At 43.8% G+C, this 144,179-nt stretch overlaps 4 protein-coding genes across 5 annotated transcripts; 3 read left to right on the forward strand and 1 right to left on the reverse strand.

The window, feature by feature from the left end:
* Positions 1-505: 505 nt before the first annotated feature.
* LOC123491987 (homer protein homolog 3-like) lies at positions 506-50,994 on the forward strand. The gene is made up of 10 exons (XM_045223590.1): positions 506-600; positions 6,690-6,846; positions 8,318-8,449; positions 8,543-8,650; positions 15,868-15,876; positions 24,593-24,729; positions 35,980-36,136; positions 45,953-46,066; positions 49,251-49,331; positions 49,545-50,994. The coding sequence occupies exons 1-10, from the start codon at positions 506-508 to the stop codon at positions 49,728-49,730; spliced, it is 1,176 nt and encodes a 391-aa protein (XP_045079525.1). The 3' UTR covers positions 49,731-50,994.
* Positions 50,995-60,890: 9,896 nt separating this feature from the next.
* On the reverse strand, positions 60,891-62,473 carry LOC123492007 (ubiquitin-60S ribosomal protein L40). Its single transcript, XM_045223621.1, has 5 exons — positions 62,381-62,473; positions 61,804-61,915; positions 61,575-61,661; positions 61,349-61,451; positions 60,891-61,048 (listed from the first exon to the last, which is right to left on the reverse strand). The coding sequence occupies exons 2-5, from the start codon at positions 61,904-61,906 to the stop codon at positions 60,955-60,957; spliced, it is 387 nt and encodes a 128-aa protein (XP_045079556.1). The 5' UTR covers positions 61,907-61,915; positions 62,381-62,473; the 3' UTR covers positions 60,891-60,954.
* A 1,099-nt stretch (positions 62,474-63,572) lies between these two features.
* On the forward strand, positions 63,573-67,449 carry LOC123492009 (testis-expressed protein 45-like). Its single transcript, XM_045223622.1, has 8 exons — positions 63,573-64,154; positions 64,493-64,599; positions 64,894-64,988; positions 65,170-65,270; positions 65,607-65,725; positions 66,214-66,403; positions 66,508-66,596; positions 67,298-67,449. The coding sequence occupies exons 1-8, from the start codon at positions 63,629-63,631 to the stop codon at positions 67,436-67,438; spliced, it is 1,368 nt and encodes a 455-aa protein (XP_045079557.1). The 5' UTR covers positions 63,573-63,628; the 3' UTR covers positions 67,439-67,449.
* Positions 67,450-82,689: 15,240 nt separating this feature from the next.
* Positions 82,690-95,390, forward strand: LOC121533666 (arrestin domain-containing protein 2-like). 2 transcript variants are annotated; one of them, XM_045223624.1, is made up of 8 exons: positions 82,690-83,018; positions 83,207-83,467; positions 92,508-92,577; positions 92,726-92,976; positions 93,094-93,350; positions 93,528-93,690; positions 93,821-93,975; positions 94,104-95,390. In XM_045223624.1, the coding sequence occupies exons 2-8, from the start codon at positions 83,209-83,211 to the stop codon at positions 94,155-94,157; spliced, it is 1,209 nt and encodes a 402-aa protein (XP_045079559.1). In that variant the 5' UTR covers positions 82,690-83,018; positions 83,207-83,208; the 3' UTR covers positions 94,158-95,390. The 2 variants fall into 2 exon arrangements, with proteins under 2 accessions (XP_045079559.1, XP_045079558.1); XM_045223623.1 differs by lacking the exons at positions 82,690-83,018; positions 83,207-83,467 and adding an exon at positions 91,274-91,834.
* The last annotated feature ends 48,789 nt before the right edge of the window (positions 95,391-144,179 follow it).

Below are 144,179 nucleotides of genomic sequence, written 5' to 3' on the forward strand. Positions count from 1 at the left end.
CTGGTGTCTTTACACATGCTGGGGACTTGTCAGATGAAACAGGAACATTAGCTAGAGTGACCTCTTGAAGGTTAAAGCAGGGGCAGTCCAAAAAACACCTTCCTCCCTTTTACACAGACATGAAATGTCTCTGTATTTCATTTGGCCGGGTGTCAGACTGATAGCTTGGTGGATTCTCATAGTGCCTTTTATGGCAGCTATTGCAGGTACCTCAGGCTTTGATTCAATATCCCTCTCTGGGATGAAGAACAGCTCGACAGATGTGTCCAGGCTTTTCAGCTTGTTATACAAGCTCTGGGCATCAGGAATGTCTCCTCCATGGGCTACAATCCGGTCTGCTGACCTCTTGAGGGCCCCACCCACACCGTCTGGTGCCCCCTTCCCATGATTAGCCTCAAAGAAATTCCACGTTATTTCTTTGAAGCCATACTTGTAGGGTTCCGTTGAGAGGTAGAAGAAATTTCCCTTTTGTCGATACTGCGTTGCAGGCCCATCGCTGAAAAAAATGAAGTGTGCTGACTTGAGGGTGTCGTTCTCTCACTACCTTCAGAACTGGATCAAGGTGGGCCCAGATGGCCACAGGGTCGTGTCTTCTGGAGGGTGATATGGAGCAGAAGGTGTGTGGCGCTTGTTCACCAGTGGTGTAGAGCACTCCAGTGTGCAGACTGGCCTGCTTGTGTGAGCCTCCAAAATGCACAGATTGTATTTCTTCGCTGTACTTACATGAGTAATTTTCGCTAAAATCTATATGCAAGAGGGACTCATTGTGCTTCAGACTCCTCCTGAGCTCCCTGTAGGCATCAAACTGCCATTTAATGTTGAAGACATGGCTCCTAAAATGGAGAAGCCTCTCCTGGAAATCTGTGTTAGGCTCATGCTCTGTTGTTGTTGTTATCTCCCTTTTCACTGTTATTGTTGACACCTTCTCATCCTTCTTGATCTTCTCTGTCATCCACTGAGATAAACGAATGTTCTCTTCCCCAGGGGTTTTCAGCATCGGGTGACAAGTTAGGAGGCATTCACTGCACTCACCATAAGCACAGACCTTGGCTTTCGGGTCACACATGGTTGCTTCAGACATTTCCTCAATATTTCTTGAGGACAGTAACCCTTGGCTCTGCAAGGCATTGGCAATGAATTACAAGTTCTCATGTTTTTTGCAGAGACATGTGTCACGGTCAGAGGAAGAAGGGGTTACCACCCAAAAGGGTCTGAGACGGCAAAAGGAGGTGTATGACATTTGGCCAATGTGCTCAGAGAGAAACCTCCTATGCAAGTTCTTCATTGTATCAGTAAGCAACCTCTTTTGCATTTTACTCTTCAGCCGTGTGACTGTTTGTTTGCGGCCAGTTGTCATTCGACTAACATCATCTCGAAGAAAAAATGATGTAACGTTCTTCCTAATCTCATTTCGACTGAAGCACCTCCTCCCACGGTAGGTCAGATCCACAGGATACTTTGCTCTCTTCTTAGAGTAGCCAAAAGCAGTCTGGGCATGCTTTTTGGAGCTTATACTTCTTAAGAATGTTTCCACTGACCACTTTTGCTATCAGCTGCTTCTCTCGGTTTGTTTTTGCATGTTCATATTTTCTTCTAATATCTTCAATCAGGGATGTATGGAAAAGAAGAGCTCTTTTGATGGGTGAATTCACTTTTTGATGTGCCAACAAAGCATTGACTTTTGTACGTGGTGATTTGGACGCACTTTCTTTCTTGGCCCGATAGTACCTCTTCTTATATTTCTCAGTTTTACTTTTCTCTTTTGTGAGCTGTGCCTCTAATATTTCGATCTGTTTTTTCAGTTTTCTCTTCGAACTCCTTAGAATGCTTTCCCCTTGACGCCGTTGCCTGAAACACAACATATTTGTAAGGATTTTTTTTAGCAAGTTAGTTATCAATATGTCATTTTATGGGGACATAAACAGTTGATAATTGTCCTTCAAATAAACATGAGGCTCACTCGACTCTTGGGGGTCATAGGAATGAAACTGGGCTATTCCACTGTAACATAATGATGCCGAGACTCAGATTTCTCACTTTAAAATGTATGTCAAATGATTGCAAAGTAAAAATAAATAAAATAATATTTGAAGAACACTGCAAATGCAAAGTTTGGTAGCAGAATTGCAGTTCTGTTTGTGCCATCATTCTGTTACCAAACTTTGCAGCTGCACTGTTCTTCAAGTAAATGTGTTTTTATACAATTTTCAGTGGACATTTTTAAAAGTCGTCCTTGTGCATAGAGTTGTATGGTTTGTTTAACTTTGCAATTATTGTTTTTTGTTTGTCATAAAGTGAAAAATGTGAATCTCAGCATCATTCTTTTAGCGTGGAATTGCCCAACTCTTAAAGGAGAACTACTGTCAAAATTTGTTTTTCTCTCTAATATGTAGTGTTTTCCCCATCATCAGATCTTTTCAAATAATCAGAGGTAGTATATTGGGGCCATTTATATGTTTGGTATGAAGTAGGTCATTTGGATTATTATAAAACCATTGTTAAAATAGTTTACCTGTGGTATTCTGCCATCTATTTTCCCCATGGAAGATGTGTCCTTTGTAACAGTAAGTATATCTCCATACCACATGGAGTGTTGTTTGGAACATGTTGGTTTTATATTTCTGAGCTATTGTGTACAGAGAGCTTATTTTGACAGTTTGAAGCTTTCATAGACTATAGAATAACTAACTCATTGGTATTTTAGGCAGCTGGAAGGGGCAGCTGATTCACATAGGGGGCCATTTTCAGATCAGTGGCTTTGGGAGATGAATTACTGAGAGAGCTTAAGCATGAGATGAAGAGACAAGTGAGGGGGATTAGCCAGTGATGACACCCAGTGTCTCTGGGTGAACCCACACAACCAGGGGTCACTGGGAAAGTGCGTTTTAAAGCTGAACTCAGAACTTGAGTGAGAAGCTAATGTCCAATGTAAATGCAGATACTGAGTCCAGAAAGAAACAATCAATATCACTTGCCTTCACTACGAAAGGTTCGGAGTTGGACTTCTTTACACACAAGTCTTCAATATGTACCAGAGAACATGCAATTGCATTACTTATTATATTTGAAATCTACTTGGTTTGTTGTTGTACAGGCTTATTAACAAGGTGACACATTTGAAGTCTGTACATTTGAACAGTCAGTATAATAATGAGGTGTAATATTGATTGAGAGTTGGATCGTTTTACCATAATGCTCTTTGTTTCATGCACTTGTTTTTCGATGAGAGGGTGTTTGGCTATTGATATAGAATTTTACATTCTGTTGTCAAGTACTCCTGAGGTAAAACCACTAATTCAAAGCTGATAGTCTGGACCGATGCCAGCACTAACCCTCAGCTCAAGGTGGACCTTTTTCCATTTGCCCTAAATGTCACCGATTCCCACAGAAGTGATTTGACCGGATACAACACGATTAATTCATTGTTGTGAAACATTTAGATGAATTTATAGGATATAGGTGTGCGTACAGCATGGGAAAGGTGATGAAATATAGATGTCAGCCTGGGATGCAAGCCAAGAGAATAGTATTTTCCTGCAGCTCTCTCCCTCATCCAGCTGTCTGCCAGCAGCTGCTGTCCCACTCACCTTGCTAGCCATCCGCTCCTTACCGTCCCCGCTGATCATACAGCTCCAACTTGTTTGTTTCAACCATTCCCTGTATGTTTCATAGTAATAGACTACACTATGTATAGGCTAGTCAATGCCAACATGCTCCTGGAATGTGTTGCATGTACAGTGGGGAAAAAAGTATTTAGTCAGCCACCAATTGTGCAAGTTCTCCCACTTAAAAAGATGAGAGAGGCCTGTAATTTTCATCAAAGGTACACGTCAAATATGACAGACAAATAGAGCATTTTTTTTCCAGAAAATCACATTGTAGGATTTTTAATGAATTTATTTGCGAATTATGGTGGAAAATAAGTATTTGGTCACCTACAAACAAGCAAGATTTCTGGCTCTCACAGACCTGTAACTTCTTCTTTAAGAGGCTCATCTGTCCTCCACTCGTTACCTGTATTAATGGCACCTGTTTGAACTTGTTATCAGTATAAAAGACACCTGTCCACAACCTCAAACCGTCACACTCCAAACTCCACTATGGCCAAGACCAAAGAGCTGTCAAAGGACACCAGAAACAAAATTGTAGACCTGCACCAGGCTGGGAAGACTGAATCTGCAATAGGTAAGCAGCTTGGTTTGAAGAAATCAACTGTGGGAGCAATTATTAGGAAATGGAAGACATACAAGACCACTGATAATCTCCCTCGATCTGGGGCTCCACGCAAGATCTCACCCCGTGGGGTCAAAATGATCACAAGAACGGTGAGCAAAAATCCCAGAACCACACGGGGGGACCTAGTGAATGACCTGCAGAGAGCTGGGACCAAAGTAACAAAGCCTTCCATCAGTAACACACTACGCCGCCAGGGACTCAAATCCTGCAGTGCCAGACGTGTCCCCCTGCTTAAGCCAGTACATGTCCAGGCCCGTCTGAAGTTTGCTAGTGTGCATTTGAATGATCCAGAAGAGGATTGGGAGAATGTCATATGGTCAGATGAAACCAAAATATAACTTTTTGGTAAAAACTCAACTCGTCGTGTTTTGGAGGACAAAGAATGCTGAGTTGCATCCAAAGAACACCATACCTACTGTGAAGCATGGGTGTGGAAACATCATGCTTTGGGGCTGTTTTTCTGCAAAGGGACCAGGACGACTGATCCGTGTAAAGGAAAGAATGAATGGGGCCATGTATCGTGAGATTTTGAGTGAAAACCTCCTTCCATCAGCAAGGGCATTGAAGATGAAACGTGGCTGGGTCTTTCAGCATGACAATGATCCCAAACACACCGCCCGGGCAACGAAGGAGTGGCTTCGTAAGAAGCATTTCAAGGTCCTGGAGTGGCCTAGCCAGTCTCCAGATCTCAACCCCATAGAAAATCTTTGGAGGGAGTTGAAAGTCCGTGTTGCCCAGCGACAGCCCCAAAACATCACTGCTCTAGAGGAGATCTGCATGGAGGAATGGGCCAAAATACCAGCAACAGTGTGTGAAAACCTTGTGAAGACCTGTGTCATTGCCAACAAAGGGTATATAACAAAGTATTGAGAAACTTGTGTTATTGACCAAATACTTATTTTCCACCATAATTTGCAAATAAATTCATAAAAAATCCTACAATGTGATTTTCTGGATTTTTTCTTCTCATTTTGTCTGTCATAGTTGACGTGTACCTATGATGAAAATTACAGGCCTCTCTCATCTTTTTAAGTGGGAGAACTTGCACAATTGGTGGCTGACTAAATACTTTTTTTCCCCACTGTAGCTATACAGTACACACTTGTTTTTCCATTAATCAGTTTCATGTAATACTGTACACACAAATGCCATTCAGTTCATGCATGAGTGAGGGTGTGCCAATGTGTAAAGGGGGAGGGGGATGAATATGATCTGGAATAGGTTTACAATAATCTATCCGGACAACCCTGGCTTTATTAAGACCTTTGCGGAGCAGTGCCATGTTGCATTGAAAATGTAATTGCAATATTTACCTCGTCTTTAGGATACTTGTGCACAACACTGTAAGGCTGGTTCGACATGGCAGCTCAGTGGCTAGTAGAGTGTTGTACAACACTGGTGGATCGTTGTACAACGCTGGCGGAGTACTGTATTTACGCTGCAGGACAGAGCTTGAGTTGTCATTTTCTCAAACGGTGATATGATGAAAGGTGTAGTAGGAGATCAATTCCATGTTGTGATAATCATCCAAACAGTTATTCCTCCTTGTCAAAAACAAATAAGAAGTAGCCTAGTGAGAACCTTGATTGAAATCAAGATTGGTTTGTCATTAATCTTTGATTTGTTTCAATTTAAAATGTTTGGTTGTTGTCAGAACCATTCCTCAGATATTTTTATACACTAAATCTAATTAGATCTGACCCCAGTTTTACAAATGGCTCTTTTTGCTAAGCATACAGGTTGTTGTGATTGGGGTCATCGGTGAAAATACCAGCTACAGCCTGACTTCATTTACTATGCTTATATCCTGGTTTCAGTGGAATCCAAGTGAAAGGGAACAAGGCACTGAACTGTTCATTTATTCTATTTTCCCTTGTTTTCCCTTCTCCTTTAACAAAGTACAAAGATTATTTTTGGTATACATTGTGCTCATTAAAGTCAATATAGCTAGCTAATTGAACTGTGGGGAGAACAGTACATTATATATAATAGCATTGTATAAACTCTTAGTTGTGTAATGTTGCGTTCTCTTTTAATGCGTTTTAATCTACCCACAACATCTCATTGTAATATCCAAACACAATCCATTGATGGTTCGTTTAACATATGGCCTCTCTCCTAACCTAAAACCACACAATACCCAGAGGCTTGCCAAAAATAATTAAATATCATCCATTTTGGAACGTCTGAGCAAGCTTGAAATGGGCACGGTCTAATTGACTCAACAACCAAAAACACATATCTAAGTTTAGTTTTCTTAATGAGCCAGAAAATCAATAGTTATTTCTGGGTTAAAAAAAAAAGTTAGCTTACTAACTCATTGATCCTGCTTTGTAGTATACCCCTCTGGTGTATGTCCTCCATTTTACCTTCTTGTCTTGGAAGGGAATGACAGTGAGTGACAGTCTTGTGTTGCTAATGCTAAATACTGTTGTGTGTTTCTTCCCCCGAAGGGAACAACCCATCTTCAGTGCCAGAGCACACGTCTTCCAGATAGACCCGGCCACCAAGAGGAACTGGCTCCCTGCCAGCAAGCATGCAGTCACCGTCTCCTTCTTCTATGATGCCAACCGGACTGTGTATCGCATCATCAGTGTGGGGGGCACCAAGGTGAGATATAAACCCTGCTGGCTCTCTCTTAGCAACGTGTCCTCATTGCAGTATGATTGAACAGCTGAGTTGCACCAGTGCCGTGCACAGACCTTTTAAGGAGGCAGGTACAACAACAACAACAACAAAAAGGCACCCCCACCCCCTCCTAAAAAAATTTAAAAGACTTTCAGAATTCATATCTCAAAATGCTTTCCAGTTTCATTGACTCACCCAACAATGCGCAGCTCACTCGCCAGAGATGGCCGATGCGCTTGTACCAACAACCTATCTCTCTTGTTTTACTTTGTAAAGCAATGTTCGCTCAATAGGCCTATTTGGAAGTTGATAAAATATTTTGGTAGCCTACAGCAGACAAATAAGATTATTCTCTTTCCAGCAGGAGCCATTTGTTTTTTTCAACCTTCCCGCAGATTGTATTTGAAATATTGCGAAGGCCTGTTTTGTCTTCATGCTGTTCACTGACAGATTTGCTGTGCGTGCCTTGTTATTGGGCTACAAACAATCCACAGCTAGGCTATTTTTTAAAAGGAGCTATTGATCCTCTGTGGCTAAATGAAAGGCCTACTCATGGTGTAGGCTATTCTGAATTATTTAATTTCTTTCTGAACAGACGGCAGTAATTCTATAACTTTGGCAAATTTCAATTTATCAGGGGTAATGCAGCACCTCCAGCACTCTTCCCGCGGCAATGATTCTATAAGGAAATAAATGAAGTGCTGCTGCGTTTAGGCCATCAGCCAACAAGACCGAATATTGATGATGTAAATCAAGTGTTATCAAGTGTTAATCAAATGTTATGCTGCTGTGGCAGTAGTAGTACTGTTGATATTTAAACCAAGTAGCTTGCTACACACACTCGACCGGTGACCGTATCTCGCCATGCGATACAGGGCGCGTGCAATCTCCATACATGTGCTCCGTACAGGGCAGACCGACGGGATGGGGTAGGGTGGCGAACTTGGGGGCAGTGGCTGCTTCCCAACACACACACACTCTTTATATGGGAGCTAGGCTGATTTCGACTTATGAGCATGTAACATTTATAGTCCTGCCCCCCTGACAACTTGTCCTACAAAGGATGCTTCAATGGTAGTGAGCAAAACCACATGTTATTAGTCTTTTGCTAAGGTTTCTGACAGTACTGGAGCGAGTGGATGTATTCTTTCTGTCTACTTTCTTTGATTATTCACTGAGAATTCAAAACATGTCTTATGTTCTCGCTCACTGAAAGGGTTGACCTGGTTATAGAGGGAAACTGTGAACTTTTGAAACGTCTGCAATTCAGTGCATTTTGCACAATAATGCCTTTGTCTGATCTGTTGGTAATGTTTTTTGTTTATTCTCTGTGGATTCATTATCAGTAGGCCCCAGGCAAGGTGGCAGAATCATGCAGTGACGCGTGAAGTTTTGCTTTGTTGATTAGAAATAAACAGTTGATTTATGCCTCGGTCTCTGACATACATCACAGGCCATCATCAACAGCACCATCACCCCCAACATGACATTCACCAAAACATCCCAGAAGTTTGGCCAGTGGGCTGACAGCCGTGCCAACACCGTGTACGGCCTGGGTTTTGCCACCGAGCAACAGCTTCAGCAGGTTGGTCACTGCCAGTGTTTTAGACTGTTGAGCACATTTCTAATGTACTTGTTGACTAATCGTTCTGATAATTTAATTTCCTTTTCTCTGTAGTTTTCAGACCAGTTCAAGGAAGTGAAGGAGGCAGCACGTCTTGCCAGGGAGAAATCCCAGGAGAAATTTGAACTGATCAACCCTGCGCTAAATATCGCCGCCCCACAGGTGAGGTCTGGAACTGCAGCTGCTCAATTAGCCCCATAAGCTAACTGCTGAGGCATGACAGATAAGCACAGGGCCATGTGAATGTTAACACACACACACACACACTATCTCTTTTAGACACATTGGATTCTCTTGGGATTAGATGGATGCTCTGTCCATTATATTATTTTCCCATTTGGTTAACTCTATTAAAGGATTTCATGCATGAAAAATGGGGATGGTAGGCGGAAACAGGCTCCTTTCAATTTAAACGGAGTGACTGTAATGCCGCCTCCTCATGGGGAAGTGTGAGAGGGGCGGAGTCATATATAAAGGTTTTTTTTTTCTAGGATATCTACGGCACTAACTGTTGAAATGACCAGATAGCCTCCTTTGGGTGATATAATTTTGGGTGTAATAACTTTTAAGGTCAGTAATGGACACCTTGCAAAATAATTTCTAACTCCTCTAAAGATTTTCTTGTACCATCTTGTGTGCTGAAAGGAATTATGTTTCTTGGGAATGGGGAGTTAATATGGGATATATTATCACTGGATTACGTTTGAGGGATTTGCTGTATCAATAATGACAGTTTGAGCCAGTGTGAGTGGGAGACACAATTTATACACCACACAAGCTATGTAAATACAAACTAATTGCATTTGGAAATCAAATTGTTATACAGCTCATTGTTACAGAGCCGACCTGAATCAATCGCTCATCCAATAAATTTTAATGGCTATTTCAGCAAATTGGAATCCATTGTTTGATCAACTTGTTAGGGCCATTTTGGTTATTCGTTGTTGTAGCAACATGCATTTCATGAGAGCAGGGAGGGTGTGTGTGTGTGCACGCGCATATGTGTACACTGCAAACCACTAACTAGAAGCCACTGAACATGAGTAGCTGCCAAGAGTAGAAGGCCGTTTTTTTCCTCAGAAAAGCGCTAGTCAACAGGAAGCAGTGTCCGTACTGTCTACAGACCTTTATGATCACTATGTTTGATGTACAGTTACAAGATGACATGGCGGTATACACTGAGTTGTCCTGAACAGAATGAGCGAATGTTCGTTGTATTGTGAAGAAAATGTGCCGCGCGCCACGCATCTGAATGCGCTCATGACTCCATTCTATGCGCGCCAAAATTACGATATTCTTCTCTGAATTGCCTTGTGAAAGCCTAACACTATAAGGTCATATTTGATAATTTAGCTAGTCGTGTTGTCAATAGAACAAGCGATGATGCCCACCTGACCCAGATTGCAATTTATAATGAGCCAGTTTTGGATTGCGTAAACAACAACAGTAATGGTGTAAAGGCGGAGATTTAGGGCTGTGTTCAAAACAACTACAAGTGTGCTTGCTCTAGTTCCTCAACGGCACAGCTAGGAGAACAAAAAAAGCACTTTATAGTTGAATACTTTTTTTTTTGTTATAAAAGTGCATTGAAATTACTTAGGAACTGTGCACACTTTGGAGAGGTGTGTGGCCACTTGGAAACACCAGCTAGACCTCTCACTCAAACCCTTGTCATTTTTTTGTGTAATGTTGCACCTACCCCAAATCTTCCAAGAATATTCTTATCATGTTACTGAATGTATCCAGAGTATTTTCAGAGTTCGTTATCAACAAATGTGGCGAAAAGTACAGTTAATGTAAAAGGCACATAAAATGTTTGGATTCAGTCTTGTCAGGTGAACTGTTGTCTTCACCTTTTTAGTTTAATAATTTTCCTATAATTTTCAAACGGTTTCCTTTTAATTGCTACCATGGTTATGCATTTCCATATTTCTTCTGTAAGGAAGATTTCAATTCAGCCCTATCCATATAAGCCAATTCCCACGAGTGTAAGGGGTTTTAAAGGCATTCTATTGTCAGTATAGAATAAATACCCCAGAGACATCATTGTAGGGGTATTCCTAAATGTGACATAATTCCAACAATACAACAGGAAAGATAATGCATTCTTCCTCATAGTTATCCTAGACCATACCTGTTTGTGATAATCTCGGCTCATGTTTTATAACGGCACATCTTACCAGGGGCACAACTTTCACATTCTGAAATTGCATTTTTGTCCCCCCAGTTTTATCATTGGAATGTGATACAAAAAGAGGCAACGGTGTGCATTAGGACCAAGCGGACGCCTCCGAGCGGTCGGGTAGGCTGTTTGGAGTGTCCCCCCTACTTCTAAAACCAAAGTTGCGCCCCTGCATCCTACAGCCATGCTTATTTTTATGTGATCTGATTTCTCTCTGTTTTTATCACATTAGTTCCACAAACTATGCCCCCATGTCCGTTGAGACCAGGAGGAAACATTCCTTTGGCTCCTGTGGGAATGTATAATGTAATTGCAATGGGGTCACCTAGGAAACTGGCTGGAGCGCAGTGCATTTCTTTGTACAGTCCACTGACCAATTCCTTTCCTCCATTTAGAGTGCACTCATCCCTATACTTTGAGCCATACACACACAGAGCCTGGCTATGGCTGACTAGCCAGAGGCAGAATGAATCCACTCCAGCACCTCTTGTATTGATTTGTACATAAGACAGTGCGTATCGATTTGTGTTCTATGAATTAAACACAAGTGGTGCTGTTTAATGTAAGAAATATCTGCTGACGTTAAGCATGGACACGGCAGTCCTAATATGTTACCACATCATGGAAGGATGACGGTAATTGACTTAACAGTCATTAAGGTTATGGCAGATGTTCTGTCACGTCTGTGGCATAACTGTCCGAAATCTGTCTTACCTACTACTACTAAAACGACATACTGTGTACTAATCATACTACATACTACATTTATTTAGAACGTGCTGTTTAGTAAAAACAAATGCAGTAAGGAACAAATATCAACATACTATCACAGATAGAACAATGAGACAGATATTTCACTGGACATATAAATGTGAAGCATCCGCTGGTGTTTCCACTCACTACCAAATATGGAAGTGAGAGGAAGCCCATTGGCCGGCTGTGGGAGTAGATGGAACTAGATGGATTTTGGCCGACATTCTGCAAATTTTCTCATCAATGAAACATTTGATCTCAATACAGTTTTCTGTTCCCAAAACGACAATCTGTGCTGAACAGAATGGATAAAGTTTTGTAGACTTCACCCTTTGCCAAAGTTTTTTTTTTTTTTTTTGCGTTGTTTAGAAGGAGTGCAAAGGCGAATTGAGTTATTGTACACGCACACTTCAGACTAAGCGTTCCCTAACGGAAATATGCAAATGTATACTAGAACGTGCCAATAGGATCTTGCTAGCTCGTGCTTGGCTCTGCCCACCTCCTTTCTTGTCCTGCCCACTATGACTAATTTGTTCCCATTGGAAACGACAGGCTGTGGTCTATCTTATATATCTTTTTACATGATACTATGCTCATCCTACTGAGAATGCCTCATCTAATGCGTTATTGCGTTGATTCCTGCCATTCGTTTATTTTGGTACAGTGCGTCCCCTCAGCTGATTATCAGCTGTTGTCAAACACATGTGGGTCTCGAAAGATGAGTCTCTTCCTCAATAGTGTGCAGCGAATTCTACTAAATGAAGTGGAAGTCAGTATGACTTCCTGGCATTTAAAGAGTAATTCCACCACTTTTCAACTTAATTTTCATTATCTCCAGCACAATACCGGTGTCTACATACATGAAAAATGTGTGGATTCGACTAGTTCAGCCACAACTGTTGCTGACAGGTGTCTATAATCGAGCACACAGCAATGTAATCTCCATAGATAAACATTGGCAGTAGAATGGCCCGTGCTGAATAGCTCAGTGACTTTCAACGTGGCATCGTCATAGGGTGACACCTATCCAACAAGTCAGTTCGTCAAAATTCTGCACTGCTAGACCTTCTCCCCCGGTCAACTGTAAGTGCTGTTATTGTGAAGTGGAAACATCTAGGAGCAACAACGGCTCAGCCGCGAAGAGGTAGGCCACACAAGCAAGCTCACAGAACGGTACCGCCGAGTGCTGTAGTGCGTAAAAATCGTCTGTCCTCGGTTGCAACACTCACTACCGCGTTACAAACTGCCTCTGGACAAGAACTGTTAGTTGGGAGCTTCATGAACTGGGTTTCCATGGCCGAGCAGCCATACACAAACCTAAGATCACCATGCGCAATGCCAAGCATTGGCTGGAGTGGTGTAAAGCTCGCTGCCATTGGACTCTGGAGCAGTGGAAACGCGTTCTCTGGAGTGATGAATCACGCTTCACCATCTGGCAGTCCGACGGACAAAACTGGGTTTGGCGGATGCTAGGAGAACCCTACCTGTCCAAATGCATAGTGACAACTGTAAAGTTTGCTAGAGGAGGAATAATGGTCTGGGGCTGTTTTTCATGGTTCGGGCTAGGCCTTTAGTTCCAGTGAAGGGAAATCTTAACGCTAGAGCATTCAATGACATTCTAGACGATTCTGTGGTTCCAACTTTGTGGCAACAGTTTGGGGAAGGCCCTTTCCTTTTTCAGCATGACAATGCCCCTGTGCACAAAGTGAGGTCCATACAGAAATGGTTTGTCGAGATCGGTGTGGAAGAACTTGACTGGCCTGCACAGAGCCCTGACCTCAGCCCCATCAAACACCTTTGGGATTAATTGGAATGCCGACTGCGAGCCAGGCCTAATTGACCAACATCAGTGCCCGACCTCACTAATGCTCTTGTGGCTGAATGGAAGCAAGTCCCCGCGTCAATGTTCCAACAGCTAGTGGAAAGCCTTCCCAGAAGAGTGGAGGCTGTTATAGCAGCAAAGGGGGGACCAACTCCATATTAATGCCCATGATTTTGGAATGAGATGTTCGACGAGCATGTAGTGTATGTGAAAAAGGCGCATTTCTACATTTTGTAGAAAAAAATATCAAGTAAAAAAGTTCTACCCTATGACATCATCAAAAGTTAGATTTAAAAAACAGTGATTTTCAAACACTATGAGATTCGCGGTGATGTGGGAAGCAAGAAAATACCCTCCCTCTGGCAAGGAACTCATTGCAGGTTTTGAAAATCACCGTAAAAAACAGCAACTTTTAATCATAACCTGTGATGTCACAGAGAAGCATTTTTTTTACCCTATCTTTTTAACCACAGATCATAGAAACACGCTGTTTTCACATACTGTATGTACACACTTGTTTGGTGCTGGAGATAATGAATATGAGTTTGAAAAGTGGCGGAATTGCCCTTTTAAAGCATACTACATTTTTGAAATTTCACATGCTGTAAAATGTTCCATTTCCGCATACCCAAAATGCCTATTTTTTTTGAACGCAGGTACAGGTATTCGGACACGGCATTTTAGTGTTGAAAATCTTAGCAGTGATTGAAATAATAAACAGGCATGGCTTGGTTGTTGAAAAGAGAACAGAACATCAACTGACACTATTTTATTTAGTAGCTGATTTTCTTTGTTAAACGTTTCTCGCTGGAGGGGTTGATGCGGTGTGGATGCTCCAGGTTTTGGTACCTTTCCTCTCCCATTGTAATAATTCACTCAACTCTAATCCTTACAAACACCCATGGCCATGAGCCCTGTCAGTAACAACTAGCATGGGTACACCCACTCCTCTCACAGCCTCAAAGGCAACTGTACTGCACTGATGCAGAGCTTATGTGGTAGGGTGCATTTCAACAGTAAAGTATCTTCCTTTCCTCCTCTCCTTCATATCGGATAGGTGAACGCAATATGACTGATCCCTATTGGGAATTAGCTTTCACCTGTCCACTTCTTTCACATTTCTGGCAGAGCAGATGAAGGAAAGGAGGTAGGAAGCCACATTAGTCTACTGATATGTGTAGTCTGTATCATGCTGTAGGTGCATCATGGGGATTCATGACCAGAGCTAGTGTCTTCCCTGTGATACAGTGCCACACATGATGGCAGCCATATGGAAAGGGCAGATGGGTGTGCTCGAGTACAAGGCTTATCTATATTTAATATGAACTCACTTTTAAGAACCCACAAAGAGAGCTGGCGCGTACCGAAGACCGGGCCCTAAATATGCCTCTGATGCAAGGGCTTATAAATTAATAAAGCTGGTTCAGGGTTGTAATTAGGCAAGTGTTTAGGAAAATGAGAGCTATAAAGCAAGGAAAACAGGTTTGCAAAGACTCAGATAAATAAGTAAACAGTGGTGATGCACTTGGGTTTGCTGTGGCACAGGACCGTATCTTTAGCTTATAAAGGAGAGGGGTTTAATATTTCGTAGCCGTTTGAAATCCAAATGTATAGTATGCACATCTCCAGTGGATTATGTGTTATCCAGGTGTTATTAGAATGGTGAAGTTAAGGGATGGCTTGTCGTTTTATTTCCAAGGCTGACCGCTAACATGCAGCGACACACTCCGTAATCTACAGACGGCACCACACTCCGTAATTAAACTGGCAACACACTCCGTAATATCTGTTGCCTGCAGTTATGACAACTCTCTCTGTTTGCCTTAGAGCTGTTGCGTTGAGTTTTCATTGTCCCATCCTCTTCCTTGTTATGGTCCTGTAACTTGGTAACGCTTTATTCTAGAGCCCTATTCCATATGGTATTTCACTAGTATCGATTTCCCTAGAGAGATTGTGGTAACAATGGGTACTTCATGGTACTTACTTCAAAGAATTCAACACAATTAGTAATTACCTAAAACCAATTATAAACTGGGTGAATCGAGCCCTGAATGCTGATGGGCTGACAGCCGTGGTAGATCAGACCGTATACCACGGGTATGACAAAACATTTATTTTTACTGCTCTAATTACATTGGTTACCAGTTTATAATAGCAATAAGGCACCTCAGGGGTTTGTGGTATATGGCCAATATACCACGTCTAAGGGCTGTATCCAGGCACTCTGCGTTGCATCGTGCATAATAACCGCCCTTAGCCGTGATATATTGACTATATACTGTACCATACCCCCTCGGGCCTTATTGCTTAAATATAGCAGTGCTCATTTCAATGAATCTTTCAGAATATAAAGTAACTACCATTTTACAATGTACATATCAAGTGAATAGCAGACTGAAATAAAGCATAACCAGCAACTCTATCTTTGTTATTTTATTTGCATAAAATGGTATGCAGTGGAGCAAACCAAGCTTTACACTGAAATATTGCTGATAGGTAGATTTTTGATGCTCTGTTCATGAAAACACACTCATCTCTCTATTCTCTCTTCTCTTCTTACCTCTCTGACCCCCCTTTCTGCCACGCTGCCACTGATGCACCATGGGATTGCTGATCTCACAGATCTCTCAGGTGGGTGTCATTTCTATTACACCTCTCTTCTCTCTGCTGCTGACTGACAAAGAGAGCACACTCACGGCTCTTTATTCCAAAGGCATTGTCCCCATCATGTCCCCCAGATGGCCTACTTCATGATGCATTTTCAATGGGACTTGGGAGTTCAGAGCCTCTTGTCCTAGAAAACCTCTGAGTGTTTCAATGAGCCATTGTTCTCAATAATACAGTTACAGTATGATGAGGGCAGATTTGAAGAGCATAGGGAAACAGAAGGAAGGATATCTTCCCATGGTCAAATACAGTGAGGGGGAAAAAAGTATTTGATCCCCTGCTGATTCTGTACGTTTGCCCACTGACAAATAAATTATCAGTCTATAATTTTAATGGTAGGTTTATTTGAACAGTGAGAGACAGAATAACAACAAAAAAATCCAGAAAAACGTTATGAATTGATTTGCATTTTAATGAGGGAAATAAGTATTTGACCCCTCATGACTTAGTACTTGGTGGCAAAACCCTTATTGGCAATCACAGAGGTCAGACGTTTCTTGTAGTTGGCCACCAGGTTTGCACACATCTCAGGAGGGATTTTGTTCCACTGCTCTTTGCAGATCTTCTCCAAGTCATAAAGGTTTCGAGGCTGACGTTTGGCAACTCGAACCTTCAGCTCCCTCCACAGATTTTCTATGGGATTAAGGTCTGGAGACTGGCTAGGCCAATCCAGGACCTTAATGTGATTATTCTTGAGCCATTCCTTTGTTGCCTTGGCCGTGTGTTTTTGGTCATTGTCATGCTGGAATACCCATCCACAACCCATTTTCAATGCCCTGGCTGAGGGAAGGAGGTTCTCACCCAAGATTTGACGGTACATGGCCCCGTCCATCATCCCTTTGATGCGGTGAAGTTGTCCTGTCCCCTTAGCAGAAAAACATCCCCCAAAGCATAATGTTTCCACCTCCATGTTTGACGGTGGGGATGGTGTTATTGGGGTCATAGGCAGCATTCCTCCTCCTCCAAACACGGCGAGTTGAGTTGATGCCAAAGAGCTCGATTTTGGTCTCATCTGACCACAACACTTTCCCCCAGTTCTCCTCTGAATCATTCAGATGTTCATTGGCAAACTTCAGACGGCCCTGTACAGTGGGGGAAAAAGTATTTAGTCAGCCACCAATTGTGCAAGTTCTCCCACTTAAAAAGATGAGAGAGGCCTGTAATTTTCATCATAGGTACACTTCAACTATGACAGACAAATTGAGAGAAAAAATCCAGAAAATCACATTGTAGGATTTTTAATGAATTTATTTGCAAATTATGGTGGAAAATAAGTATTTGGTCACCTACAAACAAGCAAGATTTCTGGCTCTCACAGACCTGTAACTTCTTCTTTAAGAGGCTCCTCTGTCCTCCACTCGTTACCTGTATTAATGGCACCTGTTTGAACTTGTTATCAGTATAAAAGACACCTGTCCACAACCTCAAACAGTCACAAACTCCACTATGGCCAAGACCAAAGAGCTGTCAAAGGACACCAGAAACAAAATTGTAGACCTGCACCAGGCTGGAAAGTCTGAATCTGCAATAGGTAAGCAGCTTGGTTTGAAGAAATCAACTGTGGGAGCAATTATTAGGAAATGGAAGACATACAAGACCACTGATAATCTCCCTCGATCTGGGGCTCCACACAAGATCTCACCCTGTGGGGTCAAAATGATCACAAGAACGGTGAGCAAAAATCCCAGAACCACACGGGGAGCTAGTGAATGACCTGCAGAGAGCTGGGACCAAAGTAACAAAGCCTACCATCAGTAACACACTACGCCGCCAGGGACTCAAATCCTGCAGTGCCAGACGTGTCCCCCTGCTTAAGCCAGTACATGTCCAGGCCCGTCTGAAGTTTGCTAGAGTGCATTTGGATGATCCAGAAGAGGATTGGGAGAATGTCATATGGTCAGATGAAACCAAAATAGAACTTTTTGGTAAAAACTCGCTCGTCGTGTTTGGAGGACAAAGAATGCTGAGTTGCATCCAAAGAACACCATACCTACTGTGAAGCATGGGGTGGAAACATCATGCTTTGGGGCTGTTTTTCTGCAAAGGGACCAGGACGACTGATCCGTGTAAAGGAAAGAATGAATGGGGCCATGTATCGTGAGATTTTGAGTGAAAACCTCCTTCCATCAGCAAGGGCATTGAAGATGAAACGTGGCTGGGTCTTTCAGCATGACAATGATCCCAAACACACCGCCCGGGCAACGAAGGAGTGGCTTCGTAAGAAGCATTTCAAGGTCCTGGAGTGGCCTAGCCAGTCTCCAGATCTCAACCCCATAGAAAATCTTTGGAGGGAGTTGAAAGTCCGTGTTGCCCAGCGACAGCCCCAAAACATCACTGCTCTAGAGGAGATCTGCATGGAGGAATGGGCCAAAATACCAGCAACAGTGTGTGAAAACCTTGTGAAGACTTACAGAAAACGTTTGACCTGTGTCATTGCCAACAAAGGGTATATAACAAAGTATTGAGAAACTTTTGTTATTGACCAAATACTTATTTTCCACCATAATTTGCAAATAAATTCATTAAAAATCCTACAATGTGATTTTCTGGATAAAATATTTCTCATTTTGTCTGTCATAGTTGACGTGTACCTATGATGAAAATTACCGGCCTCTCTCATCTTTTTAAGTGGGAGAACTTGCACAATTGGTGGCTGACTAAATACTTTTTTCCCCCACTGTATATGTGCTTTCTTGAGCAGGGGGACCTTGCGGGCGCTACAGGATTTCAGTCCTTCACGGCGTAGTGTGTTACCAATTGTTTTCTTGGTGACTATGGTCCCAGCTGCCTTGAGATCATTGACAAGATCCTCCCGTGTAGTTCTAGGCTGATTCCTCACCGTTCTCATGATCATTGCAACTCCACGAGATGAGATCTTGCATGGAGCCCCAGGCCGAGGGAGATTGACAGTTCTTTTGTGTTTCTTCCATTTGCGAATAATCGCACCAACTGCTGTCACCTTCTCACCAAGCTGCTTGGCGATGGTCTTGTAGCCCATTCCAGCCTTGTGTAGGTCTACAATCTTGTTCCTGACATCCTTGGAGAGCTCTTTGGTCTTGGCCATGGTGGAGAGTTTGGAATCTGATTGATTGATTGCTTCTGTGGACAGGTGTCTTTTATACAGGTAACAAGCTGAGTTTAGAAGCACTCCCTTTAAGAGTGTGCTCCTAATCTCAGCTCGTTACCTGTATAAAAGACACCTGGGAGCCAGAAATCTTTCTGATTGAGAGGGGGTCAAATACTTATTTCCCTCATTAAAATGCAAATCAATTTATACAATTTTTGACATGCGTTTTTCTGGATTTTGTTGTTGTTATTCTGTCTCTCACAGTTCAAATAAACCTACCATTAAAATTATAGACTGATCATTTCTTTGTCAGTGGGCAAACGTACAAAATCAGCAGGGGATCAAATACTTTTTTCCCTCACTGTAGGATCTGTCTGTACATTTAAAGGGAAAAGACTCCACTTGAGATATCATCCTTTGAACACCAACCCTAATTAGCTATCCTTCTTTTAAATCATTTTTTAAAAGTTCCAGTGCAGTCAAAAATTTGATTTTTCCTGTGTTTTATATACCTATATTTCCACACTATGAGGTTGGAATAATAATGTGAAATTGTGAAAATGATGATAATGCCCTTTTTTTGTTTAAGAGCTGTTTGAAAAGACCACCTGAAATTTCAGCCTGTTGTGGTGGGATGTAGTTTTGGCCAGCCTGGTGACGTCACCATTAGTTAATAGACCAATAAGAATGAGGGTTCCAAACCTCTCTGCCAATAACAGATCGTTTTCAGTCTTCCCCTCCCCACTCAGACCACTCCCAGACAGTCCTAGCAAAAATCTTGTTTGAGAAATTGCTATTTTCTAAGCATCTATTTTTAATTGAAAACAATTACAGTAAGATACTTCATTGTTACCCAAAAATGATTTGATATTGAGATAAAAACGGCTGCATTGGACCTTTTTAAAAATAAGGATGTATCACTGTCTTATGGTTGCACTTGCTCCAATTGGAATGCATTAGTCGATGATGAGGGAAAAGTATTGGACATTTGTAATCCATTATTACCGAAACATGATCCACAGTATGAATCATTTAGAGATCTGTGCTCCCTAGCCGTATACTTTGATGTGTGGAGTTAGCTTTGATTTCTTGCTCTTCTCTTTTGGACCTAGCTAGCGCCAGCTCCGTTTGAATGCTGGCCCTGTGCATTTTTTTATCCATATACTGGATACAGTAAGGATAGTGAGAGAGTGGCTAGGCTGTAGAAATGGAACACTGTGGGGAATACAGACAGGCCGACTCTGAGACAAATTTAATAATACAAGCTTTTCTGAGTGCAGGCGTGTAATGCCTCACAGAAGCACTCCGCGCTTGTCGAGCACAAGTTTGGTTTTCTATCTGGCCACAGAGAAAAAAACATAGAGAGATGGACTTGAACCAATTTATCTCTGTGTATTTTTGTGGGGGGGAGCTCGGAGCTGGTTGGATTTTGTTCCTCAGCCTATGTTGAGGAAAATGGTTTCACAAACTTGAGTGTAATTAAGCCATAGTTAATTTTTGCCAACACAAAAAGAGACATGAGAGCTGGTCTACTTAGAAAAAAGCTAACTTCAATGGGCTAGACGTTTCTCAGTCTGTTTAGTCATATCACATTTAGCTCTTCTGTTGCAAAATGTGAGATCTGTAGTAGAACAAAGCAATCCTCATGGAAACTCTGCTTTGTTCATGTAAATTACATAGAATTGTCTTCCAATATACACTGGCAAGCAAATGAAAGGAAGCATTGTAACTCAGCGAATGTTCCTTTGAATTTAAATCACGTTAAAAGAAAAGAGCCATATGCTGCTCCATGGTCTACAAAGTAAGGCGTTTAGCAGCTGAGTGGCTCCACGCAGTTGGCTGTTCAACTTTGAACCTGCGCCACAGATATGATGGCTGAGAATGACCTAATTAATTTTGGCAGATAGAGTTCTGCTGCCACCCTGTCGTTTGGATGAGGTGTTTGAATGTACAGTATACTTACTTTACTTACGTTAGTCATATAGCAGACGCTCTTATCCAGAGCGACTTACAGTTAGTGAGTGCATACATGATTTTTTTATACTGGCCCCCCGTGGGAATCGAACCCACAACCCTGGCGTTGCAAACGCCATGCTCTACCAACTGAGCTACATCCCTGCCGGCCATTCCCTCCCCTACCCTGGACAACGCTGGGCCAATTGTGCGCCGCCCCATGGGTCTCCCGGTCACGGCCAGCTACGACAGCCTTTCATCTTCTTGCTGCCATTTTATTGTGCTAACGAGGGGTTAGGTTTCAATCTCCCTCGAGAACAATACATATCTGCTCACATCACAAACGCTGAGCTACCCTTTATCTGTCACATTATACTACACCTGAATTTCAATGTGGGTATAGATCCAGTCATACCCCAACTGGCAGGGGAGTAGTTATGACAAATATATGCAGTGTGAAATCAAATAAAATCAAATTTTATTTGTCACATACACGTGTTTAGCAGATGCTCCGACAGTGCAGTAATATCTAACAAGTAATATCTAACAGTTTCACAACATATAACCTATACACACAAATCTAGTAAGGAATGGAATTTAAGAATATATACATAAATGGACTAGCAATGACAGAGCGGCATGGACTAAGATACAGTAGAATATTATAGAATAGAATGCAGTACAGTGAGGGAAAAAAGTATTTGATCCCCTGCTGATTTTGTATGTTTGCCCACTGACAAAGAAATGATCAGTCTATAATTTTAATGGTAGGTTTATTTGAACAGTGAGAGACAGAATAACAACACAAAATCCAGAAAAACGCATGTCAAAAATGTTATAAATTGATTTGCATTTTAATGAGGAAATAAGTATTTGACCCCCTCAATCAGAAAGATTTCTGGCTCCCAGGTGTCTTTTATACAGGTAACGAGCTGAGATTAGGAGCACACTCTTAAAGGGCGTGCTCCCGAATCTCAGTTTGTTACCTGTATAAACCTGTCCACAGAAGCAATCAATCAGATTCCAAACTCTCCACCATGGCCAAGACCAAAGAGCTCTCCAAGGATGTCAGGGACAAGATTAGACCTACACAAGGCTGGAATGGGCTACAAGACCATCGCCAAGCAGCTTGGTGAGAAGGTGACAACAGTTGGTGCGATTATTCTCAAATGGAAGAAACACAAAAGAACTGTCAATCTCCCTCTGCCTGGGGCTCCATGCAAGATCTCACCTCGTGGAGTTGCAATGATCATGAGACTGGTGAGGAATCAGCCCAGAACTACACGGGAGGATCTTGTCAATGATCTCAAGGCAGCTGGGACCATAGTCACCAAGAAAACAATTGGTAACACACTACGCCGTGAAGGACTGAAATCCTGCAGCGCCCGCAATGTCCCTCTGCTCAAGAAAGCACATATACAGGCCCGTCTGAAGTTTGCCAATGAACATCTGAATGATGCAGAGGAGAACTGGGTGAAAGTGTTGTGGTCAGATGAGACCAAAATGGAGCTCTTTGGCATCAACTCAACTCGCTGTGTATGGAGGAGGAGGTATGCTGCCTATGACCCCAAGAACACCATCCCCACCGTCAAACATGGAGGTGGAAACATTATGCTTTGGGGGTGTTTTTCTGCTAAGGGGACAGGACAACTTCACCGCATCAAAGGGACGATGGACGGGGCCATGTACCGTCAAATCTTGGGTGAGAACCTCCTTCCCTCAGCCAGGGCATTGAACATGGGTCGTTCCAGCATGACAATGACCCAAAACACACGGCCAAGGCAACAAAGGAGTGGCTCAAGAAGAGGTACATTAAGGTCCTGGAGTGGCCAAGCCAGTCTCCAGACCTTAATCCCATAGCAGATCTGTGGGAGGGAGGGTTTGAGTTGCCAAACATCAGCCTCGAAACCTTAATGACTTGGAGAAGATCTGCAAAGAGGAGTGGGACAAAATCCCTCCTGAGATGTGTGCAAACCTGGTGGCCAACTACAGAAACGTCTGACCTCTGTGATTGCCAACAAGGGTTTTGCCACCAAGTACTAAGTCATGTTTTGCAGAGGGGTCAAATACTTTTTTCCTCTTTAAAATGCAAATCAATTTATAAAAAATTTTGACATGCGTTTTTCTGGATTTATTTGTTGTTATTCTGTCTCTCACTGTTCAAATAAACCTACCATTAAAATGATAGACTGATCATGTCTTTGTCAGTGGGCAAACGTACAAAATCAGCAGGGGATCATATACTTTTTTCCCTCACTGTATATACATATGAGATGAGTAGTGCAAGATATGTAAACATTATTAAAGTGACTAGTGTTCCATTTCTTAAAGTGGCCAGTGATTTCAATAGGCAGCAGCAGCCTCTAATGTTCTAGTGATGGCTATTTAAGTCTGATGGCATTGAGATAGAAGCTGTTTTTCATTCTCTCGGTCCCAGCTTTGATGCACCTGTACTGACCTCGCCTTTTGGATGATAGTGGGGTGAACAGGCAGTGGCTCGGGTGGTTGATCTTTTTGGCCTTCCTGTGACATCGGATGCTGTAGGTGTCTTGGAGGGCGGGTAGTTTGCCCCCGGTAATGCGTTCGGCAGACCGTACCACACCCTGGAGAGCCATGCGGTTGCGGGCGGTGCAGTTGCCGTACCAGGCGGTGATACAGCCCGACATGATTCTCTCAATTGTGCATCTGTAAAAGTTTGTGAGGGTTTTAGGTGCTAAGCCAAATTTCTTCAGCCTCCTGAGGTTGAAGAGGCTCTGTTGCGTCATCTTGACCACACTGTCTGCGTGGGTGGACCATTTCAGTTTGTCAGTGATGTGTACGCCAAGGAACTTGAAGCTTTCCACCTTCTCTCCCATTTCAGATTACAACAAATTATTGGATTTGAATGGGAACACTATAGGATATGCTCCGTCTTTATTTTAAGCATTTATGGTTTCTTAATTACCCTAACAGGTGCACCAACTTACAAGATAAAGATAGGGAGATCTCTCTCTGATATCTCTATGTGCTGTCTGTGTTAGTTCAGAAAGACACAGGAGATGGACACATCACTTGTTCAATTCACTACTTTAATAGAGCGGTTACATTTTTATAAAAAAACATATTCAAGTGAGACCTGGTTTCTTTAAACCAATCCTTAGGCCTGTTAACTCTGTGATGCCCTATATCAAGGGTGGCCAACCCTCCTTACATTTACATTTGAGTCATTTAGCGGACGCTCTTATCCAGAGCGACTTACAGTACTGAGTCAATACATTTTCATACAGTTTTTTCGTACTGGTCCCCCATGGGAATCGAACCCACAATCCTGGCATTGCAAGCGCCATGCTTTAGCAACTGAGCCACACAGGATCCTCTTGAGGTACGCAGGCTTTTTCTCTGGCCCTGCTGAAACACACCTGATTAAGATAATCAAGGTCTTAATGAGCCGCTGATTGGTAGAATCAGGTGTGTTAGATAGATAGTAGGGCTTGAGCAAAGACCTGCATACCCAGTAGCTCTTCAGGAGGCTGATTTGGCCAACCTACCCTTCATAATGTAGAGTAGTTGTGGGCAAGGCAACAAAGAAGAGTTGGACATGCAGTAGGACTGGAGTTGACAGGTGACCCATTTTGATGACACATCCGTCCTGTCACTAACCATGTCCCGGTTGCACCCCAGGAGCTGTCAGAGGACCGCCACTCGCCGCCGCTGCTGACTGTCAACGGGCCCGAGGACAAGCTGTTCCGCAGCAAGAGCGCCGACATGGAGCAGCTGACGTCAGAGAAGGAGCGCATCAAGAAGATGCTGTCTGAAGGGTAATGTTATGGAACAGGGCCCAATGAGATCCAAACAGCTCTTAGTCAGGTATACTTCCATTGTGCCACCGTGCTCATTCTATACGGTGGGCAGGGGAGAATCTCAATTGCATTCTCCTCGCGTCCTCTCTCCTCACTTCCTTCTCAAAACCCAGGAGAGAGGACAGGAGAAGTATGCAATTGAGATTTTCCCCAGGTCCCCCTTGGGAAAGAGGTATTCTGACCACAATGTGACTTCTTGGATAAATAAAGGTTAAATAAATATACTGTAGACTTCCCATGTCTTGTACAGTGGGGAAAAAAAGTATTTAGTCAGCCACCAATTGTGCAAGTTCTCCCACTTAAAAAGATGAGAGAGGCCTGTAATTTTCATCATAGGTACACGTGAACTATGACAGACAAAATTAGAAGAAAAAAATCCAGAAAATCGCATTGTAGGATTTTTAATGAATTTATTTGCAAATTATGGTGGAAAATAAGTATTTGGTCAATAACCAAAGTTTCTCAATACTTTGTTATATACCCTTTGTTGGCAATGACACAGGTCAAACGTTTTCTGTAAGTCTTCACAAGGTTTTCACACACTGTTGCTGGTATTTTGGCCCATTCCTCCATGCAGATCTCCTCTAGAGCAGTGATGTTTTGGGGCTGCTGCTGGGCAACACGGACTTTCAACTCCATCCAAAGATTTTCTATGGGGTTGAGATCTGGAGACTGGCTAGGCCACTCCAGGACCTTGAAATGCTTCTTACGAAGCCACTCCTTCGTTGCCCGGGCGGTGTGTTTGGGATCATTGTCATGCTGAAAGACCCAGCCACGTTTCATCTTCAATGCCCTTGCTGATGGAAGGAGGTTTTCACTAAAATACATGGCCCCATTCATTCTTTCCTTTACACGGATCAGTCGTCCTGGTCCCTTTGCAGAAAAACAGCCCCAAAGCATGATGTTTCCACCCCCATGCTTCACAGTAGGTATGGTGTTCTTTGGATGCAACTCAGCATTCTTTGTCCTCCAAACACGACGTGAGTTTTTACCAAAAAAGTTCTATTTTGGTTTCATCTGACCATATGACATTCTCCCAATCCTCTTCTGGATCATCCAAATGCACTCTAGCAAACTTCAGACGGGCCTGGACGTACTGGCTTAAGCAGGGGGGACACGTCTGGCACTGCAGGATTTGAGTCCCTGGCGGCGTAGTGTGTTACTGATGGTAGGCTTTGTTACTTTGGTCCCAGCTCTCTGCAGGTCATTCACTAGGTCCCCCCGTGCGGTTCTGGGATTTTTGCTCACCGTTCTTGTGATCATTTTGACCCCACGAGGTGAGATCTTGCGTGGAGCCCCAGATCGAGGGAGATTATCAGTGGTCTTGTATGTCTTCCATTTCCTAATAATTGCTCCCACAGTTGATTTCTTCAAACCAAGCTGCTTACCTATTGCAGATTCAGTCTTCCCAGCCTGGTGCAGGTCTACAATTTTGTTTCTGGTGTCCTTTGACAGCTCTTTGGTCTTGGCCATAGTGGAGTTTGGAGTGTGACTGTTTGAGGTTGTGGACAGGTGTCTTTTGTACTGATAACAAGTTCAAACAGGTGCCATTAATACAGGTAACGAGTGGAGGACAGAGGAGCCTCTTAAAGAAGAAGGTACAGGTCTGTGAGAGCCAGAAATCTTGCTTGTTTGTAGGTGACCAAATACTTATTTTCCACCATAATTTGAAAATAAATTCATTAAAAATCCTACAATGTGATTTTCTGGATTTTTTCTCTCTCAATTTGTCTGCATAGTTGACGTGTACCTATGATGAAAATTACAGGCCTCTCTCATCTTTTTAATTTGGAGAACTTGCACAATTGGTGGCTGACTAAATAAATTTTTCCCCACTGTATATGAATGACAAAAGCATACTGTATACACTATCTTTATCCAAATGGTAATAATGTGCCACTATCTCTGTGCAAGCACATTGGTGTCTTCAAATCACCTTTAAACCCATATTAGCTGGTGCCAGAATGTAACATTTTATTAAATATAAAATGTAAATGTAGCCTATTGTCTCTCACTGTCTTGTGTTGTCATGCAACTGTTTGGTTGCCTAGTGAGTCACTGAGCAGATATCACATTGTGTCGCCAGGCATAGTGTGCGTTCCCCATCTGATTTCTGGGGCAGCGTTTGCGCTAATGTGTCAAATGACGATAAAAGTTCAGTGACTTGTGATGCAAAAGCATAAATGTGATCACAATGGCAGATGTAAAGCCTTTTTAGAACATCGGATATATACAGTATATGGTGCCTAAGTGACTGGAACGCCACACACACATGCTGCGCTCGTTAAGTTAATTAATTGAACTCACCGCTACATAAGGGAGGAGCATGCATGGCAGGAGAAAAGCAGATTACTGCTTTAAGCAAACCATTAGATAATAACTTCTATATAGGCTATAGGATGTACAGAATGGGCCATGTTTTAGCTGTGGAAATGTACTAGCTAAATCAAGTCATGGCCCAAGGCAGTACAGTTTCTCCTATTGTGGAGGTTGTTGTGAGTGGGAGGATGAACCCACTGACAGGATTCCACTGACTACTGTATGAGGCTGAGTCATGTGTACTTAAAACAAGGTCATTAATGAGGCTCTACCACAGAGCCATTCAGACACCAGTCTGCCCTCCATCCCGCCCAAGCACACAATTTGACACTCCGTGTTCTCTGACAGCCCCTCCTTGTCGTTTTCTTGCATGTAGTGAGGTTTATATGTTTTTTTAGTGCCTGTTGCTATGGTGAGTTGGTTGGCAGGCGGTTAGAAATGGTATGGAGTGTGTTTTTGCCTGTGGCCATAGATGGTGGTCTTAGAAGACTGGTGTAACTTTCCCATCTCACTCATGTTATTTGAAAGCTCTTGTCCATTCAATCTAATGAAATCTAATAGTCCCACATTCAGGCATGCTAAAGCCCCTGAATCAAAATCAAATCACATTTTATTTGTCACATGCGCCGAATAGAACAGGTGTAGACCTTACCGTGAAATGCTTACTTACAAGCCCTTAACCAACAATGCAGTTCAAGAAAGAGTTTTAATATTTACTAAATAAACTAAAGTAAAACAAAATTTCAAAACATAAAAAGTAACACAATAAAATAACAATAACGAGACTATATACAGGGGGTACCGGTACCGAGTCAATATGCGGGGGTACAGGTTAGTCGAGGTAATTTGTACATGTACAGTGAGGGGGAAAAAAGTATTTGATCCCCTGCTGATCTTGTACGTTTGCCCACTGACAAAGACATGATCAGTCTATAATTTTAATGGTAGGTTTATTTGAACAGTGAGAGACAGATTAACAACAAAAAAATCCAGAAAAACGCATGTCAAAAATGTTATGTTATAAATTGATTTGCATTTTAATGAGGGAAATAAGTATTTGACCCCCTCTCAATCAGAAAGATTTCTGGCTCCCAGGTGTCTTTTATACAGGTAACGAGCTGAGATTAGGAGCACACTCTTAAAGGGAGTGCTTCTAATCTCAGCTTGTTACCTGTATAAAAGACACCTGTCCACAGAAGCAATCAATCAATCAGATTCCAAACTCTCCACCATGGCCAAGACCAAAGAGCTCTCCAAGGATGTCAGGAACAAGATTGTAGACCTACACAAGGCTGGAATGGGCTACAAGACCATCGCCAAGCAGCTTGGTGAGAAGGTGACAACAGTTGGTGCGATTATTCGCAAATGGAAGAAACACAAAATAACTGTCAGTCTCCCTAGGCCTGGGGCTCCACGCAAGATCTCACTCCGTGGAGTTGCAATGATCATGAGAATGGTGAGAAATCAGCCCAGAACTACACGGGAGGATCTTGTCAATGATCTCAAGGCAGCTGGGACCATAGTCACCAAGAAAACAATTGGTAACACACTACGCCGTGAAGGACTGAAATCCTGCAGCGCCCGCAAGTTCCCCTGCTCAAGAAAGCACATATACAGGCCCGTCTGAAGTTTGCCTATGAACATCTGAATGATTCAGAGGAGAACTGGGTGAAAGTGTTGTGGACAGATGAGACCAAAATCGAGCTCTTTGCCATCAACTCAACTCGCCGTGTTTGGAGGAGGAGGAATGCTGCCTATGACCCCAAGAACACCATCCCCACCGTCAAACATGGAGGTGGAAACATTATGCTTTGGGGGTGTTTTTCTGCTAAGGGGACAGGACAACTTCACTGCATCAAAGGGACTATGGACGGGGCCATGTACCGTCAAAGTCTTGGGTGAGAACCTCCTTCCCTCAGCCAGGGCATTGAAAATAGGTCGTGGATGGGTATTCCAGCATGACAATGACCCAAAACACATGGCCAAGGCAACAAAGGAGTGGCTCAAGAATAATCACATTAAGGTCCTGGAGTGGCCGAGCCATTCTCCAGACCTTAATCCCATAGAAAATCTGTGGAGGGAGTTGCCAAACGTCAGCCTCGAAACCTTAATGACTTGGAGAAGATCTGCAAAGAGGAGTGGGACAAAATCCCTCCTGAGATGTGTGCAAACCTGGTGGCCAACTACAAAAAACGTCTGACCTCTGTGATTGCCAACAAGGGTTTTGCCACCAAGTACTAAGTCATGTTTTGCAGAGGGGTCAAATACTTATTTCCTGCATTAAAATGCAAATTAATTGATAACATTTTTTAAATGCATTTTTCTGGATTTTGTTGTTGTTGGGGGGGGCCATTTGTCAATGTAAATAGTCCGGGTGGCCATTTGATTAATTGTTCAGCAGTCTTATGGCTTGGGGATAGAAGCTGTTAAGGAACATTTTGGTCCTAGACTTGGCGCTCCGGTACCGCTTGCCGTGCGGTAGCAGAGAGAACAGTCTATGACTTGGGTGATTGGGGTCTTCGACAATTTTGGGCCTTACTCTGACACCGCCTAGTATATACAGTGAGGGAAAAAAGTATTTGATCCCCTGCTGATTTTGTACGTTTGCCCACTGACAAAGACATGATCAGTCTATAATTTTAATGGTAGGTTTATTTTAACATTGAGAGACAGAATAACAAAACAAAAATCCAGAAAAACGCATGTCAAAAATGTTAGAAATTGATTTGCATTTTTATGAGGGAAATAAGTATTTGGCCCCTCTGCAAAACATGACTTAGTACTTGGTAGCAAAACCCTTATTGGCAATCACAGAGGTCAGACTTTTCTTGTAGTTGGCCACCACGTTTGCACACATCTCAGGAGGGATTTTGTCCCACTCCTCTTTGCAGATCTTCTCCAAGTCATTAAGGCTTCGAGGCTGACGTTTGGCAACTCGAACCTTCAGCTCCCTCCACAGATTTTCTATGGGATTAAGGTCTGGAGACTGGCTAGGCCACTCCAGGACCTTAATGTGCCTCTTCTTGAGCCACTCCTTTGTTGCCTTGGCCGTGTGTTTTGGGTCATTGTCATGCTGGAATACCCATCCACGACCCATTTTCAATGCCCTGGCTGAGGGAAGGAGGTTCTCACCCAAGATTTGACGGTACATGGCCACGTCCATCGTCCCTTTGATGCAGTGAAGTTCTCCTGTCCCCTTAGCAGAAAAACACCCCCAAAGCATAATGTTTCCACCTCCATGTTTGACGGTGGGGATGGTGTTCTTAGGGTCAGAGGCAGCATACCTCCTCCTCCAAACACGGCGAGTTGAGTTGATGCCAAAGAGCTCGATTTTGGTCTCATCTGACCACAACACTTTCACCCAGTTCTCCTCTGAATCATTCAGATATCCTCCAAACACGGCGAGTTGAGTTGATGCCAAAGAGCTCGATTTTGGTCTCATCTGACCACAACACTTTCACCCAGTTCTCCTCTGAATCATTCAGATGTTCATTGGCAAACTTCAGACGGGCCTGTATATGTGCTTTCTTGAGCAGGGGGACCTTTAGGGCGCTGCAGGATTTCAGTCCTTCACAGCGTAGTGTGTTACCAATTGTTTTCTTGGTGACTATGGTCCCAGCTGCCTTGAGATCATTGACAAGATCCTCCCGTGTAGTTCTGGGCTGATTTCTCACCATTCTCATGATCATTGCAACTCCACAGAGTGAGATCTTGCGTGGAGCCCCAGGCCTAGGGAGACTGACAATTATTTTGTGTTTCTTCCATTTGAGAATAATCGCACCAACTGTTGTCACCTTCTCACCAATCTGCTTGGCGATGGTCTTGTAGCCCATTCCAGCCTTGTGTAGGTCTACAATCTTGTCCCTGACATCCTTGGAGAGCTCTTTGATCTGATTGATTGATTGCTTCTGTGGACAAGTATCTTTTATACTGGTAACAAGCTGAGATTAGGAGCACTCCCTTTAAGAGTGTGCTCCTAATCTCAGCTCGTTACCTGTATAAGACACACCTGGGAGCCAGAAATCTTTCTGATTGAGAGGGGGTCAAATACTTACTTCCCTCATTAAAATGCAAATCAATTTATAACATTTTTGACATGCGTTTTTCTGGATTGTTTTGTTGTTATTCTGTCTCTCACTGTTCAAATAAACCTACCATTAAAATTATAGACTGATCATTTCTTTGTCAGTGGGCAAACGTAAAAAATCAGCAGGGGATCAAATACTTTTTTCCCTCACTGTAGGTCCTGGATGGAAGGAAGCTTGGCCCCAGTGATGTACTGGGCCGTACGCACTACCCTCTGTAGCGCCTTACGGTCTGATGCCGAGCAGTTGCCATAGCAGGCAGTGATGCAACCGGTTGCAGGATCAGGTTGCTCTCAATGGTGCAGCTGTGTTACGTTCCCTCTTCCGAGAGGAGTGCGTAACATAAATGGGGGCTCGTCCGGGATTTCATTAAACCCACCAGACCCTGCTGCACTGAGCTCTCTGAGTTGTGATTGAGGTGTGATGGTGGGTTATGAGTTTGGGTGACTTGTTTAGTTTGTATGCATTCAGGAGGCTGCTGTATACAAGATGGCTGCCTCAGCCATCTCCAAGTTCATTGAAGCGCCCTCTGTTGATAGTTTGGTGAGGTTTCGGAAAATAGATATTTTCGCTATTGCTAACCATTATGGAATTGTTATCCCTGAGAAAGCCCTAAAGGCGGAGCTTTTGGTGCTAGTCAGGGAGGGTTTAGTGAGAGAGCGAATTCTCTCATTTCAAGATAAGGAGCGGGAGGCTTCAGGAGAGGAGACGGGTAGACCTTCTGATGCCAAGTCGGAGGACAGGACGGAGGAAGGGGTTGCTCGTACCCCCTTTACATTTCCCCGATTCAATCCTTTATCTTCTGCTTCAGGTCGTTCAAGCGGGACCGCTAGGCTAAAGGTGAGGCCGGCCCGGTTAGAAATGGAGCAAAAAGATAAAGAGAGACAGATGCGGTTTGAACTTGAAATTAAGAAAATTGAAATTGAAAAGGAAAAGGAGGTGAGAATCGGACAACTGGAGCTAGACGCTGGCTTCAGTGCGACTCCACAAACTGCTTATCATCAAGCCCACTTTGATGTAAGTAAAAATATAGCGTTAGTCCCTCCATTCCGAGAGTCGGAAGTTGATTCCTATTTCTTTGCTTTTGAGCGTGTGGCCGCTGCACTACATTGGCCACCCGAGGTTTGGCCGCTCCTGTTACAATGTAAATTGTCTGGGAAAGCCCAGGAAGTAGTAGCTGCTCTCTCCCTGGAAGACAGTTTACAGTATGATACAGTTAAAACTACCGTGTTGCGGGCTTATGAGTTGGTGCCTGAAGCTTATAGACAGCGCTTCAGGAACCACAAAGAAACATCTCACCGTACTTTTGTTGAGTTTGCAAGGGACAAAGTCTCTGTTTAATCGCTGGTGTTCAGCCAGCAAAGCTAACACCTTTGCTGATATTCGGGAGTTGATGCTGTTAGAGGATTTTAAAAGCAACCTCCCTGATAGAATTGTAGTTCATTTAAATGAACAGAAAGTGGTGACATTGGCCCAGGCAGCAGTGTTAGCAGATGAGTACGCTTTGACACACAAGACTGTCTTTGGTGCGCCTCGTTTTGAAGACTGAACGATTACATCATCAGTGCCTCGTTCAGGTCGCTTTTCCTCTGACAACCCTAAGCCTTTTCATGAAAACCGTGAATGTTTTTGCTGTCACCAAAAGGGTAATGTGATTGTGGACTGCCCGGTTTTGAAAAAGAAACCAAAACAGTCCCTGTCACCTTCCCAAAAATGAAAAGTATGGGTTTAGTCAAGTCTTTGGCTCGTCCGTTGGACCGAGTTATTGATTCAGCATTTGAGAAACCGGATCCTGTCTATGCTCCGTTTATATTTGCCGGTTGTGTTTCCTTAACTGGAGAACAAGCTGATCAAAAGCCCATTCAAATCTTACGAGACACCGGGGCGGCGCAGTCAGTAATGTTTACTGATGCTTTACCCTGGTCTCCTGAAACGTATTGTGGCTTGCATGTCATATTAAAAGGGATCGAGACAACAACAGTACCTGTACCATTACACTGGGTCCACTTAGTGTCAGACTTGGTATCAGGATGTTTCCGTGTTGGTGTAGTGTCTACACTGCCAGTAAAAGGAGTTACATTGTTACTAGGGAATGATATTGCTGGTGGTAACGTCCCTCCTGTGTTAGAGGTAGTAGACAACCCAGAAATCAGAATTGCAGATGATAAGCTGGTTCAAGCATTTCCACATGTTTTTCCAGCTTGTGTGTTAACGAGGGCACAATCTCGCAAGCTAGGAGATGTGGTGGATTTGGCTAGTTCCATTTTTGAGAAGGTTGAGGTAGAAGACAATGCACCGAGTATTCCTTCTGCATTGCGGACTAAGGCAGGGGAAAGTGAAATCGCGCCCCAATTACATGACATTCTTTTGTCTGTCACCCCTGAGAAGGTGATTAAATGTCAAAAGAGAGACACAAGTCTTCGCAAGTGTTTTACTTCGGTAATGTCCATTGAGGAAGCTAAAACTAAGGAGAATGCTTCTTTAACCCTCAATTTGGCCAAGTGTGAGTTTGGGAAGGCTACTGTGACTTACTTAGGGAAACAAGTGGGACGAGGTCAAGTGCGCCCAGTAACTGGCAAAGTGGAAGCAATTGTTGCTTATCCTGCTCCCACGACTCGCCGCCAGTTGCGCAGATTCCTGGGGATGGTAGGGTACTATCGTGCATTCTGTAAGAATTTCTCGACGGTAGTAGCTCCCCTTACATCTCTGCTTAGTCCTAAGGTACCATTTATGTGGTCCCAGGACTGTAACTATGCTTTTGAGTCCGCTAAAGCGCTACTTTGTAGTGCCCCAGTGCTTGCCGCCCCCAACTTTGACAAACCTTTTAAGTTGGAGGTAGACGCAACCAGAACCAGAATGGCTGAGAGTTATAGCATGTTGGTTGTTGCTAAAACATTTGGTATGTACTGTGTAGTTGTTGCTGTGAGAACCAATTGTAATGTTTTGTGTTAGTTTGTTGCTCAGAGAGTTTCTTTAATGTCCTGAGTTAGTTTTTTTTCTCAGGTTTTGTTGTGAACCAGTTTGTGCTATTTTGTTTCATTTGTTCCCAAGGGGGGATGGGGAAGGCACCTAGGGAGTGCTTAGGCAAGAGGCCCGCGGGCATACATTACCCGTAGAAGTTAACTGTCTATGCACACTAGGACAGACCTGGGCGGACCATCCCTTGTATTTTGGTTAGTGCACCAGGTGGTGCTAGTTAAGTAAGTAGTGGGTAGGCAGGTAAGGTAGGAGAGGGGGCTTTGATATTTACTTTCTTTGCTTTGGTTCCGTCCAGCCCCTTTTCCCCAAACTTACCGTGCGAAGGAATACATTCCCTGTTAACGGTATTCTCTGCCTTTTGTCATCCTTACTCACACCTACAGTCCCATACCTCTTTCACGGCACGGAGAGTTGAGTTGTAGCAGGGTGTTGCGTTCCCTCTTCCGAGAGGAGTGCATAACAAGCTGTATAACTTTTTGAGGATCTGGGGACCCATGCCAAATCTTTTCAGTCTCCTGAGGGGGGAAATGTTTTGTTGTGCCCTCTTCATGACTGTCTTGGTGTGTTTGGACCATGATAGTTTGTTGGTGAGGTGGACACCAAGGAACTTGAAACTCTCGACCCGCTCCACTACAGCCCCGTCAAGGGTAATGGGGGCCAGTTCAGCCCTCCTTTTCCTGTGGTCCACGATCAGCTCCTTTGTCTTACTCACATTGAGGGAGAGGTTGTTGTCCTGGCACCACTCTGCCAGGTCTCTGACCTCCTCCCTATAGGCTGTCTCATTGTTGTCGGTGATCAGGCCTACCACTGTTGTGTCGTCAGCAAACTTAATGATGGTGTTGGTGTCTTGTTTGGCCACGCAGTCGTGGGTGAACAGGAGGGGACTAAGCACGCACTCCTGAGGGGCCCTAGAGCTTTGGGGGCACTATGGTGTTGAACACTGAGCTGTAGTCAATGAACAGTATTCTCACATAGGTGTTCCTTTTGTCCAGGTGGGAAAGGGCAGTGTGGAGTGCGATTGAGATTGCGTCATCTGTGGATCTGTTGGGGCAGTATGTGAATTGGAGTGGGTCTAAGGTTTCCGGGATGATGGTGTTGATGTGAGCCATGACCAGCCTTTCAAAGCACTTTATGGATACCGACGTGAGTGCTACGGGCGGTAGTCATTTAGGAAGGTTACCTTCGCTTCCTTGGGCACAGGGACTATGGTGGTCTGCTTGAAACATGTAGGTATTACAGACTCGGTCAGGGAGAGGTTGAAAATGTCAGTGAAGACACCTGCCAGTTGGTCTGCGCATGCTTTGGGAACACGTCCTGGTAATCCGTCTGGCCCCGCGGCTTTGTGAATGTTGACCTGTTTTTAAAGGTCTTGCTCACATCGGCTACCGAGAGCGTGATCACACAGTCGTCAGGAACAGCTGGTGCTCTCAAGCATGCTTCAGTGTTGCTTGCCTTGAAGCGAGCATAGGCAAGGCATAGGCAAGGCATTTAGCTCGTCTGGTAGGCTTGCGTCACTGGGCAGCTCGTGGCTGGGTTTCCCTTTGTAGTCCGTAATAGTTTACAAGCCCTGCCACATCCGACGAGCGTCAGAGCCGGTGTAGTAGGATTCAATCTTAATCCTGTATTGACGCTTTGCCTGTTTGATGGTTCGTCTGAGGGCGTAGCAGAATTTCTTATAAGCATCCGGATTAGTGTCCCGTTCCTTGAAAGCGGCAGCTCTAGCCTTTAGCTCTATATATCACTTGGTGAGCAGTACATTGAACCTGACTATGACCTGATTTGTCTAATCATGGTGCACTTATCTTCTGATTGGTTTTTCCTACAGGTCCATATGTGAGATTAACCTGGAGGCAGAGCTGTTCACCCTGCAGGATAGCAACGCTAAGCTAGTGGCGGCACTTCACGAGGCTAACACTGGTGTGGTGGAGTGGAAGAAACAGCTGGCTGAGTATCAGGAGGAGACTGAGAGGCTCCGAGATCAGGTAAGCGCTATGGCGACAAACCAGTGCTACAGTGAGGGAAAAAAGTATTTGATCCCCTGCTGATTTTGTACGTTTGCCCACGGACAAAGACATGATCAGTCTATAATTTTAATGGTAGGTTTATTTGAACAGTGAGAGACAGAATAACAACAACAAAATCCAGAAAAACGCATGTCAAGAATGTTATAAATTGATTTGCATTTTAATGAGGGAAATAAGTATTGTATATATAGTATAAGTAAACAAGAATGGTAAAATTGTCACACAAGCAACTAACAACAGTCTATGGAGGTGTATGCTCAATTAAAATATTGTCCCATGTACAGTTGAAGTCGGAAGTTAACATGCACTTAGGTTGGAGTCATTAAAACTCGTTTTTCAACCACTCCACAAATTTCTTGTTAACAAAATATAGTTTTGGCAAGTCAGTTAGGACATCTACTTTGTGCATGACACAAGTAATTTTTCCAACAATTGTTTACAGACAGATTATTTCACTTATAATTCCCTGTATGACTGTGCCTTTTAAACAGCTTGGAAAATTCCATGGCTTTAGAAGCTTCTGATAGGCTAATTGACATCATTTGAGTCAATTGGAGGTGTACCTGTGGATGTATTTCAAGGCCTACCTTCAAACACAGTGCCTCTTTGCTTGACATCATGGGAAAATCAAAAGAAATCAGCCAAGACCTCCAAAAAAAAAATGGTAGACATCCACAAGTCTGGTTCATCCTTGGGTGCAATTTCCAAACGCCTGAAGGTACCACGTACATCTGTACAAACAATAGTATGCAAGTATAAACACCATGGGCCCAAGCAGCCGTTATACCGCTCAGGAAGGAGACGTGTTCTGTCTCCTAGAGATGAACATACTCTGGTGCGAAAAGTGCAAATCAATCCCAGAACAACAGCAAAGGACCTTGTGAAGATGCTGGAGGAAACGGGTACAAAAGTATCTATATCCACAGTAAAACAAGTTCTATATCGACATAACCTGAAAGGCCGCTCAGCATACTTTTTGGAGAAATGTCCTCTGGTCTGATGAAACAAAAATAGAACTGTTTGGCCATAATGACCATCGTTATGTTTGGAGGAAAAAGGCAAGCTGAAGAACACCATCCCAACCTGTCACGCCCTGTCCTACAGAACTCTAGTTAGTTTGGTCAGGGTGTGCATGTTGAGTTCTATGTGGTGGTAGATCTATGTTTAGATCTAGGTTTTGTATGTCTATGTTTGGCCGGGTGTGATTCCCAATCAGAGGCAGCTGTCGCTTGTTGTCTCTGATTGGGGATCATACTTAGGCAGCCAGTTTTCCTGCCTGGGTTGTGGGATCTTGTTCGTGTATAGCCTTCCGACGTCACGTTTCGTTGCCTTTTGTTGTTTTGTATGTTTATACAGTTTAATAAACATGTATGCATTTCACGCTGCGCCTTGGTCTGACCCGTTCATCAACGACCGTGACACAACCATGAAGCATGGGGGTGGCAGCATCATGCTGTGGGGGTGCTTTGCTGCAGGAGGGACTTGTGCACTTCACAAAATAAATGGCATCCTGAGGAAGGAAAATTATGTGGATATATTGAAGCAACATCTCAAGACATCAGTCAGGAAGGTAAAGCTTGGTCGCAAATGTGTCTTCCAAATGGACAATGACCACAAGCATACTTCCAAAGTTGTGGCAAAATGGCTTAAGGACAACAAAGTCAACGTATTGGAGTGGCCATCACAAAGCCCTGACCTCAATCCTATAGAAAATGTGTGGGCAGAACTGAAAAAGCGTGTGCGCGCAAGGAGGCCTACAAACCTGACTCCGTTACACCAGCTCTGTCAGGAGGAATGGGCCAAAATTCACCCAACTTATTGTGGGAAGCTTGTGGAAGGCTACCCGAAACGTTCGACCCAAGTTAAACAATTTAAAGGCAATGCTACCAAATACTAATTGAGTGTATGTAAACTTCTGACCCACTGGGAATGTGATGAAAGAAAGAAAAGCTTAAATAAATCATTATTTCTCTCTACTATTATTCTGACATTGCACATTCTTAAAATAAAGTGGTGATCCTAACTGACCTAAGACAGGGAATTTTTACTAGGATTAAAATGTCAGGAATTGTGAAAAATTGAGTTTAAATGTATTTGGCTAAGGTGTATGTAAACTTCCGACTTCAACTGTACATTGTGTAATTTACTGATGGTCCCTAACTAGCCCCATAGGGATGTCGAATGTCAAACCAAATTGACCATGGGCGAATTGATGATTACAGCTCTGGGCATGTGGGCAGGATTTAAATGAACCCAACCCAAGGAAAACTGTTACAGTACCCTTCATTCCATGGCATCCAATTTTTTTCCTATCATCTCGCAAATCTCAGTTTTGGACGAGACTGACTTTATTACAAATTAACCTATTAACACTTTGTAGTCAATGTTTGACACTATAATAAAATGTTTCTGACTCATATCGATGCCACAGGCCGTTTTCAAAACGAAAAGTTGCTTTGTAGGGGCAGTCACTCTTTAAACCTGGGTTATATCAGAGGACCATACTGAAATTTGGTAAATGCAGCTCATTCAGAGCTGCGGATACCATTGGTTTGATACAATGTTTATTCCTTTCGGGGGATATCACTGTTGACGTGCCTCGATAATCAGAGGGTGAAATGTGTTTTGCATAACTTAAACTTAATTTAAAAAAAGAGATGTGCCCTTGGTCAAGCTTAATGAGGTATTTTCATGTGGCAGATTTAAAGTACCACCGCAACAAATCTGCTTGGAAGAAATGGCTGTCAACAGTCCTATTTTAGCTCCAGGCACTGAGGAGAACAACATCCATCTCAGTCCAACAAAGTGAAGGTTATCGCCTTTTGTAACAAAGTCAACCAGGTGGTTGGAAGTAGACCATTTCTCCAGTGCTTGGCAGGGCGGGAAGGCAGTTTTAGGACAGGACACCCTACTTCCCCCTTGCCTTAGTTAGGGAGGAAAAGACAAAACACCAGAGAGGAAGAGCAGGGACGCAATTGGCTAGGATTTTCTACCATGTCACCATTCAAAGAAAGCCCTTTCCTTTCCAGGCTCTCGAAGCAGTAGACTAGTTTTGTTAAATGAGGGCTCTGGTGGTTTATTTTCGGGGTTATCTCTGACACTGCAGGGATGCTCTGGTCCCCCGCCTGCTCTCTCATGTCTTGCCTTGCACTTCTGTAGACAGTAGCTGAGATGTGGTAGGAGCGAAGGCGAGGAAGTCTTCTGTAAAGACAAACCATATCAAGAGATGGTAGAGCACACACTGTTTTAAAAGCCCATCTGTTGGTTCTCTCATAATGCTAACATTAGCCATCTTTTCTGCTCATTTTACCATAATGTATTCGTTACTTGTTTCAATGTCACATGCACAAGTACAGTGAAATGCCTTTCTTGCAAACTCGAAATACAAAAATACAAAAACAATGTAATACTAGAAAAAAAACACACGAGAAATATGAAGAACACAATAAGTAAGTAAGCAAGCATACTATATACAGGGTCAATTCCAATACCATATTTACAATGTGCAGGAATACTGGAGTGATGGAGGTAGATATGTATAGGGGAAAGGTGACTAGGCAACAGGATATAAGATAAACAGAGTAACAGCAGCTTGTATGTGAGTGGGTGTGTGTAGAGTCAGTATAAATGTATGTGTATATTATTTGTGAGTGGGTTAACTCAGATAGTCCGTGTAGCTATTTTGTTAGCTACTTATTAGTCTTATGGCTTTGGGACAGAAGTTGTTCAAGAGCCTGTTGGTGTCAGACTTGATGCACCGGTACCTCTTGCCGTGTGGAAGCGGAGAGAATAGTCTATGGCTTGGGTGGTTGGATTCTGGTTGGAAACTGCCACCTTACCCCTATATCTTTAACAATTTTCCAGGCCTTCCTACCACACCGCCTGATATACAGTGGGGAGAACAAGTATTTGATACACTGCCGATTTTGCAGGTTTTCCTACTTACAAAGCATGTAGGTCTGTAATTTTTATCATAGGTACACTTCAACTGTGAGAGACGGAATCTAAAACAAAAATCAAGAAAATCACATTGTATGATTTTTAAGTAATTAATTTGCATTTTATTGCATGACATAAGTATTTGATACATCAGAAAAGCAGAACTTAATATTTGGTACAGAAACCTTGGTTTGCAATTACAGAGATAATATGTTTCCTGTAGGTCTTGACCAGGTTTGCACACACTGCAGCAGGGATTTTGGCCCACTCCTCCATACAGACCTTTTCCAGATCCTTCAGGTTTCGGGGCTGTCGCTGGGCAATACGGAGTTTCAGCTCCCTCCAAAGATTTTCTATTGGGTTCAGGTCTGGAGACTGGCTAGGCCACTCCAGGACCTTGAGATGCTTCTTACGGAGCCACTCCTTAGTTGCCCTGGCTGTGTGTTTCGGGTCGTTGTCATGCTGGAAGACCCAGCCACGACCCATCTTCAATGCTCTTACTGAGGGAAGGAGGTTGTTGGCCAAGATCTCGCGATACATGGCCCCATCCATCCTCCCCTCAATACGGTGCAGTTGTCCTGTCCCCTTTGCAGAAAAGCATCCCCAAAGAATTATGTTTCCACCTCCATGCTTCACGGTTGGGATGGTGTTCTTGGGGTTGTACTCATCCTTCTTCTTCCTCCAAACACGGCGAGTGGAGTTTAGACCAAAAAGCTATATTTTTGTCTCATCAGACCACATGACCTTCTCCCATTCCTCCTCTGGATCATCCAGATGGTCATTGGCAAACTTCAGACGGGCCTGGACATACGCTGGCTTGAGCAGGGGGACCTTGTGTGCGTTGCAGGATTTTAATCCATGACGGCGTAGTGTGTTACTAATGGTTTTCTTTGAGACTGTGGTCCCAGCTCTCTTCAGGTCATTGACCAGGTCCTGCCGTGTAGTTCTGGGCTTATCCCTTACCTTCCTCATGATCATTGATGCCCCACGAGGTGAGATCTTGCATGGAGCCGCAGACCGAGGGTGATTGACCGTCATCTTGAACTTCCATTTTCTAATAATTGCGCCAACAGTTGTTTCCTTCTCACCAAGCTGCTTGCCTATTGTCCTGTAGCCCATCACAGCCTTGTGCAGGTCTACAATTGTATCCCTGATGATTACACAGCTATCTGGTCTTGGCCATTGTAGAGAGGTTGGAGTCTGTTTGATTGAGTGTGTGGACAGGTGTCTTTTATACAGGTAACGAGTTCAAACAGGTGCAGTTAATACAGGTAATGAGTGGAGAACAGGAGGGCTTGTAAAGAAAACGAACAGGTCTGTGAGAGCCGGAATTCTTACTGGTTGGTAGGTGATCAAATACTTATGTCATGCAATAAAATGCAAATTAATTACTTAAAAATCATACAATGTGATTTTCTGGATTTTTTCTGTCTCAAAATTACAGACCTCTACATGCTTTGTAAGTAGGACAACCTGCAAAATCGGCAGTGTATCAAATACTTGTTCTCCCCACTGTAGATGTCCTGGATGGCAGGGAGCTTGGCCCAAGTGATGTACTGGGCTGTACGCACAACCCTCTGTAGCGCCATGCGATCGAGGGTGGTGCTATTGCCATAACAGGCAGTGATGCAGCCAGTAAAAATGCCCTCAATAGTACAGCTGTAGAACTTTTTGAGGATTTGATGCCTAGGGCTGTGGCGGTCACGAAATTTCGTCAGCCAGTGATTGTCAAGCAAATAACTGTCGGTCTCACTGTAATTGACCGTTAAGTAACAAACACATTTACCATCTCCTGGCTTCCACACACAGCCTACAAGCCACTGATACTGACCTTTTGGAACATCTACATTTAAAAAAGTCTAATAAATCCATGTAATGTAGTCTACACCTTCACAATAAATCCATTATTTACTTTAGAAAGGTCTAAAGAAGCAAGATATGAAGAAAATGTAGTCTATTTCAGAATAACAGAATAGCATACTCTGAGTTGTCCTTATGTTTGGTCCTGATCTGGCAATGCCAAATGGCTGTGGGCTACACTAGTTTATTTAGCAGACAAGATTTGCTTGGCATTATTTTATAGTATGGAGAATACAATTGAACAAAGCTGAATAAAATAGAAAGGATATTTTCTCCAAACGATTTGAGGGAGTGCGAACATGTGGCTATTCTGTGTTGAGCGGTTAACAAAGAAATAGGTATTCCTATATGCTTAATTTAGAGTTATGTAACTTTAGTTGTTCTACAAACGTTGGGCTATGTGTTTAGATTTTTTATACATTGTAAGGCTGCATGATGCGACTCCAATGATGATTTGAAAAAAGTTGCTTGAAAGGCATGAGCTCTGCTTTGTTTTTTGCGCAGGCTGTACACACTACATCAGTTACTCATTCACAATTTGACAAGCACTTGATAATACCTAGAATTTCACGGCGGCATCCCCTTTGTGTGGCCGTAATGCATCCTAAAGAAATCCATGCCTTTTGCGGCCAGTGGTCGTTGTGCCCTTCTCCCTGAGTGCTGCGCGCTCCATCACGTGATCGGGTCTTTCTCACAGGCTACAAGTGAAGACAGACACATCGGGGACGCAACTGCGCGCGTCCTTATCCAATTCTGAGGTGCATATTGAAGATATTGGAAGAACTGTCTACATTAACTTTTCGTCAGCCAACAAGATGAGTAGGCCTAACGAACAGCAAAAGCACTAGCCTATGTCAATCTACTATCCCCCATAGTACAAAGGTTGACCTATTCTATTCTGTGCGAGAAATAAATATTCCAAACATAGTCTGGGACAGTTGTGGAATGCGATAGATCCCAAATGAATACAACCACTAGCATCCCAAAAACGTTTTTACGCAATGTGGCTGACGCAACAGATCAGAACGTTTAGCTTAAAATGTTGATAAACTATTAGGCTATTTCTTCACATTATAAGGCGCACATGGTAGTAGGCTATAAGCGTGAATGTCCATTAGTGGAAAACACCATCATCAAAAGTGACTGCAAATGCAATTATGCATGTAATGCTTTTATTTTAAAGGTGCTTTTTTATGGTGAAAATGATCTTCTCCAAACTTGAAACTTATGCGCTGCTTATGTATGCCAGTTAGGCTCTACACCCCTTGTAAAGCGGATGAATGTGCTTAATTTGAAGAAGTTATTTGCCCACTTTAGTTGTGATACAAACCTTTTAAAAAACATATAGGCCTATGGGCTAGGCTACATGAGGTGTGCGACTATGATTAGAAAAAGAAACAAAAAGGCATTGTTTCTTATGCTGGGCATCATTCACAAGTGCTAGGCTAATATTGTCACCCAACAGACTATTCTTGATTTAATCTTGTCTTTACATATACTAAATAATATATGTGTGAAATTTGTTTTGATTTAGAATGGATCATTACCATGCACCTGTCTCGAAACAGGGGCAGCGGGAAAAAATACATGTAATCTATGCCCTTAAATAGCAAATGGAGGACGCTTTTCCCTGTGGTTTATTTTCATGCCAGCCAGGTAGGCTATACACCTGTTGTAAATAAGCAATGTGCTTAATATTAGGAAAGTTGAAAAATAAATATAGTAGGCCTAGCCTATAGAAAGCTAGGCCTACTCAGTCTGACATTTGCATTGATGTCAGAGTGATTAGAGGGACAATAGAGTGCTGAGTACCAGGCAGTTAGCAAGTTTGGTAGGCTACTAATGACCATCAGCAGCATCAGAGCTTGGAGAAGCCTAAATGGTCACGTGGAATTTGACTGCCTTCATCAAATCACATTAAATGTTATTGGCCACATGCGCCGAATACAACAGGTGTAGACATTACCGTGAAATGATTACTTACAGCCCTTAACCAACAATGCATTTATTTTTTAATAAAAAAGTAAAATAAAACAACAAACAAAAAAAAAAAGTGTCGAGAAAAAAAGAGCAGAAGTAAAATAAAATAACAGTAGGGAGGCTATATATAGGGGGGTACCGGTGCAGAGTCAATGTGCGGGGACATCGGCTAGTTGAGGTAGTTGAGGTAATATGTACATGTGGGAATTCATGACTCGTGACCGCCGGTGTGGCAGTAATACGGTCACCGCAACAGCCCTACCCATGCCAAACCTTTTCAACCTCCTGAGGGGGAAGAGGCACTGTAGTGCCTTCTTTACGACTGTGCGCGTGTGTTTGGACCATTTTAAGTCTTTAGTGATTTGGAGACAGAGGAACTGGAAGCTATTGACCTGCTCCACTGCAGCCCCGTCGATGTGGATGGGGGCGTGCTCCCCCCTCCTGTATTCCACAATCAGCTCCTTGGTCTTACTGACGTTAAGGGATAGGTTATTATTCTGGCATCACACTGCCAGGTCTCTGACCTCCTCCCTGTAGGCTGACTCATCGTTGCCAGTGATCAGGCCTACCACCGTTGTGTCATCAGCAAACTTGTTGGAGTCGTGTGTGGCCATGCAGTCGTGGGTGAACAGGGAGTACAGAAGGGGACTAAGCACACACCTCTGTGTTGAGGGTCAGCGTGGGGAGGTGATGTTGCCTACCTTCACCACCTGGGGTCGGCCCGTCAGGAAGTTGCAGAGGGAGGTGTTCAGACCCAGAGTCCTAAGATTGGTGACGAGCTTGGAGGGCACAATGGTGTTGAACGCTGAGCTGTAGTCGATTAACATCATTCTCACATAGGTATTCCTCTTATCTAGGTGGGTGAGGGCTCCTATTCATTTTCCTGCAAGGAAATTTGATAGCTGTTTTAGAGATCTTATCAGTAGGTCTGTTTTGTATGTTGTCAGCGGTGGTATGAGGGCAGTTGTGTACAAGCAGTAACATCATTCCCTCTGGGAGTTGCTGTCACATGGATTTGATAGGCTGGAGTTGGGTCCTATAGGAATGTGAGATACTCATTTACATTTTAGTCATTTAGCAGACGCTCTTATCCAGAGCGACTTACAGTTAGTGAATACATATATTTTATTTTTTCATACTGGTCCCCCGTGGGAATCGAACCCACAACCCTGGCGTTGCAAACGCCATGCTCTATCAACTGAGCTACATCCCTGCCGGCCATTCCCTCCCCTACCCTGGACAACGCTAGGCCAATTGTGCGCCGCCCATGAGTCTCCCGGTCGCGGCCGGCTGCGACAGAGCCTGGATTCGAACCAGGATCTCTAGTGGCACAGCTAGCACTGCTATGCAGTGCCTTAGACCACTGCGCCACTCAGGAGACACATACTCCTACAGCAGCTTTCTCGAGCTACGATGGATGGCATGATATGGAATCTTAAAGGGCCATTTTGAATATGCAGAGGAGATGCAAAGGAAGAGATGTTATTGCGAAAGCTGAGCACAAACCCATGAACATTCTAGTCCGTTTTCAATAAACAAGTCAGATTCTAACCATGTTCCTGTCTGGTGTTCAATTGAAGATAATTGGGGCAAATGTTTTTAGTTTTTTTATGGTTGTGGAGTTATGACTTCAAGGGGTAAACGGTTTGTCCTCTCTTTTAATCACAACTCACCACATGAGCATATGTGGAATTCAGACCTTTGAGTCAAGTTCTATGCTAAACACATACAAGTAGGTCAAATTAATGTCTACATCCGCAAACCTTAATTTAAAACTCTTCTGGCAATTAATAAAATGTCTCCATAGTGATGTATTCTGTGTTATTGTGGTCCTTTAACACGTCATAGCTGACAGCCGAAAGGAAATGATGTTCAACCATCCACTGTCATTGCATGTAATCTAGGATTGAAAAACTCCTTATTTAGTGTTATTCTCTCCCTCTTACTATCCCTCTGTCTCTCGCTCTCTTTCTCTCTGTTGTTGTGTGTTTGCAGGTGGCAGAGCTGGAGGCTCAGAGCGGACAGCCTGGTCCCAGTGGGTCTGAGACGAGGGATGAGCTGACCCAGTCCTTGGAGGAGCTGGAAGCCTTGCTCAAAGCAAAAGTCGAGGTAAGGCCCGGGGCTCAGACGCTCTTCTAGGCAACCAGGTACTGCTAGCCTTGAGGTGCCAGCCTTCTATGCTCTCTAGAAAGTGCCGTTGAAAGAAACTAGTGAGGTATAAACTAAGGTTTTTGCTTGAGAATCTCAAGAAACCAGTTGTTCTTGAGTTTTTTTTAAAACACTTCCCATCTGGAAGCAGAAAGCCTTGGTAGAGGTATTTTGCATACTCTAAATCCCACCTCTTGTTCAAAGGAAATTGCTTTACGTGTATCTATATTGGATGGATTAAATGAATCCCGGCTGCATTATGGGAAAACTGTCAGTCATCCAAACAATCAGGTTTATTCGGTTTTGAGAAAGTACAGTATTATTTCGGAGCAGCTGCAAACTTGGTCTACTGCTCAAGAATGCTATGAATAATGACAATGCCCAAAACATTCTGAAAATAGGGCATCACATTTACAGTGCCTTCGGAAAGTATTCAACCCCCTTGACTTTTCCACATTTTGTTGCATTACAAAGTGGGATTTAAATTGTTTTATTGTCAACGATCTATATATACTTGTCAAAGTGGAAGAAGAATTTTATTGTAAAATAATATTGAAAAATAAAACACTATCTTGATTTAAACATGTTAGAAACAGCTTTGGCAGCAATTACAGCTGTGAGTCTTTTTGGGTAAGTCTAAGAGCTTTGCATACCTGGATTGTACATATTTGCCCCTTTTTTTTATTCTTCAAGCTCTGTCAAGTTGGTTGTTGATCATTGCAGCCATTTTCAAGTCTTGCCATAGATTTTCAAGCCAATTTAAGTCAGAACTGTAACTAGGCCACTCAAGAACAGTGTAGATTTGGCTGTTTGTTTTAAATTATTGTCCTGCTGAAAGGTGAATTTGTCTGCCAGTGTCTGTTGGAAAGCAGACTGAACCAGGTTATCCTCTAGGATTTTGCCTGTGCTCAGCTCTATTCCATTTATTTGTATCCTAAAAAAAAATCCCTAGTCCTTGCTGATGACAAGCATACTCATAACATGATGCGGCCACCACAAGCTTGAAAATATGAAGAATGGTACTCAGTAATGTGTTGGATTTGCCCCAAACATAATGCCTTTTATCCAGGAAAAAAAAGTTTCTCTCTTTGCCACATTCTTTGCAATATTACTTTAGTGCCTTGTTGCAAACAGGATGCATGTTTTGGAATATTTGTATTCTGTACAGGCTTCCTTCTTTTCACTCTCTCATTTAGGTTAGTATTGTGGAGTAACTACCATGCTGTTGATCCATTCTCAAGTTTCTCTTATCACAGCCATTAAACTCTGTAACTGTTTAAAAAGTACTATGGGCCTCATGGTGAAATCCCTGAGTGGTTTCCGTCCTCTCCGGCAACTGAGTTAGGAAGGATGCCTGTATCTTTGTATTGACTGGGTGTATTGATACACCATCCGAAGCCTAATTAATAATTTTACCATGCTCAAATTGATATTTAGTGTCTGCTTTTATTTTTTTTTACCTATCAACCAATAGGTGCCCTTCTTTGCGAGGCATTGGAAAACCTCCCTGGTCTATTCAACATACACTACATGGCCAAAAGTATGTGGAAACCCCTTCAAATTAGTGGAGTCGGATAGTTCAGCCACACGCGTTGCTGACAGGTGTATACAATTGGGCACACAGCCATGTAATCTCCATAGGCATACATTGGCCTCCCGAGTGGCGCAGTGGTCTAAGGAACTGCATTGCAGTGCTAGCTGTGCCACTAGAGATCCTGGTTCGAATTCAGGCTCTGTCGTATGCCGGCCGCGACCGGGCGCACAATTGGCGCACAATTGCCTCAGCGTCGTCCAGGGTAGGGTAGGGGAGGGAATGGCCGGCAGGGATGTAGCTCAGTTGGTAGAGCATGGCGTTTGCAAAATAAAAAAAATAATGGATAAGAGCGTCTGCTAAATGACTAAAATGTAAATGTAAAATGTAATTGGCATTAGAATGGCCTTACTAAAGAGCTCAGTGACTTTCAACGTGGCACCGTCATAGTTTTCTGAAATGCTAGAGCTGCCCCGGTCAACTGTAAGTGCTGTTATTGTGAAGTGGAAACGTCTAGGCGAAGTGGAAACGTCTGGGAAGTGGTAGGCCACACAAGCTCACAGAACGCTGAAGTGCGTAGTGCATAAAAATCGTCTGTCCTCGGTTGCAACACTCACTACCGAGTTCCAAACTGCCTCTGGAAACAACGTCAGCACAAATGGTTTGTCGAGATCGGTGTGGAAGAACTTGACTGGCCTGCAAAGCGCCCTGACCTCAACTCCATCGAACACCTTTGGGATGAATTGGAATGCAGACTGCAAGCCAGGCCTGATCGCCCAACATCAGTGCCCGACCTCACTAATGCTCGTGGCTAAGTGAGGTCCCTGCAGATGTTGGAACAGTCCCCGTTCCAACATCTAGTGGAAAGCCTTCCCAGAAGAGTGTAGGCAAAGTGGGGACCAACTCCATATTAATGCCCATGATTTTGGAATGAGATGTTCGACGAGCAGGTGTCCACATACTTTCGGCCATGTAGTGCAAAAATCATGTTAACCACTATTATTGCACACAGAGTACATGCAGATTATTACATGATTTGTTAAGCAAATGTTTAATCCTGAACTTATTTAGGCTTGCCATAACAAAGGGGTTTAATACTTGACTTTTTAAATTTTTTTATCAGCTTTTCATTTTCTATTAATTAGTTTTTTTTTTATCTACAACTAAATTCCACCTCGACATTATGGGATATTGTGTGTAGATTCGTGACACTCGTGAAGGGGGTTGAATACTTTCTGAAGGCACTGCATCTAAATGGTTCAGTTTCCTTGTGGCGTTGTAGTGCTATCTCAAACCTCCACATTCTCTTACAGTCTAAACAAGCAAAACTTCAGCAAGGATAACTCATACAAGGTCACTTTGTACTGGAGTCCATGACGGAAATTTCAGTAACAGTAAAATGTCCCAAAGTTTGTCAAAACAAGCCAGGCTACACAAGATTATTTGACAGCTATCTTTCGGTTACTGGCCCAACGCTCTAAACGCTAGGCTACCTGCCGCCTAGTAATAAAGAGTCCCTTGTGGACCCCAGGAAGAGTAGCTGCTGCTTTCTGAACAGCTAATGGGTATCCTGATAAAATACCAAAGGATTACTGTATTTGTTGTCTTTTTTAGGAAATCCACAATCTACAGAGCAAGAAATCAGATATCCATGAGTTGGAAAAAGAGAGGGAAGAGGCTGTTCAGAGACTTCAGGTGAGTTTGGTTAATTGGGGTAGAACATGCATTTTTGGCTCCTCCACACTAGTGAATCCTGAACACCAGTGATTCTCAACCGCTTAAGGGGCTCGGTGAGAGTTTACAAAGGGTATGCAAAAAAGCAGGGTTGGGGGAAAAACAAATTGATATGACACTGACCATTTTAACATAAATTGATCTGTAGTCCTCTGTCATTTGTGGACCTTCTAGGATCTGGAGACACGGAACACAGAACTGGAGCAACGGGTGGAGAGCGCTGAGCAGACTCTAGCTTCCTCTCTGGAGGAGCGGGAACGGGCGGAGAGTGAGGTTCAGCGGGTCGTCGACGTTCTCGACGTCAAGATCTACGACCTGAACGACCTGCGACAGAGCTTGGCCAAGCTCATCAACAAATAGCACACCACAATGACATAATTTTTTAGGGCGATGGACAAGGAAGGAAAATTAAGCTAGCTCTTTCAGAACAATGTTTGCTCAATCACATAACTGCAGTGAATGAGAGTAGAATCTTGGCTCCACCTGTTGCAGCCGTACATAAGAACCAGTTCTATTGTTAGGTGGGAGGCTGGGAGCATAACCCACAGGGTCAGGTTTTCTATTTAAACGTTGCTGAAGAGAATTGTTCTGTTGACCTTTACACCATTTTCATGTAAATTTCATTAGGTTATGATTCTGTCAACCTGCTCTTATAGAGGTTCTTAAACTTCAAATATAGTTTAATTGAATCTGGGCTTGCACTTAAAAATGTAGGTGCCTAATTATTGTTTACGTTTGTCAGTATTATGAATTAATGAATAGGTTTACTTCTATTGTATCACATCAACAGTTGCCATAATAATGATTTGGTGATCCTACAGAGACGTTACTGCAGAATGCTCAGCTGCAGAGGACTTATCACCAAAACTGCATGAGCTCAGCAAATAACCATGCCAAGTACAGTAATGTGAGTTATGCGCATTACCCAAAATGCAATCGTTTACAAATAGATTTAAAAGCACAAGTAGTGTTATTAGTAAATATGTCCTGTACTTGATTCAATACATATAGCTAACTTGGTATCTGAACTTTCACTGATACACACCAAGAGATTTTCTTCTGACCTAGACTTTGAGGCATTTTTTCTTGGTATTAAGTACAAATAAGGTTAAATCAGTGTTGAATTAGCAATACTATTTTTTGACAAGTACTCTGTAGGTAATGTAGCATCACCAAAGCATATTCTTGTTCATTTATACAAACTGCAATTGTATTCTGTTGAACAATGTGATTTCTCATTTTGCTTCAAATGCACATTGACTACCTAGAAGTGTGACTGACTATCAATTTTAATCCAACAATTGATGTGTGAGGATAATCGGAAAGTTTCACCTGCTCTGTGTACTTGGAACATGTTCGTTTTACATTTTTACTAGCCCATCTCTAACCTTCTGGAGAAAACAGTGGCCATACAATGTTTTCATCCAACTGGAGTAACAATACAACATGCAGTACCAAAGATGCACTAACTTTTCTTACCCACGTAGCTGGACGAAGCACACGCGTTCTGTACTACCTGGACTGGACCGCACAATACATTTTAGATAATGAAAAAATTATAATAACTTTGTCTTGAATTGCCTGTGTAATTATTCTGTCATTAAAATTGAGCGTAGGATCTGAAGTGGTGTTCTTATCCTCTTCTTAATATACACGAGGTACTTAAACCCCGTTTTCCATTGGCAACGGGGCTAGCTCGAATTGCGTTTCCTCTGCCTCCAGAAATTAGAAATGATGCCATGTTGCTAGGTAGCCAATATGTGACTGTGCAGCTGGCTTCGCTAATGTTGCTAGCTAGCTAGCAAGATGTTGAATAATTTTATTCACGCTCACCATGCTGTAACTAGCGTTACCCCATACTCCTGCCAGTGCCAGCCAGACTCAGCCATGTATTTAGCTTGCTAACGCTAGCTAGCTAAATGGTTAGCGTCGTCGCTAGCATAACAGGCTAGCTAGCTTAATTCCTACCTTGCTTACAATGGCATTGGCTATTAGCTAGCTAGCTAACCAAGCAAACCTGCTAGCTACTAGCTAGCTTGTTTCAATTCTGATTTGCTAGGTAACGTTAGGTCGCTAGCATTTGAGGGCTGACTGTTCTCATTAAAGTTTATTGTGTAGTGCAAAAAATGAATGAAGGATCCAGCTATGGTGGTAATACGTGTCATGTCTGACTACTGTAGTACTGCTTTTCCATGTGCTAGCTAACAGCAACAAGCCCAGACAAGCTAGCTAAACGTGGTGTCAGCATCCAGCAGTGATCAGCTGGTGGTTGCATAGTAGCGGCGTCACCAGCCTGAATTCTAATCGAGTTGGCACCAGTTGTGACACTGGGCTACGGTAGCCCTAATTTTAAGTGCCATTGGAAACGGGGCTTTATTGACCACCACTAATACCTCAGCAACCTGATTTCTCAATTCATCCAGTGTTTGAGCATGTTCAAGTACTGTACAAATTATCACTTTTTTTTCCCTTGAAGTAATCTCTGTCACATAATTGGATAGGTGAAAAGTGGTGTATATTTGTATAATAATAATAATAATAATATGCCATTTAGCAGACGCTTTTATCCAAAGCGACTTACAGTCATGCGTGCATACATTTTTGTGTATGGGTGGTCCCGGGGATCGAACCCACTACCTTGGCGTTACAAGCGCCGTGCTCTACCAGCTGAGCTACAGAGGACCACATTTGTTGTATTTTCCTATAATTTCACGAGGAAAGAAAGTAATCAACGATTAATTTTTTCAGTATTAAAACAGGGCCTTACGAATCACACTTGCCTGATTTTACTTTACTTTAAGCATAGGAGGAACCCATGTTTATAATATTCACCTGACAATATTGTGGAACTAAAATATTTGTATAAAGTTCAACATTAAACTTATCAGAAATGTGGTTCTATTTTTCAATGCTATGTATTTGATTAATTGTAGTAGCCAACTAACAATGAACTACAGATATCTTCTTTTTAAAAATGGACTGACACCAGTGCTTTGCTTGACTTGGGCAGGAGCTCACCGAAGCTGAGTACCAGCACCTACATTTTCTTCTGCTAGAGCTTGTAGTGTCTAAACAATTTATGACTTTGCTGATGTTTGCAAATGGTGTGTTAGAGGAAGTCTGTTATGTGGAGGCCAGGGATTGGTCTGTAGGGAAAACCACCCATATCAGGTTACATAGGATATATATACTATGGTTGGGACAAAGGACGGGGAGAAAACAACATATTAGAGATTGGGTCAGTTGTTCTCCGGATTTTCTACAGAAATCTGTAAATTGACGCTGAAAGTAAAGATGTAATAAACCATTATAATCAAGAACAGTGTCAGCGAATTTCTTGTCATCACAGCATCTCAGCATCGTTCTCGACACTACAAGCTCCTGCACCTCTTATAGAATATTAGCTCAGAAGTATTGTGGAGCTCCTGCACCTAAATATAAACAGTACCGGCACTGACAATGAGTACCCAAACCTATTTCAGTCCAAGTCAAGCACTGACTGCCATGGAGGCACATTTAGTCATTTAACAGATTGTTTTTTATGAATTTCCCTTAGCTTAGGGGTCTAAATATTTGACTTGCCAGTAATTTGTCTTTCATTTGGGAGAGATGTTCCATTTAGTTTTGAACATAAGCCCTGTTTTTCAATCTCTTAACTCATAAAAATCCTGTCTACTGCACCCAAGATCATCAAGCACAAAAGCATTGTGCCTTTGTCAGCTTGTTGGTTTCCTTTGGGGCTGGTTCAATGAATTGTTTCATGCAAGTATGCGAGTCACCTTGAATTGTCTAGCTGTTTGATTTGTCTGTTAATCAATGTTTTCATAGCTGTCCATGCCCTGATGAAGGCCTGACTTGAATAAACAAAAAGTTTCTCTGGTCGAGTCAACATAAATTCAACAGGCTGTCCCAAGAACATTTCCGGCTAGATTTAATCAGATTGTCATTCGCATAGATTTGTCAAATATTTTTTATAACTAAACCAAGATGGAAACGAGAGGCTACGGTCTAATGGGAACAAATGAGCCATAGTGGGCAGAACAAGCAAGGAGGGGGGCAGAGCCGAGCCAAGCACGAGCTAGCGAGATCCTATTGGCGCATTCTAGCATCATCTGCATATTTCCGTTAGGGGAACGCCTACTCTGAAGTGCACACGTGCAATAACTCAATCCGTCTTTGCACTCCTAAACAACGCGATTTTAAAAAACTTTTGCAAAGGATAAAGTCTACAAACCGTAGTCGACTCTGTTCATAATAGATGCTAGTTTTGGGACATAAGAACTGTATTGAGATCAAATGTTTCATTGATGATAAAATGTGCAGAATGTCGGCCAAAATCCACCTCTCTCCATCTTCTCCCACTGCCCACCAGTGGGCTTCCTCTCACTACCATATTTACATTTACATTTTAGTATTTGGTAGTGAGTGGAAACGCCAAGTGGATGCTTCACATTAAAACATCCAGTGAAATATTTGTCGCAATGTTTTATCTGTGGCTTTGTTTTGGCTGTATCTGAGGTGGAACTGTAAGGCGTCCGCATATGTAGGTTTGGTTTTCTCCTAGCAGAACTCGGCTAGATGAAGCGAACGTCTGTGCTCGCATACTCCCTAAAGACCTGAGCTTGAAAAACAAGAAAAAATTGCAATATTACTGTTCTCCCTTTTGAGCCACCATAGCAACATAGCCAGAAACACTTCCTCAAAATTGTCCGCATCTGGCTAAGCAGTTTGGTGCAGTAAAGGTGAAAAAATTTGCATACACTAGTTGAATGGCAACACTTAATCAAATATGTTCTAATTGTTCTATCTGTGACTTCATGTTCCCACTCCTACTAGGAGTAGTACTGTTGACCAATCACTGACGAAGGGGCGTATACTTCGGCTACCCAATTTAAGACTTGCCTCAAGAAAAAAGAAATGGTGTGCACGAACAGCCGAAAACCCCTGCCAAAGTCCAAAATGTTAATTTCATCATAATATACCTGCAAACTGTTTCGACTGCCAATTTATGCTCGCTACGGTGGTTTGACGCAAATGTGGAGGCTTGCGCAGGCCAAATCGAGCTCCATACCACATAGCCGTGCGCCTTACAAATATTGTAAAAATTACACGATTGACATGATTGGTTGACGGTAGGTGGGGTCGGGAGGTCCTGTATAAACACAAATTAACTTCCTTGACAACAACTCTGAGAAGCACAAGAAGCCTATCTACCCTCCAGTCCCTCGACTTCTTGGTGCTGACGGAAACATGGATTACCACTGAAAACACTGCTACTCCTACTGCTCTCTCCTCGTCTGACCATGTGTTCTCGCATACCCCGAGAGCATCTGGTCAGCGGGGTGGTGGCACAGGAATCTTCATCTCTCCCAAGTGGACATTCTCTATTTTTCCCCTGACCCATCTGTCTATCTCCTCATTTGAATTCCATGCTGTCACAGTCACTAGCCCATTTAAGCTTAACATCCTTGTCATTTATCGCCCTCCAGGTTCCCTTGGAGAGTTCATCAATGAGCTTGACACCTTGATAAGTTCCTTTCCTGAGGATGGCTCACCCCTCACAGTTCTGGGGGACTTCAACACCCCTACGTCTACCTTTGACTCATTTCTCTCTGCCTCCTTCTTTCCACTCCTCTCCTCTTTTGACCTCACCCTCTCACCGTCCCCCCCTACTCACAAGGCAGGCAATACGCTTGACCTCATCTTTACTACATGCTGTTATTCTACTATAACAGCATCTCCCCTCCATATCTCCGACCACTACTTTGTATCCTTTTCTCTCTCGCTCTCCTCCAACACTACTCACTCTGCCCCTACTCAGATGGTAATGCGCTGTCGCAACCTTCGCTCTCTCTCTCCCGCTACTCTCTCCTCTTCCATCCTATCATCTCTTCCCTCTGCTCAATCCTTCTCCCTCCAATCTCCTGATTCTGCCTCCTCAACCCTCCTCTCCTCCCTTTCTGCATCCTTTGACTCTCTATGTCCCCTATCCTCCCGGCCGGCTCGGTCCTCCCCTCCTGCTCCGTGGCTTGATGAATCATTGCGAGCTCACAGAACAGGGCTCCGGGCAGCCGAGCGGAAATGGAGGAAAACTAGACTCCCTGCGGACCTGGCATCTTTTCACTCCCTCCTCTCTACATTTTCTTCATCTGTTTCTGCTGCTAAGGCTACTTTCTACCACTCTAAATTCCAAGCATCTGCCTCTAACCCTAGGAAGCTCTTTGCCACCTTCTCCTCCCTGCTGAATCCTCCTCCCCCTCCCCCCCTCCTCCCTCTCTGTGGATGACTTCGTCAAGCATTTTGAAGAGAAGGTTGACGACATCCGATCCTCGTTTGTTAAGTCAAATGACACTGCTGGTCCTGCTCACACTGCCCTACCCTATGCTTTGACTTCTTTCTCCCCTCTCTCACCAGATAAAATCTTGCGACTTGTGACGGCCGGCCGCCCAACAACCTGCCCGCTTGACCCTATCCCCTCCTCTCTTCTCCAGACCATCTCCGGTGACCTTCTCCCTTACCTCACCTCGCTGATCAACTCATCCTTGACCGCTGGCTATGTCCCTTCCGTCTTCAAGAGAGCGAGAGTTGCACCCCCTTCTCAAAAAACCAACACTCGATCCCTCTGATGTCAACAACTACAGACCAGTATCCCTTCTTTCTTTTCTCTCCAAAACTATTGAGCGTGCCGTCTTTAGCCAACTCTCTTGCTATCTCTCTCAGAATGACCTTCTTGATCCAAACCAGTCAGGTTTCAAGACTGGTCATTCAACTGAGACTGCTCTTCTCTGTGTCACGGAGGCTTTCCGCACTGCTAAAGCTAACTCTCTCTCCTCTGCTCTTGTCCTTCTAGACCTGTCTGCTGCCTTTGATACTGTGAACCATCAGATCCTCCTCTCCACCCTCTCCGAGCTGGGCATCTCCGGCGCGGCTCACTCTTGGATTGCGTCCTACCTGACTGGTCGCTCCTACCAAGTGGCGTGGCGAGAAGCTGTCTCCGCACCACGTGCTCTCACCACTGGTGTCCCCCAGGGCTCAGTTCTAGGCCCTCTCCTATTCTCGCTATACACCAAGTCACTTGGCTCTGTCATATCCTCACATGGCCTCTCCTATCATTGCTATGCAGACGACACACAACTAATCTTCTCCTTTCCCCCTTCTGATAACCAGGTGGCGAATCGCATCTCTGCATGTCTGGCAGACATATCAGTATGGATGACGGATCACCACCTCAAGCTGAACCTTGGCAAGACGGAGCTGCTCTTCCTCCCGGGGAAGGACTGCCCGTTCCATGATCTCGCCATCACGGTTGACAACTCCGTTGTGTCCTCCTCCCAGAGTGCGAAGAGCCTTGGCGTGACCCTGGACAACACCCTGTCGTTCTCCGCTAACATCAAGGCGGTGACCCGATCCTGTAGGTTCATGCTCTACAACATTCGGAGAGTACGACCCTGCCTTACACAGGAAGCGGCACAGGTCCTAATCCAGGCACTTGTCATCTCCCGTCTGGATTACTGCAACTCGCTGTTGGCTGGGCTCCCTGCCTGTGCCATTAAACCCCTACAACTCATCCAGAATGCCGCAGCCCGTCTGGTGTTCAACCTTCCCAAGTTCTCTCACGTCACCCCGCTCCTCCGCACACTCCACTGGCTTCCAGTTGAAGCTCGCATCTGCTACAAGACCATGGTGCTTGCCTACGGAGCTGTGAGGGGAACGGCACCTCCGTACCTTCAGGCTCTGATCAGTCCCTACACCCAAACGAGGGCATTGCGTTCATCCACCTCTGGCCTGCTGGCTCCCCTACCTCTGCGGAAGCACAGCTCCCGCTCAGCCCAGTCAAAACTGTTCGCTGCTCTGGCACCCCAATGGTGGAACAAGATCCCTCACGACGCCAGGACAGCGGAGTCACTCACCACCTTCCGGAGACATTTGAAACCCCACCTCTTTAAGGAATACCTGGGATAGCCCCCCCCCCCCCAAAAAAATAAAATAAAAATAAACATTGTAAAGTGGTTATCCCACTGGCTATAAGGTGAATGCACCAATTTTGTAAGTCGCTCTGGATAAGAGCGTCTGCTAAATGACGTAAATGTTAATGTAATGCTCTGACTTCTGCAGAGGCGCATTGCATTAAATACTGTACAGCCACCGGATTGATGACGATGAAATGAACATGTATTGGTGTTGACATCCATACAAGCATTATACTCAGATTTTTACCTCAACATAGTGTGAAATACACAAACAATAGCCTAAGTCTAGGCTAATTTTGCTGGGGGCAATAGAGAGATTCGGGATGGAGATGCAGGTGGGAAAACGGTGTACTCTTTCTACTTCACGTTATCTTGGCTGAGCTATGTCAAGCACCGGGAAACGGACTCCAACATATCAGAAGAGGTAAGGTCTTTTCGTTTAGCCAGTTGCTTGTAATTAGCTGGATGGCTATAGTGATTAGCCATGACTCACTACCAGTGGTGCGGTGCAGACTAATTTATTGGATGCATATGACAGCTCCCTGAAGTGCAAAAAGTATGAATGCTCTGAATTCTGCGGAGGCCACAGCGCAGTAAATGGATTGACCATGTACAGCCTTTTAGTGATTCAGGGCTAATCTCGATAGCCATCCAGCTAATTACAAGTAACTGGCTAAACGAAAATACCTTACCTCTTTTGAGATATTGGAGTCTGTTTCCCGGTACTTGACATGGCTCAGCCAAGATTGCACCATTTTCCCAACTGTATTTCCATCCCGGTTCTCTCTAATTCCCACAGCAAAATTACCCTACATTTAGGCTATTGTTTATATGTGTATTTCACACTATGTTGAGGTAAAAATCGGAGTATAATGCTTGTAAGGATGTCAACCCCAATACATGTTCATATCATAGTCAATCAACCGCATTAGTTAAACTACACTGAACAAAAATATAAACGCAACATGTAAAGTGTTGGTTTCATGAGCTGAAATAAAAGATCCCAGAAATTTTCCATACACACAAAAAGCATATTTCTCTCAAATTTTGTGCACAAATTTGTTTACATCCCTGTTAGTGAGCATTTATCCTTTGCCAAGATAATCCATCCACCTGACAGGTGTGGCATATCAAGAAGCTGATTAAACAGCATGATCATTACACAGGTGCACCTTATGCTGGGGACAATAAAAGGCCACTCTAAAATGTGGCAGTTGTCACACAACACAATGCCACAGATGTTTTGAGGGGAGTGTGCAATTGTCATGCTGACTGCAGGCATGTCCACCAGAGCTGTTGCCAGAGTATTTCATGTTAATTTCTCTACCATAAGCCGCCTCCAATGTCATTTTAGAGAATTTGGCAGTACGTCCAACTGGCCTCAACTGCAGACCACGTGTAACCTCGCCAGCCCAGGATCTCCACACCAGGTTTGTTCACCTGCGGGATCATCTGAGACCAGCAACCCAGACAGCTGATAAAACTGTGGGTCTGCACAAACTGTCAGATACCGTCTCGGGGAAGCTAATCTGCGTGCTCGTCGTCCTCACCAGGGTCTTGACCTGACTGCTGATGTCAACGTTGTGAACAGAGTGACCCATGGTGGCGGTGTGGTTCTGGGATGGGCAGCCATAAGCTACAGACAATGAACACAATTGCATTTTATTGATGGCAATTTAAATGCACAGAGATACCGTGACTTGATCCTGAGGCCCATTGTCGTGCCATTCATCCGCCGCCACCACCTCATGTTTCAGCATGATAATGCATGGCCCCATGTCTCAAGGATCTGTACATAATTCCTGGAAGCTGAAAATGTCAGTTCTTCCATGGCCTGCATTCTCACCAGACATGTCACTGGTTGAGCATGTTGGCATGCTCTGGATCAATGCTCGCTTCGAGGCAAGTAACACTGAAACATGCATGAGAGCATAAGCTGTTCCGGACGACTGTGTGATCACGTTCTCCGTAGCCGATGTGAGAAAGATCTTTCAACAGGTCAACATTCACAAGGCCGCAGGTCCAGACGGATTACCAGGACGTGTACTCTGAGCATGCGCTGACCAACTGGCAAGTGTCTTCACTGACATTGTCAACCTCTCCCTGTCGGAGTCTGTAATACCAACATGTTTCAAGCAGACCACCATAGTCCCTGTGCCCAATAACACTAAGGTAACCTGCCTAAATTACTACCGACCCGTAGCACTCACATCTGTAGCCATGAAGTGCTTTGAAAGGCTGGCCATGGCTCACATCAACACCATTATCCCAGAAACCCTAGACCCACTCCAATTTGCATACCGCCCCAACAGATCTACAGATGATGCAATCTCTATTGTGCTCCACACTGCCCTTTCCCACCTGGACAAAAGGAACACCTATGTGAGAATGCTATTCATTGACTACAGCTCAGCGTTCAACACCATAGTGCCCTCAAAGCTCATCACTAAGCTAAGGACCCTGGGACTAAACACCTCCCTCTGCAACTGGATCCTGGACTTTCTGACGGGCCGCCCCCAGGTGGTAAGGGTAGGTAACAACACATCTGCCACGCTGATCCTCAACACTGGGGCCCCTCAGCGGTGCCTGCTGTCCCCTCCTGTCCACTCATGACTGCATGGCCAGGCATTACTCCCAACACCATCATTAAGTTTGCCGATGACACAACAGAGGTAGGCTTGATCACCGACAACGACGAGACTAGGTCCAAGAGGCTTCTAAACAGCTTCTACCCCCAAGTCATAAGACTCCTGAACATCTAATCAAATTTCTACCCAGACTATTTGCATTCTCAGGAGTTCAAACTCATTTTGGTGCATTTTAAATCCCTACAGGAAGCATCATAAAAGATGTTATTTATGAACTTGTTCTGATAGCCTTTTGTCAAAGTTCTCCATGTTTGTTGTCAAGGAAGTGATGTACCGCCCTCACCTACCGTCAACCAATAGGTCAATGCGGAGCTATACGGAGTCCTCCGCATTGTTACAAAATTGGGGAGGCGCACGGCAATGCAGAATGGAGCTCGATTTGGCCTCCACAAGCACGTCACACCCTCCATACGGAGCTCTCGGACTACATGTCCAGATCAAGCATAAATTGGCTTTTAGACCGCTCAAATCCACAAGCAGCTCGTTGTGTTCGCTTATTGCACACTGCCATTGGATGCAACGAGACCTGACTATAATACAACAAATCGCATGCAGCCGCATTATAAGTTCAAACACTCAAATTAGACAGATGCATGTTTGTTAATTTTGATCAAGGGATTTATGCCTATCAGTGTTCTGACATTCATGTCTTATATCGATAGAGCCTACACTTTCTGGCGCTGTTTAACTTCTTACGCAGTAGGGATAATAAGGGAGTGGTTTGTGACAAGAGCAGCCGCTCACCGATATGGCAGCTTAGTTACACCTCCAAAACATCTGCAATGCGGATGTCGGCCAACACTTGATCTGATTGAAGCCAGGCACTAATCTTTAAATTATTTATCTTTAAAAAAAAAATAAAAAAAATGTATTAACATCAAGACAAATAAGGCCAGCCAAAGTACATTTTTGGATGTTTATTTAACAGTTGTGCATATGTTCCACAGAAAGCACCAAGCCAACTGTTTACTTCAGCTTCTTCTTGGGGCGCAGATTGTTGGTGTGTCCGCACTTCTTCTTGCGGCAGTTGACAGCACGAGGATGGAGGCGAGCATAGCACCTGCAACAACACACGATCAGAACTGTGCAAAATGTGTGGCCAAGACTGGTCCAGCGGTCTTAGCCACTACCCTAGCACTCTTTCTTCCTCACTATACAGTCTACTTAAGTTTTACTATGTACACAGCAACATTCCTGCAGTTGCTCTGAAGCATGTTGCGTTTGTCACCTCAATCTCAAATGTGGATTAATGTTTCTTACTGTAAAAGGAAACTAAAAACAGTGCAAAGAAAGGCTCCAACCTAAATTGTAAAAACCATTCATTACCACCATTAATGCAACTGTACTCAGCTCTACTTACTTGCGGCAGATCATTTTGTCACAGTTGTACTTCTGGGCCAGCTGTCTCAGAGATGGCTCGATAATGCCTCCGCGAAGACGCAGCACAAGATGCAGGGTGGACTCTGGAGGGTAACACCATCATAGTAGATAGTTAATGCAAAGTTCACAGGTATGTTTTCGCATAGGGTTGATTCTTAACTATGAGCAACATTACATGCGCCCACTGTCAACTCCTAATCTCTTACCTTTCTGGATGTTGTAGTCTGACAAGGTGCGACCATCCTCAAGTTGTTTGCCAGCGAAGATCAGACGCTGCTGATCAGGAGGAATACCTGAGAATAAACGGCATATTGATATGATCCACTATAATGAAATCACCACAGCACACAGCTAGTATCAAAGCCACCTACCCTAAGTATTTAAAACATCCATAATATAGTATGCCAAAATGAAACTTAGAACACCATACTATACCTTCCTTATCCTGGATCTTGGCCTTGACATTTTCAATAGTATCGCTGGGCTCAACCTCAAGGGTGATGGTTTTCCCCGTCAACGTCTTCACGAAAATCTGCATCTTGGCAGGCTGTTGGGAGAAAATATGGTGCGAGTTAGTGGCAGTAGCTAGCTAATTATTTTATTTTTATGTGCTTAGCATACTAGCTAGCCAAGTCAGCCAATCCCTGGCGCATGTAAAATAAATATATATACTCAGTCATTAAAAAGTATTACGTCTTTGAAGATTAGCTGAGACAGCTAGTCACATTGGCATTTAGAATGAGCGGCCAACAATCTTGCTAGTGGCAAGCTAATTAACTAGCCAACAGCTGCGGCCAAGCCGGTGCTTCCAGCAAGGCCTCTTTACCACATGCTGGAACTCGTTATATTTCAATACTCATATTTACACTTTACACGTCTCACATGTGATAACCAAAAGGCTATTTAGAGACTTATATGGTAGCGGAGGAACAATGGTGTATTTCTACGACATAATACATGCGTCTTCTAGTAAATTTCATTAAAATTGTTATGGACAAAACCATGCACCCACCCGGCCGCTAGCTGAACCTCAACGAAAAGAGGCTGTACAAGGCGGAAGTTATTTTACATCATATCCTCCTCTGTATCGCACCAGTTGTTGTTTTTGGCACAAATCTGTTTAATTAATCCTAACTCTACTAACAGCTCCAAAATGTGGGCAAAATTATATTTATGATTATACAAAGTTGCAATATACTACTCTTATTACTCAATTGTATTCTCAAACGAACACAATCAATCACTAATTTGGACCAGGTGTTTAGATAATTGAATTTTACTGCCACCTGCTGGTGTGACTGAGTGAACTGTTCTGAAGAGGTCATTTCTATAACCATACCTGTCTCAGGTGTGCATTATTTTAGGATGTGTTTATAAGAACAATCTATTGTCAATGGCTGTTTTGTATATTTTCTGCTAGAAATACTGCTATTGATAGCCTATGGATAAATGTATGAATGTATCAGTATAGGGAGAAATGGGGAGGACAGGTTCACTGTAATGGCTGAATAAATGCCACAGTGAAACATTAACACCATTAAAGCTGCTCCCACAGTAACTATTTGCTTGTGATTTTGGCACCATGGTGATAAGTTTAAAAACAACATCTTACTAATTGCATGCATTGCCATGCAAACTGTGTTTATACGTGAATGTGAGACAAGGCAAATTGATATTGTAAGGTTATCCACGGAAATGCTAAATTATGCATAAAAGACACTTGATGCAGGGAAACGTGTAGCTACCACTATTCAGCTGATACTCTTCACTTTGGAATGGGTAAGTCACTTTCATTGCGTCCTATAAGCGTCACTTTGCTATAAACAAATAAACACATAGTAGCAGATAATGAATATTCTCATTCCTGTTCATGGTCATTTCTGTTCATTCACATCTTCATTCCATTCCTAATTAACAGAAAATGTCAACTTCATCACTCGGGGCTGTCATAATGCATGTACAGTGATAGGTGAATAAGTAATGTCATGTTATGTATGTGATTGGCTACATAGGACAGAGATTCGTATTATCCACACAAAAAAAGTTTATAGAATGATAAAGAAAAGAATGGGGAATTTTGCTCTCAGTTCTCATAGTATTGTGACATCTTCATTATTTGTGTTATTTTGGTTTCCACGGTGAGACCACTGCATTCTCTTTCCACACTTCTAAAAAAAAGAAAGAGAACCATAACAGGAAAGGCACATTGATGTAAGAAAAAGACAACACAGAAAGAAGTAATAACAGTCCAAGAAGTGCTATGGCTGTAAGCACATTGATTCAAGCCCCCTTGATGGGAAAGGACTTCCTTCAGTCCTCACACATTCCGTTTTGGGGCGGCGACAGTGGCAATGGCCTTGACGAGGCATTTAAGACCACCTTCCAGACGGACTTCAACTCCTTCGCCACCCTTCCCAAGAGATTCGCCATCTCTCGCCCCACCCCTGCCCAGGTCGAGCACAAAGACCTGCATTGGATCAAGGAGTATCTGACGGAAGCGGTCAAGTCATATCCCCACCACCCACGGATCCCCCTCAGCCGCACCCCTGCTTGGACTAAGCTGTGCACCAACTTCCAGATGCATAAAGACCCCAGGCAGCTCAACTTCCTCACCACCCAGGCAGAGGGCTTCCAGCACCTGGCCTCATCCCACACCAAACCCATCCGGCCAGTCATGGCCATCAAGAAGAAACAGCTGGAGGAGAAGCTTCCTGTGACCACTCATAAAGCCTTGTTCACAGAATACAACGTGTCGCCCATTGTCAAAGCCAAGGTCAAACACCTAGGTCAGTGGCTCTATCAAATCTAGGTTATTGTCTAAAAGTAGATGCATGTATACTATATCTGTGATGTCATTCTCTTTTTGGATTAGTGAAATAGGTTAGGCCTATGCATGCCTATGTAGTCTATCTACAATGTTTGTCATTCACTGCCTGGCATATGGAAGCCTGGCATATAGCTTTTAAGAACGGGGGCACACACTTGTTTTGGATTAACCTTTATGCCGGGTGTGGTGCTTCAGTATACCATTACACTGACTGTACGTTTAAAAGAGTAGCTCTGTTTAAAAAAAAAGTGTAACCTTGAGTCAGATTGTGACATTGTCAATGCCTGTGTGATTCAGAGCGAGAACCCACCTTTAAATGGGACACGGATGCCCACCACTTTGACTCCCACTACAAAAATGCATTCCAGGGACAATGGCACAGCCCACCTCAACCTGTGGAGAAGGTATCAATAGCCATTGATCTCCTGGAATAGTTAGGCTACTGGGAAATTCTCTGTTTTCTGTACAGTAGCTGTATGTGAATAATGGAATCATGTGAATATTTTCTATGAATGGTCATTAAATAGACTAGGTATGAGCGCTAAACTGGCCTTTGATAATTATCTTACTTAATATTCATTGCTCCCTGTGGAGTACAAAGCCACAACAAAGCCACACCATGTCTTTGCTAAGGCCTTTGATAAGATGTTAATGAAATTTTGCTGAGGGTGTACTGTACTTTTCCTTCTCCGGTTCAGCAATTCCACTCCTCAGTGACAATGGGAGACCCACAGAAGATTCTGGAAACTGAAACCACCCAGGATGTGTCCTTTAGCCACCCCGGCAACCCTAGGTATGTGACTTACTGTAAGCATGCCAAAATTCACATCACCTCTTAAATGCTCCATCATCTTGTATTTAGAAAACGTGCCATGTTTTCCTGTTATAATAGCAAATGCCTGTCCAAATCATAATAAGCAATGTTTTTAAACATGTTTTGATATGTCTAATGTATCAACCTTTCATTGACCCAGTCCAGTCAATGTGAAGGAACGTTTGAAGGTCAATCTTGGGGATTTGTCTGAAAACAAATGGACATCTACTATGGCTGATGCGTTTCGTGAGGCCAAGTCAGGTGTGTAAGCCAAGGTTATTCATTAATACTCTGTTGGTCAATGATATAACATACTGCACTGTTAACCCTATGGATTTGATTGATTATTATCTATTTTGACTTCTATCTCACTGACTGAATTGTGTCAAAACAGCTAGCTCTTGTTGATATAATGTATTCATATATTCTATTGCAAAACAAATTGCGGGATTGGATATTTTCTTTTCGATTGCAATTTTTAGCAAATGCTATTGAAACAGCCCACAGACATAACGATGTATTGCTTCGCTCATGAATGTGCTACAGTGTTCTCATTCTCCTGCTTGGCTAACTCCCTGTATTGGGCCTGTTTCCCAGCCCCTGTTCTACTGATGCAAAGGAACAAGACTCTCAGCTCAATCCCCAGAGGGGACACTGATCCTGGGCGCAACCGACTGAGGATGATGACCACAACCAATGGCTTTTTCTTCTCTGAGGTGAAACCCAAATCCTCCTATTTACCCATCTACAGGCCAGATTTGAGCAAAGTGTATCACTGGCTTCCTGGCCTTTAAATGGATCGAGGACATCCGTATAGTACCTTGCCATGCAGGAATGTTATGATGCAAAAGAGCACAGGTTTTATGGGAATTAAAACATAAGTTGATGGTAGGTGTGATAATAGTGTAATTACATGTAGGCCTTGTTGTCCTGCAGTACTTTTATGCATTTCCCATGTCTTTTCCATGCCTTGCGTTCTCCCACTTCCTACCTAGGATGTAAAATGTACTCTTGGGCAAAATATATAGTAGGCTGAACCAACATTCATATTTTATGGGTGTTCCCACATTAATAATTTTAATTTGCATAGGAGTGGCCTGCAACCTTGGGCAGCCCCATTGTTCCAACTTAACCTTTATTTTGACTTGCATTTCTGGCTACTGTCTTCCTAACCGGCCTGGTTGGATTTCCCTCCCCTCCGCAGCAGAACCACAGAGAGCAGCCGGTGCATTTCAGTGGAGCCAACGTGAGGACCAGGAGCAATGTGGAGTTGGGCAGACCCAGTCTGGGAGGCCTGTTCTACAGCACCGCAGCCCAGGAAGACTACCCCAAGAGGGACATAAATCGAGCTAGGCCGCACACCCATCCCTCTGGCCACGTGCTAGCCGGCCAAGGTGAGAGAGAGAAACCAAAACATCCTCAGATATCCCAGTCAGTTGAGTTCCATTCCATATTAATGGATTTTTTTTGTCAATGAGATTTATGGTATACTCCTCAGAGCCTGGACCAGCCTTGACTACTGTTCAAAGGGACTTCCTCCCACTAAACTCCAGGAGGCAGGAACTTAGCCCAAGACAACTTCGTCAGGTATATAGAGTTGCAAGATTCTGGGAACGTTCAATAAATTCCCTGGTTTTCCCAAAATCACAGTTGGAAGATTCCCGGAATCAGGAGGGAATAAGCAGGAAATCCGAAATCCTCCAACCAGGATTTCTGGAATTTATTGAAAGTTCCCGGAATTTTGCAACCCTACGTATATAGTTAAGTAACTTAAGTAACAGTCAGCATTATAATTCACTGGTGCAGAAGTTCCTGTGCCATTGGAATTTAAAACCAATACTGCTGAGAGATGAGCAAAGTTTCTAGTCAATTATGGTTGTATAAATGAACGCTAGAGGCCAGTATTGTCAATTATGCATTTTCCAACAAGCATTTGAGGGTCAAACTGACCTTTCTTCAGGCTTATTATGTACACATTTCACTTTATGTTCCCTAGACACACACAGCGTAATGTGTAATCTTTTTCAAATTCTGCCTGGAGATTTGTTGCCGCTATCAGTGCTCAAGCAATACAAACATCTCAGAATAACTAATACGTCCTCAGAGAACCGGTTGTTCCCAAGAAACTGGTTCATGTACACACACAAGCTCTTTGCCCCTTTTGTGTGCACCCATCAGCAAGTCTCTTTCTCTCTCTCTCTCTCTCTCTCTCTCTCTCTCTCTCTCTCTCTCTCTCTCTCTCTGCTCTCTCTCTCTCTCCCTCTCTCTCGCTCTCTCTCTCTCTCTAGATTAAATTCAGCCACATCACCGCTCCATACAATGAGCAACACTTCAGCACGACCCATAAGGAGGCTTTTGGGCCCAAGCATCTCTCCAGGACCTGCCTGGACAATCCACCTAGACAACACATTAGCCACATGCCTTTCTGAAGAGACCACAGAGCTGCCTTATCATACCTCACTTTCACAAATAAAGCATTTACTCTATACAGTTGAAGTCGGAAGTTTACATACACCTTAGCCAAATACATTTAAACACAGTTTTTCACAATTCCTGACATTTAATCCTAGTAAAACTTCCCTGTCTTAGGTCAGTTAGGATCACCACTTTATTTTAAGAATGTGAAATGTCAGAATAATAGTAGAGAGTGATTTATTTCAGCTTTTATTTATTTCATCACATTCCCAGTGGGTCAGAAGTTTACATACACTCAATTAGTATTTGGTAGCATTGCCTTTAAATTGTTTAACTTGGTTCAAACGTTTCGGGTAGCCTTCCACAAGCTTCCCACAATATGTTGAGTGAATTTTGGCCCATTCCTCCTGACAGAGCTGGTGTAACTGAGTCAGGTTTGTAGGCCTCCTTGCTCGCACACGTTTTTTCAGTTCTGCCCACACATTTTCTATAGGATTGAGGTCAGGGCTTTGTGATGGCCACTCCAATACCTTGACTTTGTTGTCCTTAAGCCATTTTGCCACAACTTTGGAAGTATGCTTGGGGTCATTGTCCATTTGGAAGACTCATTTGCGACCAAGCTTTAACTTCCTGACTGATGTCTTGAGATGTTGCTTCAATATATAATTTTCCTTCCTCATGATGCCATCTATTTTGTGAAGTGCACCAGTCCCTCCTGAAACAAAGCACCCCCACAGCATGATGCTGCCACCCCGTGCTTCACGGTTGGGATGGTGTTCTTCGGTTTGCAAGCATCCCCCTTTTTCCTCCAAACATAACGATGGTCATTATGGCCAAACAGTTCTATTTTTGTTTCATCAGACCAGAGGACATTTCTCCAAAGAGTACAATCTTTGTCCCCATGTGCAGTTGCAAACCGTAGTCTGGCTTTTTTATGGCGGTTTTGGAGCAGTGGCTTCTTCCTTGCTGAGCGGCCTTTCAGGTTATGTCGATATAGGACTAGTTTTACTGTGGATATAGATACTTTTGACCTGTTTCCTCCAGCATCTTCACAATGTCCTTTGCTCTTGTTCTGGGATTGATTTGCACTTTTCGCACCAAAGTACGTTCATCTCTAGGAGACAGAATGCATCTCCTTCCTGAGCGGTATGACGGCTGCGTGGTCCCATGGTGTTTATACTTGCGTACTATTGTTTGTACAGATGAACGTGGTACCTTCAGGCGTTTGGAAATTGCTCCCAAGGATGAACCAGACTTGTGGAGGTCTACAATTTTTTTTCTGAGGTCTTGGCTGATTTATTTTGATTTTCCCATGATGTCAAGCAAAGACGCACTGAGTTTGAAGGTAGGCCTTGAAATACATCCACAGATACACCTCCAATTGATTCAAATGATGTCAATTAGCCTATCAGAAGCTTCTAAAGCCATGACATCATTTTCTGGAATTCTCCAAGCTGTTTAAAGGCACAGTCAACTTAGTCTATGTAAACTTCTGACCCACTGGAATTGTGATACAGGGAATTATAAGTGAAATAATCTGTCTGTAAACAGAGTAGATGTCCTAACCGACTTGCCAAAACTATGGTTTGTTAACAATAAATTTGTGGAGTGGTTGAAAAACTAGTTTTAATGACTCCAACTGAAGTGTATGTAAACTTCTGACTTCAACTGTATATACACATACTAATCAGGGGAAATGGGAACCAGGTGAGTGTAATGAGACAAGACAATCCGGGGTTGGTGGTAATGATCCAGGTCAGTGATGTGAGTAGAACAGCGCCGGAGAAGATGGCTGCCATTCGCGTGAGGAAGAGACGGAGATATCGCGGACGCAGATCCGGGTGCCTTGTAAGGATCCGACGGCGAGCGAGTAAACTGCCTCTTCCATCAATCCTATTAGCCAATGTTCAAGCTTTTGAGAATAAAATGGACGATTTAAGATTACGGTTATCCTACCAACGGGACATTAAAAACTGTAATATCTTATGTTTCACGGAGTCGTGGCTGAACGACAACAATGATAACATTCAGCTAGCAGGCTATACGCTACATCGGCAGGACAGAACGGCTGACTCGGGTAAGACAAGGGGTGGCGGTCTGTGTATATTTGTAAACAACAGCTGGTGCACAAAATCAAATACTAAGGAAGTCTCGAGGTTTTGCTCGCCTGAGGTAGAGTATCTTATGATAAGCTGTAGACCACACTATTTACCAAGAGAGTTTTCATCTATATTTTTCATAGCTGTCTATTTACCACCACAAACCAATGCTGGCATTAAGATTGCACTGAATGAGTTGTACAAGGCCATTAATCAACAGGAAAACGCTCATCCAGATGCAGCGCTCCTAGTGGCCGGGGACTTTAATGCAGGGAAACTTAAATCCGTTCTACCTAATTTCTACCAGCATGTTAAATGTGCAACCAGAGGGAAAAAACTCTAGACCACCTTTACTCCACACACAGAGACGCATACAAAGCTCTCCCTCGCCCTCCATTTGGCAAATCTGACCATAACTCTATCCTCCTGATTCCTGCTTATAAGCAAAAACTGAAGCAGGAAGCACCAGTGATTCGGTTAATAAAAAAGTGGTCAGATGACGCAGATGCTAAGCTACAGGACTGTTTTGCTAGCACAGACTGGAACATGTTCCGGGATTCTTCAGACAGCATTGAGGAGTACACCACATCAGTCACTGGCTTCATCAATAAGTGCATCGATGATGTCGTCCCCACAGTGACCGTACGTACATACCCCAACCAGAAGCCATGGATTACAGGAAACATCCGCACTGAGCTAAAGGGTAGAGCTGCCGCTTTCAAGGAATGGGACTCTAACCCCGGACGCTTATAAGAAATCCCGCTATGACCTCCGACGAACCATCAAACAGGCAAAGAGTCAATACAGGTCTAAGATTGAATCATACTACACTGGCTCTGACGCTCGTCGGATGTGGCAGGGCTTGAAAACTATTACAGACTACAAAGGGAAGCACAGCCGCGAGCTGCCCAGTGACACAAGCCTACCAGACGAAGCTAAACCACTTCTATGCTCGCTCGAGGCAAGCAACACTGAAGCATGCATGAGAGCACCAGCTGTTCCGGATGACTATGTGATCACGCTCTCCGTAGCCGATGTGAGTAAGACTTTTAAGCAGGTCAACATTCACAAGGCCGCAGGGCCAGACGGATTACCAGGACGTGTACTCCGAGCATGTGCTGACCAACTGGCAAGTGTCTTCACTGACATTTTCAACATGTCCCTGACTGAGTCTGTAATACCAACATGTTTCAAGCAGACCACCATAGTCCCCGTGCCCAAGAACTCTAAGATAACCTGCCTAAATGACTACCGACCCGTAGCACTGACGTCTGTAGCCATGAAGTGCTTTGAAAGACTGGTCATGGCTCACATCAACAGCATAATCCCAGAAACCCTAGACCCACTCCAATTTGCATACCGCCCCAACAGATCCACAGATTATGCAATCTCTATCGCACTCCACACTGCCCTTTCCCACCTGGACAAGAGGAACACCTACGTGAGAATGCTATTCATTGACTACAGCTCAGCATTCAACACCATAGTGCCCTCTAAGCTCATCACTAAGCTAAGGATCCTGGGACTAAACACCTCCCTCTGCAACTGGATCCTGGACTTCCTGATGGGCCGCCCCCAGGTGGTAAGGGTAGGTAACAACACATCTGCCACACTGATCCTCAACACGGGGGGCCCCTCAGGGAGTGCGTGCTCAGTCCCCTCCTGTACTCTCTGTTCACCCATGACTGCATGGCCAGGCACGACTCCAACACCATCATTAAGTTTGCCGACGACACAACAGTGGTAGGCCTGATCACCGACAACGATGAGACAGCCTATAGGGAGGAGGTCAGAGATCTGGCCGTGTGGTGCCAGGACAACAACCTCTCCCTCAACGTGACCAAGACAAAGGAGATGATTGTGGACTACAGGAAAAAAAAGAGGACTGAGCACGCCCCCATTCTCATCGACGGGGCTGTAGTGGAACAGGTTGAGAGCTTCAAGTTCCTTGGTGTCCACATCACCAACGAACTATCATGGTCCAAACACACCAAGACAGTCGTGAAGAGGGCACGACAAAGCCTATTCCCCCTCAGGAGACTAAAAAGATTTGGCATGGGTCCTCAGATCCTCAAACAATTCTACAGCTGCACCATCGAGAGCATCCTGACTGGTTGCATCACCGCCTGGTATGCTTGGCCTCTGACCGCAAGGCACTACAGAGGGTAGTGCGTACGGCCCAGTACATCACTGGGGCAAAGCTTCCTGCCATCCAGGACCTCTATACCAGGCGGTGTCAGAGGAAGGCCCTCAAAATTGTCAAAGACTCCAGCCACCCTAGTCATAGACTGTTCTCTCTGCTACCGCACGGCAAGCGGTACCGGAGTGCCAAGTCTAGGTCCAAAAGACTTCTCAACAGCTTCTACCCCCAAGCCATAAGACTCCTGAACAGCTAATCATGGCTACCCGGACTATTTGCACTGCCCCCCCACCCCCATCCTTTTTACGCTGCTGCTACTCTGTTAAGTATTTATGCATAGTCACTTTAACTCTACCCACATGTACATATTACCTCAACTACCTCAACTAGCCGGTGCCCCCGCACATTGACTCTGCAACGGTACCCCCCTGTATATATAGCCTCCCTACTGTCACTTTATTTTACTTCTGCTCTTTTTTTCTCAACACTTTTTTTGTTGTTGTTTTATTCTTACTTTTTTTGTTTAAAATAAATGCACTGTTGGTTAAGGGCTGTAAGTAAGCATTTCACTGTAATGTCTGCACCTGTTGTATTCGGCGCATGTGACCAATAAAATTTGATTTGATTTGATTAGATTTTATGCCTAGAAGACCGGTGACGTAGACCTCCGGAGCTGGTGAATGGAATGAGTAGCAGTACCAGGGGGATCTGTGACATTACCCCCCCTCCCCCGATGCGGAACGATACCGGCCTTGGGGACGACCACAGGAACGCGGTGCGGGTCTCGTCATGGCGCCGACGGTGAAAATCCCTGGTCAGCGAAGCGTCCAGGATGTCCACTGCAGGAACCCAACACCGCTCCTCTGGGCCGTACCCCTCCCAGTCAATGAGGTACTGGAGACACCCCGCCCGACGCCTCGAATCCAGGACTTCACGGACCGAGTACGCCGGACCTCCCTCGATGTCCAGAGGAGGAGGCGGGGTATCACTGGGTCCAGCCTTAGCGAGGGGACCAGGCACCACTGGCCTGAGGAGAGACACATGAAAAGTCGGGTTAATGCAGTAATCAGCAGGGAGTTGCAAACGGTACGTTATCTCATTAATCCTCCTCAGGACTTTAAACGGCCCCACAAACCGCGGGCTCAGCTTCCGACAGGGCAAGCGGAGGGGCAGGTTCCGGGTTGAGAGCCATACCCGGTCGCCTGGAGAGAAATGAGGCGCCTCACTGCGTTGGAGGTCGGCCTGTTCCTTCTGCCGACGCACGGCCTGCTGGAGACGAGTGTGTGCAGCATTCCAGATCTCCTCAGCGCGCCAAAACCACTTGTCCACCGCAGGGTCCTCGGTCTGGCTCGGATGCCAATGTGCCAGGGCCGGCTGATACCCCAACATGCACTGGAAAGGAGTGAGGTTAGTGGAGGAGTGGCGGAGGGAATTCTGCGCGTACTCAGCCAAAGGTAGAAAATCCGCCCACTTCCCCGTCCGGTCCAGACAGTAACACCTCAGGAACCTGCCCACTTCCAGATTGACCCTCTCCACCTGCCCATTAGCTTGAGGATGGAACCCGGAGGTCAGACTGACTGTGACCCCCATGCGTTCCATAAACGCTTTCCATACGTGTGAGGTGAACTGAGGGCCACGGTCAGACACGATGTCCTCCGGGATCCCGTAGTGCCGGAAGACGTGCGTAAAAAGAGCCTCTGCGGTTTGCATGGCCGACGGGAGCCCAGGCAGAGGAAGGAGGCGACAAGCTTTGGAAAACCGGTCCACAACGACGAGAACGGTGGTTTTCCCCTGGGAGGGGGGAAGGTCAGTGACTAAGTCCACCAAGAGGTGAGGAAGAGTCTATGTAAACTTCTGACCCACTGGAATTGTGATACAGGGAATTATAATGAAATAATCTGTTAACAATTGTTGGAAAAATTACTTGTGTCATGCACAAAGTAGATGTCCTAACTGACTTGCCAAAACTATATTTTGTTAACAAGAAATGTTTGGAGTAGTTGAAAAACAAGTTTTAATGACTCCAACCTAAGTGTATGTAAACTTCCGACTTCAACTTTACGAGCCCCATCCCTATTGGACGATTATCCAGGACTCGAACAGGAATGGGTGACTGTAGGGGAACCAAAGGAATGTGTAATGCAGTGGCCAGTGCGCTATCTAAAAGATTCCCGGCAGCTCCGGAATCAATCAGAGCTAACGAGAGTGAGGGGCTAGGGTATTCATGGAATTTAATGGAAAAACACACTGGTTGAGTTGACAGAAAAGGAGAGAAGATCTTGCATCCTACTTGGGTTGGAGCAGGGGAATTCCCTGGCTTGTCTCCTCCTCGCCTATTAGTGGATAGAGGGCAGGTTGGGGAGGCCCAGATTCCTCCTTCTCCTACTCTCTGCCTCGGGCAAACATGCAGAGCCCACCTGCGAACTCCGAGGCGGTCCTAGATCCCTGGCGTAGTCGGAGTAGACGCTCACCCCCTCTCGGCCCTTCACAGGATGATCAAACACCAAGCGGAAGAGGAGGGTGAAGCGCTCGTAGGAATCGACCTCGGGTCCACCTGTTTCCCAGACCGCGGCACCCCAGTCCAGTGCCCTTCCGGTCAGTGCCGAGATGACTGTGGCAACCCTGTCTCTCCCGGAGACAGCCTCAGAGTAGCGAGCGAGGTACAAGTCGCATTGCAGAAGGAATCCCTTGCATCTCGCTGCCGCTCCATCGAAGCACATTCCTCTCCAAAGGCAGGATGGTTGCCAGCACGCTGTCCATGGCGCTGCCGAGTCTGGAGAGACAGTCCTCCTGATGCTGGACTGTCTCTACGATGGTCGCCAGCTCAGCCTTTCCCGCTGTCTCCATTTTGCTGGGTCGATTATTCTGTCACGTAGTATAATGACTAGAAGACAGGCGCAGGAATACGCATTAGGTTTTTTATTACCCCACCCAACACAAGGTACGTCATGAAAAACGACGAGGACCAAGCCCAAAACAAACATATATGTATATATAACACAGGGATGTAACCCAAACAAAAGAGCGAGGTGTAAAACCTTTAAACAATACACGGGACGAGACCCGTAATAACAAGAGCACAATCCACTGTACTCACGAGACCAACGGACATGGGACAATAATCAACAAGGACAATGGGGAACAGAGGGCACATACAACTGTGGAAAAAATTAAGAGACCACTGCAAATTTTTCTTAAATCAGCATCTCTACATGTATGACAGCCATTCCATTCCAGTGTCTGTTGAATTCCAACACAGGCACACCTCATTCTACTGAATTAGGTACTGATTAGGTGATCACATGAACCAAATCTTATTTAACGAGGAAAAGTATAAAAAACACTGCTGTGGTCATCACTATCCTCTTGCAATAGGACCAGCTGGATGGCAAAAACAGTGCTAATAGTACCTCAAAAGTAATATGAATCAAAAAATAACTATTGACCATGGCAAAAGAGTTGAAAAGGAAAGTTTTGAGTGAGTTAAAGAAGGGTTCAATTCTGGCTTTACTGGCAGAAGGATACAGTGAGCGTCAGGTTGCTTCCATCCTTAAAATTTCAAAGACGGCGGTTCATAAGAACAAGGTCAAGCAGCAGACATTGGGGACAACAAAGCTACAGACCGGCAGAGGGCGAAAACGACTCTCTACTGACCGGGATGACCGCCAACTCATTCGAATGTCACTCAACAACCGTAGGATGACATCAAGTGACCTACAAAAAGAATGGCAAACGGCAGCTGGGGTGAAATGCACGGTGAGGACGGTTCGAAACAGGCTCCTAGGGGCAGGGCTGAAGTTGTGCAAAGCTAGAAAAAAGCCCTTCATCAATGAGAAGCAAAGAAGAGCCAGGCTGAGGTTTGCAAAATACCATAAGGATTGGACCGTAGAGGACTGGAGTAAGGTCATCTTCTCTGATGAGTCCAATTTTCAGCTTTGCCCAACACCTGGTCGTCTAATGGTTAGACGGAGACCTAGAGAGGCCTACAAGCCACAGTGTCTCGCACCCACTGTGAAATTTGGTGGAGGATCGGTGATGATCTGGGGGTGCTTTAGCAAGGCTGGAATCGGGCAGATTTGTCTTTGTGAAGGATGCATGAATCAAGCCACGTACAAGGTTGTCCTGGAAGAAAACTTGTTTCCTTTTACTCTGACATTTTTCCCCAACTCTGAGGATTGGTTTTTCCAGCAGGACAATGCGCCATGCCACACAGCCAGGTCAATAAAGGTGTGGATGGAGGACCACCAGATCAAGACCCTGTCATGGCCAGCCCAATCTCCAGACCTGAACCCCATTGAAACTTCTGGAATGTGATCAAGAGGAAGATGGATGGTCACAAGCCATCAAACAAAGCTGAGCTGCTTGAGTTTTTGCGCCAGGAGTGGCATGAAGTCACCCAACATCAATGTGAAAGACTGGTGGAGAGCATGCCAAGACACATGAAAGCTGTGATTGAAAATCAGGGCATTCTTTGCATTATTCGAGGTCTGACAACACTGCATCTTTTTTGTTATTTTGACCAGTTGTCATTTTCTGCAAATAAATGCTCTAAATAACAATATTTTTTATTTGGAATTTGGGAGAAATGTTGTCAGTAGTTTATAGAATAAAACAAAAATGTAATCTTTACCCAAACACATACCTATAAATAGTAAAACCAGAGAAACTGATAATTTTGCAGTGGTCTCTTAATTTTTCCGCAGCTGTATATACACATCCTAATCAGGGGAAATGGGAACCAGGGGTGCGTAATGAGACAAGACAGTCCGGGGTTGGTGGTAATGATCCAGGTCAATGACGCCTAGAAAGCCGGTGACGTAGACCTCCGGAGCTGGTGAACAGAATGAGCAGCAGTACCGGGGGGATCCGTGACACGTTTTGATAACCGTGTAAATCTCTCTAGGACAAGGTGACTTTTATCAATATATTTGCCTGTATTTACCCATGAAAGAATGTAATGCTAATTAGCTGCTAATGTGGCTATCATAAAGAACTACAAATGCCATGACGATCTGGACGAGACTGCCAAATCGAGGCAAAGGTAAGAATCTCTGGATTAACTATCTAATGTTAACTAAATGTAGTAATGAATAAATTGGCAACATTTCTTTAAATTGACAATTCTGTGAACTGTCTTGTGCAAGTTTTAAATTGACACTACCTGTTAGCAAAGGTGTCAGCTAGAGATGATGTGCAGGAGCTTGCAGGGATTTGTAGTTTTGCATGATGTCTACTTTTATGCTAATGAGTATGTTCAAATCTGAGAGAAAATACAGACGAATATATTGATAAGTCACGTTGTCCGAGAGAGATTTACAGTGGGGAAAAAAAGTATTTAGTCAGTCACCAATTGTGCAAGTTCTCCCACTTAAAAAGATGAGAGAGGCATGTAGGTACACGTCAACTATGACAGACAAATTGAGGAAAAAAAATCCAGAAAATCACATTGTAGGATTTTTAAAGAATTTATTTGCAAATTATGGTGGAAAATAAGTATTTGGTCACCTACAAACAAGCAAGATTTCTGGCTCTCACAGACCTGTAACTTCTTCTTTAAGAGGCTCCTCTGTCCTCCACTCGTTACCTGTACTAATGGCACCTGTTTGAACTTGTTATCAGTATAAAAGACACCTGTCCACAACCTCAAACAGTCACACTCCAAACTCCACTATGGCCAAGACCAAAGAGCTGTCAAAGGACACCAGAAACAAAATTGTAGACCTGCACCAGGCTGGGGAGACTGAATCTGCAATAGGTAAGCAGCTTGGTTTGAAGAAATCAACTGTGGGAGCAATTATTAGGAAATGGAAGACATACAAGACCACTGATAATCTCCCTCGATCTGGGGCTCCACGCAAGATCTCACCCCGTGGGGTCAAAATGATCACAAGAACGGTGAGCAAAAATCCCAGAACCACACGAGGGGACCTAGTGAATGACCTGCAGAGAGCTGGGACCAAAGTAACAAAGCCTACCATCAGTAACACACTACGCCGCCAGGGACTCAAATCCTGCAGTGCCAGACGTGTCCCCCTGCTTAAGCCAGTACATGTCCAGGCCCGTCTGAAGTTTGCTAGAGTGCATTTGGATGATCCAGAAGAGGATTGGGAGAATGTCATATGGTCAGATGAAACCAAAATAGAACTTTTTGGTAAAAACTCAACTCGTCGTGTTTGGAGGACAAAGAATGCTGAGTTGCATCCAAAGAACACCATACCTACTGTGAAGCATGGAGGTGGAAACATCATGTTTTGGGGCTGTTTTTCTGCAAAGGGACCAGGACGACTGATCCGTGTAAGGGAAAGAATGAATGGGGCCATGTATCGTGAGATTTTGAGTGAAAACCTCCTTCCATCAGCAAGGGCATTGAAGATGAAACGTGGCTGGGTCTTTCAGCATGACAATGATCCCAAACACACCGCCCGGGCAACGAAGGAGTGGCTTCGTAAGAAGCATTTCAAGGTCCTGGAGTGGCCTAGCCAGTCTCCAGATCTCAACCCCATAGAAAATCTTTGGAGGGAGTTGAAAGTCTGTGTTGCCCAGCGACAGCCCCAAAACATCACTGCTCTAGAGGAGATCTGCATGGAGGAATGGGCCAAAATACCAGCAACAGTGTGTGAAAACCTTGTGAAGACTTACAGAAAACGTTTGACCTGTGTCATTGCCAACAAAGGGTATATAACAAAGTATTGAGAAACTTTTGTTATTGACCAAATACTTATTTTCCACCATAATTTGCAAATAAATTCATTAAAAATCCTACAATGTGATTTTCTGTATTTTCTTTTCTCATTTTGTCTGTCATAGTTGACGTGTACCTATGATGAAAATTACAGGCCTCTCTCATCTTTTTAAGTGGGAGAACTTGCACAATTGGTGGCTGACTAAATACTTTTTTTCCCCACTGTACATGGTTATCAAAATGTCATGCCAAGGTAAGCCTACACGAAACACAGCCCTTATTTTAAGTGTTTCTAAAATCCCCAATGGGAAAAATGAATGGTGGAAAAACGATTGGAACCATTTCCCTGTTTGACTGCTAGATTTTATGGGTATTATGACATGTCCACTGTGGGGCTCTATAGGGCAGACTTGGAAAAAAGGCACAACCGGACGAGCGAGGTCCGTACATGGCAGAACACAGGCACAACTAGGGCTGTGGTGGTCACAAAATCTCGTCAGCCGGTGATTGTCAAGCAACTAACTGTCGGTCTCACGGTAATTGACCGTTAATTAACATAAACACATTTAGCATCTCCTGGCTTCCACACATAGCCTACAAGCCACTGATGCAGACCTTTGGAACATCTACATTTAAAAAAATCTAATAAATCCATTGTGTGTGGCAGACCAGGGGGTTTGATCAAGACGTTTACAAAGATCAGACATGGAGACAAGTGTGATACCTCAGCTTCAACGGTGTTTATTTACAACAACAAAGAAAAAGAAAAGAAACAGGTCTCCTCTAGGAGACCTTTTCCAGTTTACCGCCTTCTGGGCTCCGGGGAATGCTGTCTCCCCTGGGGTAGAACACAGAGCCCCTCGGTTCTATCAGATCGTGAGGACGTCTGTCCGGTAGCAACCTCTCACTACCTCCAACCCTCCCATGTACTGCCCTCCTGGCAGCTTTATGGGCCCCGTACAGTTGGTGAGCAATCAGACCCTTGATTACTCACCAGTTTCAATCAGCCCAAATTAGTCCTGGCCGGAGGACCCGTCGAGACCTGGCACGTCCAGCAGAGGGAGCCACCGCCGCGTGATGTAGACTCCGTCTGTCACCAGGCCTCGACGAGTCTCTCCCTGGTGGCTTGTCCGCGACACGCCACACCATATAATATAGCCTTCACCTTCACAATAAATCCATTATTTATTTTAGACAGGTCTAAAGAAACATGATATGAAGAAAATGTCGTCTATTTCAGAAGAACAGAATAGCATACTTTGAATTGTCCTTATGTTAGGTCCTGATCTGGCTATGCCAAATGGCTGTGGGCTACACTTGTTCATTTAGCAGACGAGATTTGCTTAGAATTCCGTGGCATCATTTTATAGTATGAAGAATACAATTGAACAAAGCTGAATAAAATAGAAAGGATATTTTCTCCAAACGATTTGAGGGAGTGTGCACATTCGGCTATTCTGTGTTGAGTGGTTAACAAAGTAACTGGTCCTACTATATGCTTAATTTATAGTTATTTATGCAACTGTTTTCACTGTTTATTGTGGGATCTTGTTCTGTATAGGTTTGTTTGTGTAACCTGTAGACTTCACGTATCGTTTGTTGTTTTTGTTCGTGTTGCGTACTTAATAAAGATGTACGCTTATCACGCTGCGCCTTGGTCCGCTTCATGTAACGATCGAGACACATATACTAAATAATATGATATTAGTTTTGATTTAGAATGGACCATTATCATGCACCTGTCTCGGAACAGGGGCATGGGAAAAAAATAGATATAATCTATGCACTTAAATAGCGAATGGAGGACGCTTTTCCCATGGTTCATTTTCATGCCAGTCAGGTAGGCTATACTCCTGCTGTAAAGCAAAGCAATGTGCTTAATATTAGGAAAGTTGATAAATACATATAGTAGACCTAGCCTATGGAAAGCTGATGGGATAATCCTATTTTTAATAGAGGCCATCAAAACTCTGTTTTCTCACACAATTGTATAGCCTATAAAAATGTTGCGCAACATGAGCTCATGCGCACTCATGAAGTGTTTGATTAGATTTTTGATTACATTTGCATTGACGTCAGAGTGATTAGAAGGACAATAGAGTGCTGAGTACCAGGCAGTTAGCAAGTTTGGTAGGCTAATAATAACCATCAGCAACATCAGAGCTTGGAGAAGCCTAATTACCGTGACTAAACGGTCACTTGGAATTTGACTGCCTTCATGACTGCCGGTGTAGTAATAATAAGTGCACCATAACAGCCCTATTTTGATAACTGTGTAATTCCCTCTCGGACAAGGTGAGTTTTATCAATATATTCGCCTCCATTGACTTTTTATTTATTTATGTAAATTAGCATCAGAGAAGACCTCAGCAAGACTACAAATTCTTGCAGGAAGCTTCTGCACATCGTCTCTAGCCGACACTGTCAACCGTTTACCAGTGCGATCAGAGACCTGAGCCCAATCCATGAGCTGTATTGAAATTAATTGAATAAAGTTAATTTTGTCTGTCTTAGCTAGCCACTGACTACACTTTAGGTACCTAGTTAGCAGAGCAGTAGATCAAGATAAAAAAATCAGCCTAGATAGAGGTAAATCAGCCTAGATAATTGTTTGTACAGTATGTCGACTTTGGTGTCTATTTCAGACCTTATGGCATTTGTCAAGGATGAACATGAGAGCATTAAAAGGGGAGAAGACCACTAAGTCTGACCACGTGGAGAAGTGTAGCTATAGTGAGGGGCAACTTACCGGTTTGGTCAGAGCCAGCATCAGGGATAAAGCCTTATTCTAAAATTGATTAAATAGTTTTTTCCCCTCATCAATCTACACACAATACCCCATAATGACAAAGCAAAAACAGGTTTTTAGAAATGTTTGCACATTTATTAAAAATAAACTGAAATATCACATTTCCAATAAGTATTCAGACCCTTTACTCAGTACATTGTTGAAGCACCTTTGGCAGCGATTACAGCCTTGAGTCTCCTTGGGTATGACGCTACAAGCGTGGCACACCTGTATTTGGGGAGTTTCTCCCATTCTTCTCTGCCGATCCTCTCAAGCTCTGTCCGGTTGGATGGGTAGCGTCGCTGCACAGCTATTTTCAGGTCTCTCCAGAGAGAGCCCGGACTTGATCGGGTTCAAGTCCGGGCTCTGGCTGGGCCACTCAAGGACATTCAGAGACTTGTCCCGAAGCCACTCCAGCATTGTCTTGGCTGTGTACTTAGGGTCGTTGTCCTGTTGGAAGGTGAACCTTCTCCCCAGTCTGAGGTCCTGAGCACTCTGGAGCAGGTTTTCATCAAGTATCTCTCTGTACTTTGCTCCATTCATGTTTCCCTCAATCCTGACTAGTCTCCCAGTCCCTGCCGCTGAAAAACATCCCAACAGCATGATGCTGCCACCACCATGCTTCACCGTAGGGATCGGGGCGACAGGTAGCTTAGTGGTTAAGAGTGTTGTGCCAGTAACCGAAAGGTCGCTGGTTCTAATCCCTGAGCCGACTAGGTGAAAAATCTGTCTGTGCCCTTGAGCAAGACACTTAACCCTAATTGCTCCTGTAAGTCACTCTGGATAAGAGAGTCTGCTAAATGACTAAAATGTAAATGGTATTGGCCAGGTGATGAGCGGTGCCTAGATTCCTCCAGATGTGAGGCTTGGCATTCAGGCCAAAGAGTTACATCTTGGGTTCATCAGACCAGAGAATCTTGTTTCTCATGGTCTGAGAGTCCTTTAATTTTAAACTATATTTTCATAAATGAATACCTAAACCTATTAAATATGAATATTTGATTTGATTTATTACATGCATTGATATCTTATGCATCCAATGCATTATATCTTATATGATTGATGCAAATTGCATAGGCATGGAGACATGAGACATAAATTGGTGCACTCATGTAGGAGGGAGGGAAGGATTGGACAGCAATCTAAGAGCAAATCATGTCGTAAACCAATGAAATTTCAGACACGTACTGAAAAAAGTAGTCAGATACTTTTGAGGAGGTGGGAAACTCAATTGAATCGTATTAACTCTCATTGTGTACGTTGCCTGTGCGTCGTCAATGGTCCGCGCGGTGCATTCTGGGCATTTGTGGGACAAGGAGAGCTCTCCTTCAAGGAGTGAATGGAAGTCAATTGGGCCATAGCTCAAAAACCCAACATTAGCATGAATTTCGTCAACAAGAAGTACACCATTGCAAATATTTTCCGAGATGTGAGATAATTAACTTGTTCTCTTTAATATCGTATAGCTTTGGAATCGTGATATTACGTACTTTTGACGAAAATAGGCAGGTTTCTCGACTCATACCCTGACTTTGAGAACGGATTGCGTGAGGATTTAAACTTAGCCATCACGTGACGCAATATGACAACGTGAACGTGATTGGTCGACAGTCTGCCGGGTGAGGAGTTATACGTTCCGCCATCCAATGCAATGCCCAATGGGATTCCTATCTCCTTTCTATAATATCTCTGCAGTGGGCGCTTTCTGTCCACACTCTTCTACGAGAGTTGGCCGTGTGACTCGAATGTGCTTTATTCAAATTGTGGTGTAAACGAAACCATCGATATCTGTAGGAGAAATATTGTACAATATAACAGTCAGTGGAGACTTCTGTAGCATGCACAGCCTGACACCTCGAATCCACCATCTCCCTTCTTTTTAAAGGTAGGTTAGGTTTGCGTTATTTGACAGACCTTTGATCTGCTGGTGTGAAAGATTTAGTTTGGTATGTATATTTTTATATAGAGAGAGTTTTAGAATCGTGTGATTGACAAACAGCACGGCTCCATCAGTTATTTATGTCACAGGCTACATTTTCTTGTTGTAAAAAATATTTATTTTTCCCCTCCAAGGAATGACTTTCAATACTATCAAAAGTTTTAAGCTGGAGTTGGACGGGCCGGGCGATGCTGTGTATGCCAGCAGCGAGATAGTGTCCGGACAGGTCGTTTTGGAGCTCAACAGGGATACGAAAGTGCACTCCATGAAGGTCCTTGGAAGAGGGGTTGCCACTGCCCACTGGCTTGAGAATCGCAGTGGGGGCATGAAAGCCGTTTACAACGACTACACCTCCAATATCACTTACTTCAGGAAGAGGCAACATCTCATCCGAGGTAAGTAGGCCTATGTCTTATCATGGAAAAAGCACACTGGTCATTGGTCAACTGTTTTGTTATTTCTCAACAATGTTAAACTATTTAAAAGGTGTAGCATCTATTGATTTCCTTTTAATGCAATTATCCAAATGAACATTCTAATTTTGAGCCAAGGAATGGTACTAATTGATTGCGTGATAAAAAGCTATCTATTAAAGTAGCCTAGTGCACCATGGATTTCACCAAGCCTACTGTAGGACACAGTAAAGACACAAGTCCTACTTATGGTTCAGAAAAAAAATAAACATCTATCAGAAAATGACATTCTTAGAGGCAAATATTTGACAGCATGAACTTAATATTTAAAATTCGGTTGTATGTGAATGAAGCTCACGTGTAGCACCAACATGCTTATAGGAATTGGATTTACACTATTAGAAAAAGGGTTACAAAAGGGTTCTTCGGCTGTCCCCATAGCAGAACCCTTTTTGGTTCCAGGTAGATCTTTTGGTTCTACTTGGAACCAAAAAGGGTTATCGTATGGGGACAGCTGAATAACCCTTTTGTTACTGTTTATTATCTATCCTGTTGCCTAGTCACTTTAACCCTACCTAAATGTACAGTGGGGAAAAAAAGTATTTAGTCAGCCACCAATTGTGCAAGTTCTCCCACTTAAAAAGATGAGAGGCCTGTAATTTTCATCATAGGTACACGTCAACTATGACAGACAAAATGAGATTTTTTTTCTCCAGAAAGTCACATTGTAGGATTTTTAATGAATTTATTTGCAAATTATGGTGGAAAATAAGTATTTGGTCAATAACAAAAGTTTCTCAATTCTTTGTTATATACCCTTTGTTGGCAATGACACAGGTCAAACGTTTTCTGTAAGTCTTCACAAGGTTTTCACACACTGTTGCTGGTATTTTGGCCCATTCCTCCATGCAGATCTCCTCTAGAGCAGTGATGTTTTGGGGCTGTCGCTGGGCAACACGGACTTTCAACTCCCTCCAAAGATTTTCTATGGGGTTGAGATCTGGAGACTGGCTAGGCCACTCCAGGACCTTGAAATGCTTCTTACGAAGCCACTCCTTCGTTGCCCGGGCGGTGTGTTTGGGATCATTGTCATGCTGAAAGACCCAGCCACGTTTCATCTTCAATGCCCTTGCTGATGGAAGGAGGTTTTCACTCAAAATCTCACGATACATGGCCCCATTCATTCTTTCCTTTACACGGATCAGTCGTCCTGGTCCCTTTGCAGAAAAACAGCCCCAAAGCATGATGTTTCCACCCCCATGCTTCACAGTAGGTATGGTGTTCTTTGGATGCAACTCAGCATTCTTTGTCCTCCAAACACGACGAGTTGAGTTTTTACCAAAAAAGTTCTATTTTGGTTTCATCTGACCATATGACATTCTCCCAATGCTCTTCTGGATCATCCAAATGCACTCTAGCAAACTTCAGACGGGCCTGGACATGTACTGGCTTAAGCAGGGGGGACACGTCTGGCACTGCAGGATTTGAGTCCCTGGCGGCGTAGTGTGTTACTGATGGTAGGCTTTGTTACTTTGGTCCCAGCTCTCTGCAGGTCATTCACTAGGTCCCCCCCGTGTGGTTCTGGGATTTTTGCTCACCGTTCTTGTGATCATTTTGACCCCACGGGGTGAGATCTTGTGTGGAGCCCCAGTTCGAGGGAGATTATCAGTGGTCTTGTATGTCTTCCATTTCCTAATAATTGCTCCCACAGTTGATTTCTTCAAACCAAGCTGCTTACCTATTGCAGATTCAGTCTTCCCAGCCTGGTGCAGGTCTACAATTTTGTTTCTGGTGTCCTTTGACAGCTCTTTGGTCTTGGCCATAGTGGAGTTTGGAGTGTGACTGTTTGAGGTTGTGGACAGGTGTCTTTTATACTGATAACAAGTTCAAACAGGTGCCATTAATACAGGTAACGAGTGGAGGACAGAGGAGCCTCTTAAAGAAGAAGTTACAGGTATGTGAAAGCCAGAAATCTTGCTTGTTTGTAGGTGACCAAATACTTATTTTCCACCATAATTTGCAAATAAATTCATAAAAAATCCTACAATGTGATTTTCTGGATTTCTTTTCTTCAATTTGTCTGTCATAGTTGACGTGTACCTATGATGAAAATTACATGCCTCTCATCTTTTTAAGTGGGAGAACTTGCACAATTGGTGGCTAACTAAATACTTTTTTCCCCCATTGTACATATCTACCTCAATTACCTCGTGCCCCTACACATCGACTCGGTACTGGTACCATGTGTATATAGCCAAGTTATCGTTACTCATTGTGTATTTATTCCCTGTGCTTATTATTTTTCTATTTAAAAATTTTTTCTCCCTGCATTGTTGGGAAGGGCTGCAAGTAAGCATTTCACTGTTAGTCTACACCTGTTAGTCTACAGACTGCAGGGTAAATAGATAGAGCACTTATGTCACTGGAAAGTAATGGCCATTTACGGTCTTGATTTTGGGTTTTTTACACATTCTCTTTAATTATGACTGATAGACAACTGTGAATAGTGCTTTTGGAAAGAATAAACTGAAGTGAAAGGAAGCGCGAGTGGAAACGCCCAAGAAGAGGCAGGGGCAGCTGCTTGTCTGAAAAGGGCTGGGGGTTTTAAGAAATGCTGCCTCTGTCTCTCAGGCAACAGGGAAAACAACACGTGGGCGCTTGTGGGACGGGACACCCCCCAACCCCTAGTTTTCACTATACTGCACATTAATTAAGTCCTCATTTCTTTACATGCAAACTTGTCAAGCAAGGTTTTTGTTATTCCAGAGAACCTTCAAAAGCACTCCCCAAGATGTAATGCGTAGGCAAGCTACTACATTACTAACTTTGATTAGGCTCTGTTTGTTATTTCAAATCAAGAAGATCTCCATGAATAGAAAAACAATAAACTGATAGATTGTATCTTGATTTATTGCAAATTTGAAGTCCCAGCTAGATAAACAGCATCTACAGAAAGCTGTTGAAATACACCCCCTAAAAATCATTTGTTACCTGACTAATACAGTGCATTCGGAAAGTATTCAGACCCCTTCCCTTTTTCCACATTTTGTTACGTTACAGCCTTATTCTAAAATGGATTAAATACATGTTTTTTCTTATCAATGTACACACAATACCCCATAATGACAAAGCGAAAACAGGGTTTTAGAAATGTATTAAAAACAAAAAAGATACCTTATTTACATAAGTATTCAGTATTCAGACCCTTTGCTATGAGACTCAAATTGAGCTCAGGTGCATCCTGTTTCCATTGATCATCCTTGAGATGTTTCTACAACTTGATTGGAGGCCACCTGTGGTAAATTTAAATTGATTGGATATAATTTGGAAAGGCACACACCTGTCTATATAAGGTCCTACAGTTGACAGTGCATGTCAGAGAAAAAACCAAGCCGTGAGTGTCGAAGGAATTGTCCGTAGAGCTCAGAGACAGGATTGTGTCGAGGCACAGATTCTGCAGCATTGAAGGTCCCCATGAACTCAGCGGCCTCCATCATTCTTAAATGGAAGAAGTTTGGAACCACCAAGACTCTTCCTAGAGCTTGCCGCCCGGCCAAACTGAGCAATCAGGGGAGAAGGTCCTTGGTCAGGGAGGTGACCAAGAACCCAATGGTCACTCTGACAGAGCTCCAGAGTTCCTCTGTGGAGATGGGAGAACCGCCCAGAAGGACAACCATCTCTGCAGCACTCCACCAATCAGGCCTTTGTGGTAGAGTGGCCAGATGGAAGCCACTCCTCAGTAAAAGGCACATGACAACCCGCTTGGAGTTTGCCAAAAGGCACCTAAAGGACGCTCAGACCATGAGAAACAAGATTCTCTGGTCTGATGAACCCAAGATTGAACTCTTTGCCATGAATGCCAAGCGTCACGTCTGGAGGAAACCTGGCATCATCCCTACGGTGAAGCGTGGTGGCAACATGCTGTGGGGATGTTTTTCAGCGGCAGGGACTGGGAGACTAGTCAGGATTGAGGGAAAGATGAACGGAGCAAAGTACAGAGAGATCCTTGATGAAAACCTACTTCAGAGCGCTCAGAACCTCAGACTGGGTCGACGGTTCACTTTTCAACAGGACAACGAGCCTAAGCACACAGCCAAGACAACACAGAATGGCTTCGGGATAAGTCTCAATGTCCTTGAGTGGCCCAGCCAGAGCCCGGAATTGAACCTGATCGAACATCTCTGGAGAGACCTGAAAATGGCTGTGCAGCGACACTCCCCATCCAACCTGACGGCGCTTGAGAGGATCTGCAGAGAAGAATGGAAGAAACTCCCCAAATACAGGTGTGCCAAACTTGTAGCGTCATACCCAAGAAGACTCAAGGCTGTAATCGCTGCCAAAGGTGCTTCAACAAAGTACTGAGTAAAGGGTCTGAATACTTATGCAAATGTAATTTCAGTTTTTAATTTAAAATATATATATAAATTAGCAAACATTTCTAAACCTGTTTTTGCTTTGTTATTATGGGGTATTGTGTAGATTGAGGGGGAAAACACAACAATTTTAATCCATTTTAGAATAAGGCTGTAACGTAACAAAGTGGAAAAAGTCAAGGGGTCTGAATACTTTCCGAATGCACTGTAGTTGGGAAGTCTGGGACTTCAGTGTTCAGACATCTATAAAAGTAAACTTTAATCATGGTAAGTCAGTTGGGAAATAGCTTAAAGTGATATTTCATTACAAAAAATGTGATCATTATTTTTTTATCGTTAGGCCATTTATAACATTCAATGGACTAATAAAGCTTTCCGGGGCAAACATTCTGTGGATGTCTCATATCATATAAACGTACCCTTTTTTCTGTGGTCAGATGGAATTGCAGAATAGTTTTACTCCCTTGAAGACATTAAGCTTTGATCAATGCTTTAGTTTGGTTGGTCTGGTTTTGAAACACTTCATGTTGGAACTGATACTACAAATGTCTTTGGTTGTCTGATAGATAATGATGCTGTGTTCATTGCAATAAACTGGGCTGTCTTTTTTTTGCTTGAATAAACTCTGGGTTAATTTGCTAAATAATATGTCCTGCTGTTTGTCCGCCTTCTTTATATACACTGCTCAAAAAAATAAAGGGAACACTAAAATAACACATCCTAGATATGAATGAATGAAATAATCTTATTAAATACTTTTTTCTTTACATAGTTGAATGTGCTGACAACAAAATCACACAAAAATTATCAATGGAAATCAAATTTATCAACCCATGGAGGTCTGGATTTGGAGTCACCCTCAAAATTAAAGTGGAAAACCACACTACAGGCTGTTCCAACTTTGATGTAATGTCCTTAAAACAAGTCAAAATGAGGCTCAGTAGTGTGTGTGTGGCCTCCACGTGCCTGTATGATCTCCCTACAACGCCTGGGCATGCTCCTGATGAGGTGGCGGATGGTCTCCTGAGGGATCTCCTCCAAGACCTGGACTAAAGCATCCGCCAACTCCTGGACAGTCTGTGGTGCAACGTGGCGTTGGTGGATGGAGCAAGACATGATGTCCCAGATGTGCTCAATTGGATTCAGGTCTGGGGAACGGGCGGGCCAGTCCATAGCATCAATGCCTTCCTCTTGCAGGAACTGCTGACACACTCCAGCCACATGAGGTCTAGCATTGTCTTGCATTAGGAGGAACCCAGGGCCAACCGCACCAGCATATGGTCTCACAAGGGGTCTGAGGATCTCATCTCGGTACCTAATGGCAGTCAGGCTACCTCTGGCGAGCACATGGAGGGCTGTGCGGCCCCCCCAAAGAAATGCCACCCCACACCATGACTGACCCACCGCCAAACCGGTCATGCTGGAGGATGTTGCAGGCAGCAGAACGTTCTCCACGGCATCTCCAGACTCTGTCACATCTGTCACGTGCTCAGTGTGAACCTGCTTTCATCTGTGAAGAGCACAGGGCGCCAGTGGCGAATTTGCCAATCTTGATGTTCTCTGGCAAATGCCAAACGTCCTGCACGGTGTTGGGCTGTAAGCACAACCCCCACCTGTGGACGCTGGGCCCTCATACCACCCTCATGGAGTCTGTTTCTGACCGTTTGAGCAGACACATGCACATTTGTGGCCTGCTGGAGGTCATTTTGCAGGGCTCTGGCAGTGCTCCTCCTGCTCCTCCTTGCACAAAGGCGGAGGTAGCAGTCCTGCTGCTGGGTTGTTGCCCTCCTACGGCCTCCTCCACGTCTCCTGATATACTGGCCTGTCTCCTGGTAGCGCCTCCATGCTCTGGACACTACGCTGACAGACACAGCAAACCTTCTTGCCACAGCTCGCATTGATGTGCCATCCTGGATGAGGTGCACTACCTGAGCCACTTGTGTGGGTTGTAGACTCTGTCTCATGCTACCACTAGAGTGAAAGCACCGCCAGCATTCAAAAGTGACCAAAACATCAGCCAGGAAGCATAGGAACTGAGAAGTGTCTGTGGTCACCACCTGCAAAACCAGTCCTTTATTGGGGGTGTCTTGGTAATTGCCTATAATTTCCACCTGTTATCTATTCCATTTGCACAACAGCATGTGAAATGTATTGTCAATCAGTGTTGCTTCCTAAGTGGACAGTTTGATTTCACAGAAGTGTGATTGACTTGTAGTTACATTGTGTTGTTTAAGTGTTCCCTTTTATTTTTTTGAGCAGTGTATTTAGAAATTCAAGCCAGGCTGTTGAACACGTAGTTATGGCCTTCTGTACAATCTGAACATAAATATTTACACTGTATTAACTTGTTAGTTTGTCTGCATACCATTGATTATTTGATACTAGGTGGCTGTATATGTCCAAAATCATGCTTGTGTACGTGGTTTTATCTAATCTGCTCAGCCACTATAGGGAGTCTAGGGTCAGAGCTGTCTGAAGTTGATTAGAGACAGTGAGGCCTACGTGACTGACACTTTTTAGTTCTCATATAGCCACCAGGAGGCGGTTGGTATCATAAAGTTGTACAGTACCAGTACTGTACATCAGGGTTTCCCAAACTTGGTCCTGGGTGCACGTTTTGGTTTTTGCCCTAGCACTACACAGCTGATTTAAAATAACCAACTCCACCACCAAGCTTTGACTATTTGAATCAGCTGTGTAGTGCTAGGGCAAGAACCAAAACGTGCACCCAGGGGGGACCCCAGTACTGCGTTTGGGAAACCCTGCTGTACAGTCTTGCTTCCATGATGAAGTGCAACTGTTGCATGTGTCACGTTCACACCACAAGGAGGCAGTATATAACCGACGCATACTTTCAGGAAATGAAGTAAACAACGTTGTTTTTTTTGTTACCCCTGATTTTGTAATCTAGAGGTCCTGTGAGTAATTGTTTTTCAATATATGATATGTATTTGTATAAAGTATTTGTTTAAAATGTACTTTTCATCTTCATGCACTTTCCCCTTAGAATTATTACTTTGTCTTGAAGTGGTAGCCTATATGAAATGGCAAATATAATGATCAAATCAAATGTTTTCGTCACATACACAGTTTACAGCCGGTATAAAAGGTGCCGCGAAATGCTTATGTGCAAGCTCCCCCAACAATGCAGTGCATTAATGAATAATAACAATGAAAATAACATTCATTATAGGCATTTACAGACTATAAAAATATATATTTGGTAAGCTGTGCATGTTCCCTTTCTTGCAACTAATGCATAGACCTCATGTACAGAATGCAAAAAAAAATGTACATGAGCAAAAGCTGAAATACCTTTGCAATGTGTACAATGTGAAACTATTTTGTCATGGGAGGATCTTTGCAGCCTTCGGGCATGCTCAGTAAGCCTGTTTTGGTCTAAGAACCTGTAACCATCAATCACCAGGCACGGTATTCCCCGTATACTTGAGCGCTCAACACCCAGGGAAGATGTTTACCAGTCTGTTACCATCTATGCTCTCTTACATAATATGTTCGGACAGCCCACATCGCGCAAAAGGGAGCTGTGGCCGCGACTACTTAATCCGTTTTGTTTTGCAAGTGTAGCGACAAGGATATTAAGATAGTACCGAAACATTCTTTCAGAGTTCTTTGACAACTTCAACAAGGAGCAAGAAGATTTAAACAGAAGTATACTCTTTGGAACTAACAAGCCTCAACATGATTTTCGACAAATTGAAAAAGCTTTACATCGTCTTCGACTCTCCAGAAATCGACTCCCCTCCCGTCTTCAGGAGTGGGGACGTGGTGTCTGGAAAAGTTGTTTTGGACCTTTCAGGTGAAAGTAAAGTGCAGTCGTTGAAGTTGCACGCCGAAGGTTTTGCGAAAGTGCTTTGGACCGAGTCTCGTTCGGCTGGGTCCAGTACTGCTTATACTCAAAACTACAGCGACGAAGTGGAATATCTCAACAGGAGAGAAGTTCTTCTGCAAGCAGGTTAGTCATTCACGCTATCGGTGAATGAAAGCAATGAAGTGTTCCATGCTATGCAACTCACTGGACATTGGACAAAACCACTTGGGCAAATTTTACTCAAAATAAAAGTATTTTCATTGTACATTACTGGGTTTTGAGGGGGTTTTCTCTCATGGGAAAGTATTTTGTTATAACTTATCTTAAAGTTATTATGTAATTTGAAGATTCAGGTGTTCTCAATGGTAAAATAGTTCGTATAACGTTCCCATTTGCATCTTGTGAAGCAGCTTGGGAAAACAATTGTGTTCATTAAAAATAAACCACTTGACCCTGTCAAAGGATTTGACAGTATTATGTATATTAGATTGAGTTTGGATTCACTCTAAAAGTTTACTCGGTCTGAATGCAGCCCTAAATTATATAATATATAGAAAACCAAAAAACAAGGGACTGCAAATACCCATTCAAGAGCACCTGGCAGTATAGAGCGCATGTGGTGGCACTCTTGTGTTTGAGGAGAAAAGGGAAAACTGCAATTGCAGTTCATTGTAATGATAAAGAAACTCAGTGATTTCTCCTGTATTTATTTTACTTAGTACATTGCTTTGAAAAGCAAAAGGCCCTCATTCAGTAATCAATGTGGATCAGAAGTTGTTTCAAATCATTAATGCTTGTTTTATTAATTTATCTTCAGATAATGGCGAGCTCACCCTCCTCCCTGCTGGAAGACATGAATTCCCGTTTAGTTTCCAGTTGCCTGAAGAGTAAGTATCCCTTTCTGGAATGAATGGTTCAGAATTAGCATACAGTGATGCACTGTAGGCAGATTCTGATTTGGACCTATGATATCCTCGCATCTTATTAAAGAACAAATAAGGTCTAATCAATCAGTGTGTTTTTTTGCTTCAACAGGACACTGGTGACATCGTTCGAAGGCAAGCATGGCAGCGTCCGCTACTGGGTGAAAGTGAAGCTGCATAGGCCCTGGGCTACAGTGCGGAAGATCAAGAAGGAGTTCACAGTCATCGAGCCCATTGACATCAACACACCAGCCTTATTGGCCCCCCAAGCTGGCACTAAAGACAAGATGGCACGGGTGTGGTACCGCAACTTGGGACAGGTGTCAATAACCGCTAAGATCGATCGCAAAGGTTACACACCAGGTAAGAACCAATCATATCTTTTAACCCTAGTGGTCCTGAAAACTGAACATTAAGTCAAATAACTATTTTTTAACTGAACCAAATCTCAACTCACAACCTCTATTCTTCATCTTACAGGTGAGGTGATTCCCGTATTTGCTGAGTTTGACAATGCCACCTCACGCTCGGTGGTGCCCAAGGCCTACATCACACAGACGCAGACGTTCATCGCTCGGGGCACCATGAAGCAGAAGCAAGCGGTTGTGGCCACGCTTAGTGGCGACGTGGTGGGCGCCCAGCGCAGGGAGATCTGGCACGGCCGCGCCATCAAGATCCCACCGGTCGGGCCCTCCATCCTGCAGTGCCGCATCATCAAAGTGGAATACATGCTCAAGGTGAGTTCAAGCAAAAAACAGAATGAAAAGCACATCATTCATTAGATTTTCCTTGTTGAGTATACGTCTCCGATTGATAATGAAAAGCTAATTAGAGACCAGTTGGTAGTGGTTTTACCCCTACAGATGATTCTGTTACTGTAGTTCTAAAAGCTTTCTCCCCTCTCCAACACCTAGGTGTGTGTGGATGTTCCTGGGACCTCTAAGCTGTGCCTGGAGCTGCCCCTGGTCATGGGCACCATCCCCCTGCATCCCTTTGGTAGCCGCACCTCCAGCGTCAGCAGCCAGTACAGTGTCAACCTGGAATGGCTCCGCATGGCCATCCCCGAGCAGCCTGAGCGTAAGTGTCTGTCTCATTGTAATACAAGAGTTAGCGGTGTTCCCCAAAGCTCAATGCCAGGCCCCCTGAAAATCTCCAACCTTAGGAAAAATGGTCTACTCATCTGTACCCTCTTTCCCTCCCCACACAGCTCCTCCTGACTACAGCTCTGTGGTGACGGATGAGGAGGCTGAGCGGAACACTACGGCCCCCTGTCCTGAGGAGGACCTCAGTGGTATTATGGAGCACCCTCTCAGGGCCTTTGTCCAGGAGTTCCGCTTCCGACCCCCTCCGGTGTACTGCGAGGTGAGCTAGCACCCCTTAGAATACTCTCGATGACAATAGGGCTGCATTTCTTTGATTAACTGAACTCTACACTTCTATGACCCAATGTGCCTTATTGAAACTTATACCTTTTGTGTTTGCGCCCGCAGGTCGACCCAAACCCTCAGCCCCTCAACATGAGACGTCGCTGCATGACGTGTTGAACCATAAGCCCCACTTGAGCGTCACACGATGACCCTATTTTAATTAAACAAAGCGTAGAGTTTTGTCTTCTCCTGGATTACTCTCCGAAACTGGCGACCCGGTACTAAGATGTGGCCTCTGTTGTTGGAAGGGACTTAGAGTACCACCGAGAGGGTGGAGGAGATGGAGGCGACAGGAACTGCTTGTGGATGAAGTCCTTTTTAAAAAGGAAGGGGGACATGTTACGTTCAACAAGAAAAGGAAATAACTTCTCCCATGGTTCCTGTCCTTCCAAGTGATACTGGCTCAGGATGAGGAAACCGAGCCGCCCCGCCCGCCAATCAATGAACACCCACACAATAAATGTTTTGTGTTTTACAGAGTTTGGGGAAATATTGGGGGAGGATCACTTGATTTTTGTGAGGGGGAGAGTTGGAGTTGCAGATGAAACCTAAGCCTCAAAGAATGCGATGTTATCTTCAGTTTACATCTGCAAATGAACAAATGATCAGCTGGCTTGGTGTTAAGAGGCATGTGTAACCATCATCTCTTAATACCCAACTCCCCCTTGCCTGGTAACATGTAGTATGACTCAATCATGATGACTATGTCTACTGTTAGTCAAGTAAGTGTTATTCAAGTAAGCACTTATCTGAGACTGTTTGGTGAGGAGGAGTTGAGTCAGCAGGTTTTGACATTTAGCCGGGTAATACTATGCAAAAGGGAAAACCTGAATCTTGTAGTATCTGAAAATGTACTGAAATGATTCCATGAGAGATTCTGATAAAGCAGCTGTCCTCTGTATGAGGATGTTCAATGTATTCTGAATGTTAATACGACAGTAATGGATGAAAAAACTAAACAGTTGAGTTTTTTTGCATGTGGAAGAAAAGTGTGTGTGTTTTGAAGCTGCTGCAAGCTCAAATGATTAGCTTTAGAAGCGACTATGGAGGAAATATCTGAGCCATGTGGTTTGTGCATTTGATTCAACCCAGATGCCTGTGCCTTGATGTTTTCGAACAGTCTGTGAACGTCTGCAGAACATTTGCTCAGCGTTACTTTAAGCCTTAAGTTGGAGATGTCACTTTGAAGTGTACTAAAGAACTGACTTCAGGTCAGCAATGCAGCTTAGGTGTCATGCGCAGTGCAGCACACAGCTGAAACTGAATGTATTTTATACAAATGACATTGGCAAATTCTGTGAATCAACAAAGTTTTTGTAATTCCTTTTCTAATAAAAACACTGAAACAGATATTTTGTGTTTTCGGTCGAGGAATTGTGATCTCTGTGACATGCGGTCATCAATCTTGAAGGACAAATAGGAAAGAGAACCTTCCCGCTGGGCACAGACGTCTATTCCACGTTGGTTTAATGTAATTCCATTGAAACAACGTTGATTCAACCACTGTGTGCCCAGTCGGTTGCTTGCTGAACATATTTTAATTTGTCTCATTCTACACTACATACAAAAGTATATGGACACCTGCTCATCTCATTCCACCATCATGGCCATTAATATGGAGTTGGTCCCCCCCCTTTGCTGCTATAACAGCCTCCACTCTTCTGGGAAGGCTTTCCCCTAGATGTTGGAACATTGCTGCGGGGACTTGCTTCCATTCAGCCACAAGAGCATTAGTGAGGTCAGGCACTGATGTTGGGCGATTAGGCCTGGCTCGCAGTCTATGTTCCAATTCATCCCAAAGGTGTTTGATGGGGTTGAGGTCAGGGCTCTGTGCAGGCCAATCAAGTTCTTCCACACCGATTTCGACAAACCATTTCTGTATGGACCTCGCTTTGTGCAGGGGGGCATTGTCATTCTGAAACAGGAAAGGGCCTTCCCCAAACTGTTGTCACAAAGTTGGAAGCACAGAATCGTCTATATTGTCATTGTATGCTGTAGCGTTAAGATTTCCCTTCACTGGAACTAAGGGGCCTAGCCTGAACCATGAAAAACAGCCCCAGACCATTATTCCTCCACCAAGCTTTACAGTTGGCACTATGCATTGGGGCAGGTAGCGTTCTGCTGGCATCCGCCAAACCCAGATTCGTCACTTGGTGAAGCGTGATTCATCACTCCAGAGAATGCATTTCCACTGCTCCAGAGTCCAATGGCGGCGAGCTTTACAAATCAAATTATATTGGTCACATACATATATTTAGCAGATGTTATTGCAGGTGTAGCAAAATGCTTGTGTTCCTAGCTCCAACAGTACAGTAGTATCTAACAATTCACAACAATACACACAAATCTAAAAGTAAAATAATGGAATTAAGAAATATATAAATATTAGGATGAGCAATGTCGGAGTAGCATTGTCTAAAATACAGTAGAATAGAATACAGTATATACTTATGAGATGAGTAAAGCAGTATGTAAACATTAAAGTGACTAGTGTTCCATTATTAAAGTGGCCAGTGATTCCATGTCTATGTACAGTTGAAGTCGGAAGTTTACATACACTTAGGTTGGAGTCATTAAAACTCATTTTTCAACCACTCCACAAATTTCTTGTTAACAAACTATAGTTTTGGCAAGTCGGTTAGGACATCTACTTTGTGCATGACACAAGTAATTCTTCCAACAATTGTTTACAGACAGATTATTTCACTTATAATTCACTGTATCACAATTCCAGTTCCAGAAGTGTATATACACTAAGTTGACTGTGCCTTTAAACAGCTTGGAAAATTCCAGAAAATGATGTCATGGCTTTAGAAGCTTCTGATAGGCTAATTGACATCATTTGAGTCAATTGGAGGTGTACCTGTGGATGTATTTCAAGGCCTACCTTCAAACTCAGTGCCTCTTTTCTTGACATCATGGGAAAATCAAAATAAATCAGCCAAAAAAATGTGTAGACCTCCACAAGTCTGGTTCATCCTTGGGAGCAATTTCCAAACGCCTGAAGGTACCACGTTCATCTGTACAAACAGTAGTATGCAAGTATAAACACCATGGGACCACGCAGCCGTCATACCGCTCAGGAAGGAGACGAGTTCTGTCTCCTAGAGATGAACGTACTTTGGTGCGAAAAGTGGAAATCAATCCCAGAACAACAGCAAAGGACCTTGTGAAGATGCTGGAGGAAACAGGTACAAAAGTATCTATATCCACAGTAAAACGAGTCCTATATCGACATAACCTGAAAGGCCACTCAGCAAGGAAGAAGCCACTGCTCCAAAACCGCAATAAAAAAGCCAGACTATGGTTTGCAACTGCACATGGGGACAAAGATCGTACTTTTGGAGAAATGTCCTCTGGTCTGATGAAACAAAAATACAACTGTTTGGCCATAATGACCATCGTTATCTTTGGAGGAAAAAGGAGGTGGCTTGCAAGCCGAAGAACACCATCCCAACCGTGAAGCACGGGGGTGGCAGCATCATGCTGTGGGGGTGCTTTGCTGCAGGAGGGAATGGTGCACTTCACAAAATAGATGGCATCATGAGGAAGGAAAATTATGTGGATATATTGAAGCAACATCTCAAGACATCAGTCAGGAAGTTAAAGCTTGGTCGCAAATGGGTCTTCCAAATGGACAATGACCCCAAGCATACTTCCAAAGTTGTGGCAAAATGGCTTATGGACAACAAAGTCAAGGTATTGGAGTGGCCATCACAAAGCCCTGACCTCAATCCTATAGAAAGTTTGTGGGCAGAACTGAAAAAGCGTGTGCGAGCAAGGAGGCCTACAAACCTGACTCAGTTACACCAGGTCTGTCAGGAGGAATGGGCCAAAATTCACCCATCTTATTGTGGAAGACTACCGAAACGTTTGACCTAAGTTAAACAATTTAAAGGCAATGCTACCAAATACTAATTGAGTGTATGTAAACTTCTGACCCACTGGGAATGTGATGAAAGAAATAAAAGCTGAAATAAATAATTATCTCTACTATTATTCTGACATTTCACATTCTTAAAATAAAGTTGTGATCCTAACTGACCTAAAACAGGGATTTTTTTACTTGGATTAAATGTCAGGAATTGTGAAAAACTGAGTTTAAATGTATTTGGCTAAGGTGTATGTAAACCTCCGACTTCAACTGTATATAGGGCAGCAGCCTCTAAGGTGCAGGGTTGAGTAGCGGGGTGGTAGCCAGCTAGTGATGGCTATTTAACAGTCTGATGGCCTTGAGATAGAAGCAGTTTTTCAGTCTCTCGGTCCCAGCTTTTATGCACCTGTACTGACCTCGCCTTCTGGATGATAACGGGGTGAACAGGCCGTGGCTCAGGTGGTTGATGTCCTTGATGATTTTTTTGGCCTTCCTGTGACATCAGGTATTGTAGGTGTCCTGGAGGGCAGGCAGTGTGCCCCTGGTGATTCCAGCTGGCGCTTGGAATTGCGCATGGTGATCTTAGGCTTGTGTGTGGCTGCTCGGCCATAAAAACCCATTTCATGAAGGTCCCGATGAACAGTTATTGTGCTGACGTTGCTTCCAGAGGCAGTTTGGAACTTGGTAGTGAGTGTTGCAACCAACGATTTTTACGCGCTATGCGCTTCAGCACTTAGCGGGCCTATTCTGTGAGCTTGTGTGGCCTACCGCTTCACGGCTGAGCCGTTGTTGCTCCTAGACATTTCCACTTCACAATAACAGCGCTTACAGTTGACTGGGGCAGCTCTAGCAGGGCAGAAATTTGACGAACTGACTTGTTGGAAAGGTGGCTGGCATCCTATGATGGTGACACGTTGAAAGTTCACTGAGCTCTTCAGTACGGGCCATTCTACTGCCAATGTTTGTCTATGGAGATTGCATGGCTGTGTGCTCGATTTTATACAGGTGTGGCTGAAATAGCTGAATCAACACATTTGAAGGAGTGTCCACATACCTTTGGCCATGTAGAATATGTCCCAGAAAGTTGCATTGGTTAGAATTGACTAGAGGTTGAATACAACTTGTTCTCCTCAAATAGACCATCTCAAAGAATAGGATATTACCTTCATAATACACTAGGCTTTCTGGAAAAGCACCCTTTTCAAAATCTACTCTACGACATGCTTTTGAGTGAAGCGTTGTGTCATGTTCAGTTGAGGACTGAACTGAAGAAACATGACTGGGCAGGGGAATTCAGTCACATCAGTCAGAAGACCGTGGTCATAGTCAATGCCAAATTTGACGGTTTCATTTTTTAAACATATTTGAACCATAATGGGAATTGAATTTCTGTGACCAAACTGAAAGCTTCAGGTAACCTGAAACTTGAACAATATTGTTATGGTACATTCTACTGTCTTGTTTTGGAACATCATGTATAGCTGTTTGAATGTGTGCGCAGGCAGCACTGCCCACAGCATTGGTTCATCTAAAGAACACTTCTCTTACTCAGAGGCAGCAGGCAGTGAAAACAATCATTACAGTCTGTGAAGTGGTAGTGGGTGTGTATTTTTACATTGAACAGTTACATCATTTTGCTTTCCCGGCTATTCCTGCAGGCTTTGGCAGATGTTGGGGTCTTACAAAACTTTTTATCCATACAAGAACAGGATGGAATGATAACAATGACAGTGTTTCTGACTTGATTCCTTGTCATTTTTTGTCTTATCAAAACTCCATCTGTGACTGGTTTACGTGATCAAACCTTCAATGCCTTGTGTGAGTGAGGTGGCTGTGTGGTAGAGGCATTATAAGATCCTTCACTGGAAACATTTGTGGCCTAGTAGACCTACTGTCTGTAGGGAACGAGGAAACAGAATACCAGGGTGGTATTATTGATTTGACAGGCCATCAAGGATAACACATTCATATAAAACTGTCAGTTCAAACTACCAACAGTTTCAAAACATGACCGAAATAGACCTTTCCATCTCTCACCAAACCTACCAGGGCAAGCCCTGGCTGGTGCTGGTGGTGAGTTGGTGGCTTGGCACACAAGGCAACACATTTGATATACAGTATGTGTCTTGACAAATTGCAATAGGTGGTTATGGCACATATCACAAACAGGGCATTGACTCCTTCTCTTACTGGGTGTCTGTCTGAGAGGAGAAGGGGGATTCTTCCGTTGGAATAATGCTATGGCAGGAGTGGGCAAACATTTTGGCTCAAGGGCCACATTGGAGGGCCGCACATATTTTTATGGGACCGATTTGTTGTCAAAATTAACGACAAATCAATGACAAACAGACAGACAGACAAACAAACAAACCTCATGGTCAAGGTTCTGGTCCAAATTAAAAACACATTTTAGGCTGCAACAGGCCTAGCGTGAGCCTATGATTTGACACCATAACTCAGGTGACCCAGTTGGGTCCAGTTATTCTCAAACGAGTGTGGTGGTGCTACTTAGCCGCTTCTACAATCTCAAGATGAACATCTCCAGTTAAGATTGATTTATGCATCTTGTGCATCTCCCATTAAAAGCGTCCTATAAAAACCTGACTAATCCAGCCAGTGGGTTCATTACAGAAGTACTGGCTGACCAGAAGGTCATTTTATGCCTCTGCTTCTGAGTCACATGCACGGTCACATGTAACAAAGAAAACTAGAACATGATGATGCTGAAAATTAATTTGTGTTGGTTTCGTAAAGAATTGGGGAAGTGTCTGTTTTGACAGTCAGTTAGGATGACTCTCAGTGGTGGATGGCTTCCTGAGGGTGATGTCAGAGCTAAACCTGATGTCCTTACTAATAAGAGAGGAGCCTATCCCCATGCACCATGCAGCACGCATTGAGTGGGCCCAGTGCCTCTGGGCAAAACCCTAAAGACTTGTGGGGAGAAAAACCTAGAAACTCCATACAAGGCCAGAGGAGGGGTCTTCCTGGTTCATATAAAATGGTGATAATCTCACACGAATGCATAGTTGAAATGTGTGAGAAAAAGGGCATCCACAGTCACTGGCGTTCAACTGGGATGTTTGTCACCAAAACTGGTTGCTTTTCCATGGTAATTTCCAATAGAAATCCATTGAATCCTCCCACCTCAGTGGTGAACTCCCTAACCTAATCATGGGCATCCAATGTAGCATTGTGTTGCTACGCTGTAGCGTCAAAACAAAGTAAAAAATGAATAAATAAATAACAAAGTGTTATTACTTTCCCTCTGTCTCTAGCTGCTCTAAACGAGACAGGAAGCCAACAGGGAAAATCAGGAGATTTAGCAGATTGGCATGTACATACGAGAGGAGACGTCGCCAAGCCAGGTTGTCAAGGTTGCCGTGAGGAAGTTGCTCGTCCTCTTGTATTTTCACATTTTCATGGCTGGTATCCAAGCAATCACAACAACATGTCAGAACAGTAGACTGTGCCAGGCTGCAAAACATTTGTCTCTGGAAGCTCCACAGTGGCATTAGATCACATTACATTACATCATCGTCTTTGTTGTTGTTGTTGTATCTCATTGGGAATGCCAGGCTCTGTGTGCAGATAGAACTGTCCACGTTCGCAAAATGTTTTGTCTCGAGCCAGAGAGTACTGGGGATCTGTATGTGTGTCTGTGTATCTGTGTCTATGTGTTTGTGTGTCTGTGTGTCTGTGTCTGTGTGTTTGTGTGTCTGTGTGTTTGTTTGTCTGTGTGTTTGTTTGTCTGTGTGTCTGTGTCTGTGTCTGTGTGTCTGTGTATTTGTGTGTCTGTGTATGTGTGTGTCTGTGTATGTGTTTGTGTGTCTGTGTCTGTGTGTCTGTGTGTTTGTGTCTGTGTCTGTGTGTTTGTATGTCTGTGTCTGTGTGTCTGTGTGCATCTCAACATTTGCCTTGCGTGCAACAGAGCAATATGTAACCAACTGGATACAAAGAATCATTCCCACTGGGCACAGACGTCAATTCAACGTCTATTCCACGTTGGTTCAACGTCATTGAAATTAGGTAGAAACAACATTGATTCAACCAGTGTGTGCCCAGTGGGTTGTGTCTTAAAAAAGTGAATGGCTTTTCTATTTAAAGGGCCCTGGGGCTGTTCAGCAGACGTGCCAAACCAGTATGTTGTAGCAATGATGTTCTCAATTGTAACCACACACAGGTTGACATATACTGAACAAAAATATAAACGCAACATGCACATTTTTTGTTGTGGATTTTACTGAGTTACAGTTCAGAAAAGGAAATCAGTCAATTGAAATACATTCATTAGGCCCTAATCTATGGATTTCACATGACTGGGAATACAGATATGCATCTGTTGGTCACTGATACCTTAAAAAAAAGGTAGGGTCGTGAATCAGAAAACCAGTCAGTATCTCCTTCGCATAGAGTTGATCAGGCTTTTGATTGTGGCCTGTGGAATGTTGTCCCACTCCTCTTCAATGGTTGTGTGAAGTTGCTGGATATTGGCGGGAACTCCCAAACATGCTCAATGGGTGACATGTCTGGTTAGTATGCAGGACATGGAAGAACTGGGAAATGTTAAGCTTCTAGGAATTGTGTACAGTGAGGGAAAAAAGTATTTGATCCCCTGCTGATTTTGTACGTTTGCCCACTGACAAAGAAATGATCAGTCTATAATTTTAATGGTAGGTTTATTTGAACAGTGAGAGACAGAATAACAACAAAAAAATCCAGAAAAACGCATGTCAAAAATGTTATGAATTGATTTACATTTTAATGAGGGAAATAAGTATTTGACCCCTCTGCAAAACATGACTTAGTACTTGGTGGCAATCACAGAGGTCAGACGTTTCTTGTAGTTGGCCACCAGGTTTGCACACATCTCAGATCTTCTCCAAGTCATTACATGGCCCCGTCCATCGTCCCTTTGATGCGGTGAAGTTGTCCTGTCCCCTTAGCAGAAAAATACCCCCAAAGCATAATGTTTCCACCTCCATGTTTGACGGTGGGGATGGTGTTCTTGGGGTCATAGGCAGCATTCCTCCTCCTCCAAACACGGCGAGTTGAGTTGATGCCAAAGAGCTCCATTTTGGTCTCATCTGACCACAACACTTTCACCCAGTTCTCCTCTGAATCATTCAGATGTTCATTGGCAAACTTCAGACAGGCATGTATATGTGCTTTTTTGAGGGCGCTGCAGGATTTCAGTCCTTCACGGCGTAGTGTGTTACCAATTGTTTTTTTGGTGACTATGGTCCCAGCTGCCTTGAGATCATTGACAAGATCCTCCCGTGTAGTTCTGGGCTGATTCCTCACCGTTCTCATGATCATTGCAACTCCACGAGGTGAGATCTTGCATGGAGCCCCAGGCCGAGGGAGATTGACAGTTATTTTGTGTTTCTTCCATTTGCGAATAATCGCACCAACTGTTGTCACCTTCTCACCAAGCTGCTTGGCGATGGTCTTGTAGCCCATTCCAGCCTTGTGTAGGTCTACAATCTTGTCCCTGACATCCTTGGAGAGCTCTTTGGTCTTGGCCATGGTGGAGAGTTTGGAATCTGATTGATTGATTGCTTCTGTGGACAGGTGTCTTTTATACAGGTAACAAATTGAGATTAGGAGCACTCCTGTCACGGATTCAGCCGAGGCTGCTCCTCCTCCTTGTTCGAGCAGGCTTTGGCGTTCGTCGTCACCGGAGTACTAGCTGCTACCGATCTATGTTTCTGTGTTCTACTTGTCTTGTCTTGATTGTTCACACCTGGTTCCCATTAGTATTGATCACTTCCCTATTTAACCCTCTGGCTCCCACTGTATGTTGTGCGTGTTTGTTCATGTTTGGTTGCCATCTGGTGAGCGGGTTTGTTTCCTCCCTGCGTGGATGTTATGTTATTTTACGTTACCTACGAGTAAAGTACGTTTTCGATTAACTCTGACAACTCCCTTTAAGAGTGTGCTCCTAATCTTAGCTCGTTACCTGTAAAAAAACACCTGGGAGCCAGAAATCTTTCTGATTGAGAGGGGGTCAAATACTTATTTCCCTCATTAAAATGCAAATCAATTTATAACATTTTTGACATGACTTTTTCTGGATTTTGTTGTTGTTATTCTGTCTCTCACTGTTCAAATAAAACTACCATTAAAATTATAGACTGATAATTTCTTTGTCAGTGGGCAAACGTACAAAATCAGCAGGGGATCAAATACTTTTTTCCCTCACTGTACATGGGGCTGTGCATTATCATGCTGAAACATGACGTGATGGCAGCGGATGAATGGTACGACAATGTGCCTCAGGATCTCGTCACGGTATCTCTGTGCATTCAAATTTCCATCGAAATGCAATTGTGTTCATTGTCCGTAGCTTATGCGTGCCCATACCATAACCCCACCGCCACCATGGAGCACTCTGTTCACAACGTTGACATCAGCAAACCGCACGCCCACACGATGCCATACATGTGGTCTGCGGTTATGAGGCCGGTTGGATGTACTGCCAAATTATGTTGGAGGCAGCTTATGGTAGAGAAATTAAACAGCTCTGGTGGACATTCCTGCAGTCAGCATGCCAATTGCACGCTCCCTCAAAACTTGAGACATCTGTGGCATTGTGCTGCGGACAATAAAAGGGCACTCTAAAATGTGCAGTTTTGTCACACAACACATGTTGCACCTGTGTAATGATCATGCTGTTTAATCAGCTTCTTGATATGCCATACCTGTCAGGTGGATGGATTATCTTGGTAAAGGAGAAATGCTCACTAACAAGGATGTGCACATTTTACAGAAACATTTTACAGAAATAAGCGTTTTGTGCGTATGGAACGTTTCTGGGATCTTTTATTTAAGCTCATGAAACATGGTACCAACACTTTACATGTTGCGTTGATATTTTTGTTCAGTGTACATAGCAGACTAGCCGTCTGCATTAGACTTACATAAGGCAGTAATGGAGACTTATTCAGTATTGTAACAAAGAGAAAAGGCTGTTGAAGACTTTCTATTGGTCTCTACAGTACCAGTCAAAAGTTTGAACACACATAGTCATTCAAGGGTTTCTCTCTATTTTTACTATTTTCTACATTGTAGAATAATAGTGAAGACATCAACGCTATGAAATAACACATATGGAATCATGTAGTAACCAAAAAAGTGTTATATATTTTAGATTTTAGATTCTTCAAATAGCCACCCTTTGCCTTGATGACAGCTTTGGACACTCTTGGCATTCTCTCAACCAGCTTCACCTGGAATACTTTTTCAACAGTCTTGAAGGAGTTCCCACATATGCTTAGCACTTGTTGGCTGCTTTTCCTTCACTCTGTTGTCCAACTCATCCCAAACCATCTCAATTGGGTTGAGATTGTGGAGGCCAGGTCATCTGATGCAGCACTCCATCACTCTCCTTCTTGGTAAAATAGCCCTTACACTGCCTGGAGGTGTGTTGGGTCATTGTCCTGTTGAAAAACAAATGATAGTCCCACGAAGCCCAAACCAGATGGGATGGCGTATCGCTGCAGAATGCTGTGGTAGCCATGCTGGTTAAGTGTGTTCTAAATAAATCATTGACAGTGTCACCAGCAAAGCACCCCCACACCATCACACCTCCTCCTCCATGCTTCACGGTGGGAACCATACATGCGGAGATCATCCGTTCACTCACACCGTGTCTCACAAAGACACAGAGGTTGGAACCAAAAATCTCAAATTTGGACTCCAGACCAAAGGACAAATTTCCACTGGTCTTATGGCCATTGCTCGTGTTTCTTGGCCCAAGCAGGTCTCTTCTTCATATTGGTGTCCTTTAGTAGTGGTTTCTTTGCAGCAATTCGACCATGAAGGCCTGATTGACACAGTCCCCTCTGAACAGTTGATGTTGAGATGTGTCTGTAACTTGAACTCTGTGAACCATTTATTTGGGCTGCAATTTCTGAGGCTGGTAACACTAATTCACTTATCCTCTGCAGCAGAGGTAACTCTGGGTCTTCCATTCCTGTGGTGGTCCTCATGAGAGCCAGTTTCATCATAGCACTTGATGGTTTTTGCAACTGCACTTGAAAAAACTTTCAAAGTTCTTGAAATGTTCCATATTGACTGACCTTCATGTCTAAAAGTAATGATGGACTGTAATTTCTCTTTGCTTATTTGAGCTGTTCTTGACATTAAATGGACTTGGTCTTTTACCAAATAGGGCTATCTTCTGTATACACCCCCCTACCTTGTCACAACACAACTGATTGGCTCAAATGCATTAAGAAGGAAAGATATTCCACAAATTAACTTTTAAGAAGGCACACCTGTTAATTGAAATGTATTCCAGGTGACTACCTCATGAAGCTGGTTGAGAGAATTTCAACAGTGTGGAAAGCAGTCATCAAGGCAAAGGGTGGCTATTCGTAGAATATAAAATATATTTTGATTCAACAAGTTTTTGGTTACTACATGATTTCATATGTGTTATTTCATAGTTTTGATGTCTTCACTATTATTCTACAATGTAGAAAATAGTACAAATAAAGAAAAACCCTTGAATGAGTAGGTGTGTCCAAACTTTTGACTGGTAGTGTAGTTTCACCAAATAGAGAACCAACAATATCATAATATCGAGCCTTTAATTTGCTCAATGTTTGCTCAATATACTGTACTTTTACTGTAAGTCAGGGTTGAGGAACAAGAAGTGGGAATAGTGGTAGTTCTATAGAGTGCTATAATGTAGAGAAGTGCTGACTTGACTACTCATACTCATGACTAGGATTGCAAAAATCTGGAAACTTTCAATAAATTCCCTGGTTGGAGGATTCTGGATTTCCTGCTTATTTCCTTCTGATTCTGGGAATCCTCCAACTGGGATTTCAGTAAAACCAGGGAATTTATTGAAAATCCTGGAATTGTGCAACCCTATTCATGACTGTCATATACTCCGCCAGCCCAGACAGGTTTTTAGCAGCTCCTTGATATCACGCCGTATGACACAGCGGTGCCACTCAGCAGAGGCGGCATGACGTTGGAGGACGAGGGGCGTGGAGCGTGCGAGTGCCTTGTTGACTCCACCGATGGTGGGATCAGCTTGCGGGCGAACCCAGCCCCCAAACGGCTTCATGGAAATCAGTGTAACTTCAGAGGAGGGCGTGTCCAAAGCAGTCCATTATAGCTACAGTGCTGCTGTATGACCTGTGCCCAACTCCTTGAACTTTCCCCTGAAATATTCCCTGGGGGTACAGCAAAACAACATTCAGGACTACCTTTATGACCCTTGTTTATGCCAAAAATTGCTCTCGTCCCTTGGCGGATTTTGAGGAGGGAATCTCTCCCCCCACAGATGTGAGTGCTTTGGCTCAAATTAGGCTTGTTGTTTATTGCCCCTGTCTTTCATTGTTTCCTGTGACTGCAGTGCTCTTTGTTCACAGCTCGTGCACATGACACTGAAAGGTCCACACACAGCCTCCAAACAGAATGATGATGTCAGATGATAAATTCTAATTTCTAACAGCAGCTGAAGAATATGAATAAGAATATTACATGCTACATAATGCCATTGTTAGATGGTTTTGCAATGCATATTTCATTAATGAAATATGATATAATTGTAAGCCTACTCTGAGTCAATGTTTCAATGTATCGTAGCCATGTCAATGAGCTAAGGCTTAGTCACAAACATAGTGTGAAGTTGGTGGGGTGAAGATGCAGAGCGGACGCATCCAAATAGTGCAAATGTATTCCCTCCATGTTATATTCGTCAAAGGCATATTCAAGTTATTTCCCCTCCCTTCCGCGCGTCGGTGAGGCATGCACGTGGCCGTGTTATTTTGTCCCGGGCTGGCTGCAGGCCAGGTCTAGAGGGGAAGTCATACCTACATAATGTGACCAACACATGAAAGGAATATATTTTCTTCGGATGAAAGGAAGATTAGCATATAGTTTTCTCAGACTGGAAAACTATAACAATGGCGGGTAAGCTGATGTTAGTTTGACTTAAATGTAGGCTATTACTCAATGACATTCTGTCCAGGGAAAATGAACATAATGTCCTATGAAAACATGGCAGATGAAACCCAATCCACAACGTCAAGCCATATCCTATGGTGTACTGTACCATAACATATTGTGAAATGTAATGTAAACGTAAAATTTTAAGTAAAGGGAATTTTTATTAGATTACAGGCATTTCAAAAGTATGCCTGCGGCGTTGAATACATGCTTTGACATTTGTTCTCAATTGCTGCCCACCATATATACAATAAAACAAATGATGTCAAATAGAGCAAATTCACATCATAAATATCTGCAGGGTCAAGCAAGCTGACCTCCACCCAAGTAAATATAGGCCTGCCTAATGAATGATCAGTGTAGAATATCCATCCAAGCAAATATATTGAATGGTCAGTGCTACTACCATGTACAGTTTTATGTCAGTGGATAAACATGCTATTGACACAAACAGCCTTGTGCTCTCATTATTGTGTCAGACTGGGACCAGATGTAATCTGATCCCTCTGGCTGGCTGTCCTCCTGTGTAACAGACGCCTTGTTTTGTGCTAGCTTCTGGATAAGCGATTCCATCTCTGGCCGTTGTGAGGTGTAGCGTTCCCCAGGGAAGCAGCTCAGGATTCCAACAGATGTTAGACTCGCACACTCAACCACAGTTATATCACTGGGGGCTACTGTAGGCCATTTATGTAAAAGCACTGATATCCATTTACAATTTCATAATTACCATCATGAAAATCATCAACAGCCTCTTGGCATTCAAATTGGTTTAGTTTGACAATCAACAAAGCTCTTTAGAGCTATCTGGACTATGCCTTGTTTTTGAGTGGGGTGGGGTGTTATTATCTCTGAGTTCTAAGCTAGGCTATGTGGTATTATTACACCATAACAAATAGGATACTTGCCTAAACTCCAGTGTAAAAAAATACAATTTAAAAAAGGGTCATCAGAGTTTCATTTTCAGAAAAGGCTCCAGTAAAAAAAATGTTTTGGGGTTCTTGTCATTCAGCTCAACACAAAGAAAAATAATGCTTTTTGTCTTTGCATGAAGCAATCAATTACAGCCATTCTAATTCAGTCCAGAATTGGACTGGTATGTCTGTCACATGTTGTTTTTGTGATGTTATTTTTACTGTAACAATTTGGTGGTGCTGTTAGAACTCTGAGTTATGAGTGAACTGTCACAAATGGGCCGACTGTTGACACCAAACATTCACATGTATCAATATGATACACTTTTGAACCACTGATTAGTGCCTGTACATGTGTTTGACGTGATTTCTTGTGCATAAGCGTAACAGCACCACTGCCTTGGCCCTTGTTTCCTTTGACTGGATTTCAATTCAAGTGTATTGGCAAGTGAATTGACATAGAAGAAATTGAAAAGGGATTTGTGGATAGAAACAGAAACATGATGTGATGATGATGATGGAGATGTGAATCAAAACGGTCATTTGAACTATTCCATTGAACCACACACTCTGTCTGTTGCTGTCTCACGCTGTCACTGAATGATCAGAAAGATCTGTCACATCATCTTTGACAGTCAGAGTCACTAGGGTATCCCACGGGGTTCAGTATGGGGTAAACTCTATTTTGCTGTTGTTTAATTACTCGGCAGCGATTTATATAACAGGTCTGAGAAAGAGAACAAAACCGGCAATAAAACATGTCTCTGTGGGTTTCGTCCTTTTTGCCTCTGAAACTTCATCCTTTTATTGTCGTCCCCGGGGAGGAAGGGTTGTCCCTCTCTCTGACGTCAGTCTGTATGGGTAAGTAAACAAAGACAAGCCGAGGGAAGAGCCCGGTGTAAACAAGGCTGTTCTCAATGTCAACAAGATTTAGAAAATTGACAAGAGCGTGGGCTAGGTCAAGTAGGCTGGATGAGTGGAAAAAGGCAGAGTTGAAGTGGGATGAGAGGGGGTTATAGGATACAGTAGTCATGGGACCGATGTTTCAGGCTATCAGAGTGGGCTTCTCCTCAGATTTAGATCCCCCTTACAAAAAAAGATTGCAGTTTTGAAACTGCAGCAAAAGTGCAGTAACTGCAGTCGACAGTGGTATTTTGGACGCAGTAATTGCAGAATAACTGCAGTGTACTGTAGTTGAACTGCAGTTATACTGCACTCTAACTGCAGTTACACTGCAAAATTACTGCAGTAAAAAACCCTGTTATTTTGGACGCAGTATTTGCAGCATACTGCCGTTATAATGCACTCTGACTGCAATCATTTTTCGTAAGGGCCCTCTGTCACCTTCTGCTACGCCAATGGATGGTAAAGGTGGAAAGTGGAAAAGACTTCCGTAACAACAACAACATAAGGGCATCTGTGTCAGAGCTGAATCACAATGAACTAAATCTACAGCTCAGTAGAAAAATGGCCAGTGAATAACACCACGTCAGGCTAATAACACCACGTCAGGCTAATAACACCACCTCAGGCTAATAACACCACCTCAGGCTAATAACACCACCTCAGGCTAATAACACCACCTCAGGCTAATAACACCACCTCTGGCAAATTTGTATTTTTGTATTTGTATTTATTATGGATCCCCATTAGCTGCTGCCAAGGCAGCAGCTACTCTTCCTGGGGTCCAGCAAAATTAAGGCAGTTATACATTTAAAAAAACAATACATTACATTCATAACAGATTCACAGCACACTAAGTGTGTGCCCTCAGGCCTCTACTCCACTACCACATATCTACAACACAAAATCCATGTGTACGTGTGTGTATAGTGTGTATGTTATCATGTGTGTGTATGCAAGTGTCTGTGCCTATGTTTGTGTTGCTTCACAGTCCACGCTGTTCCATAAGGTGTATTTTTTATCAGTTTTTTAAAATCTGATTCTACTGCTTGCACCAGTTACCTGATGTGGAATAGAGTTCCATGTAGTCATGGCTCTATGTAGTACTGCACGCCTCCCATAGTCTGTTCTGGACTTGGGGACTGTGAAGAGACCTCTGGTGGCATGTCTTGTTGGGTATGCATGGGTGTCTGAGCAGTGTGCCAGTCGTTCAAACAGACGGCTCGGTGCTTTCAACATGTCAACACCTCTCACAAACACAAGCAGTGATGACGTCAATCTCTCCTCCACTTTGAGCTAGGAGAGATTGACATGCATATTATTAATGTTTGCTCTCTGTATACATCCAAGGGCCAGCATTGCTGCCCTGTGTTGAGCCAATTGCAATTTTCCTAAGTCCCTCTTTGTGGCACCTGACCACACTACTGAACAGTAGTCCAGGTGCGATAAAACTAGACCCTGTAGGACCTGCCTTGTTGATAGTGCTGTTAAGAAGGTAGAGTAGCGCTTTATTATGGACAGACTTCTCCCCATTTTAGCTACTGTTGTATCAATATGTTTTGACCATGACAGTTTACAATCCAGGGTTACTCCAAGCAGTTTAGGTCACCTCAACTTGCTCAATCTCCACATTATGTATTACAAGATTTAATTGAGGTTTGGAGTTAGTGAATGATTTGTTCCAAATACAATGCTTTTAGTTTTATTTATATTTAGGACTAACTTATTCCTTACCACCCACTCTGAAACTAACTGCAACTCTTTGTTAAGTGTTGCAGTCATTTCAGTCACTGTAGTAGCTGACATGTATAGTGTTGAGTCATCCGCATACGTAGACACTCTGGCTTTACTCAAAGCCAGTGGCATGCCATTAGTAAAGATTGAAAAAAGTAATGGGCCTAGACAGCTGCCCTGGGGAATTCCTGATTCTAACTGGATTATGTTGGAGAGGCTTCCATTAAAGAACACCCTCTGTGTTCTGTTAGACAGGTAACTCTGTATCCACAATATAGCAGGTGGAGTAAAGCCATAACACATACGTTTTTTCAGCAGCAGACTATGATCGATAATGTCAAAAGCTGCACTGAAGTCCAACAAAACAGCCCCCACAATCTTTTTATCATCAATTTCTCTCAGCCAATCATCAGTCATTTGTGTAAGTGCTGCGCTTGTTGAACGTCCTTCTCTATAAGCATGCTGAATGTTTGTTGTCAATTTGTTTACTGTAAAATAGCATTGTATCTGGTCAAACACAATTTATTCCAATAGTTTACTAAGGGTTGGTACAGTGAGGGAAAAAAGTATTTGATCCCCTGCTGATTTTGTATGTTTGCCCACTGACAAAGAAATGACCAGTCTATAATTTTAATGGTAGGTTTATTTGAACAGTGAGAGACAGAATAACAACAACAAAAATCCAGAAAGACGCATGTCAAAAATGTTATAAATTGATTTGCATTTTAATTCGGGAAATACGTATTTGACCCCCTCTCAATCAGAAAGATTTGTGGCTCCCAGGTGTCTTTTATACAGGTAACGAGCAGAGATTAGGAGCACACTCTTAAAGGGAGTGTTCCTAATCTCAGCTTGTTACCTGTATAAAAGACACCTGTCCACAGAAGCAATCAATCAATCAGATTCCAAACTCTCCACCATGGCCAAGAATAAAGAGCTCTCCAAGGATGTCAGGGACAAGATTGTAGACCTACACAAGGCTGGAATGGGCTACAAGACCATCGCCAAGCAGCTTGGTGAGAAGGTGATAACAGTTGGTGCGATTATTCGCAAATGGAAGAAACACAAAAGAACTGTCAATCTCCCTCGGCCTGGGGCTCCATGCAAGATCTCACCTCGTGGAGTTGCAATGATCATGAGAACGGTGAGGAATCAGCCCAGAACTGCATGGGAGGATTTTGTCAATGATCTCAAGGCAGCTGGGACCATAGTCACCAAGAAAACAATTGGTAACACACTACGCTGTGAAGGACTGAAATCCTGCAGTGCCCGCAAGGTCCCCCTGCTCAAGGAAGCACATATACAGGCCCGTCTGAAGTTTGCCAATGAACATCTGAATGATTCAGAGGAGAACTGGGTGAAAGTGTTGTGGTCAGATGAGACCAAAATCGAGCTCTTTGGCATCAACTCAACTCGCCGTGTTTGGAGGAGGAGGAATGCTGCCTATGACCCCTAGAACACCATCCCCAACGTCAAACATGGAGGTGGAAACATTATGCTTTGGGGGTGTTTTTCTGCTAAGGGGACAGGACAACTTCACTGCATCAAAGGGACGATGGACGGGGCCATGTACCGTCAAATCTTGGGTGAGAATCTCCTTCCCTCAGCCAGGGCATTGAACATGGGTCGTGGATGGGTATTCCAGCATGACAATGACCCAAAACACACGGCCAAGGCAACAAAGGAGTGGCTCAAGAAGAAGCACATTAAGGTCCTGGAGTGGTCTAGCCAGTCTCCAGACCATTATCCCATAGAAAATCTGTGGAGAGAGCTGAAGGTTCGAGTTGCCAAACGTCAGGCTCGAAACCTTAATGACTTGGAGAAGATCTGCAAAGAGGAGTGGGACAAAATCCCTCCTGAGATGTGTGCAAACCTGGTGGCCAACTACAAGAAACGTCTAACCTCTGTGATTGCCAATAAGGGTTTTGCCACTAAGTACTAAGTCATGTTTTGCAGAGGGGTCAAATACTGACTACAGCTCAGCGTTCAACACCAGAGTGCCCTCAAAGCTCATCACTAAGCTAAGGATCCTGGGACTAAACACCTCCCTCTGCAACTGGATCCTGGACTTCCTGACGGGCCGCCCCCAGGTGGTAAGGGTAGGTAACAACACGTCTGCCACGCTGATCCTCAACACGGGGGCCCCTCTGCTTGCTCAGTCCCCTCCTGTACTCCCTGTTCACCCATGACTGCATGGCCAGGCACGACTCCAACACCATCATTAAGTTTGCCGATGACACAACAGTGGTAGGCCTGATCACCGACAACGATGAGACAGCCTATAGGGAGGAGGTCAGAGTCCTGGCCGTGTGGTGCCAGGATAACAACCTCTCCCTCAACGTGATCAAGACAAAGGAGATGATTGTGGACTACAGGAAAAAAAAGAGGACTGAGCACGCCCCCATTGTCATCGACAGGGCTGTAGTGGAACAGGTTGAGAGCTTCAAGTTCCTTGGTGTCCACATCACCAACGAACTATCATGGTCCAAACACACCAAGACAGTCGTGAAGATGGCACGACAAACACTATTCCCCCTCAGGAGACTGAAAAGATTTGGCATGGGTCCTCAGATCCTCAAAAAGTTCTGCAGCTGCACCATCGAGAGCATCCTGACTGCATCACCACCTGGTATGGCAACTGCTCGGCCTCCGACCGCAAGGCACTACAGAGGGTAGTGCGTACGGCCCAGTATATCACTGGGGTCAAGCTTCCTGCCATCCAGGACCTCTGTGCCAGGTGGTGTCAGAGGAAGGCCCTAAAAATTGTCAAAGACTCAAGCCACCCTGGTCGTGGACTGTTCTCTCTGCTACCGCACGGCAAGCGATACCGGAGCGCCAAGTCTAGGTCCAAAAGGCTTCTCAACAGCTTCTACCCCCAAGCCATAAGACTCCTGAACAGCTAATCATGGCTACCCGGACTATTTGCACTGCCCTCCCCCTAACCCACCCCATCCCCCTCTTTTATGCTGCTGCTACTCTGTTTGCTATTTATGCATAGTCACTTTAACACTACCCACATGTACATATGACCTCAATTACCTCGACTAGCCGGTGCCCCCGCACATTGACTATGTACCGGTACCCCCCTGTATATAGCCTCCCTACTGCTATTTTATTTTACTGCTGCTCTTTAGCTATTATTTTCTTAATTAACACTTTTTTCTTTTACATTTTTCTTTAAAAAACGGCATTGTTGGTTAAGGGCTTGTAAGTAAGCATTTCACTGTAATGTCTACACCTGTTGTATTCGGCGCATGTGGCAAATACAATTTTATTTTATTTTATTTTATTTTATTTAACGTGGGCTATTTTGAGCACTTTTCTTCTGGGATGCTTACTTGTTTTAATTGCTTTACTGGGAAGCTTAGCAGCAGTAGATGTGCTCATGTTCTTTATGTTAGTGCAGGGTGAGCTGAACACAGTGGACTTCCTCCTTGGGCACACCGGCTCAGTGCTAACAGTATAAATATGGTTCTTAGACACATGATTACTGCATACAATAGCTGTAGGATCAGCAGAGGCATTCAGGGCAGTCAGAGGGACATACATTAGGTTACTTACAGTGGGGAAAAAAAGTATTTAGTCAGCCACCAATTGTGCAAGTTCTCCCACTTAAAAAGATGAGAGAGGCCTGTAATTTTCATCATAGGTACATGTCAACTATGACAGACAAATTGAGAAAAAAATATCCAGAAAATCACATTGTAGGATTTTTAATGAATTTATTTGCAAATGATGGTGGAAAATAAGTATTTGGTCACCTACAAACAAGCAAGATTTCTGGCTCTCACAGACCTGTAACTTCTTCTTTAAGAGGCTCCTCTGTCCTCCACTTGTTACCTGTATTAATGGCACCTGTTTGAACTTGTTATCAGTATAAAAGACACCTGTCTACAACCTCAAACAGTCACACTCCAAACTCCACTATGGCCAAGACCAAAGAGCTGTCAAAGGACACCAGAAACAAAATTGTAGACCTGCACCAGGCTGGGAAGACTGAATCTGCAATAGGTAAGCAGCTTGGTTTGAAGAAATCAACTGTGGGAGCAATTATTAGGAAATAGAATACATACAAGACCACTGATAATCTCCCTCGATCTGGGGCTCCACGCAAGATCTCACCCCGTGGGGTCAAAATGATCACAAGAACGGTGAGCAAAAATCCCAGAACCACACGGGGAGACCTAGTGAATGACCTGCAGAGAGCTGGGACCAAAGTAACAAAGCCTACCATCAGTAACACACTACGCCGCCAGGGACTCAAATCCTGCAGTGCAAGACGTGTCCCCCTGCTTAAGCCAGTACATGTCCAGGCCCGTCTGAAGTTTTCTAGAGTGCATTTGGATGATCCAGAAGAGGATTGGGAGAATGTCATATGGTCAGATGAAACCAAAATAGAACTTTTTGGTAAAAACTCAACTCGTCGTGTTTGGAGGACAAAGAATGCTGAGTTGCATCCAAAGAACACCATACCTACTGTGAAGCATGGGGGTGGAAACATCATGCTTTGGGGCTGTTTTTCTGCAAAGGGACCAGGATGACTGATCCGTGTAAAGGAAAGAATGAATGGGGCCATGTATCGTGAGATTTTGAGTGAAAACCTCCTTCCATCAGCAAGGGCATTGAAGATGAAACGTGGCTGGGTCTTTCAGCATGACAATGATCCGAAACACACCGCCCGGGCAACGAAGGAGTGGCTTCCTAAGAAGCATTTCAAGGTCCTGGAGTGGCCTAGCCAGTCTCCAGATCTCAACCCCATAGAAAATCTTTGGAGGGAGTTGAAAGTCTGTGTTGCCCAGCGACAGACCCAAAACATCACTGCTCTAGAGGAGATCTGCCTGGAGGAATGGGCCAAAATACCAGCAACAGTGTGTGAAAACCGTGTGAAGACTTACAGAAAACGTTTGACCTGTGTCATTGCCAACAAAGGGTATATAACAAAGTATTGAGAAACTTTTGTTATTGACCAAATACTTATTTTCCACCATAATTTGCAAATAAATTCATTAAAAATTTTACAATGTGATTTTCTGGATTTTTTTCTTCTCATTTTGTCTGTCATAGTTGACGTGTACCTATGATGAAAATTACAGGCCTCTCTCATCTTTTTAAGTGGGAGAACTTGCACAATTGGTGGCTGACTAAATACTTTTTTCCCCCACTGTATATTGTGTCTATCGATGCCCCTGGTGTAATGTACATTTACTGAAGCGTTTTGACAACTCTGCGTCACAATGGTAGGGATTAGCTGAGCTGGGCTTGGGTCATTGTTAAGTCATTGTCTCAACGCAGCCTTATAATGCTGTGAAAGGGTCCAGGAACCCAAATGATTTGTGTGGATCCCATCCTCCTTATGAAACGTGTTTTGTTTCTAAAAGGTATCGAAATTGTCAACAAAAGTTACACCGATTGAGCTGCAATAATCACATAGCCAGTTGTGAAGAGCAAGAATCCTGCTAAAGCGCTCAATGCCACGATTCAGAGAGGGCACGGGGCCAGATATGATGGGTTTTTTGTTAGTATCTAGCAGAGAGTCAATCAGCTCTTTAAAATCCAGTTTCAACTGTACAGAGCTGCACTTCATAATGTCATTAAAACCCACATGGAGTACGATATAATCGATTTCCATGTCCAGGTGTAGTACATTCGGGAGCAGCTTAGTAATGTAATTTACTCAAGCACCGGGATAGGACATTGTTTTTTTGCACCAAGAACGGTCACATTTCTTACCATGGAGCTGCCCAAAATCACAGCTGGCGAGAAGGATGAGGAAATCTGCCCACTCCCACGCTTCACAGGATGCAGGCCTCCGACAGATGGAGAAGCCCCGCTCGATCCAGAGCAGGGACGGAAGGTTGCCGACGTCGACTTCGAAATCGTAGTAGTAGGCACTGCGGCCGCAGACACAGGCACCCCCAGCGACGAAGGTTTAGGAAGATCAGGCTCCAGGACGGTGAAACTATAACACCACCTCAGGTGAATAACACCACCTCAGGTGAATAACACCAACTCAGGTGAATAACACCACCTCAGGTGAATAACACCAACTCAGGTGAATAGCTCCCGAATGTACTACGCCAGGACATGGAAATCGATTATATCGTAGTCCATGTGGGTTTTAATGACATCATGAAGGGCAGCTCTGAATAGTTGAAACTGGATTTTAAAGAGCTGATTGACTCTCTGCTAGACAGTAACAAAAACCCCATCGTATCTGGCCCATGCCCTCTCTGAATTGTGGCATTGAGCGCTTTAGCAGGATTCTTGCTCTTCCCAACTGGCTACGTGATTATTGCCGCTCAATGGGTGTAACCTTTGTTGACAATTTCGATACCTTTTGGAAACAAAACACGTTTTATAAGGAGGATGGGATCCACACAAATCATTTGGGTTCCTGGACCCTTTCACAGCATTATAAGGCTGCGTTGAGACAATGACTTAACAATGACCCAAGCCCAGCTCAGCTAATCCCTACCATTGTGACGCAGAGTTGTCAAAACGCTTCAGCAAATGTACATTACACCAGGGGCATCGGTAGACACAATATAAGTAACCTAATTTATGGCTCAGTTGGTAGAGCATGGTGCTTGCAACGCCAAGGTTGTTGGTTTGATTCCCACCGGGGACTAGTACGGGGGAAAAAAGTATGACAATTTGTGCAATCGCTCTGGATAAGTGTGTCTGATAAATTACAAAAATGTAAATGATGAAGGGTGAAATGACAGCGAATAACACCACCTTAGGCGAATAACACCACCTCAGGTGAATAACACCACCTCAGGTGAAAAACACCACCTTAGGCGAATAACACCACCTCAGGTGAATAATACCACCTCAGGTGAATAATACCACCTCAGGTGAATAACACCACCTCAGGTGAAAAACACCACCGCAGGTGAATAACACCACCTCAGGCGAATAACACCACCGCAGGCGAATAATACCACCTCAGGTGAATAATACCACCTCAGGTGAAAAACACCACCTCAGGTGAATAACACCACCTCAGGTGAAAAACACCACCGCAGGTGAATAATACCACCTCAGGTGAATAATACCACCTCAGGTGAAAAACACCACCTCAGGTGAATAACACCACCGCAGGCGAATAACACCACCTCAGGTGAAAAACACCACCTCAGGTGAATAATACCACCTCAGGTGAATGACACCACCTCAGGTGAATAACACCGCCTTAGGCTAAATGACGAAGGGAGCACAATCTCCATTTGGGGGGAAGGGCATATCTGGGTCAGTGTGTTCTCTACCTGCTGCTATCGTTCAACTCACTGCTGACCTTCCGATCATCAGCTGACAGACATGTTGTGGCCGAAGAGACTCCACACACCAGCCCTCATACAGCTGTATTTTCCTTACCATGTGCTATTTCAAATCTCTTTAGAAATACGGTCTGGACTCTGGTCACAGTTATTGAGAAGGGAACTCGCTTGCTGACATGATAAGACTGACTGTCCTCTGATAAACTAGATGGAGGAGAGGTTGTAGATGCGTCAAGAAGTAGCTGTGTTATCTGTGCTGGGCTGATAAGTAATATACACTGCACTGGAGCCTACTGCACCATCTGAACTCTCTCTGACTGACGAAGCAACAGATCCTCTCACTCACACGTTCTAATCTCTGCTCACTCTCATTGGACCATAGGAAAAGTGTTTACAATTTTTCTAACCACAGTTAGCAGATCTGCTCTGAGCTGGATTCACCGGCCCAGATGGATCGAATTTCACTTTTAATAAAAACAAATTATATTGGTTTTCCGTGAACATGATTTCTCTATCAATCTCCATTTAAAAAGGTCAAACAGGCCATACTCTGCCATGTATAGCCTACATTTGTAATCCAAGATAAATTAATCTTCATCAAAAATAAATACATTCTTGATTATGGAAACATGCAGAATTATCAACTATCGCCTCTGCCATATTTACGGCTGGTTTCGTGGACAGACAGAAAATGGGCAAAGTATATTACACCAAAACAAGGCCATCAAATCCTACTGGATCAGCTGGGTACCTCAGAGGCTTCAACTGACTCAGGCTCTCTTACAGTGCACGTGGTTGCCTGTGTTCTTTTCGCAGACCCCCTATGTTAAAATCAGACCACGATATCTTTTTTATAAAATTGTATTTATTTAAACTTTATTTAACCAAGGGAAACCCATTGAGACCAGTGTCTCGTTTACAAGGGTGCCTTGGGAACAATAAATCAACATATATTTACAATTATACATTAGAACAAATCAAATCCAAAAGCGATAGATAAGATTACACATCAATCAAAACACTGCAGTTCTCCTTCACCACATTCCTCATCAAAGTCCCGAACTGACCCTTCAAGGCCATGGATATCTGACTGTTTACGTGAGATACAAAGCCTTTAGAGAGCCCCTACACTCTAAAAGGGTTCTGTCCCCATAGGAGAATCCTTTTTGGTTCCAGGTAGAACCCTTTTGGGTTCCATGTAGAACCCTCTGTGGAAAGGGTTCTACATTGAACCCAAAAGGGTTATACCTGGAACCAAAAGGGTAATACCTGGAACCAAAACGGGTTCTTCAAAGGGTTCTCCAATGTGGACAGCCAAAGAACCCTTTTAGGTTCTAGATAGCACCTTTTTTTCTAAGAGTGTATGGTTCAGTATGGGAATAGTAGGGCATGGTTGTGGATGGCTACTAAAGTGTGTAACCTGTTTACCCTGACATAGCAAATCTCTCCTGGTCAGTAAATTATAGATCAATGGGTTGTCTGTTGATCCATCATCATGGCTTGTCTGCTCCTGTTATGTGTAAAATAGATTTTTACTTACATATTAATAGATCATCATTAGATACAAATAGCTTAGATGTCAGATATATAGCCTAAAGGTAATGATGGCCTTTATATTGCACTGTTCATCATATCTCAAACCGCTGTGTAGTACATTATACAACTGCAGTATTTGCTGACCATAGCCTTAAGTTTCGCATTAACTTTATCTCAGTTACTCCTCACTCCTTGAGGGCATAATTTTCAACAGAGGCACCATGGAAGAATAGAGTCAGTCGATTGTGAGATAAAAGCACTGAGAGCTTCACCTCAGATAGTTCAGAAATCAGTCTACACACCCTGCGGTAAAATGTGGTCTCATCTCAAACCACAGCTTCTATTTTTACCCGGATGAACACAAAACCAGACTTTCTCTTCACTCTCATTGGCTTTCCTATCATGTGAGCAGACGTGACAAAGACTTGTTTCTGTACATTACGTTCCAGTCAGATGGAGGATCAGGTTTAACCACTGGTTCTGTACTTTTGACTTTTATACAACCTCGTAATTCTGATCGGGGCAGCTAGAGGAAGTGGAGGGGCAGCCAGAGGAAGTGGAGGGGCATCTAGAGGAAATGGAGGGGCAGCTAGAGGAAGTGTATATGTGCTATGCCTCCACCTTATCACAAACAGTGCATGTTGTAAAGCTGTATTAGGCTGCCATATTAGTATAATCAGAACTTGTGTCATATAGTCCTGTGGGAAGCACTCAGTCCTGATAACTTTGGTAGCATAACTATCTGTCATGATTTAACTGGATTAGAACCCAAATGCAGACAAGTACACCAAGCCAGAGAAGGTTTAACAGGTTTATTTACAATGTTCAAAAAGTCCAGGTTCCCAATAATAGGGGAAGAGCAAGTCCAGGTTACAGGGAGGGTAACAGATCCAGGTCAGGGCAGGTGTGGTACCGTAATGTCCTAGTGTCCGTGGTGAGTCCAAAAGGGAGGTCCGGTAGTGGGGAGCAGGATGGTGGTGGCAGGAGTGAAGCGGAGGCAGAAGTCAGGTTCCCATAATCTGTGGCACAGGAGAAAAGTAAATAGAACAGGCCAAAAACACAAAGAGCGAAAACAAACAGGTTGAGTCGGCAGCGAGACTAACATGGTCGTCTTGACTATGATCTGACGATGAGTGGAAAGTTTGACCGGGTCTTAAAGGCTGAGGTGATTATGGTGAATGAGCTGCAGCTGGAACCCTGACTCCCGCACACCAGACTTCACTCCTGCAATCAAGGACAGACAGAGGGGAGGGGGAGAGCAGAGAGAGAGCTACCTAGCAGCAGTAGGCCTAACACTATCATAACAAGGATGATAATAAGCAATACTTACAATTTCAGATTGCAGTTAAATATTATATCTCTTCACATAAAAACAAAAATCCCGAGCTGCAGATGGCTATATGGTCTGCTAATACAGGAGTTGTAAAGGCCCAGTGCACTCCTTTTGTGGTTTTATTTATTTATTTTTATTCATATTGATAGATTTTTCAGGGGGGGTTTCAGCACCCTCAGCACCCCTACTTCCCGTGGCTATGTCTCTTCACCTACTGGCATGTTTTGAAGATATGCACTGTGCATGACATGGATAACATTGTAGGGTACATTATGACTAATGTTCAAAGTCAGTTCCTCTAGCTCCAAAAGTAATCATTTGGACCCGCTAAATGCTCATCTGAACAGAATAGCAAGCTTCTGTTTGGCAGACGAAGAAATTGAGCACCTTTGTCCAGATGTGCAACCAAGGCATGGGTTGGAAGACATTTTGTTAAAAGTGGGGAAGAAGAAAGGATGTTCTTTCAACTTCTAGTGGTCAAAATGGTTGACAGATGTGGATAGCGTGAGTACAGAAATACTCTAAGGAACACACCATTTTATGACTGTTACATCAGTGTAGAGTCTCAAGATCTCGTTGGTTCCTCACACAGAATGGCCCTTCCGTGTAGATCTGTTGGTAGAGCATGGCGTTTGCAACGCCAGGGTTGTGGGTTCGATTCCCACGTGGGGGCAGTATGAAAATGTATGCACTCACTAACTGTAAGTCGCTCTGGATAAGAGTGTCTACTAAAATAAATACATGCACAAAATTTTACCCAGATGACATATGAATTATGATATATTTCCCAACACACTGTCTTTTAAGTCTGCCCATATGTGATATGTTACGTTGGCCGGCTTTCAGCATGGGACGAAAGGAAAATGATTCAAGGAAAATAGAGGGGTGGGCAGATATTCTTTAGCCCTGAAAGAATGTGAAAATAAACCAAAACAACTGAAACCCCCATAAGCAACTGGAATGGAAAGATTTTGTTTTCAGCTGAGACAACAGCTTGTTTTTCCAAGCCCTGGACACAATCATAGCTAGAATGATGCATCCAGCATTAAAGCGATTGGTGTTTGCTGAGCTCATCGTCTAGGAATGACGAATAAGTGAGAAGTCAGTCCACAGGCAGAAGTGTGGGAGGAGCTTTAGAAGTTCAGAAGAAAGGTGGGTGTAAAGTCAAACCAAGCTGGCAACAGAATTACAGTTCACTAAGTTCACATACTGTACATCACTGATAAACCAGACTATTAATGTTCCTTAATGTTCCACTTTTATGATCGATACGTGCATCACTTGCTGTCTCAGCTGAAAACAAAATCTTTCCATTCCAGTATTTTTTATTTTTAACTTATCCATTTTTTACTTAACACTTATTTTTCTGAAAACTGCAATGTTGGTTAAGGGCTTGTAAGTAAGCATTTCACTGTATTCGGTGCATGTGCCAAATACAATTTGATTTGATTTGATCAACTCATCTCTATCTCTCTAGATAGTTTAACACATTTGTAGAACTTGCGTCTCATTTCGAGATGCGATTGACTGAAATAAAACATGAGAAACATCTAAAATTCCAGCTTGTACTGTTTGTTTGTATCTCTTTTAGCCCACAGATGGGGGTAATCCAAGATTCCAGTTAGTATTAGCGTTGTTCCTAGCGTTAGCACTCCGTTAGGGCAGCACTGATGGCTTCCTGTGGGGGTGAGTGAGTGAATGAGTGGGCAGCTGTGAGTCATGCTTTGGGCCCTCCTGCCCACTCTCTCTGCCCAGGGCTCTGCTGTAAACAGCCAGCTCTCCACAGCCCAGCCCGTATAAATTAGGCTTTTAAAAGCCCCTCAGGAGCCTCTCACTATTTAGGTCATAGTGGTGTGCCCATCACATGCAACCCGTGAAAACCTATGCCCCACTCTCCACCACACCGTACTGACTGGGAGAAGACCGGGCCGTGGCGCTCAGTTTACAACACAAGACATCAAAGGCAGTCGATCCAAAACAAAGGCTATCAGTGACATCTCTACACCCTGTCTTCTCCCTCATCAGTCTTAGCAGGGCGTATGTATACTTAATCACCACCAGGATTCACAATGTACTGTTGTAGGAGAAGTAATGACCCTGTTGTCACGTTTAAAAAATGTTCGGCCTGGTTTGCCAAAAGCTCCTCAAGGGATAGACACAATGTCAGCTGTTTGTTTCAGGGGCAGGCTGTTTTTTAAGGTATTGGAACATAAAAGTCACATGAGGCTGTTTGTAGCTGCAATTAATGTAGCAGTCAGTGATCTCTGAGCTAAGGGGAAAATAGACCTTAAACGCAAGGCAACATTTTATATGAAAGCAAAACAACTGAGAGAGGGGAAAGGAACATAAATCTTAACTCTGTATTGATTTATACGCATAGGTGGAAAATAACCCCCTTTGACAAATAGGAAGATGTGATTTCGGAGAATCAGTTACCGGGCAGAAGAGGAGGTGAGACAGAGGATGGCCAAATCTCTGTCCTCTGGCTCACAGCAAACTGCTACTTCTGAGGAAGTTTGGCTGGTCTCGTGGCGAGTGGTAACAAAACAGGCACTTCTCTCTCCCCTGCTGACCCTTCAACGTGAGGAGGGTTGACCTTTGCAACTCTCCATCATGTCGCTTACTCGCCCTCCTCTGTTTACCTTTCATTTAAAAAGGAAACTGAAACCTGTCAGGTTTGTTTTTCACATTTTCACGGCTACGTGGCTTGTTATTAAAGCCCAAGTGCTTGTGAAAAATGAGTCATCTATCATAAAAACTGAAATACATGCTGAGGGTTAGAGCCTACTGTATTTTGACAACCTATATTTCAGGATATGGATGATTAAGGTGTATTTTTACACAAACTGGCTCGGCAGTTCATTGAGCCTTGTGCCATTCAAACAAACCTAACAGACAACAGTCCGGTATACTGTCTCTCTGTATGGATGCAGACTTGTTTGTCTGTCTCTTGACAAAGTAGGGGATTCTGGGTATACTTGGTGAAATATAAAATTCCAATGCACATTTGACATAGGCTACCATCACCAGCCAGCCAAATCAGGTATGGGTTTTTCCCAGAATCCAGGCTCTGGATTGCTAGACTCATGAATAAATAGATTACCTTACTATTGCAACATAAGGTGAAATAAACCGGAGTTTCCCTTCTATTGCCATAGTCCTATACACACCCAACAAATTACATGGCATAGCCTATGGCATTTCCAACTAACATATAGTTGCATTTGCTATCAGCTTTGCTGTGGGGTTTACGGTTTACTCAAATTCCATGTCAAAACCTTTCACTGCTTCTGTCACGTTCTCATGGAGATAACTGGAACCAAAGCAATATAACACAAACGTGCGCGTGTAAGAGGGAGCATGATATCCTCATGGCTGTCTGTATAGCTGTCTGTATAGCTGTCTGTATAGCTGTCTGTATACAACACTGTCATGTAATGTATACAAGATGGTTTTATATATTCAAAGAGAAAATTATACTTTTTTAATTTCAGTTCCAGTTTGGTTCGAATCTGGTTCCGGTCCTATCAGGGATTAGAAACAAAACCAGGGCAGCAAAGGCCCGGTCTTAGTGTCGGGTCACCCCAGCGCTGACCCAGACCCAGACTCTGACGTTCTTCATGCTCCCAAGTGTGCTCGTCTGCGGTCCGCCCCCGGGCCACCACGTCCCTCTGAGAATGACACAGAGGTTGAGACACTGTCACCCCACACCACCCCACTGTCCCATCCCCCTCTCCCCTTCTCTTCCCTCCAACCACAAACCCGGCTGGAGGGCTTCTAGAGGCCTAGATGAAGATGGAGCGTTGGCTCTGGCTAAATCCATAACACAAAGGATGGATAAACTATGCTTATTTTGTACAGTAGTCTAATCTTGTGTTTGTTCAATGACTGCATAGTGCTTGAATGGTATCATGTGGACTCATCAAATCAAATCAAATCAAATTGTATTTGCCACATGCGCCGAATACAACAGGTGTAGACATTACAGTGAAATGCTTACTTACAAGCCCTTAACCAACAATGCAGTTTAAGAAAGAAATTAAAATAGCAAATAATTAAAGAGAAGCAGTAAAATAAAATAACAGTAGGGAGGTTATATACAGCGGCTACCGGTACAAAGTCAATGTGCGGGGGCACCGGTTAGTCAAGGTAATTGAGGTAATATGTACATGTGGGTAGAGTTAACTATGACTATGCATAAATAATAAACAGATTAGCAGCAGCGTAAAAGAGGGGGTTGGGGTGGGGTGGGAGGGCAATGAAAGTAGTCCGGGTAGCCATGATTAGCTGTTCAGGAGTCTTATGGCTTGGGGGTAGAAGCTGTTAAGAAGCCTTTTGGACCTAGACTTGGCGCTCCGGTACCGCTTGCCGTGCGGTAGCAGAGAGAACAGTCTATGACTAGGGTGGCTGGAGTCTTTGATAATTTTTGGGCCTTCCTCATGGCTGTGAGGTAGCAATCATTCAATAAGAGAATGTGGAAAATAAATGATAGGTGGGTTATCCTTAGAAGTTTGTCAAAGTATTCCTTTATGACACACTCCATTACCTGTCCAAAATATAACATCAAGAACCCACTGAAAACAAAGCCCCGCTTTCATGCCGTTGCATAACAAACCCAACTCAACAGTCATGCAACACTTTATCATTATGAGCCAATGTTATCTGACCAAAATAATGGTGCAACGCTGCATACACACTATCCCACTCCACTAGTTACGGAGGTCTCAAGGACAGAGCCACAAAGAGAAAGGAAAAAGACAGATTTGGTTGTTTATTGCAGCAGCGCTTATCGCTGTCCAGATAACAGAAGCTGGCATGGGGAGATAAGCAATAGAGTCTGGGATCAGATAATCAGGGAGGGTTGGTGAGAGAGAGGCCAGGACTGGGGTTATGTAGGGAGAGGGCAAGGGATACCTAGAGCCAGAGGGATCTGGAATGCCTTACTAACAGTGGCCTCATTGTGTGGCTTATCTGACTGTCATCAGTACCAGTGAAGGCAACATCAGGATCCTATCTGGGACCGGGTGGCTGACTGACGGATGGCCGGCCGGATGGACTGGCGGACAGATGGCCTTGCTGCCCCAAGCTCTGTAGGTACGAAGGATCGCCATTCCAAGGGCAGCTGTTTTGAACATACTCTCACATGCACGCTCATGCATGCATGCATGTGTAACGGGTTTCACTCTGCATTGAGTGTGAAGGCTGACACCATGACTTCGGTCTGGATGGATCAGAGTATTTATTTTCTGCGTGCATATAGTTTTAGAAATAGAAAACAACATGCGTGCCTTCTCTAATAGGAGCAAAAGGAAAGAGCGCAAAATAATTGTAACATGTGGCACCACAAATTACACAACACCATATAATATAATATGAAAATAAAAACATAAAACCCATTAGTAATTCTAAAATACAGAAAAAGGTAACATAGACTACCACCACAGACAGAGTTTAGCCTTTCAGTTTCAGTTCAATGTCTCAACTGTGCCTGTTGGGAAGTAAATCAATAACCTACAGTACCTGACCAGTAAGAATACAATGAATACCTATTTTCCCAAAGGAAATAACAGCATAGCTAAACTGCTAGCTAACATGCTAAGCAAAGCTAGCAAATGCTAAAACAAAACTGAACACTAGCAGCTCGTGCTCAACATTACGGTGAACATTCCATTGAACTTGTGGTCAGAAAACATGAACAACAAACCATATTCCAACTCAATGTATGAATGAAATGACATATTTCACTACTTTTTAGTGGATATAGAGCGATATTTACACACTTATAATGTCAAGATTAGCAGAGCAGAAAAACACAAGGAACAAAATAAAATGTAGCCTTGTGGTTGTACAGCTCTTTATTGTTACATTTTCTCATACCAGCTCTGCTAAAGATTTGCATTGACTTTAGAATTAATACACCATATCAAAATATAAGCTCTCTTCATAACAGGAACAACACATGCACAAACAAACATTTTAGCAGACGCTCTTATCCAGAGCGACTTACAGTAGGAAGTGCTGGTCCCCAGTGGGAATTGAACCTACAAACCTAGCATAGCAAGCACTATGATCTACCAACTGAGCCACACGTATGGTTGCACATTTCATGGGGAAACTTTCTATAAATTCTCTGGTTTTCCGAACGCTTGCAGATTTCCTGCTTATTCTCGCCTGATTCCAGGAACCCTCCAACCGGGATTTCGGGAAAACAAGGGAATTTATTGAAAGTTCACATGGGATGTGTTGATGTGTTTAGGCACCTGTGATTATGTGAATCAGACTGTTTGTTTACATGTCATCTTGACTCTTGTGCAGGACAACAGCTGCCTGAGTAAGGTTCAGCTCAGAACAATAGGCAGCCATTTGCCCTGAGAGAGAGAGAGAGAGAGAGAGAGAGAGAGAGAGAGAGAGAGAGAGAGAGAGAGAGAGAGAGAGAGAGAGAGAGAGAGAGAGAGAGAGAGAGAGAGAGAGAGAGAGAGAGAGAGAGAGATACCTGAAAAAGCAAGAGGTCAAACACATTATTTGCCGGTGTCAATTGGTTTTAGGTTTAGAGACCTCTCTCTAGCTATCAGAGTGTGAGGGCAGGCAGCTGCATGTTCTGAGAACACTCAACGTGACTGGGAACAACAGGCGAGGCTTTGTGGTTTTCACAGGAAACAGCTCTCTGTGTCAGAACACCACAGAAGCCCCACCCAAGGCCCGCTGCCATTGGCTCAGCTGTTGTCAGGCTCAGCTCAGGAGAGAACAAAGCCTGCACCAGCCAATCAGAGCAGAGTAAGAAGTTCCCTGTTTTACCAACATCTTATCTCAGGCTGAAGTAGAGCGTGTTGATGTGACGTCATGGGGCTTTAAAACTGAAAACCACAATCATTTAAAAGGCCCAGTGAAGGATGACATACTACCCCAAACTAACCTGTTGCTGCTTCGTGGTGTGAAGCGATTCACTGCTTGAGTGACAACTGACCTAGTTTGGGGCCTTTTAGAAGTAGACAACAACAGGGCATTTATTTCTCAGGACACCTGTATTCTGCCACCTGAGAAAATCAGGTGAGAAAAAAAAGAGGTATGCTATGTTAGCCTTATCCCTTTAAGTGGACATTTTAAGGATTTGATTACTTTGATGAGTGGAAATGACTGTTCAATTAAGTGGACCCCACTATTCATTTCCAAAAATCCACCAAAAGGTTTTGGGAGGAGGAAGACTGGGGAGTGGTTAACTTTCCCCAGGTGGTCTTTCACCTTGCAGGCATCATCGTCAGGCTCAGGCTGAGGCACAGTCAGGGATGCTTTATTGATATAGATCAGGGATGGGCAACTTTGATGGGGGTGGAGACCACAAAAAAATTGAACTTATCATGAGGGGCCGCAGTGGCTCGTGGGTCTGCGTACCCACATCCATAACCCCCCCACCTTGCGAGCAAAACATTTTAGAGGCCCCCCTCGTGACAGCAAAGAATTTCCTGCAATGAAAAAAATTCTGGGCGGAGAGAAAACTTTGCAATTTTATAACTCATTTCATGCAATTCTACTCATTTTGCATGGGGCGGAGAGAAAAATTAGCAGTTTTACAGCTAATTTCCTGCAATTCTACACATTTTGCCATAGGGTGGAGGCAAATGTTTGTAGTTTTTAATATGACTGATGATCAATGGTCGGTAATTCGACCATGCTTACTACAAGTGTAGATAGCTGGCTAACTTTCCAATCATTTTTTTGTTGTTGTTGCTGACATGGCTAATTGAGTGACTGCTGATGCACAACTAAATTTCGAAATTGCACCTTGTGTATTCTATTATTCTAACTCTCAACAGTAAGTTCAGACCCCAAATTAGTCCCCCCCCCATTTAATTTAAATGTTATTATTATTATAATAATAATCTTTTTTTGTATTGGTCTGCGGGCCTACAAAAGGGTTACCCATTCCTGATGTAGATCCCATGCCTATGTCCAATAATGCTTCCCATCCTTGATTGATTGTTCCTTCAATTTGAAATTGAAGAACTCATTCAGTCTAAATGTATGTTTCTGAAGCTGAAAAAAGTTAATTACTTGACATATTGTGAATGTTCAACTAATTAGACTAGCAGGACACTGAACACTGAGAATGTTCATCTTATTAAATGGGTGTTTACGAGGACACTGGCGAGTGAACAACATGGCTTAGAAGTGCTTGTCAGGGATGGCAACTATTCTGGTGAGGAACATCATAAACTCACCCCCCTCAGACTGAATACAACTGCTCCTTGATCTATGCCAAAACTAACAAAGTCTTAATATAGTGTCTCTTACATCAGCACACGTCTGTTAAACCCAGTTCCCTTAGCAAATGATTAAACCACATCAGACATTAAAAGTGAAGCACAATTCATTCCACAGATGAGAAGAGATAACCTGAAAATGATTGGCAGAACTCAAGTGAAAAAGTATATTTACATTGGAGCATGTTTTGTTGTTGCTTAAAATAACAGACATTTTCACTTTCCTCCATAACTCTACCATCATATATATTTGAGTGCTCTATTGTAAATGTAATATGAAATGTAGGTGATATTTTGATAGATGAAAATCACAATTTATCAAACTAGCACTAGGTGGATAGAAGTATTCAGGTCAATGGTAGATGGCATGCACTTGATGCTATCATGAACTTTATGGCCCACTGGAGGACAACTCAGTAACTGGGTGAGAGTTCAGTGTTTGCCAATGTCCAAGGAAAATGAACAGGGTAGAGTTTCTGGAGTTAAGGTCATTTCCCCCGTCACTTAGCCTGCTTGTTCACCCTCAGCAACAGTTTTGAGGAGCTAAACAATTGTCCACACTGGCAATCAGTCAGGAAAGGGAGGACTGACAACTTCCCCTTCGTTACGCACACACACACACACATGAGCACACATGCATACACACATGCACACAACTACACACACAAACAACACACACACACACACACACACACACACACACACTAGAAACGATACTGTGAAACAAAGTTACATTATATAAAGAATGATACTAAAAATCTTTGGAGCACCTTAATTTACATTTTGGACAAGAAGGCAAACTCAGCTCCATCGTTCATTGAATCAGATGGCTAATTCATCACAAAACCCACTGATATTGCCAACTACTTTAATTATTTTTTAATTGGCAAGATTAGCAAACTTAGGTATGACATGTCAGCAACAAATGCAGACACTACACATCCAAGTATAACTGACCAAATTATGAAAGACAAGTATTGTAATTTTGAATTCCGTAAAGTGAGTATGGAAGAGGTGAAAAAAGTATTGTTGTCTATCAACAATGACAAGCCACCGGGGTCTGACAACTTGGATGGAAAATTACTGAGGAGAATAGCGGATGATATTCCTATTTGCCACATCTTCAATCTAAGCCTATTAGAAAGTGTGTGCCCTCAGGCCTGGAGGGAAGCAAAAGTAGAGTGGCCAGACGGAAGCCACTCCTCAGTAAAAGGCACATGACGGCCCGCTTGGAATTTGCCAAAAGGCATCTAAAGGACTCTCAGACCATGAGAAACAAGATTCTCTGGTCTGATGAAACAAAAAATGGAACTCTTTGCCCTGAATGTCAAGTCTGGAGGAAACCTGGCATCTTCCCTACGGTGAAGCATGGTGGTGGCAGCACCATGCTGTGGGGATGTCTTTCAGCGGCAGGGACTGGGAGACTAGTCATCGAGGCAAAGATGAACAGAGAGATCCTTGATGAAAACCTGCTCAGGACCTCAGACTGGGGAGAAGGTTCACCTTCCAACAGGACAACGACCCTAAGCACACAGCCAAGACAATACAGGAGTGCCTTCAGGACAAGTATCTGAATGTCCTTGAGTGGCCCAGCCAGAGCCCGGACGAACCCGATCTAACATCTCTGGAGAGACCTGAAAATAGCTGTGCAGCGACGCTCTCCATCCAACTGGACAGAGCTTGAGAGGATCTGCAAAGAAGAATGGGAGAAACTCCCCAAATACAGGTGTACCAAGCTTGTGGCGTCATACCCAAGAACACTCAAGGCTTTAATCGCTGCCAAAGGTGCTTCAACAAAGTACTAAATAAACGGTCTGAGAACGTATGTAAATGTTATATTTCATTTTTTTATTTTTTTTTTGTTGCAAAAATGTCTAAAAACCTGTTTTTGCTTTGTCATTATGGGGTATTGTGTGTAGATTCAAAAACTATTTAATCCATTTTAGAATAAGGCTGTAACGTAACAAAATGTGTCAAAAGTCAAGGGGTCTGAATACTTTCCAAATGCACTGTATGTGTTTGTAGATCGACTGAGGTGAATGAAGCTACAGCAACCAATGTGATAATGGCTGCTGTAATTTTTGCTTTTTCTTGCTGTTCCCCAAACGGCCTTTTAGAGTTTTTAAATAGTATAGAAATGCAGTAAATGAGCTTCAACATTTCCACCCGAAATCACTAAATCAATGACATGAAACAATGTAAAGGCTCAGATACTAGGTTGAGGTGACTGTCTTCCTCCTCTTGACCTCAGAGATCCAGATGACCACAGCATTACCTAAAAACCCCAGGAGGAAAATGATAACTTCAATTGCAAACTGAGGAAAACTCTCTGAGGAAAACGCTAAAAAGAGTGAATACTCACAAAGCGGCCGGGTGTCTTCTCTGACATCTTCAACCTGTCCCTGAATCAACCTAGTTGATAAAAAAAAAAAATACGGGCCTACTGCATGCAAAGTCAAAACACAAAATCCCTTGCAGTGTCATGTCCACCTCTTCAGTAGTCTGTTTGCTGTGGCTTTACAATAGTTGACTGGTGAAGTATTTCGGAAATCAACGTCATCTTTTGCTGAAAACATTTCCCATCTAGAAGTTGTGTGTTTGACAGGTGCACGTGCATATATGTGCTTATGGTGTGTGTGTGACCAAGGCGTACAGTACATGTACTGTACATGCATGGATGTGTGTTTTGATGTGTTCCATGCACACTCCTTAGCCTTGCTATCCCAGCACGATGAACTTTTCAATCAGTTCCAACTGTGGAACTGATTGAAAGCAGGTGTTGGTCTGAGCCCCAATACCACTGGGACCTGCTGGAGCTGCAGTGAAAAACAGAGTGAGGCAATGCCTGAAAATCACTAACAGAAAAACAGCATGAGCAAGTATTTTTCATCAATGTTTATCCAAGCTGGGACATAAACACATAAAAACACACTTATCCTTTTCAGGAGAGGCTAAATATTGCGCAAATGTACCATTGGAGGAAGAATTTGATGTTTACGTGTATATGTGTTTGTTTTTGAAAATAATCCTCCATTCACATATGAAACACAAAACAGAGTTGAAGAGTCCTCGAATGACTGGTGTGTGAGTTCAGCCATCTTATGGGAAGTTGCCCACACCACACTACTAAAACATTTCCAATAACAGGAAAGACCCATGCAAGAACAGCGCCGGAAGAAGATGGCTGCCGTTTTACAGCCCTCTAACCAATTGTACTATTATGTGTGTTTTTCCGCGTTATTTGTAATTTATTTTGTACATAATGTTTCTGCCATCGTCTCTTATAACCAAAGAGAGCTTCTGGATATCAGGACAGCGATTACTCACCTCTTATTGGACGAATACTTTTTCTTCAACGAGGCGTTCGCGAAGGATATTCTACAGACACCCAACAAGGCCCAGATCCCCGTCATTCGGCGTGAGGAAGAGACGGAGATATCGTGGACGAGATCCAGGTGCCTTGTAAGGATCCGACGGCGAACGAGTAAACTGCCTCTCCCATCAATCCCTATTAGCCAACGTTCAATCCTTTGAGAATAAAATTGACGATTTAAGATTACGGTTATCCTACCAACGGGACATTAAAAACTGTAATATCTTATGTTTCCACTGAGTCGTGGCTGAACGACAACAATGACAACATTCAGCTAGCAGGCTATACGCTACATCGGCAGGACAGAACGGCAGACTCTGGTAAGACAAGGGGCGGCGGTCTGTGTATATTTGTAAACAACAGCTGGTGCACAAAATCAAATACTAAGGAAGTCTCAAGGTTTTGCTCGCCTGAGGTAGAGTATCTTATGATAAGCTGTAGACCACACTATTTACCAAGAGAGTTTTCATCTATATTTTTCATAGCTGTCTATTTACCACCACAAACCAATGCTGGCATTAAGATTGCACTGAATGAGTTGTACAAGGCCATTAATCAACAGGAAAACGCTCATCCAGATGCAGCGCTCCTAGTAGCCCGGGGACTTTAATGCAGGGAAACTTAAATCCGTTCTACCTCATTTCTACCAGCATGTTAAATGTGCAACCAGAGGGGAAAAAACTCTAGACCACCTTTACTCCACACACAGAGACGCATACAAAGCTCTCCCTCGCCCTCCATTTGGCAAATCTGACCATAACTCTATCCTCCTGATTCCTGCTTATAAGCAAAAACTGAAGCAGGAAGCACCAGTGATTCGGCTAATAAAAAAAGTGGTCAGATGACGCAGATGCTAAGCTACAGGACTGTTTTGCTAGCACAGACTGGAACATGTTCCGGGATTCTTCAGACAGCATTGAGGAGTACACCACATCAGTCACTGGCTTCATCAATAAGTGCATCGATGATGTCGTCCCCACAGTGACCGTACGTACATACCCCAACCAGAAGCCATGGATTACAGGAAACATCCGCACTGAGCTAAAGGGTAGAGCTGCCGCTTTCAAGGAACGGGACTCTAACCCGGACGCTTATAAGAAATCCCGCTATGACCTCCGACGAACCATCAAACAGGCAAAGAGTCAATACAGGTCTAAGATTGAATCATACTACACTGGCTCTGACGCTCGTCGGATGTGGCAGGGCTTGAAAACTATTACAGACTACAAAGGGAAGCACAGCCGCGAGCTGCCCAGTGACACAAGCCTACCAGACGAGCTAAACCACTTCTATGCTCGCTTCGAGGCAAGCAACACTGAAGCATGCATGAGAGCACCAGCTGTTCCGGACGACTATGTGATCACGCTCTCCGTAGCCGATGTGAGTAAGACTTTTAAGCAGGTCAACATTCACAAGGCCGCAGGGCCAGACGGATTACCAGGACGTGTACTCCGAGCATGTGCTGACCAACTGGCAAGTGTCTTCACTGACATTTTCAACATGTCCCTGACTGAGTCTGTAATACCAACATGTTTCAAGCAGACCACCATAGTCCCCGTGCCCAAGAACTCTAAGATAACCTGCCTAAATGACTACCGACCCGTAGCACTGACGTCTGTAGCCATGAAGTGCTTTGAAAGACTGGTCATGGCTCACATCAACAGCATAATCCCAGAAACCCTAGACCCACTCCAATTTGCATACCGCCCCAACAGATCCACAGATGATGCAATCTCTATCGCACTCCCACACTGCCCTTTCCCACCTGGACAAGAGGAACACCTACGTGAGAATGCTATTCATTGACTACAGCTCAGCATTCAACACCATAGTGCCCTCTAAGCTCATCACTAAGCTAAGGATCCTGGGACTAAACACCTCCCTCTGCAACTGGATCCTGGACTTCCTGACGGGCCGCCCCCAGGTGGTAAGGGTAGGTAACAACACATCTGCCACACTGATCCTCAACACGGGGGCCCCTCAGGGGTGCGTGCTCAGTCCCCTCCTGTACTCTCTGTTCACCCATGACTGCATGGCCAGGCACGACTCCAACACCATCATTAAGTTTGCCGACGACACAACAGTGGTAGGCCTGATCACCGACAACGATGAGACAGCCTATAGGGAGGAGGTCAGAGATCTGGCCGTGTGGTGCCAGGACAACAACCTCTCCCTCAACGTGACCAAGACAAAGGAGATGATTGTGGACTACAGGAAAAAAAAGAGGACTGAGCACGCCCCCATTCTCATCGACGGGGCTGTAGTGGAACAGGTTGAGAGCTTCAAGTTCCTTGGTGTCCACATCACCAACGAACTATCATGGTCCAAACACACCAAGACAGTCGTGAAGAGGGCACGACAAAGCCTATTCCCCCTCAGGAGACTAAAAAGATTTGGCATGGGTCCTCAGATCCTCAAAAAAATTCTACAGCTGCACCATCGAGAGCATCCTGACTGGTTGCATCACCGCCTGGTATGGCAACTGCTTGGCCTCTGACCGCAAGGCACTACAGAGGGTAGTGCGTACGGCCCAGTACATCACTGGGGCAAAGCTCCCCTGCCATCCAGGACCTCTATACCAGGCGGTGTCAGAGGAAGGCACTCAAAATTGTCAAAGACTCCAGCCACCCTAGTCATAGACTGTTCTCTCTGCTACCGCACGGGCAAGCGGTACCGGAGTGCCAAGTCTAGGTCCAAAAGACTTCTCAACAGCTTCTACCCCCAAGCCATAAGACTCCTGAACAGCTAATCATGGCTACCCGGACTATTTGCACTGCCCCCACCCCATCCTTTTTACGCTGCTGCTACTCTGTTAAGTATTTATGCATAGTCACTTTAACTCTACCCACATGTACATATTACCTCAACTACCTCAACTAGCCGGTGCCCCCGCACATTGACTATGCAACGGTACCCCCCTGTATATATAGCCTCCCTACTGTCACTTTATTTTACTGTATATATAGCCTCCCTACTGTCACTTTATTTTACTTCTGCTCTTTTTTTCTCAACACTTTTTTGTTGTTGTTTTATTCTTACTTTTTTGTTTAAAATAAATGCACTGTTGGTTAAGGGCTGTAAGTAAGCATTTCACTGTAATGTCTGCACCTGTTGTATTCGGCGCATGTGACCAATAAAATTTGATTTGATTTGATTTGATTTGAACTTCTGCCTCTAAGGTGAAACGTCATGGTTTCTCGACACACGAAAACAAGTGTGTGTGTGTGTGTGTGGGGGCGAGGGGGGCGTCTTCTCAGACATCATCAACCAGTCCCTATCCCAGGATGTAGTCCCCACCTGCTTCAAGGAGACAGACCACCATCGTCCCAGTGCCCAAGAAAAACATGGTGACATGCCCAAATAACTATCACCCCGTCGCACTCACCCCAGGCATCATGAAATGCTTGGAGAGGCTGGTCATGGCACACATCAACGCCAGCATGCCAGTCACATTGGTCCCACTCCAATTTGCCTAATGTTCCAACAGATCCATGGAAGATGCCATTTCCATCACTATTAACACGTTCGTAACACATCTGGACAAGAGGAACACCTATGTGAGAATGCTGTTCATTGGCTACAGTTCAGCATTCAACACTATTGTTCCCTCCAAGCTCGACACCAAGCTCAGAGCCCTGGGTCTGGACACCACCCTCTGCAACTGGATCCTGGACTTCCTGACGGGCAGACCACAGGCTGTAAGGATTGCCAGCAACACCTCCTCCACACTGACTCTTAACACAGTAGCCCCCTGTACTCCCTGTTCACCCACGGCTGCGTGGCTTTGCACGACACGAACTCCATCATCAAGTTTGCTGAAGACACCGCGGTTGTAGGCCTGATAATTAACAACGACGAGTCATCCTATAGGGAGAAGGTAAGTGAGCTGGCATTGTGGTGCCAGGACAACAACCTCTTCCTCAACGTCAGCAAAACAAAGGAGTTGATTGTTGACTTCAGGAAGTAGAGAAGGGAACATGCTCCGATCCACATCAATGGGACTGCAGTAGACAGAGTCAGCAGTTTTAAGTTCCTCCACGTCCACATCACAGAGGACTTGTCATGGACCATCAACACCACCACTCTTGTCAAGAGGGCGCAACAGTGTCTCTACGTCCTAAAGCGGCTGAAGAAATTTGGCATGCCACCTCGGGTCCTTTCCAAATACTACGCTGCACCGCCGAGAGCGTCCTGACTGGTTGCATCATGGCCTGGTACGGGAATTTCTCTGTCCACGACCACAAGGCCCTCCAGCGGGTGGGGAAGACGGCCCAGTACATCACTGGGACCGTGCTCCCACCCATCCAGGACTCGAAACGGTGCCTGAGGAAGGCCCGCAGCATCATCAAGGACCCCACACAACCCAGCCACAAGCTGTTCTCTCCCTTACTGTCGAGCAGACGTTATCGGAGCATGAGGTCTGACACCAACAGGCTCAGAGACAGTTTCTATCTACAAGCTGACTGCTGAACACTTGAACTGGACTCTCATTATGATTGCTAAATACTGCACAATTTAAACATCCCCCCTTTCCCAAAACACGTGTAAATAGTTGATTATAAATTGTGCCTTCCTGTATTATACTTATGCTAAAATGTTTGTTATATTCAACTGAGCCATTTACTTTATGTTCGTATTCTTATTTTTTAAATTGTTTCTTATTGTTGTTGAATTGTCGAGAAGAAACCTGCAAGTAAGCATTTCATTGGACGGTGTATACCATGTGTATCCCATAGATACAACTACTAAACCTTGAATGTAGAATTTGCGGGCTTGTAACCATCCGTGTGGTAAGAAAGCCAAAAGCACAAACAGAGAAGGAGAGAGAGAAGGAAGTGGAAGCATGTGTGTTTGTGTGCATCAGGGTTGTTGTGAGAAGGGGAGGGTGGTTGTGTTGGTGGTGGAGTGGGCGGTGTTACTCAGCACTGGCTCACTCCGGTTTAGCTGCTTTTAGCTGGCCCCGTGCCACGGCGAGGTTGCGAGGTTAGCGCAAGGGTGGCGGCGGGGTTACTCAGCGCCTTGTCTGCGATTTGTGTGTCTGACAAAATGCAGGGACTCGGCTCTAGCGTTGACAGATGCACCAGGTGTGTGTGTGCCGGTAAGTGTGTCTGTGTGTGTGTGTCTGTGTGTGTGTGTGTGTGTGTCTGTGTGTGTGTGTGTGTGTCTGTGTGTGTCTGTGTGTGTGTGTGTGTGTGTGTGTGTGTCAGAGTACGCTGTGTCCATACTCTAGGGAACCCCTCTGTGTCACGGCATGGAGGAACCAACTACAGTGAGGGAAAAAATTATTTGATCCCCTGCTGATTTTGTATGTTTGCCCACTGACAAAGAAATGATCAGTCTATAATTGTAATGTTAGGCTTATTTGAACAGTGAGAGACAGAATAACAACAAAAAAATCCAGAAAAACGCTTGTCAAAAATGTTATAAATTTGCATTTTAATGAGGGAAATAAGTATTTAACCCCCTCTCAATCAGAAAGATTTCTGGCTCCCAGGTGTCTTTTATACAGGTAACGAGCTGAGATTAGGAGCACACTCTTAAAGGGAGTGCTCCTACTCTCAGTTTGTTACCTGTATAAAAGACACCTGTCCACAGAAGCAATCAATCAATCAGATTCCAAACTCTCCACCATGGCAAAGACCAAAGAGCTCTCCAAGGATGTCAGGGACAAGATTGTAGACCTACACAAGGCTGGAATGGGCTACAAGACCATCGCCAAGCAGCTTGGTGAGAAGGTGACAACAGTTGGTGCGATTATTTGCAAATGGAAGAAACACAAAAGAACTGTCAATCTCCCTCGGCCTGGGGCTCCATGCAAGATCTCACCTCGTGGAGTTGCAATGATCATGAGAATGGTGAGGAATCAGCCCAGAACTACACGGGAGGATATTGTCAATGATCTCAAGGCAGCTGGGACCATAGTCACCAAGAAAACAATTGGTAACACACTACGCCGTGAAGGACTAAAATCCGACAGCACCCGCAAGGTCCCCCTCCTCAAGAAAGCACATATACAGGCCCGTCTGAAGTTTGCCAATGAACATCTGAATGATTCAGAGGAGAACATGGTGAAAGTGTTGTGGTCAGATGAGACCAAAATGGAGCTCTTTGGCATCAACTCAACTCGCCGTGTTTGGAGGAGGAGGAATGCTGCCTATGACCCCAAGAACACCATCCCCACCGTCAAACATGGAGGTGGAAACATTATGCTTTGGGGGTGTTTTTCTGCTAAGGGGACAGGACAACTTCACCGCATCAAAGGGACGATGGACGGGGCCATGTACCGTCAAATTTTGGGTGAGAACCTCCTTCCCTCAGCCAGGGCATTGAAAATGGGTCGTGGATGGGTATTCCAGCATGACAATGACCCAAAACACACGGCCAAGGCAACAAAGGAGTGGCTCAAGAAGAAGCACATTAAGGTCCTGGAGTGGCCTAGCCAGTCTCCAGACCTTAATCTCATAGAAAATCTGTGGAGGGAGCTGAAGGTTCGAGTTGCCAAACGTCAGCCTCGAAACCTTAATGATCTGCAAAGAGGAGTGGAACAGAATCCCTCCTTAGATGTGTGCAAACCTGGTGGCCAACTACAATAAATGTCTGACCTCTGTGATTGCCAACAAGGGTTTTGCCACCAAGAACTAAGTCATGTTTTGCAGAGGGTCAAATACTTATTTCCCTCATTAAAATGCAAATCAATTTATAACATTTTTTACATGCGTTTTTCTGGATTTCTTTGTTGTTATTCTGTCTCTCACTGTTCAAATAAACCTACCATTAAAATGATAGACTGATCATGTCTTTGTCAGTGGGCAAACTTACAAAATCAGCAGGGGATCAAATACTTTTTTCCCTCCCTGTATCCCATGGGCACACACGCACGAACACACACACACACGCACGCACGCACGACACACACACACACACACACACACACACACACACACACACACACACACACACACACACACACACACTCTCACACACACACACACACACACACACACACACACACACACACACACACACACACACACACACACACACACACACACACACACACACACACACACACACACACACAAGCTGTCCTATATAAATACACTGAGTGTACAAAATATTAAGAACACTCCCCCTTTTGCCCCTCAGTACAGCCTTAATTTGTTGGGGCATGGACTCTACAAGGTGTCAAAAGCATTCCACAGGGATGCATGTTGACTCCAATGCTTCCCAAAGTTGTGTCAAGTTGGCTGGATGTCCTTTGGGTGGTGGACCATTATTGATACACACGGGAAACTGTTGAGTGTTCTGCACCTGGCACCTACTACCATACCCCGTTCAAAGGCACTTAAATTGTTTGTCTTGCCCATTCACCCTCTGAATGGCACACACACAATCCATGTCTCAGTTGTCTTAAGGCTTAAAAATCCTTCTTTAACTTGTCTCCTCCCCTTCATCTACATTGGTTGAAGTGGATTTACAGTTTTTTACGATTGCTTACACACTAAAATTAAACGTTTCCCACAATTAGCAAAACCTTACACTCAAGGAGCAAAACACAAGGCTAGATTTGCACAACTGACACAGAAGTATATCATGATGTCACTTCCTTGCAATTCCAAAGCACTGACTGTCAAATTACCACACCTATGAGCCAATCTGTTAAACACAGCCATCAGGTGCACAAACACTTGATTGCTAAATTGTAGACACACCAATCAGGTTTAAGCACTATAAAAATGCAGCAGGTAGGTTCACCTGCCTTCAACCAAAATGGAAGGAGTCAGAAGAAGAGTGAGGGTGAGGGTGAGGGTGAGAGGAGGAGTACGCAGAGGAGGAGAAGGATGTAGAGGAAGAGGCAGAGGCCGAGCCAGAGGTCGAGGAAGACCTGAAGCAGGAGGAGAACGTGCACAAAGAAGAAGAGGACCAAACGTATCTAATTACATTCGTGCAACACTAGTGGACCATGTTGTGAACCACGGATTGACGCTGAGGGAGGCTGGACTGAGAGTTCAGCCAAATCTTAGCAGATATACAGTGGCATCTGTCATAAGGACTTTTCGACAGAAAAACAGGTAAAAGAAGATCTGTCTACAGTTACAGTAATCAGCCGCTTATTGTATGCACCATATCAGCACTTGTGATACCCCTTCCTGTGACATTGTACAGTAAGTTACATGTATTATTCTCTACATAGGATTGAGGGTCGGGAATGACAAGGAGGAAGGGGGCCCATATTCACGCAAGAACAAGAGAGAGAGATAACAAACATGGTTTTGGCCAATAATGCTATCAGGCTCAGAGAACTACAAGCCAACATTATCGGTGACCATGCCATTTTCAATAATGTCCATCAGGTCTCTCAGTCAACACTGGCACGCATCCTGAAAAGACACCAGGTTCAAATGAAACAACTTTATCGAGTGCCTTTTGAGTGGAATTCAGAGAGGGTCAAACGTCTGCGGCATGAGTATGTGGAGGTTTGTATTGTTCACTTTAGCACTGTGATGTTGCATACTGCACACATGACTTTTTTACATTGACTGTATACTAGACCTATCCTGAACTACACAATCTTGTCTTTCACTGTATTTCAGAGAGTTTTGCAGATAGATGCTGAGGAAATCCTGCATGAATTCATATATAGATGAGGCAGGGTTCAACCTCACAAAAGCAAGAAGGAGCGGCAGAAATATCATTGGCCACAGGGCAACGTGGGGGTAGCATCACCCTTTGCGCTGCCATTTCAAAGCATGGGGTTCTCCCCCGTCATGCCAAAATGGGCCCTTACAACACACCTCACATTCTCGCATTTTTGGACCGATTGCCCCACATCGTCACAGCAGGTAATGAAATGCACCAGATGTAATACACTGTCATCTGGGACAATGTGTCATTCCACCGCTCTGCTTTGGTCCAGAACTGGTTTCAACACCATCCACAGTTGACAGTACTATACCTTCCACATACTCTGTTTCTAAACCCTATCGAATAGTTTTTCTCTGCATGGCGGTGGAAGGTTCACGATCTCCAGCCCCAGGCTCAGGTACCCCTCATTCAGGCCATGGAGGACGCCTGTGACCAAGTCGACGCCGCAGCTGTGCAAGGATGGATTCGACATTCAAGACGGTTCTTCCCGCGTTGTCTTGCTAATGAGGATATTGCTTGTGATGTTGATGAAATTCTCTGGCCAGATCCAGCTAGGCGAAGAGATAATGTATAGTATGTTTACTGTAGTATTTTCTGTACAATATTGTCAGTTTTTTTCAGATTATTTTTTATGTTTGTTGTTGTTGTTATTTACTGTAATTGTAACCTGTACTGGATACAGTATTTTACGTTTGTCTGTTTGCTGAGCTAACAGTGTTATGCACACTACTGTAGTAGCATGAAAACTGGGACATGTTTTGTTGTGATTCTCCATGTTGACATGTTGACTGATTTGGGTATATGGAGAGAAATAAATGATATTTTCCTCAGTCTGCAGCATTGGTCTTGTGTAGTGTTTGTATAGTTGCACTTTCTCTGTGTACTTCATTAACAGTACTCTAATCACTGAGAATTAGACTTGCTAAAAGTGTTTTAGGTTAGCAACAGCAGTGTGTAACTGGTTCAAAAAGATTGAAGTCATATGAAATGTGTGTTTCGTATGGTAACAAAATATTGTTTTTATGAAGTCGTGTATAGTTTTCACTCACACAGCTGTTCAGCTCAAATAGTGCCTGCTGTCGTTTGGGGACTCCTGTTGGAAGTTAGTGTGTTTTGCTGGGAGAGAGCGCTGTAAGGAGCAGCAAGGAGGGAAGCTTGACTGTTTTTGGTTTGGTAGGACTTTAGAGATAGTGTCCATGCTGTTTTGTTTAAATATTATTTTATCCACTTCAAACTGGTCAAAATGGACGTTCTTGGTAAATGCTATTCTACTGTATGTATGATAAGTCAAGCTTAAGTGATCATGAGAGTTTGTTTTGGGAATCTATGCTACATTTTGAACTTCCGCAGTTGCAGTACGTCCCTATGTCTTCAGTCTCAAACCAAAAAAGGGAACACAGTTATAGTAGCCGAAAGTGAAACCAGTAGCCCTCCTTCGCTGTCCGAACGCCAAATCACACCAAATCAGATTTTCGTGTATTGTGTTCCCTTAAAGGCTGTCCCCGGTGCAACGAGGAACATGCTTTGCAGGGGAATTCGTGAGACTGGCAGTTTACGGCTCTTTGGTCACGGGTTATAAAAACTCTGAATCGGCATGGAGGGGAGGCTCTGGACTGGGGGCTATCCCACAGTGCAGTGGGGTAATGAATGCCGCTCATCGCGGTGAAGCTCTCGCCTGAGTTATGAGGTGAGAGCAAAGGTTGTGACCTCTCCCCTAACACGGCCTCCTCCAGTGGCCAAATTCTAAATCCAATTACAATGTTTAACCTGGATCCATATAAACCAGAAACAGAAGTAGCGTACAATGTGTTCTACCCCCCTGTACCTCTGTGCTATCATTACCTTGTAAGACAGCTTTGCCTTCTCTATCAAGAAGTATCTATGGGAATTCCATAGAATACCCACATGCACATGTACATAAATCTACATGCATATGTTGACACAAGTGGGTGTATAGCTATTTACAGACTGGTCATTTATTGTTGAAATGACCTGATGAAGGTCCTAGTGCAGGGGTCGGCAACCTTTTCTTGACCAGGGACCCCCTCCCAGGCAAACCAGCGACCCAGGGACCCCCATCATACATTAACGAAAAATGTGTTGTCTTGTCTTATCATCAGGTGAATGATAATGGCAAGGAGAAGTAATCAACATTTTAAAATCAATAGATTTGGTAGATAGTTGTTCATTATTTTGACCTCCCCACATTATAACTGGAAGAGGAAGTGTAAACTCTAACATAGCCTATTAGCTAGAATGGTAACTCAACACATTTTCGCTTAGAGCAGCTGTTTAGCTGGTTAGCCATGTGTAGGCAAAAAT

Source organism: Coregonus clupeaformis, chromosome 11 (genome assembly GCF_020615455.1).
Source record: "Coregonus clupeaformis isolate EN_2021a chromosome 11, ASM2061545v1, whole genome shotgun sequence".
Classification (NCBI taxonomy): Eukaryota; Metazoa; Chordata; class Actinopteri; order Salmoniformes; family Salmonidae; genus Coregonus; species Coregonus clupeaformis.

Coding starts and splice junctions, on each gene's coding strand:
- LOC123491987 (XM_045223590.1), top strand. CDS start 506: ATGAAGTGTGCTGACTTGAGGGTGTCGTTCTCTCACTACCTTCAGAAC. Junction 601..6,689: donor AGGGTCGTGTCTTCTGGAGG/GTGATATGGAGC, acceptor CTTCCCCCGAAG/GGAACAACCCATCTTCAGTG. Junction 8,450..8,542: donor CCGAGCAACAGCTTCAGCAG/GTTGGTCACTGC, acceptor TTTTCTCTGTAG/TTTTCAGACCAGTTCAAGGA.
- LOC123492007 (XM_045223621.1), bottom strand. CDS start 61,906: ATGCAGATTTTCGTGAAGACGTTGACGGGGAAAACCATCACCCTTGAG. Junction 61,452..61,574: donor AGACTACAACATCCAGAAAG/GTAAGAGATTAG, acceptor GTTACCCTCCAG/AGTCCACCCTGCATCTTGTG. Junction 61,049..61,348: donor GACAAAATGATCTGCCGCAA/GTAAGTAGAGCT, acceptor GTGTTGTTGCAG/GTGCTATGCTCGCCTCCATC.
- LOC123492009 (XM_045223622.1), top strand. CDS start 63,629: ATGGCTGTAAGCACATTGATTCAAGCCCCCTTGATGGGAAAGGACTTC. Junction 64,155..64,492: donor AGCCAAGGTCAAACACCTAG/GTCAGTGGCTCT, acceptor TGTGTGATTCAG/AGCGAGAACCCACCTTTAAA. Junction 66,597..67,297: donor GCCCAAGACAACTTCGTCAG/GTATATAGAGTT, acceptor CTCTCTCTCTAG/ATTAAATTCAGCCACATCAC.
- LOC121533666 (XM_045223623.1), top strand. CDS start 91,561: ATGATTTTCGACAAATTGAAAAAGCTTTACATCGTCTTCGACTCTCCA. Junction 91,835..92,507: donor AGAAGTTCTTCTGCAAGCAG/GTTAGTCATTCA, acceptor ATTTATCTTCAG/ATAATGGCGAGCTCACCCTC. Junction 92,977..93,093: donor TCGCAAAGGTTACACACCAG/GTAAGAACCAAT, acceptor TTCATCTTACAG/GTGAGGTGATTCCCGTATTT.